This window comes from Conger conger, chromosome 8 (genome assembly GCF_963514075.1).
Source record: "Conger conger chromosome 8, fConCon1.1, whole genome shotgun sequence".
NCBI classification, from domain to species: Eukaryota; Metazoa; Chordata; class Actinopteri; order Anguilliformes; family Congridae; genus Conger; species Conger conger.
Genome location: NC_083767.1, coordinates 33488811 through 33632989, shown reverse-complemented (window position 1 = coordinate 33632989; position 144179 = coordinate 33488811). Strand labels below are relative to the sequence as shown.

Genomic DNA, 144179 nt, shown 5'->3' with positions numbered 1-144179 from the left:
TCATTTTCAGGTCATGCTCTTTAAAATGTATACAAATAGGCTATATTTAATTATCAGAGTAAAAGAGAGTAGCTTGATTATCTTGTAGTAAATAAGTGTTTTCCCAGGATAAACACAGACATCACACAATACTGACAACATAACACTTTATTGTTGAGGACGCAAAAGTGCCTTGCAGATTTCCTTCAAGCTGGTGTTAATTTCTTGGAGGGACGTGTTGATTTGGTTGACTGCTGTAAGTAGACTTTCTTGATTCCTCAGGACCTCATCTGTAAGGACAGCCGGATCACCTCTTCGGCCTCGGTACCTGGGTGCAGCAGGAGCAGCAGCGGCGGCAGCAGGTGGTGGAGCCACATCATGGGAGGAGCACTCGCCAGCTAGAAATATGAGACAAAGTTTGTTTTTTTCCGTTTTATGTGTGGCTCTTTTTTCATTTGAAAGAAACATTAAATAAATCTTATTTGAAAAATGTTTAATTTACGTTGGCTGCAGACTGACTTATTTTTACATTACATTACGTTACATTACGTGGCATTTAGCAGACGCTCTTATCCAGAGCGACGTACAACAAAGTGCAAATCAAACACAAGAACACGTGCAAAAGTGGACCTGAGAGGACAGTACAGTTCCGAGTACTAGTGTAAACATACAGAAATTCAGAACCCTTGAAGAGTTGTTTGGAGCTGTACAGTATAAAACAGAGATTTAGGCTATTAATATTCAAATAATTTGAAGACGATGCATACAAAACTGCAGTGGGCTATACGTTATCCGCATCCTTTCTTGAAATAAATGTTAAATAGCTCTACATTCCGACACTGATATCCATTACGCACCATATCGCACAATATAACATTACTGGTTTCCCGTTTCCACTTCATTCAATCCAACGAGAAACCCCCACAAATGTTCTGTTTGTTTGGTGGGACTGTACGACCTAGGTTAAACTACACTAACCACTAAGCTATCAGTGATGGTTTTCAGAATGTATTATGATACAACAATTATCACCTTACCATCTGGGTTTGATGTTGTCTCCAGTGGAGGCATGTCAGTGTCTCCGTCAGGTATAATTCCTGACAGAGAGGTCTCCCCAATAATGCCAGCGATGCGCTCGTCAGCAGGTGATATTTGTGCCTGTGAGCCTCCTCCTCCTGTGGCTGATGCATGTTTTTTTTGTGCACTTATGCGTTTCTTTGCCTCCAGTTTCATGTCAAACCATTTACGTTTAACCTCGGATATGGTTCTATTGTCTACAGAGGCAACATTAACAGCATCTGTCACCTCCTTCCAGGCATTCGCTTTGCCTGTCCCTGTCACAACACCACTACTGATAGAAGAAAATAAAATATTTTTTACTCAATTAAATATATTTCACCCAAGATGATTTCGGAAATTTTTTTTTTTTTTTTTTTTTTTTTTTTTTTTATTTCTTTCTCTCTCTTTCCTTGTTTGCGCCATGATGACTGACAGGTCGACTGGATGCGTCTACACCTCCTTATATGGCAATCATTGTCTATTCATGGGCGGGGATTTATGCTAATTGCTGATTACAGGGAGCGCGCTTTCACTTTACGATGGATTGGCATTCATGATCATACACATGTGTTTACGATCAGATCTGGGTTTCCCGCGGCGTTCATGAATCCGGAGTAGGTTTTTAGTAGCGTGGACGTTTATGTGGAAATCTGCACATAGACTTACTAACGTTTCATGAATGAGACCCAATGTGTGCAGTATTAAGCATGACATAATGTGCTTTTAAAGTTAAATGCAAATTAAAGCTTACAGAAAAACTGTAAAATGTAAAATGTCATAACACTATCATGTTTTTTGCAGCAGTCATTTTTTAATTCATATTTTTAAAGTTAAAGAATTAGCTGCCAAATGGCTAATGAAATATGCTGTCAATCCTGGTTAGGATAGGTGTTGTTTGGACTGTGTCTCTGACAGTTTTTTCTCAGCCAATAGGAACAGAGTAACACTTTTATACATAATTATTCACTGTCCATAATTACGTACTTTTGTGCATAATTATTTTGCTGCATTTTAAAGAAGTGCTAAATGTTATTTTTTTAGTTCATAGAGCTCATGTTTAAGCTTTTAAAGTTGATGGAACTCATGTTTTTCATGTTTGACCTACATACAGCTGCCTTTCTGCTGGGATCGATGTACACCTCTATAACCTGTACTGTGTCTGTAGAGCTGGTCCAAGGATTTTTGCTTCAACAAAAAAAATATATACCCACCAATTAACCTGGGCATGCATGGCCCAAGGATGGTTTTGGGCCTAAACAACTTCATAGTGTTATCAGTAGCTGTCTCTATCTGTTTGTGTATGTGTGGGGGGGGGGGTGCATGTGCATGCGTCTGTGTGTGTGTGTGTATGTATATGTGTGTGTGTGTCTGTGTGTGTTTCTGTGTGTGTGTGTGTGGCCTGTGTTCCTCACAGAGGAGGATAATGTGAAATCGATGGAGTGTTTCGGTTAAGTTCAGGGCTGAGCAGTGTCAGCCAAGGGCTCATTAGGTAATGTGAATAACAGCGCTACAGTCAGTGCATTATGTGAGTGTGTGTGGTGTGTTAGTGACTGTATACGTGCCTTCCTGCATTAATACTCACTTATTAATGCATAAACCCCAGAATTACTCCAATCACACAAGCTTAGTTGAATTTCCTGGGTGTCAAAGAATGTTTGCATTGACCTGTGTTTATGGAGAACAGCAAGCGTCAGGCCTCTCTGGCTTAAGCATTCTGGTTGTCAGGCTTTTCAAAGTTGCCAGTGTGCTTTGTGCAAATAGAGTGAGGATTATCATGAATTATTCCCTGAAATTGTCAGCTCTCCCTGAAAATGGGACTCATGGATCCAAAACTAAATTATTTTTGTCATATGATCTGGACAGGAACAGATGCAAAATATGAAGTAAAACTAAAACTGCATATCCATAGACCTTTTCTCAGATAATGAACGAATACATTTTGTACAAGACTGTTTTTAATATTTCAAAGGCACACATAAATACTTTTCCTCTCAAAGAGCAGCACATACAATGGGCTCCAGAATTACTCCATCCATCCATCCATTGTCTTAACCTGCTTATCCTGAACAGGGTCGCAGGGGGGCTGGAGCCTATCCCAGCATACATTGGGTGACAGGCAGGAATACACCCTGGACAGGAAGCCAGTCCATCGCAGGGCACACACACCATTCACTTGCACACTCATACCCACAGGCAATTTAGACTCTCCAATCAGCCTAATCTGCATGTTTTTGGACTGTGGGAGGAAACTGGAGTACCGGAGGAAACCCACGCAACACGGGGAGAACATGCACACTCCACACAGAGAGGGATTCAAACCCAGGACCTCCTTGCTGTGAGGCGGCAGTGCTACCCACTGCACCATCTGTGATGCCTATACCAGAATTATTGGCACCCTTAATAAAAATGAAGAAAAAAAGCTGCATATAATAAACAACATGGATAATTATATTTTATGATCAAATATATGGACAAACTATATATTTTCATTTTAATACATTTACTGCATGTTTTAATAAGTAACATTTATTTTCTGAAAACCACAGGTGCCAATAATTATAAAATCAAACAATGAAATAGGAAATACAATTTTCCTTTAATTTAGTTAATCTCAGTCAAAAGGAACTAATGTATATTATGTCACTTCCTGTTTCACTAGTATAAAGTATAAGAAATGAGGTAACACGAATGCAAAATCTCTTTGTCAACCATCAGCATGGGAAAAGCCAAAGAACTTTCAACGATAGTTATGCTTAAACATACATTAATATATGGTTAAACATACCACTTAGCACAGTAAAGGCAATAATAAAAAGGTGTAAAACATGCCAGGAAGAAGATGGTAAGGACGATGGTGAGGAGGGTCATATGTATCAAGAATTGCAGGGATTGGTTGTGTCTTGGGGTCACCAAGGCACATCCATACCAGCAAATTCTTTGGAAGGGTGGCTCAAAGACAGCCCTTACTCAGCACAGTTGTTATGTTCCAGTTATCTGTCTGTTAGTTTATTATCGTTATTCTTGTAATTTATTATTTTTCATATTCATGTCTGGGTGTTCTGTTTATATTCATTAGTCTTTACACTCGTCTTCCCCTGTTATGTCTGTGTCTGAATGTTCCCGAGTCAGAGTCACTCCGTCTGCGTGCTGCACTATTCTGGCGGTTTCGGAGATTTCCAGGTTACAACGATTCCTTCCCAGTCTCGCATTCCTTACTTCCTGATTTCTCGCTAGTTAATGTTGTACAGCACTATACTTACTAATAACCACTAATGTAGATATTGTACAGTACTAATTATATTAACACACTTACTGTCTGTCTAACTAATGAACTAACAGTCATTTATTTTGGGTAATTTAGATTTAAGCACATAACTAACTTACTAACATTATCTCCAGCTTCTATTCTGTTCTGTAACTCCGCCTCTCTGTTCTATCACTTATTACTTGCTTAGTTTCAGCGAAGTGTTTGCATCTGTCTCTCGCTATCACTACGTTTCCTAACTCTATGCAAATATCCACTCCCTAATCCGGAGCCATCTGTATTACGTGTTGGTCTATGTGTACCCAGTTTGTGTCTTCGTTTCCCCCTTGTTAAGGTTTCATTACCCCATTATGTTCTCCACCTGTGGTCCATTTGTTTAGCCCACCTCTCCCTCATGCCCCGCCAAGTTTGTCACCGTCCCTCATGTATTTAAAGCTCAGTCTCTGCCTTGTTCAGTGTCAGAATGTTGATCATATTTCAGTTGCCGATTTCTAGTAAGCCTGATTTGAGATTTTTGAAGACACCCCTTTGCCTGTTTTTCTGAGTTTGCCTGATCTCTTTGGTTTTTTTGCCCATCTGATTACTTGGTTTTGATATTGATTTTCTACTTTTGTCAACGTTGTTTTTGCCTAGCCCTCTTGCCCTCTGATTTCCTGGATTTTTGACCCTTGCTTTTGTTTACTACTTTCCTTTTTTGCATCTCGATTTGGCACCGTGTCCTGTGATCTCTTGGCTTGTGACTTGGACTGTAATAAAGACAACGTTTTTGGATATCCCTTGGTCTTCGGAACCGTACATAACATTTGTGCAATATTTCTGGAGCCCACTGTATATAAACAGGTATAAATGAATTCAGTTCTAGCAATGATAATGTGAGGCTTTTATCCACACAGACATAAACAATGGTAGAGCTATTACATCCTTTTAATTAATTTATTTGCTTATCATTTATTTATTTACTTCCTCCTTTATTTTCAAGATCACAAAGGTTTTTGAGTACACGGAAGTATCAGCTCGTAACATCAATGTTTAAAAAAAAAAACTTCCCACCACATAAATAACTTCAAGGTTGCAGGCTCAGTTCCCAGGTCTGAATTGCTTCCATGTACAGTGCAGTATTTGGACAGTGACGCATTCTTGTTCTTTTGGCTCTGTACTCCAGCATATTGGATTTAAAATGCAACAATGAATATGAGGGTAAAGTGCAGACTGTCACCTTTAATTTGAGGGTATTTCCATCTATTTTGGGTGATCCGATATCGGGTAATTCAAAGTCAAGGAAGCTATGAGACTGAGATATAAGGAGGAAAAAAAACAATCAGAGACATAGACTAAACAACACCTGTCCCAACCAGTAGTGACACCATATTTTGATTCAATAACACCATCGTGGACCATTTAGCAGCTTATCCTACTTAACTCAAGGAAGCATACGTAAGTAAAGGAAGCCATTATGAGACTGAGAAATAAATAAAAAAAGTCAGAGAAATAGGCCAAACAATAAACCAAAAAAACTTGATCATCATTCGGAAGAAAGGGAGTATGAATGGGTGTATGGATGAAATAATAAATCACATGAAAGAATGGCTTTTGTCCGAAGGAGTTTAATTCCTCCTCTCTAAGTGCTACTATCAGCTGAGCACTCTAATTGTGCGTAACTGAGTAATGTTTCTGTCCGTTTCTTATTATTACTGCTTTGAAAGAAAATTAATCTAAATCTGATCTTTTTTTATGTGTGTGTTAATTGAATGCACAATTGTATCCTCCAAATGTAGATACGAGAGGAGAAAATAAAGTTTACCACAGTAATTTCATGTAAGGAGGTCACGATGAATTGTGTGTGGTTTTGCGTTGTTTCCATGTCCACTGTTAATTGGGGCGGCTAATTGATGGTACCATGGTAAGGAGAGAAGACAAGATGAAGGTAGAAAGCGTCACAACAAATAAATATTCCTTTTCATCTGCTGCCATGGTGGATCTATCGCAATCACAGGCAGGCATTATCTACTCCTTTTGAATTTCTCTATTTTTAAAGAGGGAACGAGAGTGTGGGAATAGTTCCCTGGTGGCTTTTAAACCTCTTGTTTTGTCTCTCAGCACATACATATTCTGTTTGATCCAACAACAGGAAAACCTCAGATGGAAACAAAAGAAGTTATATACTGTAAATGACAAAAGAAGGAAAACAGAAACATTTGGCATGAATACCCAGAATGCAAAGGGCTGTGATTCATGCCGCAGCCTGGCCCAAAAAAACCATGTGTCCTCCCCAGACCTGGGTTAAATGGGAATTTGAAATGCAACAAAATGGGAGGAAACCATCCAAATGCATTTAATGTGTGTTTAATTAGTGGAGGGGCAGCATAGGAAAGAGAGGACTTCTCCAGCATGTAGATGTGCATCGTCCAATTGGAGACTCTTGGTGGTAATGCTTTGGGTATTCAGTGAAGATCGACATCCACAGAAGGCATGAACCCCAGTCACAGAAGAACTGCGGGACCCATAGGCCATCCTTTGTTTGCAGGAACATGGAGCTGTTTTCTTTTTTTTGAAGTGTTCAAATATTTTAAATAAATATTTATCCATGTCTGGTGAGGGCATATGGGGGAAAAATTGTCCTGTCCTTGTCCTGTTTTATTTCATATTCTTTTACTTTCCAAAACAACTTAGGTTTGCTTTTATGGTATATTTAAGGAACATTACGAAACCATGAGAAGAGTCACTCAGTGAGGAGCATAAAAGCAACACTTATCTCAAAGATGTCCTGCTGTGAAATATTTTAGGTTACTGAAACGGAAGGGGCATGTCTTACCAGTATATCAAAAAAGTGGCAAACTCTGATTTTGTATAAGCTATTGTAAGTAACCTGCTTGTTTCAGAGGGTGAACCGCCCCCAGGTAATCTAAAATCTTCTGCTGAGGTGCTGCTCCAATCTTAATGCAAGTTTCACAATCTGATAAGAGACTCAACATGTAGAGGTGATTCATATTCACATGTTCCTCTTGGAATTTTTGTTACATGTCAAACAGGGTTACTCACCTTCTTTCTCCCAATTACATTTAATTAATCCATCTCGATGCAGCCAAGCTGTTTATAATTTAAAAATGCTCTTTATATCAGCTAACAAACTGTTAACAACTTTGCTACATGCCACAAGAGAACTGTTGTGAGTTAGCCGACCCTCCTTCCTAAAGTCATATTAGATTGCAAATGTGTGGTGCAGGGTGGTCCAGACTGCAATTTAAAGCCCGTAGTAGGGTACAATGTATTCAGAACTAGTAGTGTTGTTAACATGGATGTTGTTAACATTAGCTCATCAGTATAAAAATTAACTCAACTTTCAGTAAACAATAATTAGCTAGCAGAAGTTAGCGGTTGATGTTTGCTTCTAAAGCTGGACTGCGATGTAACGTTACAAGCAATAGTTTATCCACTTTTTTACTTCACAGCACTGGTGATAAAACTTACAAGAAGTAAGTGCTAGTGTGTTGGTGGCCTTTACGAGTCTCCATATGAGGTTAGTATGATGTAGCTAGCATAAGCAAATAGCACTAACCCATACAATTTGCTTTTAACAGAAGGCTACTTGGTCAGAAGAACGATAAAAATTAAAGCATTCGATTACGGTCAATGGCACCAGAAATCTGTCACACCATCCATAAACAGCAAAAGTCCCACTATAGGATCAATTAAAAACTTGAGAAGTTATATAAGGGATGGTGGAAGATATACCCTATACCCTCGCACTTGCCACCAGGTGGTGGTTGTGTGAAAAGCAAACCCTAAACCACTATGACTTATGGGCAATCTTGCTACAAATGACTTTGCTGCCTGTTACAGGCCGAAATGCAACACAACTGCCCCTACTGTTGAAACCTCGTAACTATTTTTTCCCGGCAGGTGAAATTCTTACCTCAGAGGCAAACTGCCAAATGAAACACGTAACCATTGTATATCAACAATATTTGATGTGACAAAATCCAGGGGTAAAAACATGAATATAACCTGAGATTACACTAAACACTAACAAGACGAAGTATATTTTACTCCTCTATGTCTCGAGCTGGGTTTTGTTTCTGTGTGTGGGCGTCTCTGGAGGCGGACAGACCTTCCATCTCAAATCCAATTGTCCCACACACAAAGAATAAAAACGTCATTATGACTGTGTAAATATGTGTGATGGTGGTCAGTGGTGTGTGTGCATGAGAGAGAGCGAGAGAGAGAGAGAGACTGTGTAAATATGTGTGATGGTGGTCAGTGGTGTGTGTGCATGAGAGAGAGAGAGAGAGAGGGAGATATTCCTCCTATCATTGAAAAATGAATATTTGGTTTTGCATTGCAGAGGAAGCAAAAAGAAAGGGTGAGAGAAAGAAAGATATAAAGTTATCAGCATAAGTCCTTTTTTCATGAAAAGAAGAGAATTTGGATTTGTTGGATTTGCATTACAGAGGGACAGAGATGGATACATATACAGTACATGTACAGGTTATTTTGCAGTACAAGCTCTCTTTTCATGCAAAGAAGAATATTTAAATTAGGATTCACATTTCAAAGGGGGAGAGAAAGAGATGTGCATAGAAATGCTCAAGTGGTTTGGCAGTGCAAATTCTCTTTTCACCCAAAGAAGAATATTTGAATTTGGATTGTACAGGAATAGAGAGACACAGTATACAAAAGCATTAAAATATATAAATATAGAAGCAGCACAAAATTTTGAATGAAAATTTGAAAGGCTGCACGAGGAAGATGTTGAAGGGTAAAGAGAGCAGGCACACAACGGTCTGTAAAACTGCAGTCAAGTGTCTGAAGCCTTGGAGCATTCTGGGTATTTGGGTATTTGCTAGGTGGGCAGAAAGACAGTTCCCTTTACTAATTCTGACTTACCTGAGACTTTGAGCTTCCCTTTACTAAGCCTGGCTTACTGAGACTGTCATGTTCCCTTTACTAAGCCTGGCTTACTGAGACTGTCATGTTCCCTTTACTAAGCCAGGCTTACTGAGACTGTCATGTTCCTTTTACTAAGCCTGGCCTACCTGGGACTGCGATGTTACTTTTTTACTGTGCATGACTTACTTGAGACACACTACCTCAGATAAAAGAAATGACAGATCACACCCCCATCCCCTTCTTTTTTCAGTGTAGATATGAAAACAGGGCACGTAATTTACCCCACTGAAAACAAAATATCCTTAAAATCCTGTTCATCAGCACATTTGAATTCATATGTGCATCTCCATGGGTGAGCAGAAATGACTTGGAGCAACAGCATGAAATCTAAAGAAAGTCAAAGAAACCCAAATAACTATTCAACACTGCTATAATCCACAAGGAATAATCAAATGTGTTTATATGTGGTGTGGTGCCAGGAAGGGAAATTGGGGTGCTGACCACCAGGCGGCACCACTGGCCCTGCATGCAGGTATGGCCACATTCATTGCAGTCACTAATTGTAGCAATTACCTCATTACCTCATTATTGGGCTACATAAAAGAGGCCTGGTTTTCAGATTTTCCCTGGGAGAGTTGGCTTTGGATGGTTGAGAAAGACTGCTGGTTTTAGTTTTAGTTTTGTGGAAGACCTTGGCTCCTTTCTTCCCCCCACTGTATTTCCATTTATTTTGTATGAAGTACTTTGTTTAGTGGTTGATGGTTTTTTGTTGCTTATATCTGTTACTTTTTATTTAATAAATGGCAACAAGGCAAACATTTTATTTGTTTTTACTTTTTGTGTCTGTTCACCACGTGGTACCGAGACCCTTCCAGAGCCTGGCACCACAGTGGATACCTGTATCAGTGAAACAGTGAAAGATTAGGCTGCTCAGAGCAAATATTAGATTGAATAAATCTGTAATATTCTCTCTCATCCAAAACTATCCAGCAAGCTAAGCAAATGACAAATCATGACATGCACACAGATGCAAATTGCTGTATAATTGTGAATGCTGTTGTACAATACATTAATTATCACATTATCTTGCTGTTTTATTATACAGTGCAATATTGTCATGGCAGCTGCTTGCTGTTCTGCTGTATGAAAGCCAGTGATTTTGTTGGCAAATGTGAAATCCCCACAGTAACAAGTGCAACAGTCACACCAACCACTTGCTGGCTGGCAGGAGGGAATTAGAACCTCTGCTTCAGGGCTCTGCTGAGTAAGCATAGAAAAACATAACTGTAATTTCATAACTAGCAAAAAGGAAAAGAGAAAGTGAAATAAAAATGAGAGGAGGGAGAGGGGTGGCATACTGAGGAAATAGCAGGCATGAGAGCATGACAGTGCAGGAGAGCTTCCATGTGTCAGACCTGGGTTCAAATTGTATCTGTGGCACAACGTGATAAAGGGGATATCATAGCACAGATGGTAAATGGTTGGCATTTATATAGCGCCTTTATCCAAAGCGCTGTACAATTGATGCTTCTCATTCACCCATTCATACACACACTCACACACCAACGGTGATTGGCTGCCATTCAAGGCACCAACCAGCTCGTCAGGAGTTTTTGGGGGTTAGGTGTCTTGCTCAGGGACACTTTGACACAGCCCGGGCGGGGGATCGAATCGGCAACCCTCCGACTGCCAGACAACTGCTCTTGCCGCCTGAGCCATGTCGCACCCATGGTACGTGGTATGGTATGACCTATCAGTTTTGGAGATATGTCTTGTTAAAGTGTATGTGTCTCAGATAAGTCTTTTTGAGAAATGAGACTACAATGTTTAGTGAGCATTTGTCACAGATTCTCGCCTAGAAGTGGTGTAAGAACTGGCCCATTGGCCACTGCTGTGAAGGGGTCTGAGCAATTAGGAGCAGAACAATAGGTCTGGGTGTCTCAACAAGCTACATAATGTTTGCATGAGCTTTAGGTGGGAGGTTAAAGAGTTATGAGTTATGTGGTTTAAGACTAGAAATGCAGCAGTTTTTAAGAAAAAAGAAAAAAGTAATATGTTTGTCCAGCATTATAGCACCAATGTCTGCACCCTTCGCAACCTATAATAAATATTATCCATCCATCCATCCATTATCTGAACCCGCTTATCCTGAACAGGGTCGCAGGGGGGCTGGAGCCTATCCCAGCATACATTGGGCGAAAGGCAGGAATACACCCTGGACAGGTCGCCAGTCCATCGCAGGGCACACACACCATTCACTCACACACTCATACCTACGGGCAATTTAGACTCTCCAATCAGCCTAACCTGCATGTCTTTGGACTGTGGGAGGAAACCGGAGTACCCGGAGGAAACCCACGCAAACACAGGGAGAACATGCAAACTCCGCACAGAGAGGCCCCGGCCGACGGGGATTCGAACCCAGGACCTCCTTGCTGTGAGGCGGCAGTGCTACCCACTGCACCATCCGTGCCGCCTATAATAAATATTATGAACTACAAAAAAATGTTTTAGACTGGCCAAGTCAATCACCAGACCTTAACCCAATTGAGTATGCATTTCACCTCCTGAACAGGAGATTGAAGGGACCTCCCCCCAACAAACAACAACTGAAATACGCTGCAGTAAAAGCATCACAAAATAAGAATGCAATGGTGATGTCAATGGGTCGCCGGCTTGATGCAGTTATTGCAAGCGAGAGATATGCTACCAATTATGAAGTGTTATTTACTTTCATTTACTTAAATACTCACTGTTCCAATACTTTCACCTCTCTCACCTAAACATTGGGTGGTCTGATTCCAAAGGTGTTGTGTAGTTAAGTAGTTTAACACATCTTGGTGTAAATACCAGGAAATAAAAGCTGAAATTCTGAAAACTCTTGTCTTGTGTTCATCATTTTATGTCAACCCCAAATGTGTTCAGTGAATTACAAAAACAAAGGAATTGGCCTTGGGGACTGTAATTGAAATCAGATATTGTATCTATTAGCGGATGAGTTTTAAAGTAGAGAAGAACATACAGACTGATGCAGCTGTAAGTTAACATTAGCACATTATGTTTTAGTAGCTCTTATTATACGTTCGTAGCGCAGAGCTAGCTTTAGCTATAAACTGCAGTTGTCCAGCACATTAAAGTGGATCTATTAGCCAACCTGTTGAGTGTAGATTTGCAAAGCAGGGCAATAAAACACCAGCCTCCCCTTCACCACAGTCACGGTTATAACCCTCACCTCACCACAGACTCAGACATTAAATTGCATATTCTAACAAGCCTTGATACCGATATGTCAAAAAATTATGTTTCAATATAAGAACAAAAATAAACAATTCAGAAGTTGCATGAATAAACATTGCTCACTTTTAGATATTTTTGCCAGGACGATACCTAAGAAAATGCTGTCTTGAAATAATGTTGCATAAATGCATTGCTAGGTCAGTTCAGTACCAAACTAATGTAAAACACAGTAAGCTTCTCGTATGGGGTTTCCTACCCTTTCCAACAAGGTATAATGTGTCATATTCAGATGATGGACAGTTGAGGAATATTGCAGCGTTCGTATAGAAGAATGAAAATATACAGACGTGCGTAACCATCCGATGAGCGTTTGCGTTGCAGGCAAATCTTTGCCCAGCATGAATAAATCTATGCAGAATACACTAAGCTTTCACCACAGAGATGATCTATATCGCTGTAAAACTATGTTTTTAGCTTATCCTGGGGGTATTTATCAGGCTGTTGTGCATACACTACTGTAGGATACATCAATATCAGAGGACTTTTTTTTTGCGCATACGTGGGTTAAAGTCTGGAAGTACAGCAGACATCCTAGTGATTTCACTCTGTGTATATTCCAACATTGTACTAAATAGTTTTATGTCCGCTTGCCTCCTAAAATTCAACCCCACATCCATGTTGTATGACCTGGCAACAGACAATTACAGGATTTGGATTTGTTAAAATACACCAGGCAAGCATTGCAAAAAAAAGTATTTGAATATAAAACAAGTTGAACCCAGGTTTGACACCTACAGTACTGTGCAAAAGTTTTTGGCAGGTGTGAAAAAATGCTGTAAAATAAGAATTCTTTCAAAAATATAAATGTTAATAGTTTATTTTTATCAATTAGCAAAATGCAAAATGAGTGAACAGAAGGAAAATCTAAATCAAATCAATATTTTGTGTGACCACCCGTAGCCTTCAAAGCAGCATCAATTCTTTTAGGTGTACTTGCACAAAGTTTTTGAAGGAACACGGCTTCTGCTACAGCAAAATATTGAAAATTTTGACTCATAGTATAGAGAATCTGCTGCCATTTTTCTGCAACCCAGTTCCTGTGTTTTTGTGCACAGTTGAGTCGCTTGGCCTCGTTTCCATGTCAGAGGTATGGCTTTATGGCCGCAATTCTTCCATGAAGACCACTTTTGACCAGACTTCTCTGCACAGTAGATGGGTGTACCTGGATCCCACTGGTTTCTGCCAATTCTGAGCTGATGGCACTGCTGGACATCTTCCAATTGCGAAGGGAAGAAAGGATGATGTGTCTTTCATCTGCTGCAGTAAGTTTCCTTGGCCGACCACTGCATCTACGGTACTCAACGTACCTCAACGTTCTTTGTGCTTCTTCAACAGAGCTTCGACAGCACATCTGGAAACCCCTATCTGCCTTGAAATTTCTGCCTGGGAGAGACCTAGCTGACACAGTATAACTACCTTGTGTCTTGTTGCTGTGCTCAGTTTTGCCATGGTGTATGACTTCTGACATTAACCTCCTAAGACCTGGCATACACATGCGTGGACTCCACATTTTGGGCTGTACAACCATAATACTTAATTCTTAAGACCGAGAGTCCACATATGTGGACATCATTTTTCTCAAAAACTACATCATGTCAAAAGATGATGCTTAGTTTTTATACTTATCAGGTCCCAATAAGCCCAAATAGCAAAGAGAAATTAAAAATGTATACCAAAAAAGAGTGCGGGTCTTAGGAGGTTAAACTTCAGCAACCTTACCTTGGAAGCAGTTTGGCTGTTCCTCACCCAGTTTTAACCCTCCTACACAGCTGTTTCTGTTTCAGTTATGACTGTGTTTCAACCTACATATTAAATTGATGATCATTAGCTCCTGTTTGGTATAATTGGTTAATCACACACTTGACTATATGCCTACAAAATCCCTGACTCTGTGCTAGTGTACCTAGAAGAATTGATGATGGTTTGAAGGCAAAGGGTGGTCACACCAAATATTGATTTGATTTAGATTTTTCTTCTGTTCACTCATTTTGCATTTTGCTAATTGATAAAAATAAACTATTAACATTTATATTTTTGAAAGCATTTACTTTAAAGCATTTTTCACACCTGCTTAAAACTTTTGCACAGTACTGTGTATACAGAACACTTGCTTTGGCAGACAGAGGCATGAGAGTAAGTAATCTCATCCAAATCCTTGTTCAAAACATCAGAAGTTTGTTAACATGGACAAACATTAAAAAAAAAAATGTGTGAAACAACATATGCGTGTAAACAGTAAAATTTCATCATTAATACAGAAAGAAAAATTGTGAAAACATGCTAGGTGTTCACACCTACAAATTACTAAAGGGTTGGTCTAATTAAATAATTAACAACAGAAGCATGAAATCCAGAAAGGATAAGGCCCTCCTCGCCCACTCTTGCTGTTCACCAATGAGTGAGACAATTTCTTCATGTGGCACACTACCAGAGACAAAACACATTGAATTTATATGCCTCCACGAGTGAGCATTTGACTATGAGCAACAGTCAAATAAATCCATCCTCCAATACATGTTCACATTTTACGTATTTAGCAGACACTCTTATCCACAGTGATTTAACTAGTATACCTGTAAATCACCAGTATACCATATACAAGCAAGAGAAAATGTGTGAAGATAGGGGAATCAAGGAATGTGAATTAGAATGCAAATGGAATGTCTTTACATCTACAAGATCCAGTTCAAAGCCACATCAGTTACAGATATGATATAATACATTATAGATGGGCAGAGGTGGATCCACAGATGGATCATTTATACATTAGAGGGAACATTTAACAGGTTGCAATTTCCTTGATGGCGGACCTTGATTGATTTCCAGATCAGGCAAAGAACAAATGGAATGGCGGTTTTTCCAATTACTTATTTTTCTCCTCCTCTCAGAAAGTGCAAACACCATCTACTGGTCCTCTTGGTTGGCTTAATTGTACCAGGCAAGATCAATTGACCATAGAAAAGTACTTGAATCCAAAACAATTATGTACATGACCCAGGTCCAACACACAGACACACAGCACACATCTTGAATGTATTTTCTATTCATATTAAGACATTATTAATCACTCAAATGTGCCCAAAGGTTTGACTCTATTGAAAGTTCTGGGCCATTGAAGAGGACAAGGAAAATGGACAGAATGTTTTGTGTTGCACACATAGCCATCTTCCAGAGACATCAGGTATGGACAGTATGAAATGACTGCTTAGATTTGGTCTGTAAATATGTCTGTCCAATCACAGAGCTAGGAATGTGTGTAGTTGGCTAGTTTGGCTACAGGTTGCAGACTTAATTTTGCTTTATTTACAGGGATGTTAAAAAACAGAACCTCTATGAGCACAGGAAGGTGTTGTTATCAAAGCTTTTGGGTGGGAAAATATTTAAGGAGAACCAGCACCTTTTCAGACTCCACCTCAATGTCTCTAATGAAAATGCACATTGAAGGTCATATTTAAATCACTATTACTTTGCTAATCTCTAACTGAAATGCTGAATGCTTAGTGTGGAATGCACTTTTATAAGTTACTTTTCGCTAAAAGCATCTTTCAGATGACTACATTGTACAGGAAAAATAACATCATCTTACTGCATTATAATTTTCAAGTGTTAGAAAATATGAAGTTCATAGACCTTTCATTTCAAGAAAGTAGCTCTGCTGTTCATGACACTTAAAGAGATACTGTATGCCAAAGGAATGGGCTATTGTTAAAATTCAGTTTTCTTGGACTCATGTATAGTGGAAGCATTAAACAATGACTTTGTGAACCGAGAGAAATTGTGTTTAATCAGTGACCATGAAGCCACAGATGACTAAATTTTGCCCTGAGATTACGATTCATGAAGAAAATTCTATTACTGAAAAAGGTCTTTTTAAAAAAGGTTGGCAGCCAACCACATTATGAATATCTTTCACCAAGCTGAACACTACAATAGCTGTAGATAATAGCCCTCCTATTGCTCAAGGTTCCTCTTTGATTCTTCGAACATTGCACTGTACATCTTACAAGGTAAAAGTGGTCTGATTAGCACTTTATTATTTTCACATTAAGCTGATGGCAGACTTCCTTGTGAAATAACTAAAATGGTAATTCTGCATAAGCTGAACATGTTTCACAGCATATGCGTCTTTCTTGGATATGGAAATACATCTTTTCAATGCCATGGAACCTTTACAAAATCATATCCACAATGAGTAGTGGAAATACCAAGTTCCTTTTTGCCAGATAATAATGACTAATACTGAATATATTACAATACCTTCAATGTTTGTGTGTGTGTGTGTGTGTGTGTCCTGGGTGCAGTAAGATTAAATGTAGTTCTATGCATTTTCTGTGTCCCAGTATGAATATAAAATGTGGCCTACCATATGTTGGAATATGAAATTGAAATATTCTTAAAATAATGACAGCAACTGCATGCATGCTGTAACTAGTGCTGCAGAAGCAACTAGCGTGGTGCTTATTTGACTGGTGTGAATCACGCATGGTAACTGTACAAATACTGAAAGATTATACAGCTTTAGGACCTGCCAATTAAATAATACAGGATACCAGTAGGCCTATAGACAGTATATCTAGAGAATGTTTCCATTGAAAAAATATTGCAACAATGGAATGAAAACATATGCTTCATATCTTACCTGTAAGAAAAACTATCTGTGATTCAAGACAGTAAACTGACCTGTTTGCCCCAGGTTTGCCTGTACCGATACTGAAGTGACTGGGAAAACGCTCACATTTCTGAGCATCGGTCTCCCTGTCAGAGATTGTGATTGTGAGTCCTGCCCAGGTACATGCCAATCTGTCACGTCAAATAAATAAATTGGTGAAGGATGTGCCGTTTCAGCGTCGAGCGGCGTTGAGTTGTCGGGAGACCGGCAGGTGGGACGTTGTGTCTGACGGCGTATGCTGAGTCCGCCACCTCCACTCTCCTACCAGCGGATGAGAGCGGCGCTCGACGGAGCGTTAAATTGATATTTCAAGCAACAGCAGATCTCTCTTGTTGCGCTGCATCATTCAGCCACGACTTCGCGTGACTCTGATGGCATTCCACCCACCCCCTTCTGCCCCGTCGCAGCCTACTTGGGCTAATCATGTTCATCCCGCACCACTTGCATTAACTGCTCTGGCGAACAGTACTTGCGCAGTGTGATCAATCTGACCGCAGCACCATCGTTCAATCATAATTGAAAGTGACCAAATAAATTAAATCAAAATTGAATGTTTTGGTCAGATACAGTATCGGCAAGTTTGGCATTGAAACAGAGATGCATGAAGGGAGAGGCACCTTATATCCACAGTGAAATATGGTAGGTTCAGCAATGTTTTTGGCCTTTTTTAATTACAGAGGTTCAGGGGCACTGGTTAAGATCAATGGTATAATGGATTCCACCAAGTATCAGGCAGTTTTGTTTTACAATCTGGTTGCCCCGACCATCAGGCTGAAACTTGGCTTTAGGTGGACTTTCAAGCAAGACAACGTCCCAAAGCATACCTCAAAATCCACAGAGAAATTCTTTCTGTTCTGTGATGACAAAATCTATGTTCTGTAATGGCCATCTCAGGAGCTGGACCTCAATCCCATCAAAAAACTGAAAAGAGCAGTTGATAAATGCAAAGCAAAGAATTTAAAGGATCCTGCAACAGCCAGAGGAGTGGCCCAAAATCCCTCAAAATCTATTCTATAAAGACAAGCTGAAATGGAAATTAGAGCTGCAAGAGTTCATTTGACTTGAAAAGAGGATAGCCAGACAGCAAGTAAATTGAGGAAATTTATAGTTTGGTAAAGCTATAGTTTGTAGGCTTGATTTGATTCATCTAGCCCAAACGGATGCTTACCAAACCTGTTCAACCGGGTCCGTTCAGGCTAAACATCATCGACAGCGAAGTAAAGTGAGGTTAGTCCAGCTAACATGATTTGAAATATAATCTCTTTCAACTTTAAGTAACTTAAACATTAAAGGAGCAGTGTCACGCTTTTGACTTGAGCTTATTTGGATTAAATGCTTAAATTATGCGTGTAGGCCATTTTAAAATCACCATCAGTGCACCCGTTTCCTAGATATGGGGCAAAACAGACACGTCCAGTGACTTGAATCTCCAGCCTGTCATTCTCAGAAGGTAATGGCCGCTCAAAAAAAGGCTACACTGACAGTGATTTAAAAAATGGCTACACACATAATTTAAGCATTTCATCCAAATAAGCACAAGTCAAAAAAGCATGACAGTGCTCCTTTAACTGATCATATTAACCAAAGTCTTAATTAGATTATTGATAGCATCAAAGCTATCTAGGATTCCCTTGGTTGGCTTTGTTAGCTACTCAACCAGTAGCAAACATTCACAGGTTAGCTAAATGAATAGTCTAATATTCTAGTCTAAAAAGGTACACTAATTTAAGTGAACCTAATGTTAGTCAAATATTTGCATTGTCACACTTGTACAAGCCCTTCATGGGAAAAAAAGCAACATAAATTATGATAAGAATACGAAAATGTTCTTGCCTGAGGCCCAGCATAAAATTACACCACACATCTGCGGGCAGAACCTTCCAACAGAGAATGACGCATTTCCAAACATGCAATCAAGCCCCAGCTATCGTCTGTTCAGGAAAACACAATAGATGAAAAGCAATTTGCATTCCCACAATCAGAGTCTGCCATGGGCAGCACTTTGGAGTGCTGGTGATGAAGAAAGAGCCATGCAGAATCCCCACGATTCATCTACACAACACACACTATGACCTATGCAAGACCCAGCGTGGCGCGTGCGGTATGACCTCAGCATCTAACACTTTCCAGTATGCTGATTGGACTCACAGTGACTTGGGTTTGAGCGTGGTGTACAGTGACTTCCGCCTTCTCAGTCAGAGTCGTGCATCTGTCTGTTTCCGTTTCCACTGCATCCCTCACTCTCTCCCTCTCTTTCCTTTTCTTAGGTTGCTGACTCATCATCTTTAAGTGGACCCTGATTGCTAAGGGTCTTGTCCCTGCAATTAGGCCTCTGGTGATGCCGTAACAGACTTCAGTGCAACAGCATGAAAGCCAATTACACCCATCATGCCGGTTTGTGTCCACATTGATCTCACAGTTGAGTTGCGCATTGATGCATCTTTTCCACTCAGACTCAGGTATCCTGCTGTGCTTTTGCAAAAAATAAAAATAAATACTGAAAAAAATATATTACCTTCTAAGCCACAAAATAAATGTTTCTGTCCATTGCTCATACACTGCTACTTTAACAATGCTTGTTTTGTACCCTGGGAAGGGAGAATTGCTTTCAGAGTTGAGTGTGGGAGATTTTCCAAGAAAGTCGTTTCATAGCCAGCTTAAATCTATATGTTATAAAACACTGAATGCAATGTACTTTGCCTGGTGTCACTTGGCGATATGCAACATAGCTGAACTGCCTACAATACAACTGAATGTTCTGTGTTGTCATCAGAAAGGTAATACTAACTGACAACACATTTATCTTCTCTCTGTTTTCTCATAGATGTTACTTTCTTACACTGGCAAGGCATCTTGCTAGTCAGAACAGAATGCAATGAGTGCTCTGGCACAAAGTGGCTGGTGTAGAGTTTCACATCATTGGTGGTGATTTACACAAGCCTCCTGTGAACCACACAATAAACATCTCCTCAACCTTATATCACTCACCTTTGCGTATAGAAAGTACCACTTCACAAAAGCATATTCCATTCAGGAATGAGGACGTCTAACCTTCCCTCCATCATACTTCAGGGAAGCATATGTCATCACCCTAACCGAGGCCTGACTGATGCGATAGAAGATGCTGAGGTGAGCCTGGATGGCTTCCTTGTTTTCAGATCAGACGGCTGTGCCTGGTAAGGAAGTGGTGGCGGGGTGTGCATCTACAGTAATTCAACAATCGCTGGTGTACCAACATTAAAGCTGCACAGTGAGGTCTGTACCTCACCTCAAACTACTCAGCCTTTTGATGTGTCCCCTCCTACCTGCCTAGGGAGTTCTCAACAGTTATCATCTCTGTTTACATCCTTCCAAAGGCTAATACCAAAGGGGTATTGGTAGCCAAGCTAGTGACACCCAGACTATGCTAGGAAAGTACCTGGAGATTGGTATGGGGGATGTTAACAGTTGTCATCTGGACATGTGAACGTTACTACCAGACACAAAAAGGAAAATAGACTTATGCTACGGCAACAGTACCGCTACGGCTGTTCCACTAGGGTGGGCAAAATGGAGCTTTAGAATGTTTGTCGACCTTTTTACTTCATTGCGGTGGTGATAAAACTTACAAGAACTAAGTGCTAGTGTGTTGTTAGCCTTTTCTATTTTATTTCTCCTTTATTTAACCAGGTGAGTCCCATTGAGATTGTTATCTCTTTTACAAGGGAACCCTGGCCAAGGAAGGAGCAAGCAGAGATGACAACATAACGTTCCATACAATACTACAAAATTACACATTAATACAATCTCAAGTCAAAACAGTCTCAAGTTAAAAAAAAAAACAGCCTTTATTGATACCCATATTACGTTAGCGTGGTGTAGCTAGCACAAGCCAATAGCACTAACCCGTACAATTTGTTGCTTAATGGTACATGGTCAGTCAAACCATGAAAATGAAAACATTCTATTATGGTCAACGACAATTGCGCCTTCAATAAACAGCAAAAGTCCCTCTAAAGGATTGATTTAAATCTTAAAATGTATATTTTCTGACTCATCATTGATTTGTCTTGGCCACTGTGAGTGAAGCAGCACGATCTGAATGTACATTTACTATGTAAATTACGTGAGAAGGATTCAGCATTATTATTTGCTACCTAAACTTATCTCGTTAACATGATTGGAGCCTATGTCACCTCTTCACCAATCAGCTGGGACTCCCCAACGTGTAATAAAAACAATATGTTAATTTACAGTTAAACAGATATTTGAATCTATTTCTGGGAATATATTTTTCGGTTTCCCTCCATACTTCCAACACTGGGAAGCTTGAATCACAGCATTCCCTCACTGTTCAGTAACAGCAGCTAAAATGCAAGCCAGTGGCACACAGTGTCGATCAGTGGTCGTAGGGTCCCATTAGAGCTCTGCAAGGTTGTTTGGGCTGCACGGACTGAGCAGTCATAGATGAGCGGGACTACATGCAGTTCTGGCTAGCCCTTACAATCTCTGTGCACACCCTCTAAAAATGACCACTTATAATGACTATTGTTGTTTGTTGCTGTAATTGTATTTCTTCACTTTGAAGAATGTAGGCTACTGTCTTTATGCTAAGCTAACACATTATGCTAACATGGAAACCAAGCCAGTGAAAGCACAAAAATAAAATCGAACATTTTGTCTAAGTCTGAGTATGTTGGAATCTGAATAGCTGTGTAGTTGCGCTGTATTCCAAAGATTTGAGGTCTTGAAAACTAGGAACGATAAAAGAAAAAGTAGACTTTTTCATCGGAGACCAGTACTATTAATGCATAGAACTTTAGAACCTTAAAATTCTCCACAGTGCTGTTTTCTGGCAATAAGTAGAACAAAAAATCGGCATTGGCAATCAGCAACTAGATATGGATCGACAATAGATTTAATCAATCGTTGATTCACGATAGGATTGACTATTGTTAAATCCCTAATATGGTATGCACTGAAAGGTGATTGTTTGTAGAAATTGGTAATGTGTGAATAAATAAAACATTTTTACATGCATTCAGGGTAACAGGGCCAACATTTTATGCTTGTATGGCTAAATATGGCTAAAATTGTCTGTATCCTCATTGAGAGGTTTAGGCAGTGGGTGGGTATCACTGGGATGGCCGTGAAGTAGTTTTATCACTGTTACGCAGATTATATTCCTTCAAGCCTGATAAATCTGACAAGTTGGCTGTTTTGCATGATTGTTCAGATGCCATTAAGGTTTGGATGGCAAAACATTCCTGCAGCTGAAGGCAGATAAAACTGAGGTGCTTATTATTGCTCTAGACAAAATGGCTCCCAAGGTTAAACGGTGTCCCTTTCTTCATTTGTTCGGTCTAGCCTTAGATACCTACAGTGGCAAAAAAAGGTATATGAACCCTTTGCAATTACCTGGTTTTCTGCATTAAGTCATAAAATGTGATTGGTTCTTCATTTAAGTCACAAGTACAGACAACACAATGGGCCTCATTTGTCAAATGTTAGCCAAACACAATTTACCACTTATCCACCGGAAATGCATTTCTACAAATAATGTGGGATTTATCAAAGTTTTCGGATGTTAGTTTTTTTGTAGCAGCCAAACAAACTTCATGAGTGGTCTCAGCTGTTAGTATTACATTACATTAAATTATTGGCATTTGGCAGACGCTCTTATCCAGAGCGACGTACAACAAAGTACAAAAAAAGTTTTTTGAGAACAAACAAACAAACAAACAAAGCAAAAGTGACCAAAGTGAACTATCCAAACACTGCTTACCTAGCCAACTAAAAATACCGATACACAAAGCACATCAAAGAGACAACAATTAAGGTTCACAGGGAGGTAGGGAGGGACGGGGAGAGGTGCTGCTTGAAGAGGTGAGTCTTCAGCTTGCGCTTGAACATGGGGAGAGATTCTACAGTTCTGACCTCAACGGGGAGTTCGTTCCACCACCGTGGAGCCAGAACAGACAGTAGTCGTGAGCATGAGGTGGAGGTTCGGAGAGGGGGAGGTGCCAAGCGGCCTGTGGAGGCTGAACGAAGAGCAGACCTCGTGTAGGGTCTGATGATTTTTTGTAGATAAGCTGGGGAAGACCCTTTAACTGCTTGGAAGGCTAGCACCAATGTTTTGAATTTGATGCGAGCCATGACAGGCAGCCAGTGGAAGGAAGTAAGCAGGGGGGTGACGTGTGAGTATTTGGGAAGGTTGAAGACCAGACGAGCTGCTGCATTCTGGATGAGTTGGAGGGGTCTGATGGCGGACGCTGGGAGGCCAGCCAAGAGGGAATTGCAGTAGTCCAGGCGGGACAGAACCATCGCTTGGACCAGGAGCTGGGTCGAGTAGGGGGTGAGAAAGGGGCGGATTCTCCGTATGTTGTGTAGGAAGAACCTGCAAGACCGGGTCACCGCCGCAATGTTCTCGGAAAGGGACAGTCTGCTGTCCATCACCACGCCGAGGTTCCTTGCACTGGGTGACGGCGTGAGTGTGGTATCCCCGAGGGAAATGGAGAGATCCAGATGGGGAGAGGTTTTAGCAGGGAGGGAGAGGTTTTAGCAGGGAGTATTGTGCACAGAAAAGAAAGAGCATAGTTGTGAAGTGTGTTTTGTTATTTTATTATTCCATTAATTAATATTTTATTAATATATAGTAATATATTTATTGTTTATTTTATTTAGAGTGGCTAAATTATTTTAATATGACGATTGGATATTATAATTATTCATATCATATAAAAATGCAACAGGATTCAACATCAGCAGCAGCTTGTCAAAATAGTAAACTAATCACCACGGGTTTAGCAAACTAGCTAGCTCAGTAACATAAATACAGATACATTTCATAAAAATATGTTAAAGAATAGTTGCTAGCGAAGTCATAATATGTACACCAGATAAGTCATCAAATGCGAGTCCAAGTCAAGTCTATAGTCTCTGCGCTGGAGTCCAAGTCAAGTCTCAAGTCTCTGCGCTAGAGTCCAAGTGAAGTCTCAAGTCTCCAGAATGGTACAGCCTAAACAACAGTATGGCTAAAGAAATTCATCATGCTATGCTAATTGAAGATATAGAAACTACAAGTGTAGAAGACGTATTTTGTATATGACATCAAGTGTGTGACAACTGAAGGAGTAGTATCAGGGGCATACAAAAAGATAGTGGTTATTTCATTTATTTTTTTCATATATCAATGAACTACCACACCTGAGCCAACGTTTCGAAAACCTCAGGTCAGGTGTGGTAGGTAATTGACATATCAATAAATAAGATCAAAAATAGAATGGCTATTTATTTTAAGAACTGTGTGACTCATGTGACATAATGTAAGCATTACCATGGGTCGGAATATAAAATGATGGTCAATAACAGATTCATCTTAATCCTAGATTAAATGCAGTTTTGTATGGATAATCTCCAATTAAATTTAGTCTTGGACTAGGCTTAATCTGTATCTGCAACTCTGAATAATAACTATACCTTCATTTGTAAACACATTTCCAAAGTGTTGAAATTTGAATCACTTTGCACTATTGGTTTATTAATATACATACTTTTTCTTTAAAAAAAATGAAAGGTACCTGTAAGCATTTACTTTAATCGTTCAAAAAAATCTAGATATTGTTTTTGCAAGAAATCGGGAGCTATGATTTTTCGGATTACATCTACATTATGCTATAGCAAAACCTTGAATCCAAAGGAATGCCATTGCACTATTACATAGTAAAATTATAAATCATTTCAAAACCGCGGCGGCACGGATGGCGCAGTGGGTAGCACTGCCGCCTCACAGCAAGGAGGTCTTGGGTTCGAATCCCCGTCGACCGGGGCCTCTCTGTGCGGAGTTTGCATGTTCTCCCCGTGTCTGCGTGGGTTTCCTCCGGGTACTCCGGTTTCCTCCCACAGTCCAAAGACATGCACGTTAGGCTGATTGGAGAGTCTAAATTGCCCGTAGGTATGAGTGTGTGAGTGAATGGTGTGTGTGCCCTGCGATAGACTGGCGACCTGTCCAGGGTGTATTCCTGCCTTTCGCCCAATGTATGCTGGGATAGGCTCCAGCCCCCTGCGACCCTGATCAGGATAAGCGGGTTCAGATAATGGATGGATGGATGGATGGATTTCAAAACCGCATTCAACTATAGTATATGCCAAACTCAGGTTATACGGTAGCCTTTAATGTTAACGTCAATTACAAACAAGCTCTCTTGAAAATACAGTTTATAGTTGTATGACACTGGATAACAAACAATGTCCACGCAACTAGTACATAAAGTCACCCAAAGAGACATTCAGAATCACTCGCTGTCCTGCTTGCATATCGATCTTAAAGACCATACTGAAAGGTTTTTAAAATAGTGCAACCCTTCATCAGGCTCCAGATCAAAATCCCATTACATGGCCGTTTTACTAAAAATGCAGGTGCTTGTGTGAACATTGACAATGAAAATGTATGGGGCTTTTCAAGCCAACCTGAAGAAGTCTGTTACTTACACTCATGGTTCTCTAGCTTGCCTAGCATTTCAAGATCAAGCATTTGAAATGCCAGTCAACACTATAAGAAAATATGAATTTCTGTTATGCTGATTAAATGGTGACATGACATCATACTGAGTTTGAAACACATCATTTGGCCAACGCAAGAGTTTAGCCAAGTTACATTAACGCAACAGTGAACAGCGGAGGGATCAGCTCCGGTGCAGGTAAACTGACTTACCCTTCCGTATGAGTTTTCAAATGTCTGTTGAAATTTGAGGTGGTTGCTCCCCCATGTTTTATTTTAATTCTCCACATTTTTCTATTTTAAGTCATTTTGTTTGGCTCAACGAGCCTCAATTATTTAAACTCAAAGGCAGAACACCTTGTGGAACTGTAATCTTACAGTGTAGCGCGTAAAACGACGTTGGGTGTGCTTTTCACATCTTTAAAAAACAGTTAAAGACATATCTATTCAGACTGGCTTTTGTCTACTCCAATTTTGTGCTGTGTCTGTAATTGTTTTTTTATTTTATTTGTATCATGTTTTATCCATGTTTATTTATCCATGTTTTGCTTCCTAAGCACTAGAGCGGTGCTATATAAATAAAGTTTACTTACTTACCGATGGAATGTTCCATTATTTCCTGTGAGGGTTGACATGGGCATCAAAATTATTGAGGTTCAAAAATAATGTCTGTATTTAACAAATTAGACCAAAGGCCATTTGAAAGGATCATAGTAAGAGACATGCCCAATTCCTTTCCTTTCCACACATAAAAGTGCTTTTATTTTTATGGCTTAAATTGATTTTATATGCAGGACAAGAGATACAGAGATAAACTGTGTGTTTTTTCTTAGGGATGCAAATGTTACTCTTTTCATGAAATTACCCTCTGAGTTGATGTAAGTAGCAAATATCTTTGGGTGTGTGTGTGTGTGTACTGTTTATGAATGTGTGCACCTGCGGATGCAAAGAGATACTTCAAACTTTTCTAATCAGCTTTGACCTGTCCTCACAATTTCACAATCAGAATGTCTTTTGACTGCGCACCTCTGGCATCTGTCCATGATGACATTGATTGATACAACCTAAAAACAATGTGACACAAAACACAGCACAACATCAATCAACGATTACTCAGGAAACAGGCACAGCTTTGCCCACTGTTTTTCAAGGGGAGACCACAGCTGTGTTTTAAACCAGTGTTGAATCTCCACAGACCGTAAAGGACAGCTGACATCTCAGACAAGCCTCAACTTACTTGAGCAATGGAGACATTTTCCATAGCAATTCTAGAGTATTCTCATAGTTGGAGAAAATTCAGAGCTCATTTATGAATTGGTAAAATCAATTCACAGTGACCTACGTGAGATTTTTCAGCAAGAGATCTATCTGCCTGAGGGCAAAGGTAGGACTTTCAATAATTTTTTCATATTAGAAAATATTATATTTAATAACTTTTCACAATGGCATTGTTGTAGCTATTGCAATTCAATGTGTTTGTATTTCGTACTCTTCTGTTTTCCACTGGGTGTGAGGTGAGAGAATTCCACCAAGTATTCAAATGTGATGAAGCACACACTGGAACTTGCAATACCGAATGCAAAAAGCAGTGCCTAAAATCCAAAAAAGCATCTTTAAAATGAGGTTTGATATGTTGATCAATATTACCATGTCAGACAGTAGAAATTGGCAAACTCTAGTATTTGGAGTATGAAAACAAACTTTTGTGACCAGTCACCACAGACCAACCTGAACTAAGAATTATAAAGAATTAAGGATTTTTCCCCCACAGGGAGGTTTGTTTGGTAGAGGTTAAAGTCAGTGGTGCCATAAGGGGGGGAGGGAAAGAGGGGACAATTCCAAGGGCCTCAAGCAGACAGTGGCCCTCAAAGATTCTAATATTCATTTTGGTTGTATATAGAGTTGAAGTCGGAAGTTTACATACACCGTAGCAAATCCATTAAAGCTAATTTTTTCACAATTCCTGACATTAAATCCTAATAAACATTCCCTGTCTTAGGTCAGTTAGAATCACAACTTTATTTAATGTGAAATGTCAGAATTATTGTAAAGATAATTGGGGCGAACTTTCTTTTCTTTCATCATATTCCCAGTGGGTCAGAAGTTTACTACATACACTGTGTAAACAGTAAACCTGGGGCTGCACATTGAGCAGGTGGCAAGCCGTGTAGACCAGATTGCCGTCAATGAAGGAGGAAGGGGTCTAGCAGGAGGACATGGAAAACATGGAACACTGGATGGATGCAGTGTAGGGGAGGTGGGAGGCTGAGACGGAAGGCAGAGGGGGTGAGGATTCGGGTAATGGTGAACGGGCTGATGAACCTGGGGGCGAGCTTGTGGCAGATGGCACATGACAACCAGACCCTTTGACCCACTACAAACTTCTTCATCTCGGTAACGCACAGGAGAAGGGTGGTGCTTGCTGTTTTCCAGGCTCGATGTGTGCGCCAGACTAAGAGTTGGGCGGCTGGAACCTCCATTTCCCTCTCTTCTTCCGGCTGGTACCCCAGACAACCGGTTAAGGGAGACGGTTCCATGCAGGAGACAGGGAGCAACTTATGAGCATATTCAATCCACGGAAGGGAGTTGACCCAGGAGGCAGGAGTGCAGTGTATTTTCTTGCTTCTGGTTCATGCATTCAGTCTGTCCGCAAGGGTTCCAATTGTATCTGTATGATCACACTAGGACTCGGAACCGTACTGTCCTCTAGGGTCCTCTTCACACTTGTCCCTGTGTTCGACTGGCACTTCATTGTACATCACTCTGGATAAGAACGTCTGCTAAATACCTTGTAATGTAATTAAATCTAAGGCTACATGGGACTAGGGATGGTGAGGGATGGATAGTGGCTGGAGTAGACCCTGGGGCCGCTGATGACTGGAGTTCCCTTGCACACACTCCGGGCAGGCGGCAATGAATTCAGCTGTCTCTGGTTTCATGGATGGCCACCAGAATCAACGGTTCAGGTTGACCTGGCTCCTGGATGACAGGCCAGAAGGGAGGCATGCACCCATTCAAGGACCTGGGGCCGGACGGGTTCAGAAACGTAGAGGCGTTTAGCCGGAGTGTCGTCAGGTGATGGGCTGTTTCTTATGGCTTCCTCTACTGTAGTAATAGTATCCAGTTTGAGGGCGGCAACCAGGGTGTCAGGAGGCAGAATGCAGATGGGACCTTCCTTGGATTGAGCAGGTTAGTACAACTGGGAGAGGACGTCAGGGACGATAGGTAAGGGTGAAACTGAATCAGTTGAAAAATAGAGACCAGTGGGCTTGTTGAGGAATGACTCTCTTAGCCGACTTCAGATACTGCAGGTTACAATGATCAGTCCAGACAATAAACAGGACAGACAAGCCTTCTAATAGATGGCACCATTCCTCAAAGGCTAATTTGATGGCCAGAAGCTCCCGGTCACCGATGCTGTAATTTTTTTCGGAGGGGGAAAGCCGGTGAGAGAAAAAGGCACAGGGGAGCATCTTGTTGTCCAGGGCTCTTTGAGAAAGTACCACTACGACGCCTGTGTCCGAGGCATCCACCTCAAGGGTGAAATGTTTATCAGGGTCTGGCATCGAGAGATCGCGGCAGTGTTGTTTTTTAATGGCGTGCTTGGAATCGGGAGACCAGCCAAAGGTGATCTTGCTGGAATTTAGAGCTGTCAGAGAGGCAGCGACCGAGCTGTAGTTTCAAATAAAGTGGCAGTAGAAATTGGCAAAGCCCAGGAACCTCTGAAGCTCCTTGTGGTTATCAGGTGATGACTAATCAGCAACAGCCCTTGTTTTTTCCATTTCAAGGCACCCTCGGGAGACCATAAAGCCAAGGAATTGGACCGTAGTACGATGGAACTCGCCCTTCTCCACCTTGACAAATAGCTGATTCCCCACCAGATCTTGGAGAACTTGACGGATGTGCTGTATATGTACTTCTAGGGAGGTGGAGAAAGCAGAAAAAGCAGGTAGACGAACACAAACTTAGAAATCATGTCTCTGAGCACGTCGTTAATCAGGTTCTGGAATACGGCCAGAGCTCAAACGGCATCCCCAGGTACTCGTAGTGGCCACCAGGGGTGTAAAAGGCAGACTTCCACTTATCGCTGTCTCTTATACACACCAGATGATAGGCATTGTGTCACACTCGGGTCTTGAACCCGGGTCTCCAGTGTGATAGTCTGAGAACAATCCCCTGAACCACCAAGGAACTGAAGGAGACTCAATTGCGAAGCAACAGCAAGTTAAGTTTAAAGTTTATTCCACAAAAAGTCAAAGTTCCAGAAAGCTCAGAAGATACTGTACAAAAATCCAAAAGCAAAAGTTCAGTCCTTAAATCCACAAAAAGGCAAAAAACATCTGACAGTTAATCCAAAGGGTAATCCAAATAATCAGGGTACAGAGATTGGTTACGTTGGCAAACAGATCTATCCAGGTAAGGCAAACCAATCCACAGGGCAATCCAAGTATCACAGAGTTACAACAGTCCAGGGTCAAAGAGCAGGTGAGGCAATCAGAGTTTAAGTTTACAGAGGTTCAGGCAAAAGTTACTCACAGAGCGTTCAGTGAAGACTCAACAAAAACAGGGTAAAAAGACCAGGCTTAAATACTGTGAGACAATTGGCTAAACAACTCACATGATCAAATAACAGAGAGCAGGTGAGTCTGTTAACAAGATGCATAATTAGGCAGTAAAACTCAGTAAAGACAAAATCAGATTTAGTGACATCTAGTGGTCAACAACCAAAAGTTCTACATTGTGACACATTGTTTTGTCATTTAATGTTGTTTAATCCCCAGTAGTCAGAACAAGGGTGCAGAGTCTTGTCCTTCTTTTCCACAAAGTACGAGGAAATCTTGGCAGAAAATCTGGTTACCTCTGCTAGGAAGCTGAGTCTTGATCATAAGTTGATTGTCCAGAAGGACAATGATTCCAGGCATACATCAAAATCCACACAGAAATGGTTAAGTAAAAATAAAAACCATGTTACGCAATGGCCATCTCAGTCTCCAGACTTAAATCTCATGAAAAACCTGTGGTCTGAACTGAAAAGAGGGGTATCCCAAGGATATCAATGATTCAGAAAATTTCTGCATTGAGGTATGGTGAAAAATCCCTCAAAATGTGTTCTCTAACCTTATCAGAAATCATAAAGACTTGTGGCTGTCATCTTTGCCAGGCATAATATTTTAAAATATTTTAAAGATTTTGGGTGATTCCATTGAATCATTAATACAGCGTACTACTTCATGCATGTTGGAAAATAAAATTTATGCCAATAACTTTTAGTTTACTGCACTAGTGAACATTCATCAGGGGTGCCAATAATTCTGGAGCCCACTGTATGTTTGCAGTGGAGACATATGTTATTATCAATATGAAAATGTTGTGGAGGACCCGGCCCTAGGCCCCTCTGATGAGAGATTGACGGGGGATGGGTTCAGAAGGAATGCATTGTTAACCCCTCGCACACGCCATCGAGGTGGTAGTAAGAACGCCCGTAAGAAGAAAAATATGTGGTTCACAGATAATGAGCAGCCATACTTGTCAGTAGAGGAGTCTGAAGTCGGGGGACTTAGATTTAGGGTTTTAAGGAGCAAGGTTAAAGTTCTGACTGAGAATACCCCAACCCTACAGGGGAGGGGCACAATGCCTGGCTAAAGAAAAAAAATAAGGAAAACGGAAGGGATGTCAATACCGAAAGAATATTAAGAGGCTTCAAGGGCCTTCCTGATTATAGCGCAAATAATTTATCGGATAGATTCAAAGGACTGACTATAGAAGAAGTTGGGGGATGAATTACACTCAGCTATTAGCTGGATGTCCTTTGTAGATCCCTTAAGGCGCCACTGAGAGGGGCACCTGAAGAGTGTGTTAGGGCACTAACTTCTGGCTTGTATGAAGTCAAAGTTTGGAGAGAGTCCAAGGAGAGATTATGACAGGGAGACAAATACCAGTGATGAATAGGTTCATTAAAAAATTACATAAGAGCTAGTGTTTTTCCACTCGTATATTAAGATGGTGGAAATTCCCAAACCGGAGGGGCACATGAAATAAAATATTGGGGAAATTTCTTTTGAGGTATGAGAAAATGACAATTGGAAAAACAGAAATAATGAATATGGTCATTAAAAAACAAGTTACATAAGAGATAAATGTCTTCCCGCTTGAAATATTGGGGACATCTCTTATCAAAAAGGTACACTTTTGTATGCAAAAAAGATATATAAGGAATAAGCTTTTAGACCTTAGAGTAGGATCTTAGAATTTCGCTTCAGAAGATATCTACGAGCTGTTGAAGAGAGAGCAACGCAAGACAGCTGTAGTCAAGCTGGAGTGGCGCGCTCCCTCTGCGCGCCACTCCAGGATATGGATATGGAGAGAGGAGTGACGTACGCGGTGCGGACTCATCTGAAGAAAGAGCCACGCAGAACTATAACCAAGCTGGAGTGGTAATTATAATCTATATTACTTGTAGAAGTAGGAAAAATAACACATTATAAGTTTCCTTTTATTTTAATATCTTTTATGTCTCATTAAGGTACTATATAAGGTAGAAAAATGTAGAGAAGTTATCATAGTTAGATAAATATAATATTCTAGGAATAGTTTCTTTTTAAACGTCCAGAAGGGGGAGCTATAGGATAAGGCTAAGGCCAAAGAGGATGGATATTGGAGGGGTGTACCTTGATTTTTAAACATCATGGTGGAAAGGTAAATTAGAAAGAGCTAGAGGGGTATATGTAACTTGCATGTGATTAGCAAACTGCAAAAGATGATATGTACACTGTAATCTGTATAACTCTATTCTTTTGATTGATTATAATAAAGTATATCTTACTATAATCATATGTGATAAAGAGTCTTTAGAGGAATACATTGAATACAGGACATCGATTACCAGATTTGCATCACACCCTTCACTTCGAGACTGGGCTGGAAGTTCAGTAGAACTTACCAGGGCTCCAGGACGTTCGGAGTACTTCAGTTTGTCCCCGAGACACCTCCTCGTGGGGTACTGCTCGTGGGAACATGAGGTCTGAGCTCGGCAAGGGGTCCGTGGCTCACGACAATGTGCTTGTATGATCACGTCTAATCTAGTAAGAGTTGTAATCATGGAGCTTTAATGAAATGAGAGTAGGGTTATGAGAATATTTGTAGGTTTTAATGTTGTGCAGGTTGTGAGGCAAGGGGCCCAGTGCATTAACCTTCCAGAGGTGGCCAAAGTATTCGGTCATGTAATAGAGGCTGAATCCAGGCTTGATGCAGTGCCAGATGCTCTCTAAACTGTAGGTGTACTGTCCTATGTAATGTATTCTAATGTTCTCACTTTGTAAGTTTGTGACTGGAAGATGTGGGGTGGCCTGTAGCATAGTGGTTAGGGTAAATGACTGGGAAACGCAAGGTCGGTGGTTCTAATCCCGGTGTAGCCACAATAAGATCCGCACAGCCTTTGGGCCCTTGAGCAAGGCCCTTAACCCTGCATTGCTCCAGGGGAGGATTGTCTCCTGCTTAGTCTAATCAACTGTATGTCGCTCTGGATAAGAGCATCTGCCAAATGCCTATAATGTAATGTAATGTAATGAACAGTGTATATGAAAAGATGAGCCCCCAGTAAGGATAATGCCAAATATACAGTATATATTCCATCTTGCACACATTTCATTGTAGCCCTGCAGAATTTAAACTTTCCTTCACCATGAATTGTAAAGGAAAAGTAAACAAAGTAAACAAACCAATCCAAAAGCAAAAGGAAACAAAAATTGTTCACTTTACATAAATTTCCTGGAATCTGCAGGTGCTGTGTACAGGTACTAGATTCTTTACAGCAGATTATCACATTTGATAGTGTTCAGATGAACAGATATATACATTTTACCATTTGAAAACAAAACACATCTCCTCTGTATGCTATGAACATTAAGGATCGCTGCTCTCTAGTGAAATGGAAATGGAAGCTCTCTCCATAAAAAATACCTGAAAAGAGACTAGGCTCAGGAAAAATAATGTTTTAAAAAAAACGTAGATCAATTTAATTATTCAGTGAGCCTTTCCTTGCTTGAGGGGATATTCTTCCATGTTGCCCATTGTACAGCACCATTTTGCTTTTAAAAACAGGCTTGCATCATAAAATATTGTAGATATTAATTGTTAGATTGAAAAACATTAAAATAATATACATCCTGAGGCTTTTGCCTTCTCTGTTTTGCCTCTGAAGTTCCCATAATTCCTTGCCAATTGCACAGAAGTGTCAGAGAAAGATTTATCTGGATGTAGATTGCATTTTTATGCTGTCAGGCCTTCATACCGCAGTCATAGACATAGCATAACCCCCTAACAAGACATGACAGGGAATTACAGGTAATAATCACAATAATGTCACAACACTATCACATTGTACATTGGGCTCAAGAATGATTGGCACCCCTCACCAGCAATGAACAAACAAGGCTTAAAATAAAAGAATAATATAATTATAGAGAAAGGTAAAACACCAACATGTGCCAAATACTGTACTTTATTAATGTTTCAATGGAAACAACCAAAATCATAACAATCATTTAATAAAAAATAAATTTCAACAAAATCATGGTTTCAGAATTATTGGCACCCTTCACCTAGTACTTAGTGCAACCACCTCTGGCAAGAATAACAGCATGGAGTCTCTTCCTGTAATTTTTAGATTAAGATTAAGGAACACATTTGGAGGGATTTTGGACCATTCCTCTTTGCATATCCTTTCAAGATCCTTCACGTTCTTGGGTTTGTGCTTATCAACTGACCCCTTCAACTCAGCCCACAGGTTTTCGATTGGATTGAGGTCTGGTGACTGAGATGGCCATTGCAGAACGTTGATTTTGTTGTCACGGAACCATTTCTGTGTAGATCTTGAGGTGTGTTTTGGGTCATTGTCTTGGTAAGTCCACCTACGACCAAGTCCCAGACTTCTGGCAGAGGGAACCAGATTTTCAGCCAAAATTGCCTGATACTTGCTGGTGCCCCTGGACCTCTGGAATTAAAACAGCCCCAAAACATGACTGACCCACCACCATATTTCACTGTGGGTATGAGGTGCTTCTCCTTGTATGCATCTCTGTTCCTACGCCAAACATACCGATGCTGTATCTGACCAAAACGTGAGACCAAATTTTGGTCTCATCTGACCAGAGAACCTTGTTCCAGTCATAATGTAAATGACATTTGGCAAAATCCAAGCGCTTTCTTCTGTGTCTTGTGGTCAGAAAAGGCTTTCTTCAGGCAACCCTTCCAATGAGGCTGTGGTTATGGAGGTGGCGTCTGATGGTGCTTTCTGAAACCTGGTGACCCCAAGTTGCCACCAAGGCCTGCAATTCTTTCACTGTGATCCTTGGGGATTTTGTTGCTTCTCTCACCATTCTCCTCAGTATCCTGGGGGGCAAAATGCAGTTGCGTCTTCTACCCATGAGATTTTCAACAGTTCCATATCTTTTGAACTTTTTTATAATTGCTCTGACAGTGCTCAGTGGTGTATTCAATAGTTTGTGAATTTTCTTGTAGCCATTACCACGTTTATGAAGGTCTACGACCATCTGCCTCTTTTGAACTCCCAATTCTTTTGTTTTCGTCATGGTGTTGGATGACAAAAGGATATTACATGTGTGTTACCTCATTTTTATACCCTAGTGAAACAGGAAGTGATGTAATCACTCAATACAGTTCCTTAACACATAGATAAACTTAAATAAGTGGAATTTAATACCTGGTTTAATTTTGGTAGGTGTTATTTACAATAATCTTTAAGGGTGCCAATAATTGTGAAACATTGATTTGGAGGAAATTGATTTATAATTAAATCAGTAAATGATTTTTGTTGGTTCCATTGAAACATTAATATTGCACAGTATTTATCACATGTTGGTATTTCGAGTTTGTCTATAAATATATTGTTTAGAATTTTTTTGATATTGTTTGTTCATTTTCTGTCAGGGGTGCCAATAATTTTTGAGCCCACTGTATGTGATGAATTTCCCAAAACATGGGTTAATTTAATTTAAAATAACATGTGCATGATTTAGAATAGAATTATAGTAATTGACTATGAGCTGTACTACACTGTCATGAGTCCTGACTGGTTATGATGCGTTATGTAATGCTGATGTAGTTTGACATGGTGATGGAAGCCTTATGGCATATAGCTCAAGTAAAGCGTCACCAAATTGTTCCATGTATTCTCTTTCCCTGAAACTGCTCTATAGGTAGCAATTTGCGCAAAATGTTGAGCTATCATTTAAAATGAAGATGAAGGTGAAGGATTCAAGTGTTTTGGCTCTCCACCTTCTTAATTGGATGGGATTGTTCAGTTGGCAATTTGTATATACTTCATTAAACCATCCACAAAAGTGTGTGTGCTAATTTGACAGGAATTGGCAATCAGTGCCTCTGTATTCAGTAATTACACTATTAATGAGTTCCTCAATCAAGCCTTGAAATGAAAAGGAACTACACATTTCTAATATAATTTGATCGTTAGATAGTTCTACTTTAAATTAAATTAATTTACAGCATATTTCAGTTGGACAGTTAATCAACATACACAAAGACTGAAATAAAACTGCATATGTTAAGTTTGATTTAAGATGTTTAAAGTTTAAGATTTTTACCCACATTATTATATATTTTAAAATAAATGCTGTTGGTATCAGAGATTAAATGTTCTGTTTTTAATGCAAATGTAAGCAAAGCTTTTTCTTGATTTACTATAAGTGTTATTATATAAATCAATGCAACTGCTCCCCTATTGAGCATCCACTGGAATGACAGAAACGTGAACATGTAAGGTTCCAATAATGCAGGTTTGATTGGCATTTAACAGCATCATTTCCCTGAGATTGCAGGTTCAACCAAAGACCTATGCATGTTTAATCAGACCTATGCTGCCAGCTAAATTGCATCTGAGCCATCTTCATTATTTGTTCCAGGCAGTTCAGGCAGAAGTATTTTTTGAGAGGTTTCCCAGTGTTAAATTGCTTTCAGACCAAAGAGTGGTAGCATTGAAAAGAAAGAGGTACGGGGTTGGGCAGGAGAACTGAATGGTGTACACACACTGGCTGATCGATGGCAAGTTGTTAAGATGAGAAAATCTATAGTCTGCAACAGGAAAGGCCATCCATTTGATTGTGTCATTGCTTTCATCTCAGCTACCTGTAAGGCCAATAGCAAAGTGATTATGTGGCTTTGAAAGGAAATCATAGAGTACTCCCGGGTTAGACAAGACAACACCTAAACTCCAGAGAGCTGGTAGCCTTGCTTAGTTACATGTCTCCAGACTCTCCAAGCTGGCTGTTAGGCAAAGTGAAATGCATAGAAAGTGCCTATACTAAGCAGTAAAATGCATTCATTCTCTCACAGTTGTTTTCATTCATATAGTTTTATTGATATCAAAGCAGTTTATTCTAAAATGTTGTTCCATTTTCTGTACACAATAAAATGTTCAGTGTTCAATCAACCCTAGTAAGCCTATAAATGATGCCTATTAGATTTGCAAGTACTCTTAGAGTTGAATTAACATATTTTACTGTGTATAGAAAATAGCAAACTATTTAATAAATGAATAAAATCAGGGGGGAAAAAACAGGGAAGTAGAAAGGAACAGCTATAAATGAAATAAAATATTCAAAAAAGATAAAACATGTCCTGTTGGCTGTGGGTCAGTGTTGGTCAGTCAGTATGGGCTCTGTATCAGATTTAAAGACAGTCCTGAATTACTGCAAGACCAATGCAACCATTCCAGCCCTTGAGAATTTCAGTTTTCCACGGGTAAAGTGAGATGCTGATGGCGACAAGTGAGCACCTGACAGGCAAGTCCTTGAGGAGACCAGTGGTAGGCTCCATAGCGCGATACCCGTCAGGTGCAACCTCCTGGCACATTGTTTATGAGCGACAGATAAAAAAAAAAAAAAGTCTTTGTTTGGTTTCTTTGAGAACAGCTCTCCGAAAAAGAGACCAGCGAGGTTCTGATTACCTCCTGTTCCATCAGTGACTGGTCGTCACAGACAAATTTACAATTGCATTAAGGGTTAAGGAACTAGTCGGCCATGTCCACTCAGCACCCAAAGCCGAGATAAAGCCACCGTTATCGCTATGATTCTTATTATCTGTGCCTAACAATACCAACATCATACACTGAGATAAGAAAAGGCCTAAAGGAGAAAATGCTTCTAGTCTCGTGAAAGTCAAACAATATTTGCCGCTCTGCATCACACTAACTGTACATAACTGCAAGTTCTATTCATTCTATTTGCCTCAGGTTGTCTTCAGTGATGACCCAAAACTGCTTTCTGCTGTCAACTGTGCATTTAAAGATAATGGACTGACTGAACAGAGTTCCATTTAGCCTGAAAACTCAACTAGAGCTCCAAATGAACATTTCAATTGTGGATTAAAGCCCAGCCTACTCAAGGTTCTCATACAAAGGAAAATGCTTCTCTAACACTACATGAATGTTTTTAATAATCTCTTAACATTTTGAATATAACTTTCACAGGATTTTAGGATGCCATCTGAATCCTCTCAAGATCAGACTGACACAAACTGAATTACAGAAATTGGACTGGGGAAACTAAACCATGTACATTTTTTGGAAGTGTTTGGAAGTTGCTTTGCTTCCTACAATCCCCTCCAAAAGTATTGGAACCGCACGGCCAATTTCTTTGTTTTTGCAATACACTGAACACATTTGGGGTTCTGATTAAAAGATGAACACAGGATGAGAATTCAGAATTTCAGCTTTTATTTCCTGGTATTTACACCTAGATGTGTTAAATTACTTAGAACCTAGCACCTTGGTATCAGACCACCCAAATTTTAGGTGAGTAAAACAGCTCAACAACTCTATTGGAACAGAGAGTATTTAAGTAAATGAAAGAAAATAACACTTAATATTTGGTAGCATATCCCTTGCTTGCAATAACATCATAAACCCTGCGACCCATTGACAACTGTTCTTCTTTTGTGATGTTTTTACAGGCTTTTACTGCAGGCTCTTTCAATTGTTGTTTGTTGGTTTTTTTCCCGTCAATCTCCTCTTAAGAAGGTGAAGTACATGCTCAATTGGGATAAGGTCTGGCGAAAGTCTAAAACTTTCCACTTTCTCTCCCTAATGAAGTCCTTTATTGTGGTGGCAGTGTGTTCGGGGGCATTACCTTGCATGATGAAGTTCCTCCCAATTAGTTTGCATGCATGTCTCTGTAAATTGGCAGATTGAATGCTTTTGTAGTCTTCTGAATGACACTTCCTCCACCGTCCTTCACAGATGAACTTGCATGAGCAGATCCATTCTTTCTCCACACTTTGGTCTTTTCATCACTTTGGTTGAGGTTAATCTTGGTCTCATCATTCCAAAAAACATTGGTCCAGAACTTTTGTGGCTCATCTCTGTAATTCTCCGTACTTCTTTTCCATCATGCCTTCAGATTCTTACTACTGATGAGTGGTTTACATCTTGTGGTATAGCCTCTATATTGCTTTTCTCAAAGTCTCTTCAAACAGTTGATTAAGATAACTTCACCCCAGCCCTGTGGAGACAGTTTGTGATGTCATTGACTGATGGGGTTTTTTCATAGCTCCCACAATGATTCTGTCATAAACTGCTGTTGTTTTTCTTGGTCAACCTATTCGATGTCTGTTGCTCAGTATGCCATTGGTTTCTTTCTTTTTCAGGGCATTCTAAGTTGTTGTACAAGCTATCCCCAATGCTTGTGCATTGGCTCTGATCAATTTACCCTCTTGTCTATGCTTCAAAATGGCTTGCTTTTCTACCAAAGCCAGCTCTCTGGTCTTCATGTTCGTTCATCTTTTCTAACACAAATGCAGTCTTCACTGGCAAAACCCAAGACTAAAACCAAGAGTAGACATTCAGAACTATTTATAGTTTATCCCATCAATCTAACAGGACACATCTGGGCAACAAGAAACACCTTTAAGTCACATGTTCCAATACTTTTGCTCACCTAAAAATTGAGTGGTCTGATACAAAATGTGACATGGATCTGTCATCTCATTTACATCTTTTGACCTCAAACTCAATTATCTTCAGTGTATAGCAAAAACAAAGGAATTGACCTTGCTGCTCCAATACGTTTGGAGGGGACTATATTAGTGAAGAGTACTAAGTTATTCTCCGATTAGACCAAGATGGTTAGTAGAGTTCAAGTTGGAGTGTTACAGGGCTAGTTGCAAGGAGAGAGAGACTACGTGTGTAGCTTAACTCTATATATACGCAAAAAACTTTTCAAATATATACATAACAAGCTATCGATAATGGATCGATTGAACATTTCATTATCTACCCACAACAGAAGGCTCCGACTGACCACACACTAGAGCGTCACTGCGCTTCCTCACCCAAATATGTTGCCTGCCCGGCATAAACATTGCCTATGCAACAGCAAGCAGCACTACAGTCAGGATTGTATGTTCATTAAAACCATATAATTTTCAAGATCAGAATGATTTTGGATACTAAACGCTAGATCAAATGTTGGTTTTGGGTATTCTAAATGTGGAGATAAGTGAGACGGGTGCGTGGGGGTTGGACCCAAAATGCACGACTCAGAAACAATAGTAAAATAAAGTCCCGTCAGGGCTTTATTCGGGACGAATCCCAGGAGCGTAGTCAAAACAAGCAAAGTCCATACACGTAGATCCAGCCAATAAAACAATAAATAAACAGAAAACATGGTGCCGAGGGAAGAGGCAAACTCGCAGTCGGTAGACGTGCAGGGAGGTCCGGTAGCAGGAGAGCTGTCAGCGGGGCAGAAGTACAGGCGGACGGCAGGCAGAGTCGTAGTCGAGGGCGATGCGGAAGTCGAAACCATAAAACAAACAGCGAGGCAAACGTACAAAAGCAGTAGGCGAGGACGTAATCAAAAACAAACGATGGTCAACGAAACAGAAATCAATAATGGTGGTCGATAAACAGGCTTGGAGCTTAACGTGTACTCAATGGTCATACTGCTCAAGGGTTGCTTTGACGGACAAGAGGCAGACAATTTCGCAACGAACAGAAGTGCGACTGGGCTATAAATGCAGGTGTAGACAGGTGTAGACAATTAGTTAGAGAGCAGCAAGGGAATGGAAGACAGGTGCGATGGATGACAAGTTTAACAAGGTAATTAGTAATCGTTAGTAATAAACCTATCCTGCCCTAGCATTAGTAAATTAGTAAATGACATGCACGAGAAATGTAAGGTAACATGAACACATGATTAGTCTGTTAGTTTTACCCAATCCTGATCTAGCATTAGTAGTTTTAGTAAATAGACAAATAGAAACAATTAGGGTGTGAGTGACAGAAAGAGAGAGAGAGAGAGAGAAAGCCGGAACGCAAGGTTTGCGGAAAGACATGTAAAAGTGTATGTTTAAAGAACGACCAGTCTGCGTAACAATAAACATAAATCAAAACATAACACTAAACGAACTAAGACAATAACCACTCAACATAACAAGGTAAAATAATCGTAACGAAACATTACTAGACATGACAAGAAAATTTATCGTAACAAGAAACAAACTAAACAACATGACGAACCTAGACTAACATAATACATGATAAGACAATACGTGACTAAGACAAATGATAAAACATAAAACAAGGCAAGACAGACCTGAAACGTGACAATAAGGATAGGTCTGATACTGAAAATCTGGATAATCTTGATCCCACTGAAAGGGTGGTTCGGGATGGATTCAAGGTTCATGTGGGACACATGGCACATCTTTAATAAATTGTCCATTAATCGCACATGAATTAACATGAACCCTTCCAAAACAATATCCATTCTAAATGGGCAATAAAATATTTCATTTTATATTTTAATCAAATTGTAAATGCTTTGGGATTTTGTTTTAAAATATATTCTATCAACAAGATTGACTTGATCTGAGATTGCCAAGGGATTTCCAAATCCGGATAATTCAGATCCTCTGCATGTTCTCCAGGCTACGCGAACACACCTGACAGGAATCTGCTGATTCAAAGGAGTGAGGATAGCCATACAACGTTGCACTTCAAAAAAATCTACAAAACCGAAACATCCTAAATACATTGCACAGTGAACAATTAAAATTAGTTACCCAGTGTGTCCCTTAATGGCTATTAAAGCAACCAACACTACGTTGATTTATAAACGATCTTGTGTTGCTGTATTCGTTGTATATTATATTATATTTAACTGAACGTGTTCAATATATGATATTGAAAATGAATTGTCAGATATCCAATGCAGGTAAAATTGATGATAGGCTGCTAAACAAAGCTAACATTACACACAGGGCAAAGCTATGTTGTTAAGTGGTGTAGGATAAACGTGGTGGTATCCGCTGATGTGGGGGCAGTTTGGCAGCTTCCCGGCTAATGGGCAAGGTTTTTATTATTATTATCGTAGTCTATAATAGTATTATTATTATAATTACAATAAGCACTCATGTCAAGGGCAACTTCAGCGTTGTGAAGGCAGGTGTGATGTAACAGTCGAATTCAGCAGCTGGTGCACGCAGAAAGAAAAAGTCAGGCTGTGCGGCCATTGGAATTCTTTTTCTGTTGGACTCAATGCAAAAAATAGGGAAACAATTATTTTTGTATCTACTGCATATCTGGCAGCAGCACAGTGGTTTGAGGCTGATTTGATACCTTAGACTTAAAGCCATTTAGCCAACAAATCTGTTCCACACTGACAACCTGAAAATGTTAATTGGTCGCAAAGATCAGGTTATGCCATGGCATGCAAAGGATATGCAAGAAAATACTAAACATGACTACTTTCATTTACATAACATTGCTGTGTCCCAAACATTATGGTGCCCTGAAATGGGTGGACTATGTATAAACACTGCTGTAATTTCCACATGTTGAAACCAAAATTTATGTGCACTTAACCACATGTGATTTTTTAAATTTTATTACAAATCTCAAATTGTGTAGTACAGAAGCAAATAAATACATGGCGAGTCTTTGTCCTAAACATTATGGAGGGCACTGTATGTATAGCTTTGATAAGAGAAAATGTTAAATTACATTTATGTCATGTCCTACGACATGGAAAGCTTGTACGCTGGTCTCAAGCCCAAACACTGTCACTCCCATACGCTCGGGAGACACGGTGGGACCTGCATGCAGCCTGACTTCTTATATTGGCCCTCTGAAAGATTTATTGCCTTCATAACAGTGTTTGGAGGAGTCAAGTAGTCCTGGCTTTGGAAAAGGTCAAGTACCAGTGCGATGGAGCCAGAAGAGACTTCCTCAAAATTTCCACTCTGTATTGAGCACTTGGGGAAAGATTTCTCTTTTCGACTGGTGGCGGAAATAACACCATTACTGGAGCAACAATATGTGTGTGTGTGTGTGTGTGTGTGTGTGAGAGGGAGTGTTTGGGGGGGGGGGGGGGTGTATTCAGCAGAACTGTTCTGGATTTAATTCTTAGCTGTAGGCTTTTGTTTTAGCCCAGCAATAAAATCATAAAATGGCCCCTCCATACTAAAACTCTATGGAAGGGTGGTACAAGGACAGCCCTTACTGAGCACAATAAACAATTCATTGATGTTCTGGAGATACAGTATTTTGCAGCCAGTTGTCCAGGGACACTATTTAAGATCAATAGTATAATCAATTCAGCAAAGTACCAGGAAATTGTGGCATACAATCTAATCTGGTTGTCTCTGCTAGGAAGCTGAGACTAGGTCACTTGGACATAGGTGGATTGTCCAAGTGACTACCATAGATTGTAGATTGTTGAATGACTCCAAACCTCCATCAAAATCCACACAGAATTGGTTCAGTGAAAATAACATCCATGTTCTGAAATGGCCATCTCATTCTCCAGACATAAATCCCATCCCAAACCTGTGGATTGCCTAGGGGGGCCCATACGCACAAATTAAGGATATGAAGGATATGAATAATTCTGAAAAATTGAGGAATGGTAAAAATCCTTCCAAATGTCTTCTCACAAATTATGGGAAAAGACTCAAAGTATTAAACCAGCGGTGCCAATAATTGTGAAACCTGTTTTTTCGGGGAAATATATATTTTTCTTGAAAGATTTAAGACTTCCAAGATTCCAAGGAATCCTTTAAAAAGCACAGTACGTAACATATTTTATGTATTGTATGTGCATATGTATCGAAGGTGCCAATAATTCAATTTTATGGAGAGCAGTGCATGACGGGCGCAAGTGCATGCCTCACAAAACTTCCTTCAAACTCGGCATACCAGATCAAATATGAATCAAGATTCAGCAAATGTACAGCTTATTTTGTGCCTCAAATGTTTTCAGTAACATATTTTAGTGGACTGTTTGGGGGAGGAATAATAGAAAGGTTTTCAACGGTCCGCCATATTGGTGTTTTGCCAAGACCAATGAACTACAGTCAAGCCAATCAGGTGCTGACTATGTGGTAGACAACATCCCTTGTTTTTGTTGATCCCATTGGCCGTGGTTCTAACAGAATGGTCCAAACATCGCTGTATAAGTCTGCCCGGTTCGTAGTGTCTCTTTAGCAATAGCTTCCCCACCACAATGTTACAGTGTCATCAGGCAGGGATGCAGCTTCGGTTTTTAATTTGGATGGCTGGTTACTACAGGCAGAAACTTGGGTAAACATAAATAAACAAGTGATTCAAATATAACAACTGATTAAAATATTGTTTTATCTATTGAATATGCATTGGTGATGGATAGTGATGTCAATATGACCGTTAATGAATAGGAGGAGTACATGACTATTTGTCATTGTATTCTTTTTTGTGTCGATCCTTTAAGAGAAGGCAGTTCACTTTGAATGGAAGGACCATAGTGATAAATTTAAACCTGCCTATAGCCAGCTGTGTGATGCGGTCAGTTTTATCACCTCAAATGGGCTAAGTCAACAGGTAAAGCATGGCACTAACAGGAGTTTGATTTTCACCAGGGGTGATGGTGGGCTTGCTTCACCATTAATTCTGGCCAGCAGCCGCCACTGCATTCAAGTAGTTTTAACATACTATTTTATGCAACTTAAATACTAAATAGAAAGCTAGTATGTAATTTCGGACGCAGCCATGGTCTTCATCATTTGGCGTTGCAGGACTGGGCTAAAGCAAGAGCCTGCACCCACAGTGACCCTTTTTTGGATAAGAGCGGACACCCCAGCTCTAGGTGCAAGATTGCCCGCTACATGCCTATAAAACACCTCTTCCAGCAGCTAGATTGGTGGGTGGTCTGCTGGGAAAATCTAAGTACTACCCAAGGCCAGAATTGTTTAGCTTCAGCAGGTAGGCATGGGAAGGGTACAGGGTGATGTGGGCACTTTGCTTCTGCAGTTCATCATGAGAAGGGTACTGTGTGGATTGCTGCTTAGCTTTAGCAGTTAAACATGAGAAAGGTAAAGGGTGGCATGGCTGCTTAGCTTCAGCAGTTTGACATGGGATGGCTATAGCTGCTTAGCTTCAACAGTTGGCTACGAGAAGGGTGGTTTGGCTGTCGTAACTGGAAATTAAAACAGCTATCCACACAACCAGCTTACTGTCTGGACGCAATCATTAAATCAGCACAGAATGGGTTATGTTAAAGGCATTTATTCATGAAATACACACTCTGAAAAATTTCACTGAAATGCTTCCTCAATGTGTCAGAAAAACCAGCTCAGTCCTCTTCACTTGTTTAACCTTTGACCCCAAATTCCTTTCACATGGCAAAAAAAACCAAAACACACATTTTTAATAACGTGCAATAAATAATCATAATACAAAATAAAGAGGAAGAAAGGACACTGAAATAAGTGCCTGTGTTTTTAACACAAATCTCAAAATGTGTCACCAAAACATCCAAAAGCAACAAAGGAACCAAGATGAGAAGAAAAGAAAAAGGAAAATGCTCCCGTATTTTATTTTAAGTGTGCATTAGTGTGAAACGAGATTCTACCACCGACAGAGGCTGAGAAGGCAATCTTTCACCTGAGAAAAAGGGACAGGCAAAAAAAGAAAGAAAAAAAAACTGGAGTTTTCAGTTTTAGCTCTGAACCATCTGAGAAGTGTATATTGCACATTTCTTACTTACAAAAAAACATAGTGAACCACATGAACTCTGACTTCTGGCCTGAGGAAGAAGACCTTGGCCCTAAAAGAAGAATCCAAACATGATCATACTTACAGGGAACAGTAGGGATTACAATTAAAGATTATAATTGCCTTTTTTTTGTTTGTTTGTAAAGTAATAATTTGAAATAAAATTCAATCCTGGACTTGAAGCACTGAAAATGAAAATGTTAAAAATAAAAATGCAATCCTAAAAGAAACTGGGACCTGATGTCTATGATGGCTGAGCTGCTGCTCAAATTAATAATAATAATAATAATAATAATAATAATAAATATATATCAATAAGTGAAACTGATGGTGTTATTTGAGCTCATGGTGGTTTGCCAGAGTGATTTCTTCCGTAAATAACAGGAACAGAAACCAAGGGCTCTTTCCAATCACTTATTTTCACCTTGCTCCCTTTCCTAGCCCTAGTTCCATTAATCCCAAGAGGCTAGAAAAAGAGGTGAGGTGGAGAAATAGCTTTTTGAAAAAACGTGAATTGGGCAAATGCTCAAAACTCGAAGCCACGTCAGTTACAGATGCGTGGTACATGGGGAGAGGAGGATCCACAGGTCGATCGCCTATACATCACGCTTTCTGAAAAAATTACGCTCAAAGGACGTGCTCGTGTTTCCTTGTTCAAAGGAAATTTTGGGAGCCTCCTAACTTCTACTAGCTCCTAGGAGGAACATTGAACGGGTTGGAATGTCCTTAAATGTGGCATACCAAGATCGATTCCCCGGTCAGGTAAAAGAAAAGGAAAATAAACAATTGGAAAGAGCCTCGATCTCTCTTCCTCTCTTAAACAAGTTTTTGTGTTGCCCAATACAGTAATGCGCAAGGTGGCCACATCCTTCTGCTCTTGGGGGGCGGGGCATGAAAGCTTTCGCCTACTGCTCCCGTGCTGCCATTGGCCCATCCAAAATTTTCCTCCTGGGAGCTGCGACGATTGGCAAAGCCAACACCGTGGGAACACCTAACCGTTCATTAAAGCCCCCCCAAGTAGCCTAATGTGCATGTCTTTGTATGGTGGGAGGACCCTGCTATCCACTGTGCCACTGTAGCGCCTGTTAAACATAACTGCGTGACCAAGACTCAAGCTGTGGTGGAGTACTCGGGTGTCATGAGCGCATACATAATCAAGACAGCTTTTACACTCTGACAGCCGAGGAGACAGAAATGTTCAGCAACAAAGCGGAATAGCCCAAAATATGCGCGGTACGCATTTCCGGAATAATCCCTGATGTGCTCTTGGCAGTTTTGCCGGGGCGCATCAAGGTGCAGAGGCTCTTGCCGTGTGACGGCACACGCCACACCGCATTTCGAAGCAGGGAATGGATGAGCAACTACAAAAGAGGTACTCCGGCTCTATGAATGCTGGAGAGAAACTCAGCCATCAGCCCCGGAGAGCAACTGCGAAGACTACTGTTCAGTGATGAATGGGGATTGGTAGCAGCACGGTGTTTGTATCAGGACCTTCAGAAGCTGAAGGGATGACAAAGTCTCTAGCTCTGCTCAAGCTGTGGATTGCAGAGTGAAATCAGGACTGGATTGTCATTACACCAGACCACCTTTAAAAAAAGCTAAACCTAAGGTCAATGCTGACTGTCAGCGAACAAGCTTGAGTCTGTCCCTGGGTAAGATGAGAAGGACAGCAGCTTGCACGCGGTATACCGAGTCAGAGTTTTTTTAAAGCCCCCAAACCTCTGAAGTAATGGCTGTAATAGCCAAAAGCTCCAATAACAGTGCACCCGTAACTTGGGGGGTTGAAGGGGAGCATTTGAATTTCACAGCAGGGACAGCTCAACTGCTGTAGGGGAGATAATGATTACAAAAAAATCAGATATCTCCAATGCGAGGGCTACCAGACACCAGTGTTGGGCTACCAAATGCCTATGAGGGCTACCACAAGCCACCGCTGGGCAACCAAACACTTACAGGAGGAGAATAAAAGGCCTACACGAGGGCTATCAAACACCATTGTTGAGATGCCAAACACGAAATGCCAGCACTAGGCTACCAAACGCTGACATGAGGTTAGCCAATAACTACACAAGGGCTATCAATTGCCAGCGCTAGGCTACCAAACGCCTACATGAGGGCTGCCAAATGCCTACACGAGGGCTACTGAATGCTTACACATGGACTATCAAACTCCAGTGCTGGGCTACCAAATGCCAGGTTTGGGCACTGAAAGCTTCAAAAGGTGTTGGGAGAACAGAGGTGTCTGGATGGGGCAGCCTGGAGGTTAGAATCCAATACAGTAGAACCATTAGCACCACACTGAGCAGCCAACCTTCTCCATGGCAAACTCCCCCACCTTCAAACAATAGTCCCAAAGCTCAGGTCAATTCCTGAGCTGTAATTACACAGTACAAAGCACACATTAGATTGAAATTCCCCTTTCATTTAGAAAATAAAAATTAAGCCGCTGTATAATTATAATAGCTCTTAAATGAAATTCTAACTCAAACGCTTTGGCCATTGATGTTAAATAGCAATCATCAGATTTTGTTTTTGTCGTGACAATTTCAGTTTCTTACTGCAACAACGGATAAATAGCTACTTGTCGATGCAAAGTGACAAATATAAAAAACTGCTTCAACAAAGCAAAGCAGTTTTTTGATGTAGTAAATTGCAGCTCAATTTCTGTTAGTTTTGTGTCTTAATGGACCCAACAGATGTGATGACATCTGGGTTTGTGAGGGTAAGCTATGGTCAAAGGCATACAAGACAAATCATATCCTCAGGAAAGAAAACAATGGAACAGGAAAGGCAAAGATAATTTAAACAGATCACATCTTCTCCACTGAACTGAAAAACAGAATACAAAGTCAAAAGTCCTCAAGGTAGCACCAATACAATGGCAAAAATGCAGCCTGAATTAACTGAGGGAGGCCAAAATCTAGGGCTTTTCTCCAAAAATTACACTGAAGCAGCATCTGTATTTTCCACCCTTGTTGAAATTTTGATGATAGGCCGTTTGGATTCCAGTTTCCAGTTTCAGGAATTACATGTCCAACATTTGCAATGAGACGCACATGCAAAAAGGATTTTATCCCATTTCAATGCTCACATAACTGTAGTACTCTAAGCAGGAACCAAGCCCTTACAGAAATAGTAAATACTGCAATATACTGTATATAGATTATATTTTTGGAAAATATATTTTAAAATATATTTCAGAGATTCTTTTAAAAACACCTTGCAACGAGAGCCAACAACAATAATTTGTACATTTGCTCACAAATTGTGAACTATTGCAATACCTTATTCTCTTGAAAATAGAACTCATTTCAAGACATTGCTTTATATTCTATTTCTGTAAGGGCCGATCCTGAACTCCTGCTGCTTATTATCAGACCAATCAGAAATGATGTCACTCAATACTATAACAAATATCAAACCAATCATATATGCTGTGACTACAGCGGAAATCATCAACTGAAATCATGATTTAAAAAGGTTGTTTCGTTGACTTCACAACTTGAAAATGGGGTTTTTTTTTGCTCTTGGAATATTCATTACAAATGTAACAGGAGATTAAACATGTTTCTCCAATTAAAACTGAATTAATTATTCTCGCTTTAGTTTCCTGACTACATTAATTCTCTTTAATTGACATCGGTCATAAAAATTAGCAGAAATAGCAGTCTTGTATTGTGTGCAAATTGGGGTCAGCTTATAAGAAAATCTTTGCATATTGTAGTGGTTTTTTTGATCAGTTCAAATTAGGTTACATTTCCAAAAAAAACAAATGACGTAAAGCGTTCATCACAGCAATATTTCAATATAAAAATGCTATTTCACATCTGATGTTTACCATATAAAAAAGGGATAGTGGGTATTCTGATTCATCTGAAATAACTTCATAGTTTAAAATGTTGTACATTTAAATGTTTTTCTAAAAGGGATAATCCTGTATGTACATTCAGAAGGACTCTCTAGGCAGGGTTAGGAGGACTTGACTGCTCTGGGACTGAGAGAGGAGGTATTGTATGGCCTTCCTCTGGAACAGGGCCGAAACACCTGGTAACACTTTCATTTGAACAACACGTCTTAAAAGCTACACGACTCATAAACATGACATAACCATGTTATGAAAACATGATAAAATCTCAGGATGTTAATACACTGCCATAAACATGACGTGAGACCAATTATAACGGCATATCATACCATGCCATATTGCCAAATTCAGTGCATACATTTTCACAGATATGTTGCTTGTCATGAGATGCAATGTCATCAAGACCGGACTGCATGCATATGCTAGTTAATGCATATGGGGTCTTTATGTTGTACAAGTGAAGCTTTACCAAAAATGCTACTGTTCTGTAATCAGCACGTAGGGAAACTTCTCTCGGGGGGAGAGGGGGCAATGGAAAACAGCATGAAAGGGAAAAAAAGCCAGTGCTAAAGATTTACTCTGCAGGTTAAGAACACCTTGGAGCTCAAATGGAGCAGCACCTTGTACGAAACGCAGCAAGTGAAATCTGCAACGGCTTCCTTTTTCAAATTTTTGCTGCATATTTCACTCATTCCACCAAGGTCGCGTATCGAATAAAAACGCCTTCGCGCCCGTGACATCCCCGATTGGCTCGTGTCTAGTTCAAGCCCGACTGAAAAGATGTTACGTACAGAACAGGCACAGGGCATACAGGCCGAATGCAATTCCCGTATACATGAAATGCTATATAACCTTAGTCATGTACCAGAAGGACTCAATACGCATACAGGATATGATGGCCCTATACTTTCTAAATAATGAAGCTGGTAGGCATTTTAAATCCAGCTCCAACTAAAGTTATCTACTATTGACTCTTAGCAGGCTACAGAAAGTATGTAGCCCCAATTATAGCACTTATGGAAACCATAACTCTCAAATCTCTCGTAATGACTTTTTTTATATACAATATTGGTATATAAGATAGAACATAAATTACTACACAAAAGAAAAAAAACAAAACATTTCAAACTATTCACAATTGACTCCGAAAAAACAAAAACCAAAAGAAAATCTCAAGAGACAATACACAACTCAATAAACAGTTTAGAAATTGTCATATATAACTATATATACTTTCTGTGCTCCCAAGACTAGGTAAGTCTGACCTGAAAGGAAAAAAATGAGTTGTTAAAAACCTCCACCCCACCCCCATTCCCAAATCGCTGGTGTCCATGCAGACGACTGTGCAGAAGAGAAACCATATCGCCGGTTTTTTTTTTTTTTTGCAAGGGGAAGCTTTATCAAGAGGGTGTCATGTGACTTGTGTCCCTCATTGACATGTAAACAGAGCATGGTAGTGTCTTGGGTCCTTTTCCAGTCTTTCTTCTGTACAAAAGTATAAATATATGCTTCAATTCTTCTTTTCACACATCTAGAACTTTGTCTTTTTTTTGTTCTTTTTCTTTACAGCCAGGTGCTGCAACTCTGTTTATGGTTTGCGCGTGTGTGTGTGTGTGTGTGTGTGTGTGTGTGTGTGTGTGTGTGTGTGTATGTTTCTGTGCTGGGATGATCATCTGTGCATAAATATAAGGAGTCCAGGGTAAAGAGGCCAGGGGGGCCAGTTCAACCAAATTTGTCCAATTACAGCAAATCCATTTTGGGTCTATAATGCAAAAGAAGGGGCGATTTCTGCAAAAGAAAGCAAAACAATAATTATGAGAAAACCATGTAATCAACCTTGCCAAGCATTAAAACTGACACAGATTTGAATTGTATCTAGTCCGTTCTCTTCAGCTTGATTAAATTCCAAATCCAGACATTCCTAATGACCTGACATTCACAACCATCACTACACAAATTAAAAAAACAATTTTTCATGATTCATATTTTACTGCCGTTTTATTCAAGCCAGTTTTCCAATATGCTTGTGAAAATACAGAGCAGATTAAAAATCATGAACTCGCATCAGACAATACAATGGCAAATGAGGCATACAATGCGGCCTCATTCCTCAGAAGAGCTACATTGGCCCACGGAACATACTGGAAAATATATTTTTAGTGCATTTCAGCTCTGAATACGTACCTTAAATCTCCATCGCGTCACAACTACAAATTTCAATGTGTGATCCTTGCCCAAGATTTCTTCATTGCATAAAATGTCCAGCTGAAAAATAAATATGATTGAAAATTATTGACAATATTTTAATTAGCTACCATTTGAACATGGCTTAAAATTTGGCATAAAATGACAATGAAAGATGTAACATTTCTAATGCATGAAAAAATTACGCATTCGCATTTATTACGCATGGAGAAATAATTAATCATCACTATTTTGAGCACACTTCTACCTTAGGACTAACACTTGTCAGGAAACCTCTAATTCGCAACCTTACACCTGAAGAACAGCATTTTTTTTATTTTCATCAGTCAATTCATAAACAGAATTATTGAAATTCAAGTGATGAATTGTGGGAGAGGGAAATCCTGAAAAATGTATAAAGTTTTAAAATAGATGAACTGAATGTAACTGAATCTTTTGAATGACTGATAACAGCAGTTGTAGATGCCAAATTATTATCTGTAGCTGATAAACGTTTAATGGGGACGTTGATTCGCTCTGGCAGCAAAAAAGCAAACCCGTCGCTGAGAAGATGTATTTTCGGCGCCTGTTCAGCACCTTCACGGGGGATCGGCCACTGTTGACTGGTGTTACTTATGCTGACGCCGTGGATTGGTGGAGGTTTGTATCCAATGGCGGTGTGACTGTCGTACGCTTGTTCCCAGACGCGCGGCTTTGACAGGCCCCCACAAAACATGACAGAAAGCAGATGACGCCAAGCGAGAATCTCTCACCGCCGACATATGGCAGGTGACAAATGGCACGGGATAAAAAGATGGCAGCGGATCTGGGGGGGGGGGGGGGGGGGGTTATCGAGTGAACTGACGAGCGGCAGATTTATCGCTTGTTAAGTCGCTTAAAAAGAAAATGGAGGGAGATACCCGATGAAAAAAATACAGGAGGGCTGAGAATCAATTTTGGCTCAATTGGTTGTACACACTGAAGTCACACCACTTACAGATTAGACCACCGTGAAGCATACTACCCAAGCACACAAGAGCAGTCTTCACGGCAATTCCACAGTAACCCGCATTACAACTACAGGATATTTGAGTGGTAAAATCCAATACAGATACATACGCTTTTATAACCCTCAGGAGGATATAATAGCTGTATTGGGCTTCACCACACAAATATCTAGCAGTTATAATGTCAGTTACCATGGATATGCCCTTCAGCTGTCATTCACTCGCTCAACAATACATGTCACTAAAACGTCACATAAAGTGGTGCTTCATATAAATAATCGCCGGAGTACAGGAACAAAATCGAGAAATAGACTCAGCCCTCCAGGATTTTCCACACTACCCAAGGCAGAAGTGTCATGAAGAGCACAAGGGAGATATCACAGGTCAAGAAAGCCTCTTTCCAGGGCGGTTAACTGGGGTCCAGCGTCGTGCTGGAGAGTCCCCTGGCCAGGCGGGACAGGGTACGCAGTGGTTGGGGGCGAGGAGTGCGGTTGGTTACCTCGTTAAAGGACGTAAGGTTGAGCTTTTTGGCGATGAACTTCTTGAGGTGCAGGACGGTGGCCTGCGCCGAGCACCGGATCCACTTCCTCTTCAGTCCCCTCAGCTTACTGCTGTTACACTCCAGACAGATACTGACCTGAGAGAGAGAACACGCCTTCATTATGACAATACAACAAAACGGCACAATGCACAGAAGACCTTCAACCCCCACAGGTAAAGAAAGAGACAGATAGATACTGACCTGACAGGGAGAGAAAGAGAGCGAGAGAGAAAGTGAGAGTGGTTACACTCCAAACATAAACACTTAAAGGAGAGAGGGAGAGGGAAAAGCAGGAGAAAGAGAAGGAGGGGGAAGAAGACCAGATCAGACATGGTCAGGGCTAGCAGAGTGCTAACCCCGTTTCATTGGCTCTGTTCTGCTCTAACCCTGTTTCATTGGCTCTGTTCTGCTCCAACCCGTTTCATTGGCTCAGTTCTGCTCTAACCCAGTTTCATTGGCTCTGTTCTGCTCTAACCCCGTTTCATTGGCTCTGTTCTGCTCTAACCCCGTTTCATTGGCTCTGCTCTCTTTTATAAATGTATCATGTGCACTTCCACACACCGCTCCACGCCATTCTAGTTAGAAGAACATATGGATATAACAACATCTGAGCACTGAGGCAACATAACAAGCCAATTCAACACACTGTCCTGCATACATTTTCCTAAAAATATTTCAGAGATTATCATCTCAAAGAAATGTCATTCTTATTCACTAAGTAACGAATGCGGTAATAAAAGGTAGTTAGGGGAAATTATACTTCTTAAGGGAGCCGTAAAAACACCCTCCAAACATGCTAAATGGGAAACGGAAGAGTGTTTGACGTGACAGGGTAGCGCGTCCAATTTCCCAAATACAGAAAGGCTTTTCATTTAATGTATTTCTTAAATTTTGGGAACGGTTAGAAAGCTCCAGACTCGACACGTCGCATCTCTTCTGAATACAAAACGACACGGCGAAGAGCGAGGCGTTTACGCGCCTGACATGATAGTGGGAGTCCGTTCAATGGCGGATATTGAAATTAAGATAACATTCCCTCGTGTATTAGCGAAAGTGCCTGGCATCTCTGCCTCCTGAAAGAGACAGGGGAGATAGATGTGCTGTCACAAAAAGTAAAGGTTGGTTATTTTATCTTAAACAAAAACGAGTAAAACAGATATTTTGAAACGCATTAAAAAAATACCCACCGTAATTGTCACATAGCAAGGATGCTAATGCTGTGATGGAAAAGGAAAGCAACAGGAAATCTCTGATTTCTCATCGATTTCTGATGCGGCACAGCAGGCGTGAAAGAGGACATCCTTTTCCAAAATACGTGAAGCACTCCAGACCAAAGACACATATCGTCCTGCTTATATGATGACGTCCAAAACTGATAGCGCCATGGTACAGCACATCCCTTAATAGTAAAATAATAATAATAATAATAATAATAATCTACTGCACAAAACAAAGATACATATTGCTAACCATCGCTATCGTTGTCATGCTTAACTTCTACCTCAGGAACCGACACAAACGGTTTTAGCAAAGGACACATATGGGGAGAGCTGTTCGGAAGGGGTTACATTAACGGCTCTGCACCACCAATCTGCCAGGCCACTGTATTAGCTGGAACGACATTGAGTGTAAAACAATGATCGCGAACGGCAGGCTTACAAGAGTAAAGTAAATAAACCTCAATTTTTTCTCGACAGCAACAGTTATTTTCTGTATTGTATACCACTTCAGTGCAGGGCTAAGGCTCAGCTTTAAAATCATTCTGCATTGTGGTCTTGCAACCACACCACATTTACAGAAATATACACCCGAGACAACAAGGAAAACAAACTGTACCTAAGGACCCCGCATTTTGTAATTTCTAAAGTATTTTGTAAAAAACCGTCACCAAATGTGCTGCAGGCCTATATTATGTTCCTGTGCTTCTAACGCTGGAACATTGACACTGGCTTTGACAGTGACTGGCTGCATTTCCCAGCCCAAGGTTGCAGAGTATGGTCACGGTGCCAAAGTAGTCTCACTCCAGCTCAGTTCAGTTCAATTCAGCCTGGTCCAATTCAGCCCAGCCGGGCCGAGACCAACTGTCCTTGACAATCTCTTTAATATTTAACGCAGGACAGAGGTCACTTTTCCCCCATGTCGCTGACTCTTCCTCCTGACTTCCATTCTCTATCTTCCCATCTCTCCCTCTCTCAGTCCTCTCTGAGCACGCATTATTCCTCTCACAGTCTATTCTCTTCTCTTTTTCCGCTCTCTCCTTGTCTCTGTCTCTCTATCTCCCTCTCTAAACCTCTCGCTATCGGTCTTATCTCTGCTTCAATTTCTCCGTCTGGCCTTTCCATCTCTACCTCTGCCCCCCGCCTCTGTCTCTCTCTCACTCACTCGCCTGTGTGTATTCCTTGCACAAACACTCCAGGCACAATGCAGTATTTACTCACAATTCTGACCTCAGTTCATTTCTGCTGAATATAAGCAGTGTAGAACCTCCACCCTGTGCCATCTAATGACAGCTGTAGTTATAGTGAGATGGGTGTAGTCACACAGGTGTAATCAGATAAGTGTAGTGAGACAGGTAAAGTGAGATGGGGATATTGAAACGGGTGTAATCAGACCGGTGTAATGACATAGGTGTAATTAGGCCGGTGTAGTGACACAGGTGTGATCAGGCCGGCGTAGTGACACAGGTGTGATCAGGCCGGCGTAGTGACACAGGTGTGATCAGGCCGGCGTAGTGACACAGGTGTGATTAGGCCGTCGTGGTGACACAGGTGTAATCAGGCCGGCGTAGTGACACAGGTGTGGGCACCTACCTGCTCGTCGCTGCGATGGTAGTCGTTTTCTTCCTCCTGCTTCTCCTCAGCCGTTTCCTTGCTGGTCGTGTCCTCCGTTTTCACCTCGCCTACAGCGGTGGAGACAGGTCAAGCTCAGTGAACAAATTTCTGAATAACAGCCCCCTTCCTTTGTTCAGCCCGGCAGCTGTGTAGCCATGTCACGTTAAAGGTAAAATACTTTTGTACATTTATCCTGGGGTTCAACTACATTGGGGTCCAAAAGTCTGCGACCACATTGAAAATCTGGGGTTTAAAAAATAATAATGTTAACAAATGAAAGTTACTTCAAAGCTTTGCAAGAACTACTCAAAGACCAAAGAGCAAGGAGTGCTGGACAATCCACAATCACCTGACCTCAACCCCACTGAACATTTATGGGGCCACTTGAAGACTGACAAAAGCCAGGCATTCAGTAACATCACAAGATTCTCTTTGGAACATTGTCAAATAATACTACAATAACATGAATCAGCAGGTTTTGCACAAATCTCTGGAGTCCATGCTGTCTTGAGTGCACGTTGCCATTAACACAAAAGGTGGGCATACCAAATTCTACAAAATGGTTTTTATTTTTTTTTATTTTTCCAAAGATTCAACTTTTCACTCAAATTGTTATGTGGATAATATAATTAGTAATGAAAAAGTGTATTAAATTAGAAAATAATGCAAAATAGAAGCTTTTTCTCTAGTGGTCTTTTGGACCCCACTGTATATGGGAAGGGGGTGTGGCGAGGTGGGGGAGGTGGACCTAGGTCAGGGAAAGGCTTGGTTTAGGTGATGAGGGATATGGCTGTATGTGGAGGAGGTGGAGTTAGGAATAAATTATGCTGAGATAAATCAAAGATGGGTAGGCGAGGTAGTGAGGGAGCTCTTGGAAATGGCTTGGAGCAACACTTTCCCAAAACTCGGCAATTACCGCACTTTGGTACGTTACAAATGCGTGTAATGTTATTTAGCTGACGTTTTCATCCAAAGTGACTGACAGTTGATTAGACTAAGCAGGGGTCAATCCTCCCAGAAGCAATGTGGAGCTAAGGACCTTGCTCAAGCGCTCAACAGCTGCACTGGTATTATTGTGGCTACACTGGGACCTGAACCACCGGCCTTCCAGGTACCGGTCAAGAACCTTAGCCACTAGGCTACTGACCCCCACTTGAGTTTGCAGTGGTTAAGAGCGCCGGCTAACAGGCAGTAAAGCAATGCTTGATGAGGAGGATAACCAGGAGCATACCATTCCGCTGAGGGTCTAGATGAGTCTTCACGTTACACAGCTCTCCTTTGACGTCTCCTGGCACCTCCATCCCGAGCTTCTGGTAGAAGTCCCTTTGCTTTTTCATCTCCTCTGCAGAGAGGTGAAGAGGAAGGAGGGAGAGAGGGAGGGAGGGAGGTGCAATTTTAGTTTCCCTCCGAGTGCGAGAGCTTCGGCTCGGCCCTGTCTGGAGGTGACGGGGTTGTGCCGGGCACGCCCTGGCGCTTGGTACCGCGGTGACCCACGACCTTCTGTCATGTCAGCACCGTGATAACGTTTTCCCCGGGGGAGAAGTCTCGCACGCTGCCAGACACTACGCCTGACAGCTGATGGATCGCCTGACAGCTGGGCTCGTGTAATGGACAGGGATAACATTTCTGCTGCATTTCTTTCTTTCTTTACAAATGTCAATCAGAAGTGTCACAAACTCCCAGTGATAAACCGTTTCTGACATCTCGCGAGGTTGTTTTCTGAAGGATGCGGATGTGTCTTTTGGCCGGGACATTAAACTGAGGTCCTGACTCATCGCGGTCGTTAGAAATCCCTAGAACCCTGGTTTATTTCACCACCTGGCTCTCTCAAACTGCCAGATAATCATCCCCCAGTTTAATTAGCTAAAGATTTGTTCTGTCCCTCTCCACCTCAGCTGAAGCGCGCCTTGCGTTCCGGCGCAAAATGGCCGCCGTGCATCACCCGGGTGGGTGGCTGAGGCAAGTTTCCCCGCTCATCACCACAAAGGGCTTTGGGTGGGAGGAAAGTGCTACATAAATAACAAGGGATTATTATTATTTATCTTTATTAGCAGTGCGTGGCTAAGAGGCATTGGCTTTAGAGCGCTACAGTAAGCTCCGATCTTACTGGGAGCCACCACGCGACTGAGCCTGAGCTAACGGTCTAATATATTCATGGGTTTCTGTAGAGACAGTCAGGGCACACAGCTATTACTGAGGGGAGACAGCGCCAACACACACGCTGGTACTGACCTTCCTGGAGCCCCGGCACCAATTTGTACACAATGTCCTGCATGGTCCTGTCATGGCTGAGAGAGAGAGAGACACACAGAGAGAGGGAGAGAGAGAGAGACAGAGGGATATTAAAACGTATCACTGGAACCATGCTGTGAATTTCAAGCGATATTCAAATCCACAAACAGCCATTATAGAGGGAAAAATAACTTGTATGCATATGTATGTTTGTGAAAGTGTGTGTGTGTGTGTGTGTGTGTGTTCACAGTATACGCAGACAGACCCGATCACAGTCGTCACAGCTATTTAAAAACCACAAAAAAAGAAAATGTATATACTTTTAATAAATCCTCAAGGTCGCTGATCTGTCAAGTGCTCCCTCCCTTCCGCCTGATACCCACTGCGGGTAATGAAAGCGGGGACCGCTGAGAACGCGGCGAACTCGACCGCTCCACCGGTGGGGGGAGGAAAGGACCGCTCCGCTATCGGGGGTCATTTTAGGAGTCAGCGACGGCCTTCAGAGAACGGTGCTTGTATTGTGCTCATGAGGTCAGGGGCCTTGACTAGGTGGTCTCAGATATTTTTGACTGCAGGAAATTGGGGGGATGTAGGGGTGAGAGCGGAACAGATTAGTCTCTGGCGGGAAACGAAGTGAGTGACAGTTTGCTGTTCTAAGGGCGGGGGCGGGGGTAAAAAATAGACCGGTAATTTATTAATTTATGTGTGTCTAAGAGGGTTTAATTAACTCTGACACCGGAGCAATCTGCATGAGAGACATGTTTCGAGAGGGGGGAAGGCGTCAGGGAGTCGGGTTGCAGGATCCGGTGGGCGGGAAGAGGAGTCTGTGCCAAACTAATTAAAGCGAGCCGACTATTGAACTGCGTGCGGCTCGCTTGATTTCATTTCGACGCCGGCCTCGCTCAGTCAGGCTGCTGGTAAACGACCATCGATTGCTCGCAAGAAATTGCCACCATCTAAACCAAACCAAGTGTATTAGGGGCATGCAGGTGGCAACCCTAAGTATATCTCTGGAAAAGGTTTTCGAAGACAGAAAAAGCCGTGTTCAAACAAGGGCAGTGATAAGCACACAATGTCAGTTAATGCTCCCTGCTGCCGCTAAAGAAACCAGGTCAGTCTTCGGTATCCGCAGCAACAAGAAAATAAACATCAGACTTTTAGCGTTTTACCCCAGAACGAGTACATCACCAGTTTTTATTCCTTCATCACACTTATTTTACCAGCATCTAATAATAATGAATTATTTGTTATTTAGCTGACACTTTTATACAAAGGGACAGTTGATTCGACAAAGCAGGGGCCAATCCACCCAGGAGCAATGTGGGGCTAAGGGCCTTGCCCAAGGGCCCAACATCTGTGTAGATTTTATCATGGCTACACCGGGGCCTGAACCACCAACCTTCCGGGTCCCAGTCATGTACCAAATACTGAAGGTTTTTAGAACTACAGAATAGGCCGGATAAGGTACAATTGACATAAAGTGTCAGTTTCCTGCAGCCATGAACATAAAGTCTAGTGTAGTTCACATGGTAAAAAGGCAAAGTCAGTAAGTATGGCTTTTCAGACTAGAAGCACGGCATGATACAATATACGCTCAGTGAGCATTTTATTAGGTATTTGACATTTTTTATTGTTATTCCTTCATCACACTTAAGAATTTCAAGACAAAAGACTTTATCCATAATTTACATTTACAATTTAGTCATTTGGCAGACGCTTTTAATCCAAAGCGAATTACAAGTGCATAGGTTCTACCATAAATCGAAGCATCACATCCAGAAACTAGCGAAATACACATGATATGCTGTTCTAAGCATAGTTGTCATCATAAGTGCATTTTTTTTTTTTTTTTTTGGGGTGGGGGGGGGGGGGGTTAGACAAGGATAGGGATATCAGAAAGGAGGGGCAGGGGAAATCAGGAGGGAGGACTAAGGTAGAGTTTGAAAAGGTGGGTTTTGAGTCTGCTTCGAAATAGGGGGAGGGATTCTGCTGTTCTGACAGTGGTAGGCAAGTCATTCCACCACTGAGGAACCAGAACGGAAAACAGGCGTGAACGTGCAGCTCGACCGCCAGGTGCACGTAGAGAGGGAACCATAAGGCGACCAGAGCTGGCAGACCAGAGTGGTCTAGCTGGGGAGTAGGGAGTGATCAGGGATTGTATGTAAGGTGGGGCAGTCCCCTTAGCAGCCTGAAATGCCAACACTAGGGCCTTGAAACGGATGCGTGCGGCAATAGGAAGCCAGTGGAGGCCAATGAGAAGCGGTCAGTTGGTTTATTAAATGCAGTTTAATAGTAAACCAGCATCTGCCAATTCATCTGTGTACAGAATGTGTAGACAGTGAAAAAGTAAATTGGGTAGTAAAACTACAAAATACAATCGATGCCATTTTAGCTGATCTTCATTTCCTGTCCACGCTCTGATTGGGCCCAGTAGGCTGGAGTCAGCTGATTGGCTAATGTATCGTCCAGGGGAATGAGGTCTTATGAGAATTCCTTTTTCCTCAGCCAGCTCCCAAAACTTCCACCATGCCACACCCTCGACCCATTTCTCCCTCGTCTATTAATCTTGCCTTCCTTTAAATACTGAAATTAAGTTCAGCTCCAAACTTTTATTTTTATTTTTATATATATATATCCTTCTCCGACACCCACACGCTTCAAAAGGGAGAGGGGGAGTTATGAATATTTCATATGTTTTGGAAGTTGTTAGCGGTTGCATCATACTTCACACAGATCGTGACTCTGAATATTTAGACCCGCCAAATACTGATCCCTGCATGTTTACCACTGAAAGCTCCGTCTCCCAACCAGCGGAGTGGAAAAACACTCCCAATGTTACGAACTTATGATTCCCTATCCTCGATACTTTACAAGCAACATTTTGGTAAGACTCTGGTTAAGAGCCCCTGTTAACGGATTATAAGGTCAAAGAAGTCAAGTATGGCGGGAATGCTGCATAAACTATTCTGGCATTTTTCATAAACTGCCGTCTGCTTGGAGGTTACCACACCAGGGCTTAAAGGGTAGGAGGACTCTTAAAAGCTAGCGGGTGTAGCACCCTGCAGAGAACTTAACTTAAGAACTGACACAGTTTGTGGCGGACCCCCTGGCACTGAACGAACAACGACTCTTGGAGGTGCGAGATGCTAACGCATGCTCTTTGAAGTGTGCTCAAAGAGGTAAAAAAACAAAAAAAACAACAACAATTGAAGAAAACGGCAGTATAAATAAATGTCCCTGTATTACCCGCAAATTAAACCCCACTATATATGAACAACAAAAAAAAGTTAGCAGGAGTAATTGTACCATGTGCCTGATGGGTAATGTAGTATAATGATAAGGGAACTGAGCTTGTAACTGAGAGGTTGTAGTTTATTTTCCCAGGGGCAACTGTGCCCTAACAGCCATTAGGCTCATCTATCCAGGCTCAACATTTACCTACAGACTAGAGCAGGGATCACGGTCCATGAGAACTGGTGGCTTTTCCTGGGAGAAAAATAAAACCACGGCTGGATTTGGATTTGAGTACCGGAGTTGACGAGAGTATCCAGCACTGTGCCGAGTCTGATCCTGAACCTGAGGGTCTCTGCTCCACTAAATTAATTGGCAAACTGTTCCACACACACCGATAACTCCCTGTGCAAAAGCTCTTGCTGATAGGAGTTTGTAATTCAGTGTTAAATGTCCACCTATACCCCCTCTGAACACAAGTGCACTCTCGCTGTAAGTGGCTCTGTGTAAGAGCTGCTGCCGGCTCCGTGTGACGAACATTGTGGAATCTCTCCGGTCGGCTTCTCTTTGCCAACTGCCGTGCTAGGCTGTGCCTTCCCTCTGGCTCTCTGAGTGTTGCATGTCTGTACTGCATTCAGGCACTACGCCCTCCTCACACATCTGGTGGTGATGTAGTGCTATAGCGTAGCAGTGATGATGTAGTGCTACAGCATAGTAGTGATGATGTAGCACTATAGAATAGCGCTGATGATGTAGCGATATAGCACAGCACTGATGTTGTAGTCCATTAGCATAGCAACGATGATGCAGCGCTATAGAATAGCAGTGATGATGTAGCACTATAGAATAGCAGTGATGATGTAGCACTATAGAATAGCAGTGATGATGTAGCGCTATAGCATAGCACTGATGATGTAGTGCTATAGCATAGCACTGATGATGTAGCGCTATAGAATAGTGCTGATGATGTAGCGCTATAGCATAGCACTGATGATGTAGTGCTATAGAATAGCAGTGATGATGTAGTGCTATAGAATAGCGCTGATGATGTAGCGCTATAGCATAGCACTGTTGTTGTAGCCCATTAGCATAGCAATGATGATGTAGCGCTAGGGTAGAACGTAGTGGTGATAAAGCACTATACATTAGCAGTGATGATGTAGCGCTACAGTGTAGCAGTGATAATGTAGCGTAGCAGCGATGGCATTGGCGCTCACCCGATGTACTGCAGTGGATGGCTCTGGTGGATGACTATCCTGCAGGTGGGGCAGGTGTTGTTTTCTTCCAGGTACTTCACCAGACAGCTCCTACAAACTACAGCACAAGAAGCATCACAGTTAAAATCTAACTTTACACACTAACACAGGACACACTACAGTTACAACCTAACTTTACACACTAACACAGGACACATTACAATTACAACCTAACTTTACACACTAACACAGGACACACTACAGTTACAACCTAACTTTAGCACCATTTAGCATGTATCTGTTGAATTGTGGCCCTTCAATTTAAGCTAGAAGCTCAACAATTACAAGCTGAATTGATATCTCATTAGAAAGTAAAAGGAAACATCATATTTCTACAAAACAGCTTTGATGCTGAAATAAAAGGAAGCAGACAGGCCCTTCTATGAAGACAATTTGGGCAAGCTACCACTTGCTATCAGTCAAGAACCAATCATTCTCTTTCAACATCGAGCCAAAATGTTTTTACCAGTTTCAACAAATGAGGGATTGACAGTTCACTGTAGCTGCACCCACTCTGAAACCTCATTCTTCAATCACTACCTTTTATATGTGTGCCTTCACCCTCAAAGCTCTTCAACAACAGCACAATGTTCCAAGAGTTTATTTAAAGCTAAATAGCTCCCTCTTGTGTACAATAGGGTTATTACAATGATATTGATGCCTTTTACATATTGGCTTCAACAATTATACATTTACCACAGTGACTTAATGTCATCTGCATCTCAGTTGATTCATAACTGCTATTAGTTTGTTCCTCTTATGATAATGGCCCAGAAATATTGGATAATGGAGTAACACTTTACAAAATGGTTCCATGAATTGTCATTAACTTATGTAGTTGTTACCTAACTACGGCAATCTGTACAGCTTTGTTTATGTATTTGTACATCATTAATTCATCTTAACAACTACATTAGTTCATGCCAATTCATATTTCAAAACAATAAATAAATCAAAAAAATTGTTAAGGTATTTGTAAAAGGTTAACTAAGTTTATCTTATGGTTTGCTAATGTATAAATAGTCAAGGAACTAATACATTAGATAGAAATGAATAAATACATTAACTAATAGTTAATTTCCTGCTTACTTCATGTATTTGTATGTCAATTCTTGTTAACCCATTATGGACTAAGGCGTCCTATAGAAAACCCTTGAAAGGCCTAGGAATCACAAAGCACTTCAACAGTCATGTGTCTTGAAAAACTTAAGGGGTTAACTACATTAATACATTAATTAATGCCAGTTCATGCACCTATTGCAAAGTGTGACCCATAAAAGTTATAAGAAGGTTATCTGCAAGATTTGTTGAAACGGTGACAGTCAACATGCTTAAATTCATGTTGTTTATAAATCTGTAGAGGCTATACGAGTGCTTCATTCTGTTCCAAACTTGCTAGTAATTCAGGTTGAGTAACAATGTGGGCCGAATGCCCAGTCATTACAGAAGAACTTGACCTCATCAAAAGGCGATTTTCTATGATGGCAGCAAGGGCTATCAACTCACTGGGATGCACAGCCTCTTTGGAGGGCTAGTATAAACATCTTTTTAGTGCCGTATTGGCGTTATCGACAAGCGTGAAGAAACAAAGACCTCGATATGTGGATGTGCCAGTGTGAGGCGTTTTCCTGCCTGGATTACCTCTCTACTACAAGGCTGAGGTGGGACTCCAACAGTCGAACAGTGCCACAGCCGGGTGAGCCGTTAGCCCCCGACTGCTGCACCATGATGTGATCGGAGGTTGTCGCGGTGACAAGGCACAGTTCTTTAACTACAGCGTGGGGCAGTGGTTAGGGAAGAGGCACTGTGCTGTGACAAGTTCTCCAATATGTTTGGTACAACCGACTGGCCGATTTTCTTTTCTTCTTATGAAACTGCATTTCTTTCTGTGATATTTTCTTGTAAAACTGCAGGACAGTGTACCCAAAAGAATTGATGCAGTTTTAAGGGTAAAGGGTGGTCACAACAGATATCGACTTGATCTAGCTTTTAACTGTTCACTGTCCTTGATAGTACATTTTCAATATTTAAAACAATATTTAAAAAATTTTAAAATATATTTTTGAAAGCGTCTTTTCTTCTGGAATTTTCTTTAGGGGTGCCCAAGACTTCTGCACTGTACTGTATATAATATATAAAGGCAGCGACACCAAAATAAATCTATTTGGAAAACTCTGCCACAGGTGGAACAAGACAGTGTGATAGCTTTGCTGAACACATATGCTCAGTTGTGTCCTTGGAAAACGCAGGGTAATAAAAAACATCCATATCTTTGTCAGTGTGCTAAGGGGAAAACAAACATTCCACAGGAAAATGAATGCTGCAATACTATAGCTATCAAAGAAATGCCCAATATTATCCATGGAAAAGCAAGAAACAAGTCTGCCACAAACATTACGGAAGCTCACTGTACGTGCTTGGGTTTGACCCATTGTTAAATTGCTTTGAGAGGGACCAGATGTGTCATATAAATGCACTCCAGTACACAGGAGCATACATTCTGCTCACGGTGCCGCCCGCGGTGGTCTGAAGCAGAGGTGACCCCGCTCGGTGGGCGGGTCAGCCTCTCTGCGTTTGGCCGCTGTAAAACACGGCTGAAGGTTATTTAGGGGCCAGTCTGAGCCGGACAGGTCCCGGACGGCTGAAAAACGGGCAGCTGTTCTTTTCAGAGGACAGCGAAAGGGCATTCTCGCGGGTTTCGCCCTCGCAGCGACGCTGAAAAGAGGACGACAAGGCAGACCGGGGGGGCCTCTACGTTTCACACTCCTCTGAAGCGAAGATCTCAGGGGGAGGGCGGCTTTCTGCCAACACGAGTTCCGCAGCGTGCCGCCAAGAGTTCTTGGGCAAATCCAATCTGTTGAATTCAAAGCACTTGAGCAGCCAAGTACTGGGATTCAAACTCATGCATTTCGGTGCAGCAAACCAAAAAAAAACTAAAAGTCTGAATCAGAAATCAACGCGTTTCTGCCAAGATGTCTCCTTTCAAACCGGTGTTTGCTGAGACCGATTAAGACTTTTCTTTAAATGTACACATTTGGCAGATGCTTGCCTACAATCTCAGCAATTTCCCAGCCCATAATAGCAAACAACAGTGTGTGTAATCAGGGGTAATATCCAGTGCCCGAAATACAGCCCGCACAGTAACCTGAAAGCCGATTTGGTGACCAAAGAGTCAGGCCTTTTCAAGTAACCTCAAACAACAACCAAGTTAAGTTACAGCTCCAACACTCAGGCTTTGCCCTAGATGACACGCTCCCCTTGTTTTCCGATTCTGGAAAGCAAAGGTCCCTTTGAATGAGTCACAGAACAAGGTTTCGCAGTGGCTTGAGGGAAAATTAAGGCGTGGGGTTTGGAGATGCTCTGTTCTCCACATTCGCAGGCCGTGCTTTGAGCAGAAACTGTCACGCAGTACAAGAGGGTAGACGCTGGAGAGCTCTGCTTTAGATGAGCTGCAGATTGTGTGCTAGTTAAACAGCAGCTGAATAACACCCAGTGACCTGAGTGTCCACACACGCGCACGCACACACACACACACACACACACACACGATGTACGTGCATGTGTGTACACACATACACGCAAATGTACACTCATGCACACATGTATGTGTGCCCACAAAATGCAAATACACGTACACAGGAAAACCTGAACACACGCATGCGGGCATGCACACACACACCTCACAAACTCCTCTTTGCACTATAATAAATAAAACCGTTTTGAAATTCAAACCAACAGCAATTTCATTTGCGTAATGTTTCATGTTGCAGCAAGCGCAAATGCAATCAGAGTCATTATACCAGGAATACCCTCTCTAAGAAATTATATTGGGAAATGTTATTACTGTCGCACTCACCAACCCTCGTCAGGGTGGGTATTTTAGTGCTGGATGGTTGCCCTGGTGCTCCTGCACCTTTGCTTTATGACCACTAGGTGGTGCCAGAGAGCATGTAAAGCTCAGGTCAACCTCACCTCAGTTGAACCGCTCGGTTCATTAGGGAACATCAGACAGGAGCCACATACAGCAAAAAGGTGTTATTCTGAAGCAAGCCAAGCACAGAGCCAGCTACGGCCAGCTCCCTAAGAGAGGGGGATGAGAGGGAGCAATCCTTTTCCGTTAGAGAATTAAAATCCTCAGATGCAAATCCCGTCTAATGAAGAGGGGCTGCCTGTTCATTAAAGCAGGCGTATTTCACACACCCTCATCATCCCTGGACAGCAGTTAATTCCCGGGGTCTCTCCAACCCAGGACCCGGAGAGCTGCAGGATCTTTCGGGTCCCCATATCGGGTTCTGCAGCCCGGGTGTGCTGGTTCTCGTTGATATTCACCACTTAATTAACTGATTAAAGCAGTCGACTACACAGTTCAATCACCTGGTTTCTCAGACTTTGATCCCTGTGTCTCTTAGGGACGAGGCAGGCCAGCTGTGTTCTAATCCTACACAAAAGCCACTGTGCGCGTGTCAGTCCCGGATTCCAGCCACCCAATGACCACGCGGCACACTCTACCCAACCCCCCACACCCCCCACCCCCATCCTCCGCAACACTCAAATCAAAAGTAAGGCCACTGATCCCTCCGCTGTAAACATAATCCGGAACATTCCTCTATTCATTTCAGTGAAAGCGACTTCCAAATAGGTCAAAACAAATAAACCCGTTCATTGAGGATTTTCGCAATCGTATTCTGGGCAGCTGAACGTCCGCTCGCAAAAACCAGAGAAGGGGACTTACACCGACACCAGTGTTGGCAGGTCACGTGCGCACGTCTGCCAACCGGCAGAATGTCACAGATGGGGGGGAACACATTGACGGGGTACAAAACGTCCAGAACACCCTGTACAGCAGGGATCAGCAACCCGCAGTCATCCAGGGCCGAGACCTGACTGTTTTCCACCCTCCCTTCAACTGGGAGTCAGGTGCTATGACAGTCTGGCCAATCAGAAGCACTAATTACCCGGGAGAAAAGAAAACCAGGGCTGGGTTTGGATTCAAGGGCCAGAGTTGATGATCCCTGCTGTACAGAAATACAGAACAGAGTGTCCTGTACGGAAGGAAAAACACACAAAAATAGAAACTCCCCAGCCAGTTGGGGACGGGGGGGGGGGGGGGGGGGGGGACTCACATGTGTGCAGGCACTCGGTGACGGTGGTGGCATCGATCAGGTACCCCTCGCACAGGCGGCAGGTGATGTGGGCGTTGATGTCCCACAGCTTGATCTTCCGGGTCAGCATGTCGGGGTTCTGGAGGGTCGGAGGGGGTTAAAGCACAATGAAACCAGCGATTAACACCGCGGAGTAGACCCGGGTCAAAAACGTGCGCGATTTTGCCTGGGGCGATTGGGCTAACCGAAAGGACCAGCTGGGGTTCGTTTGCGGGATGGAAGCAGGGCGAATCCGGGTTAAGAAGGCACATACCAGTATCGCAGGGGTCCACAACTCTACGTGCTGGTATTTGTTACAACCAGTTACCTTAATTTCACTTTTCTGACCGTTCTAGAAACTACTCCTGTCCGGAATCAGTAAAATCTTCATGACACACCTGCAGTCTGACTCTAGCGGTTGCTTATGCACATATTATATTCAGATACGATTGAGCAAATTCAATAATTAAAAGCAGAAGTTGCCACAAAATCCTGAAACAGATCGGCCCTTGCTGCGCAACCCTGCTGTATTGCATTTCTAATCAGCCCAGGATTAAAAAAGTTAAGTTGAGCTTCTATACCACTGTAGGCAGCTGAAACAGTAAGACCATCAGCAACCGAGAGAGCGAGCTACACCACACCAGAGAGCTGACAAGATTTGCGTTGTTTGCGTTTGTGTTATTTTCTTTCAGCGTTCGCCGACAAAACAAAACCAAATAAAAAGCGCGCCAGAAAGCCGCTCTCTCCGAGTGTGCTGTACTGTGTACCCGTCCCTGTACTGTGGAGACGAGCACACGTTAAGCACCGATTGACCACACCGAATATCACGGTGGGGTTCGCACTTTTTTTCGATTTCATCCATTCCAATACACCAGAGGAGCTCAGTTAAGCATAGAAAAGCAGGAAAAAAGTAGGAACCTCGGCGTGGTGATGGACAGCACACTGTCCCTCTCCGAGAACATTGCGGCGGGCCGTAGTGTCTGCGGGTTTAACTCCAGTCCTGGAGGGCCTCAGAGTCTGCGGGTTTAACTCCAGTCCTGGAGGGCCACAGTGTCTGCAGGTTTAACTCCAGTCCTGGAGGGCCGCAGTGTCTGCGGATTTAACTCCAGTCCTGGAGGGCCGCAGTGTCTGCAGGTTTAACTCCAGTCCTGGAGGGCCGCAGTGTCTGCGGGTTTAACTCCAGTCCTGGAGGGCCGCAGTGTCTGCGGGTTTAACTCCAGTCCTGGAGGGCCGCAGTGTCTGCTGGTTTAACTCCAGTCCTGGAGGGCCGCAGTGTCTGCGGGTTTAACTCCAGTCCTGGAGGGCCGCAGTGTCTGCGGGTTTAACTCCAGTCCTGGAGGTTCGCAGTGTCTGCAGGTTTAACTCCAGTCCTGGAGGGCCGCAGTGTCTGCAGGTTTAACTCCAGTCCTGGAGGGCCGCAGTGTCTGCAGGTTTAACTCCAGTCCTGGAGGGCTTTGCTCATGCGGGTTCCATTCTGTCAGCAGCCTGTTTTGGCTCTGGAACACAAGGTGTGAGCACTGGGTGCTGAAACACACAAAAACATGCAAAAAAATAAAAAATAAATAAAAATAAAAATAAACCCAAACAAAAAGAAACAAGGCAGCTGCATTGGCCCTCCAGGAAGGTATCTTTAGTAGCCTGTTGTATGAAACCATTCTGTCTGGTTTTGATGTGATCTACTTTCTGCTCTGATATTTTAGCCCTGTCCTCCCATGTCATCACTCTCAGAAAACGTATTTAAATATTACATCTATTTCTGTCCCGGCAGATTTTCGAAGTGAGTCTTCTCAGTCTGGCCACCTAATGTTCCCCTGGTTTATGGAAGTGAAAGTGCTTTTGAAAATGAAAGGCACTATGGAGCCGAAATACAAACCTTTAATATTTTCCATAAAATCTCCCTGGGCTATGCGACTAAAATGCAGACTATAAAAAACAAAGACTGCACCCCTAATCTACTGCTCTGTACCTTCACCTTCCCCTGCACTCAGTGCCCCTCAAAGACACAGACTGGTTTGAATTCTGGTTCAGATCCTAGATGGGATATGGCTGTTGTATCCATCAGAGATGAATCACTTTCTGACCTCACCCTTTTAGATTTGAAAACAAGTTTCACATGTTACCCTATTGTGAGACAGTGTTAAGAAGTGGTATGATTAACCATAATGACCTACCACAGGAAACCGGGGGCTCTGAAATTTGACCCATATTGGAGCCCCACCCTGGGTGAGACCAGAGATTACGCTCAGCTCAGGTTAGCCTCACCTCAGTTGAACCGCTCAGCTCATGCAAAATGCAGAAAAGTGACACAAAAAAACGGACACAGGACCACAGGTCACATTTTGTTTATGGGCAGAAGCTTGGTTATCCCTGAGTGAAAAGCATCGACTTGTCACCCTCATGAGAACAGCCACAATGAGAGAATGAGACACTTCCTATTCCAGAAAGAACATACACTTAGTGAGCACTTTATTAGGTATTTACAGCATTGGGGGAGTCTCTTATTCGAAAAGAAATTAGTCTAAATAAATATGCTTCCTTTAAGGTGAAAGGGGCTGAGTAGGCATTACAAAGTTTTAAAAAAGTCAAAGTCATTCCAGAAGCACTGGTTGGGGCAAATGACCAGGAAGTTACGTCCCAGCTAAAATATAAGTTCCATTCCACTGAAAGCAGGAGCAACTTCAAAACATCATAGTTTAAAACATCATATCACATGTCAAGAAAAGCCACAGCACTGCAAGAAGAACATGGCATACTGGCCACACCAGATAAATAAGAGCTGGAGAGCCCTTCCAAAGGAGACTGCAGAGAAGGTAAAATGTTTCTATAGATCTGAATGTTGGATGTTGGCATGGAAAAAATATCTTATCCCAGTCTATGATAGAGCTAGGAAGGAGAGTTCACAAAGGCAACTGGTACTTTGCAATTTGTCGGTTATTCAAAGCACAACACCCTGAAATTGAAATCGGTTTCTCCAAATTTGCTGAGTTGCGACCAAAGGACTGAACTGGCAGGCAGCAGTGGCACACATTCAGTGTGTGTGTATGCACGCTACATCAGAATGCAATGCTGATGTTTTTCATCCAAACTACCACAACTGAGCACTCAATCTGTTAGACTGTTGAATCACGATCTGGATTGCCTCTCACCTCATGTGTTCTCCTGTGGAAGTTCCTATAAAGGAAAGTGTGAAACCTGCCCATCACCAGATGGTTTTAAAACTTTCCTTTCCAGGAGCATTATGATGACAATTTGTTGGATACGGAACAGGCAGAAGTACCCTTCACAGCATCTCTAAGCCTATTGATCAGGTCCTTCATTCATTTACAAAACCATCTTGCACTCCATCAGCATAAATTCTCCAAAAAACAAAGTCAATATTATCTGAAAGAAAATGAAGTCCGAGTTTTGTCATCCAGGATGAAGCACAGTCTCATCATTGGAACAAGTCGCAAGCCGCCATTCTTCCTGTGGTCTGTTATTGGAGGGACAGTGAGGGAAACTCTGATTCATGGGCTGCAATTTCAGAAGGCCTGACCTATGACACCATAGAGATCCATCTCTTTCAAAAGCAAGCGAGGAAAAATCCCAGGGATTCTACTTCTCAGATGGTTGTGCAGCACAGTACAAAATATGGCCAAGCCTTCCAGTACATATGTCTCCACATGGAAGGCTGCCGTGGAACCTTGTAATTGCTCATGGCATTGGGGGAATAATAAAATGTCTAAAATAAAATAAAACTCAATGTCAGGACCAAATACAGACTCCAAATGAATTGTACCTCTTGGCAGGACAATATCCCCTCTGTGGAATTAGAATACTTCACAATATCCTGACGGTTTGCCGAGAACAAATTTAAACTCATCACCTAATTAACATATTTCTTTCTTTTGGAGCAAAAGTGCTGAAACTGTGGATAACCTTGTTCGTAAGATTTCCGATAAGAGAACTACTGTTATGATTATTTTTGAAGATGATATCTGCATCTTTAGGTCACGGTTGGGGTCTAATATTTGTCAACTTTGAGGGTACCTGTCTCCTGAATGGTTGGTCAAGGGTGAGGTCAGAAAGTAATGGATTTCTGATGGAAAGTCCCAGGTACTCAACCTGAATTGTTTCAGTAAATACACTCAGTGATCACTTTATTAGGTAGACCTGTACACCAGCTTGTTAACGCAAATATTTAATCAGCCAATCATGTGGCAGTATCTAAATGCGTAAAAGCATGCAGACATGGTCCAGAGGTTCAGCTGTTTTTCAGACCAAATGTCAGAATGGGGAAGAAATGTGACTTCTGACAGTGGAATGATTGTTGGTGCCAGACAAGTTGGTTTGAGTATCTCAGAAACTGCTGATCTCCTGGGATTTTCACACGCAACAGAGAATGGCGTGAAAAACAACAACAGCAGGCAGAAACACGTTAATGAGAGAGGAGAAGGGCCAGACTCGTCAAAGCTGACAGGAAGGTGACAGTAACACAAATAACCATGCATTACAACAGTATGCAGAAGAGCATCTCAGAACACACAACATGTAAATAGTAAAGGGTTGGCATTTACAGTCAGGTCCCAAATATTGGGACATTGACACAATTCTCATCTTTTTGGCTCTATACACCACCACAATGGATTTGAGGGTATTTACATCCAAATCAGGTGAACGGTGTAGGAATTACAACAGTTTCTATATGTGCCTCCCACTTTTTAAGGGACCAAAGTCAGCATATGTGTATTTACATCCATAATTTCGATGCAAATACCCTCAAATTAAAGCTGAAAGTCTGCAGTTAAAGCATATCTTGTTAGTTTCATTTCAAATCCATTGTGGTGGTGTATGGAGCCAAAAATAGGAGAATTGTGTCGATGTCCCAATATTTATGGACCTGACTGTATATAGCGCCTTAATCCAAAGCATTGTAAAATTGATCCTTCTCATTTACCCATTCATACACACACGCACACACCAATGGCGATTGGCTGCCATGCATTATTTTTATTTTGTAAAGCAATAAAATGATCAGATATTTTGGAGTCAGTGTGTACTTTACAACTATTATTTTTTGTGGGATCTAGATGGTAGTGAATTGGGAGCCAGATAAATGGGAGATAGTGACACCACTAATGATCAGCAGGGACGGCTGATGTTTCTAGTATTGACTCTAATTGCGCAACAAAATGAGGCAAGCTCCATAAAATTACTTGAGCTGTACCAAAGCAAAATATCCTGTTAAGAGAAGCTATGAGTAGTAGATTCAGTGAAAGTTCACTCCTTACAGAAATGGAATATACAGGAAATACATATTTAAATAAAATATACTATCATGAAATTGTGACACTCCACAACATGAGAAATATGCAAATTGTTGTCATTGACAGATATTGCATTCCCCTCACTGAAACAAACATTCAGGAAACAAGCTGCGCTTTTGAACTGCAGGGACAGCTGCGTAGGTTACACACACCAATGTGCATTGTGCTAACCTTGCCACATTCATAGAAAGGTTTACTGCTGTTTTGAAGCTGCCTGAAACTGTCCACCTGCCTACCTGCTTGTTCAGGTGTGTAAATAACTCTCACACTGCATAACAATTGGAGCCATTTCAGGTCTTTGTAGAGGTACAGTAAAGCACTGACTTGAATCCACCAGCAGGGGGATCACCTGAGCACACCTGCATGCAAACATGGATTGGCACACACTGCTCCTCATTGACCCCACAGTTAGGCCCAGGTTTAACATCTGGATTTGTGCTTCCCTGAGTTACAGCCAATAGGACTATAGAGGTAATGCTTATGATACTCATAGCGGCTCAGCTTGTAAGTTCAGGGTGCATACTGCTGTTGCATCCATGTACAAGCATGTGAACCGCCTACATTTAAATGTTTAAAAGAAAGCTTTTCTCCATGAAGATCATGGTCAAGAGTTTAGGACCATATTGCTTAATTCAAAAGGAATGTTACGTTGTTACATTGGTCATTAATCATATCTCTGCTGAAAATTCCAGCTAAGACCAGCTGGGATTCTAAGCTGGTTTAAGCCATTTTTAACACTTCATAGCTGGGATTTGGCTGGTCAAAACAGCTCACTAGCAGGACAAAGCTAGTCAAAGTTGGTTGACTAAGCTGGTGGTCAATTGGTGGACTAGTTGACTATATAGGCTGGTGAGCTGAAACCAACTAAAGTTGTTGTAAACATAGCTGGACCATCTTAGGCTACTTTAAGATGGAATTTTCAGCAGAGATGGCATTACCTGACATTTCTAAACATGTTACAATTTAAAAAGATTTAGTGCAAAGTAGTATCCTACTACAATGTGGCTTGAAGGCTTAGCTCTTCAACCTGAAACATTACTTTTTGGAGATGAACCAGCAAATCTGAAACTCAAAGTGCACAGTAAAATGTTGTGTTAATTTCCTCTGACAGAGCTTATATGAGCCCAATTGGGACCACATGTACACAAAGAGTTGAGCACCGAACATTACCATGCATCTTTTCTTGAGAGACAACCGCTCACAAAGAAAGAGCTATTTGAACACTTACTCCGAGCGCCGCCATGACTTCCCCGTGGACGATCCGGCTCCCACGACTTTTCTGTGCCGGCGTGTGGGCCGTTAGCTCTGCATCATGGACGGGCCGTCTGCATGCGGCTGAAGGAGAGAATCCAGAGAGAGGTTCTGTTAAAAACCAACAACCCGTGCCACGATCGCCTAAACGGTAAACACACAGTTTAAGGACAAAGAGAAGCGGACGCCGATTACGCCATGGAAAAACTTTGGGCCCTGGACATGAGTTAGCTACTTTTTTCAGCATTTAAAACGCCGCTCCGTTCATACATACAGATTCTGCTGTGAATGTTTCGCCAAAAACGGAAATTGTTTCATAAATTCTGCAACTTTGCCATCACACAATTAGAAATCAGACATATTTCCATCATCGCCTGACTTAGAGAATTACTTATTCATTAGGAGTTATTTATGAAGCAGTCCAAAGAGCTTGAGACAAAAATCAAAGGTATAATAAAATAATATTAAAATAATTGAAAATAAAATTATTGCAGCAGCGATAATCAAAAATGTAATAAGTCAATACAAGGCCAATCTGCACAATGCCAGGGGGAGGGGAAGGGTTCTGCCTCCCCAGGAAAGTTCTGGAAGGAGCTACTTCTGGCCTGGGGAGGAATGTGTCTCGCAGGACAGCACAAAGACCCAGAAGAGGGGGCTGAATGGGTCCCGTGATAGATATTACCATGGAAAGGGGGGGGGGCTCTGATGGACCAGAAGAAAAAAAATAGGGGTGCCCGAGGGCAAATTTCACAGTTCTTTTCATAAAACGTTGACTCAACAAAGCCCTGAGATAAGCTTATTGCAAAAAAAGAAAAAGAAATGCATGCAAATTGCTCTCAAGAGAAACGCAGACTTTTACAAAATCGCCCCAGGGAGAAATGAAAAGCAGCTTCAACCAGACCCAAAAAATGATCTGGGCTCTGTTAGCATTAGCACACTGTGACTCCGTCCGACCATCTCGGTTCGGCCAGCTTGAGCTCTCAAAAACATAGGAGGCCGGGACAGTGGCTGGGTTTGCAGCTGTGATCTTACGTTGCTCCCTGCTGCTAACACGGTATTAGATTTCATCTGTAGCCTAATCAGTTTACTGCATGGACAAGTTAAACTAACCCACTTCTGCCAAGCAATATATGACCTGACAAATACAGCTGTAGGCGTGTGTGTGTGTGTGTGTGTGTGTGTGTGTTTGTTTCTCAGCGCTGGTCAATAGGGATGAACAGTCAACGACAGGGAATTAATGTGATCAATGGTTAACTGTGCAAGCCAGGTGATGCTAGCACAACGATAAATGACATTGGCATATTTCTTGTTAGTTATGCCTCACGCTGAATGGAAAGTGAAAGGAAGTAATCTCATTGGTTCAAATTCAATCTGCCTCGAACGCAGCGAACAGCCACATGTGATTTCCTACTACAGATGTTAAGCAGGTCCCATCAGCAGCTTACGAGAACATGCACACCCAAAAAGAGAACTGCAGCAACGGGTCTAATTCGTGCGACAGAACTGCGAACCCCCTGATACATTATTACAAAATTGTCTCAAAAAGTTCCTTTGCTTATGGAATGACAAAAGGGTTATCCACTAGCAAACAGATTTATTAAGTTTTTTTTTTTTTTTTTTTCTTTTGTTTTGTTTTTTTTTAATCAAACACTTGCATCCTAGCAGGTACTGTCCGTACAGTGACTGGATCACCCTCCAGTAGGGATCCTCAAATCCAAATCCGGCCCTGGTTTTCCTGGCCTGGTTGGCCTAATTATCTGAGCAATTTGTGCCACTGATTTGCCAGACTGCCATCACACCTGAATCCCAGGTATAGAAAGGGAGGATAACTAGCAGTTCTCAGTGTGTGAGGACTGTGATTTCAGAAACAGTGATGGGCTTTGCTGGGCTCTGTTAGCATTAGCACAAATACTCTGTTAGCATTAGCACAACTGTGATTTGAGGCCCTGCAGCCTACTGAGTGGTGTGGCTAAAGGGGTTACCATGTATGCTGTAAATCACTATAACAGTGCTGCACCTTTGATACTTGGAGAACTAAAGCATCAGAAGGACCAGAAATGGGGCGGCACGGATGGTGCAGTGGGTAGCACTGCCGCCTCACAGCAAGGAGGTCCTGGGTTCGAATCCCCGTCGGCCGGGGCCTCTCTGTGTGGAGTTTGCATGTTCTCCCTGTGTCTGCGTGGGTTTCCTCCGGGTACTCCGGTTTCCTCCCACAGTCCAAAGACATGCAGGTTAGGCCGATTGGAGAGTCTAAATTGCCCGTAGGCATGAGTGTGTGAGTGAATGGTGCGTGTGCCCTGCGATGGACTGGCGACCTGTCCAGGGTGTATTCCTGCCTTTCGCCCAATGTATGCTGGGATAGGCTCCAGCCCCCCTGCGACCCTGATCGGGATAAGCGGGTTCAGATAATGGATGGATGGATGGAGGACCAGAAATGGCAAATAGCACCATTAAAATGGCTAACTAAAAAAACAAAATGTCTGCCATTAACTAAAAAAAGTAATCACTTTCGCCATTCTCTTCAGAGGTACTGAAGTCTACTCTGGAGAGACCACACACAGAAACAGCGTGAAAATGCTCATGGAATCATCCGAGTCAGAAAGAGGCTATGACAGGTGCTAGATTAGCCAATAAGGAGGATGCTTATTATTTCCTTGACTACCCCACAGCTATTACTACAGGCCGCCAGGCTCCAACTGAAGGCATTCCGTTAAAATGTTCTGCCTCCTTCCAAAACTGACTCATATGCTGAAAATTTGGGCGTGACAAAGGACAATGCTGCGATGCAAAACGCAACAGAAATTCCTGCTTCTAACAAGAACATCTTCAAATCTTCAAGTCAGGAGTCAGGGGACAGGGGGAGGTGTGTAAAAGCTGAGGATCTGGGTGGGGCGAAGGTAGAGTACAGCAGTTAGGGAACTGGATTCCCAGGTGAGGCAGTACAAGCTGTACCCTTGAGGTTAATGTTGTACTTAATGGTGCCAGGTTTCTTTAACTTCTACCCAGCCATTTAAATGTATTGTGTGTAAAGAATATAAGGTGTGGAAGTCACTCTAGATAAAAGCAGTTGCTAAATATGCCTGCGTAATATATACAGTGAAGCTGCAGAATCTGTGCCATCAGACTGTTTGGGATGAAAACAGCGCCCCCGATCATATCTCTCTCTTGCTCTCACACTCTCACACTGCTCAGGAATACAGATAACTGACACACACACTCACACACAACATAAATACAGGTCTCCAATCAACAGAACGTGTCTCCAAACAAGAGTTAGCACCCATGATTACCACTTTCTAGAACATCACATTCGATATTCATCTTGCGTGTATATCCAGAAAGCACAGGCAACATTTAACACAATTCCAACAATTCACAGTTTTTTTTTTCTCTTGACCACGATGTGTCGACTTTCCTTAGTAGCCCATTTTCATGGAAATTCATCCCACGGGAGGACCTCATAAGTCTCTATACTCTCTGATACAACTGGGCTCTGCACATGCTCAGTAAATCCGGCCTGGCTGTGGATCTCACCGTAAGCGCTGGCTGTACAAGCTCAGAGCAGAAACTTGCACATACAGGTCTGTTCAGAGAGCCGCTTTCTGCCGAGTCAGCACACCTGGCTTGCTTTTCACATTTACAGACGCCCGACCAGCCCGAGTATTGTTTATGGGAGAAACAACTGGTTTTGTTGTTGCATTTTCTTTGACAGCTCTTTCGTTTGTTTTTGTTTTTGCCTTGGACGTCTGTAGGCAAACCACAAATGGTTGCCAGAGTGTGGGTAACTCCTCAAATGCATTAACAGGGGGAAAAAAACCCTTAGGTTAGGCTACAAGTCAGATGTTCAATGAATGGCAGTCAATAGCAGGTGCGGGGGATTTCAAAATAAGATATGGCCAGACAGGTTGTATGGGAGTCCACTGAATGAAGATGGGGGATTCTAAGAAATATTCAGTGGGGAAATATCCGTTATGATTAGGCAACCTATTACATTACATTAATGGCATTTGGCAGACGCTCTTATCAAGAGCTACGTACAGTTGATTAGAATAAGCAGGAGACAATCCTCCCCTGGAGCAATGCAGGGTTAAGGGCCTTGCTCAAGGGCCCAACGGCTGTGCAGATCTTATTGTGGCTACACAGGGATTCGAACTACCAACCTTGCCTGAATTTGCCTTCAGCAAGTTAATAGTCACTTACATGCAGTGATCCCTTTATTAGGAATTTAGTAGAGTTATTTTTTTAGACTTAAATTGGTCATCGGTTGCGTTAGCCCATCCACTTCAAGGTTCGACGCGTTGTGTGTTCAGAGACGGACTTCTGCATACCACTGTTGGAAATTCCTGTGAGTTACTGTCATCTTCCTGTCCTTCCTGAACAAGTCTGGCCCTTCTTCTCTGACCTCTCTGATTAACATGTTGTTTTCATGTTAACTGCTGCCTAGTGGATGGCTTTTGTTTTTCCACCCCATTCTCTGTAAACTCCAGCTACTGCTGGGCGTGAAAATCTCAGGAGATCCGCAGTTTCTGAGCAGCTCAAATCACCCCATTTTGTGCCTCAAACAAATACACAGTAGTAGACCCAATATTCTTTACCTCCTGCAGATCGGACAATTTTCAACAAATTGTGCTAATAATCAAAACATACAATACATAATACATATGAATGATATGATATAGTTGTATAAGAGTAATCTACAGGGATTTCACTGGCATCTAAGGGTTAAAGTTGATTACTCACTGCTTTGAACAATCATTGATATAATCACCTTGCTTCGCTGTAGAGAATAAAACCTCTTCATTGCTCAACTGTAGCTCTCCCAATTAAGGGATTCATGAAACCTCACTCTCTTTGATAGTTAGATAGGGTTTCAAATAAGGCATCTGATCCAAGCCTGCATAATTCCCCAGAGCTCACATGATAGAGGAGGGGGGAGGTGGTTTGGATTGTTTTTTAAGCTTTCTAAATCAGTGCAGTAGAAACTCGGGAGTACCTCAGAAGATACTCCAGGAAAGATACACTGGAATGGGCCCTTAACACGCAAATACAAGACTAAAAGTCAGCCATTATTGCACAATTCAGAGTTGCCAAGTAGGAGAAAATTGAACATCATTCATAAAAAGGCAAAAATAACAGCACAACAGTTCTTGAATCAGTGTTTTATATCCATTTTACTGTTCCCAAAGAGCATGATAGCTTACAAAGTACTTCTGAAGCTTTTGGTGCTCAGAAAGTGGCAGAGTGACCTTGCCAGCTGCCATGTCACTTACGCTTGCTACAAGCTAGCTAACCACTGGACAATTCCAAGCTTGTAACTCCTATCATGTCAGAGCTAACTAACCCACAGCTCCAAGTTTGTAACTCCTATCATGTCGGAGCTAGCTAAACACTGCACAGCTCCAAGCCTGTAACTCCTAGCTCTTGTGTCAGAGCTACGAGTGGTTGAGTTTGTTATATCAGCATGAGACCATTCAGTTCAGAACATCGTAACCATATACCAGCAATCTTACTTACTCGGGTGGCTCAACTAGCTAACCACTGGACAGCTCCAAGCTTGTAACTCCTTGTTCTTGTGTCAGAGCAAGGAGCAGACAAGTTTGTTACATCAGTGGGGTGACATTGGCTCAAGAGGTAAGAGCAGTCGTCCGGCAGTCATAGGGTTGCTGGTTCGATCTGGCCCTGGGTGTGTCGAAGTGTCCCTGAGCAAGACACCCAACCCCCAACTGCTCCCGACAAGCTGGTCGGTGCCTTGTATGACAGCGTTGGTGTGGGAGTGTGCGTGTAAAGCATCAATTGTACAGCGCTTTTGATAAAGGCACTACATAAAAGCAGTCCATTCACCATTAGGCCAGGGGTTCCCATGCCCTTTGCAAGACAAGAACAAGAACAATATGGACAAGAACATATTGCCATTTGTTACATCGGCATTAGAACATTGGGTTCAGAACATCGTAACCGCATATCAGCGGTCTTAATTACGTGCCCCCAGTCTCAGGTGGCTGGCGCTCCATCTGTGAAGGACAGCTCTCGCTGGCCCGTCTCCACAAAGACCCTGCTGTTCCAGGCCGCTGGCCGCTCGAGGACAGGAGGCCGGCCTGGCAGCCGCAGGGAATGATGTCCCTTCACTGAGGAGGCAGCTGGAGGGACCGTGCCTAGACAGAGCCATCTTGTTGGAGTTCACACAGGCACAAGCACGTGCACACACACACACACACACACACACACACAAATAATACCACAGACACTTTCATACAAATACATTCACACAAGCCAGACCATGCACAAACACACCCCGCACAAGCATGTACAGAATATCACTCACACACCTGCACAAGGATGTACACACAGAACCACTCGCACACAAACACACACACGCACAGCAGAGCTAGATGTATTTATAGATTGGTGTCTGTGCAGAAAGTGCTTACCCTTGTAAAGCACCTGTGATTGCCCTGTGGAAGGGCATCAAAATGACAGAATTAATTATCTATAAAGGCACTCAAAGGCACCTTACAGATCTTGCACTCAAAGCTCTAAGCTTTTTATAACGGGTCAGTTGAACCAATAAAAAGTTAGTCATCAAATACAACAGGTATAATTGACTTAAGGGCATCGACATCAAAGACTACTTAACAAATCTCCGTGTTAGAGCACATGAAATAGAACATTAATTTTGGATTTAGCCTTGGGTTTAGCCTACATTCACAGTAAAAGCAAAATAACATCAGGGCGTGTACGCAAATATGATGTGGCTTAAAGGCTATAATTTGTTGGAGCTCCACAATTGGCTAATCTAGTGAATTTAAACATAAAAACCATACCTACAAGTCTCGATAGTCATCTTGCACAAGCGCAGCAATGACAATGCATCTAACATCGGTCTGAGAATGTTAGCCAGATCTGGCACTACTGCACAAATTAATTGGATGAACGCACTCATGTTATCCAACATAGTAACACTCTGAATAAAAGTGTCTGTAATCTAAATGAATGTAATCTAGTCGGCAAAGTCGGCAAAATGGCAGCACGGCAATGCTGGAAAATGAGAGGGAAAACGGAAGCCTTTTTGTTGAAAGCACTGCCTGAAAGCACTGGGTGAAAGAGGGCTTTATAAATCACTCATGATGAATGAATAGGGATTATGACCCTGCAATATGACTGACTATCACCTGAATGTGACTACAAAGCTGAAATATGAGCAAAATTGCTGCCAGAATCTTAAATCTTAAAACTGTGGGGTAAACCAGAGAGCATTGCAGTGTGGGTTCAGTTACCAACTGATCTTTAGGTGGGTTAGTCTGCCTTCATTAGGCAGCCAAGTACCCAATTTCGATGGTAAGGTTTTGGTTTTTGAGTTTTACCCAAGGGTAAAAATGAAAAAAAAAAAAAAAAAAAAAACTGCAAATTTCCCCCTTTTTCTGCCCAACATGGAGGGAGTGAATTGATACAGTCCCACACCTGGGGCACTCCAGCTGAAGGAAAAGCACTCCTCCAATAGAGGAATAAAATCCCACCTAGTGCACTGGACCCAAGAGTGACTGGACCTTTTGAAACAATGGGAATTCCCAGTCAAAAACAAAAAAATATATATATACATCATATCTTCTCATGAACAAACAATTACACAACCTTTCTCCAAACAATGCATTTCGCATATCAGGTGATCGTAAAACAATACAGTCTTAAAATTTCATCCTCAGATAATCCTCGATATTGTTAAACAACACAACAGATACCCGACTGTAGGCTAGCGATATCTCGACGACGGCAGCACACTTGCATAGCTTTGTTTGAGAGACTTTTAACATTAACAAACAGTACTACAGCCCATCAGTGACGACAAAGGGTACATCAATACAGGTAAACGGCTCATTTCCAAAAGAAGAAAAAATACACGGGCCCCTGAACCTCGATCTTCATCTGCGGAGGCGCTGGAACGCTCGAGTACGCGCTGCAATGCGCACTGGATGCGCCCGGTCTCACACCCCGCAGCAGTGGCAGGCCTCACCCTGACTTGGTCATCGGCCGGGGATCCCGAGGCCAGAGCAAAGCCGCAGGCAGTGGAAGCCGACGCACAGCTGAGACCTGTCGGATTACCCACTGCCGCGTGACCGGGAAGAACCCCTCCAACAAAGAGGAGGACAGTGTGGCGGGCAACGACAAAGGCAATGAACACAGCAGCCGTTTTCTTAAATACCGCACGATTCTCGCCCTCGTTTTGCAGGTCTTGATGTACGTGCCTGAACGGTGGGACTTGATTTGATTCACTGTACCTGCATTTTCACTCCAGGAAAGAGCATGTCCAGCGAAGGCACCGTCACATACAAAACCCAAAATGGGAGAAGCTGATCATTCTCACTGATGTGAACCAATCGCTGCATTTTACTGTAAAGAGTACATTATTCTGATTGGCTTCAAGCAAGAGAGATGGACAGGTCACTTCAGCTCCATGGGGTTCACAAGAGTATTGTGCATTGTTGAAAATGACACCTTTTTGAGCTGTCTGAGCAGTTAAAGGTTAGAATGCCAAGGAAACAATCGATTAGTTCAAACCAGCATGTGTCTGGAGAGCCATTTCAATCCCAGCATGTGCAATTATAGCTTCTTAGTCTCGGTTAAAAAGGCAGAAGTGATGATAAATATGGAAAGTAAAAGACGGACGTGAGTTAATTCTCTGAAGCTACTGAAAGCAGGAGAGGCTGCAGATATAGCAGAGCTGGGGCAAGGCTAAAACTAGCATTCAATGACACAAACCAGGAGATCGCAACAGCTGGCCACACGCGCCATCCTTATCTTTTACAGTGACAACAAAGGCTGGCAGACTACTGGCTGTGGCGCTCCTGGTGATTACCCAAACGTCTAAACACAAGACACAGATAACGATGGGAACACATTTTTCAAAGCCTGATTTCTCTAAATGTTAGGCCGATATACAAACTAAAACATGAACTGAAGACTCCTGCATTGGGTTCAAATTCCATTTCTGTCCAGTGAATTCAGTACATTCATTTAAATCCTATTCACAAATGGCAGTAACAGCTGCTTACAGAGTTCAAATCCCAGCCATGGGTCTTTCTGTGTGGGTTTCCTCCAAGTACTTCCTCACGAAGGTTTGGTTATTTGGAATCTACATGAGTGAATGGTGTATGTGCCCTGTGAGAGACTGGTAACCTACGCAGTGTGAATTCCTGCCCTTCACCCAATGTCTGCTGGGATAGATTCCAGCCTCCCAAGACGGAGCAAGAGTAAGCAGTATAGAAAATGGAAGGATGGATGATATTGCCCTCAAATTGCAAATTGACAAAGCGTACTTCAGACTTGCACTTATAACTCACGCTGCTTTGGAGATCAGCCACAGAACACATTCATGATAATGTACACCGATTTAGAGATCCTTTCTACTACGGATGGGCTCACTTTGTGGATGGTAGAACATGCATACAGCTGACAGCTGAATCACAGGTACAATAAATTCTACAATGGGTCATGGGAGTTAAGGTATGGGAGTTGACCAGTCCAATTATGTTTAAACTTTGTGTAAATGTTCTTTATAGATTCAATAAAGAATATCCAAAACCTTACCCTCATTGGATTTGTCATTCTAGAGACATACAGGGGTATGCAAAAATTGGGGTGTGTCGATTTTGGAGCATCATATCGTTGGCAATAAAGCAGGGAAAAACTTCTGTGTAGTCTGACACAATTTTAGTCTAGTTTCAGAAAATAAATTTGGATTTTCATAATACTGCTAACAAAAAAAGTTATTATAATAATAATAATAATAATAATAATAGATTTTATTTGTGGGCGCCTTTCAGAGCACTCAAGGACACCTTACAAGACACAGTAAAAACATCATACAAAAACTAATCAATCAATAGCACTGACGTGTTATATACAACAAGACACATAAAACTCATCAATCAGGGTCAGGTTAAATATGCCAGTGTGAAAAGGTGTGTCTTGAGTCTAGATTTAAAAGTGAGGAGAGTGTCAATGTTGCGAATGTCTTGTGGCAGAGAGTTCCAGAGGCGGGGGGCAGAACGACTAAAGGCTCTAGATCCCATGGTGGTCAGGCGGGGGGCAGATGGTGTGGAAAGTAAGGAGGCAGAGGAGGATCTGAGAGTACGTGAGGGAATGTGGCTATGGAGGAGTTCAGAGAGATATGAAGGTGCCATGTTATGAAGGGCTTTGAATGTGAGCAGCAAGATCTTAAAATCAATACGGGATTTAACTGGGAGCCAATGAAGTTGCTGGAGAACTGGAGTGATGTGATCAAGGGAAGGAGTTCTGGTGATGATACGGGCAGCTGAGTTCTGGACCAGTTGAACTTTATGGAGACACTTGCGTGAAAGACCAAAGAGGATGGAGTTGCAATAATCAATACGGGATGTAACCAGGGCGTGGACAAGAATGGCAGTGCTGGTAGGTGTAAGTGATGGGCGAAGACGATTAATATTGCGTAAGTGGAAGTATGCAGACCGAGTGACATTATTGATGTGTTTTTCAAAGGATAATGTGCCATCAAGGATGACACCCAGACTCTTAACCTGAGGGGAAGGGGAGACTGTGGAGTTGTCAATGGTGAGGGAGAAACTGTCAGATTTAGCCAAAATGGATTTGGTGCCAACGAGGAGAACCTCTGTTGAGCTTTAGAAAGTTGATTATGGTCAACTTTTTATGGTTGATTAAGTTATGGTCATTCATAAATGCTAAATTGTACCGCTTGGCAATTTTGTTTCAATATTTGATGTCTTACTAGAAGAGTACCACTGTATGACCTCCAAAATTCTAAAACTAGTAGATATTTTGGTTAAGAACAGCCACAAGGAAAAATACGTCAAATAGATCATTTATTCAAAAATTATGCAATCCCAAATTTGGGTCCGACCAGAAAATGACCAAAAAGTGTTCAACCAAATATGCTACAAAGTTTCCAATCAATATTACATTACATTACATTACTTATCTTATCCAGAGCGACGTACAACAAAGTGCAAATCAAACACAAGTATGGGTGCGAAGAGGACCTGAGAGGACAGTACAGTTCCGAGTCCTAGTGTAAAGATACAGATAATCAGAACCCTTGAAGAGTACAATCAACTTCCAACCTAGCACACCACAGTTGGCAGCTAGAATACCCCGAGTACAACAATACAACAGCCAATAAAAAAACAAAACAATATCTATACAAGTAACAATATCTATACAATCTATACATAAGTGCCATTACAGTCTAAGGCTAATCATGGTGGTGAGTTAGGGAGGGAAAGGTGTAGCCTGAAGAGATGAGTCTTCAGTCTGCGCTTGAAGGAGGTCAGAGACTCAGCTGTTCTTACATCCACCATCCAATATGAAACTTTTTCTTCAAAATATATAATAGTCCTACATACTCTATGTACAAAAACTATAGTTGATACAGTCATGCATTTGCAAGAGGACCTCAATTTACAGGAACATATACTTTCACATCGGAAATCCATAAAAATTCTTGTTTGAAAAAAGTTACAAATTACAAATGTTTCTTCAGTAGACAAGAGAGAGGTCAGAAGAGAACGGCCAGACCAGTCAAAGCTGACAGGAAGGTGACAGCAAATAACCACACATTACAACAGTGGTATGCAGAAGAGCATCTCTGAACACACAATGCATCAAACCTCTAAGTGGACAGGCTACAGCAGCAGCACCAATAAGTCTAAAAAATAAGTCTAATAAACGCCTAATAAAGTGCTCACTGAGCGCATAAAGAACATTTACACAAAGCAAAATTGGAGTGGTCAACTCCCACACCTCTGGTTGATTTTTCATGGAATGACCCCAATACAATATAGAGATACTTGTATTTTTTTTTATATGCTCATACCTCATGTTAATGGTACTTGCTTCCAAGAGGACTGCTAAAAGGGCCTGGACATATCCATGCATTCAGATCTTCAAAATATAGAAATTCTGAGGGATCCTGATGGCGACAACAGTTACAGTATTAAGTGAAATCCTCCGGTTCAAAAGTCAGTGAAAAATCTTGTAAAATATCAAGGCGATCTAACCAGCAACTTGGTTTGATTCAATATCTAGCATAATAAAACATTTTGGTACCCCTTCTGTTAAAATGCTTCCTCAGTAGCAAACTCTGGTGAGATAAACCTCCAACCAATACTCAGCACTGCCTGATAATTTCACCCAGGAGAGGGACACAGAATACCGATGAAAACAAGCCTACATCATCATCTTCGGTTACAGGATGGCAATTCAGTCCCAGGGATTAAACAATGCAGAGATACACAAAGCATTTATTTTGCCAGTCGAAAACTACAACTGCTAAATGGAGAGGCACTTGTGAAGAAAATTAACAGCTTCAGCTGCCCTTTATGGTCAGTCACTGCATTGAAAATGTGCACTATTCCAACACAAAGTAGTCTAAATGGAGCTGGTTTTTAGCCAGGTAGCAAACAAGAAGTCTGTCTCCAAACAAGAGCAGCATTACTGCATCAGCATGGGAATTTTAGTGATATTAAGCATTGCGACAATCTACAACCAGCTTTATACGGTCATTTAATGCTTTTATACTGTATGTGAAAGATCTACTGAAACCCCGCAAAATAAGTGCCTAAGTAACTAAGTAGAATCGTTCGTCTAGCATTATTCCAACCTTGTTATTTACTGTGTAATTGATAATCAAACTAAACAAGCCAGAAAAAGAGTTATTTGCATGTGTGGGCCAGACACAGAAGGGTGAGTTTTATTTGAGTTTGTGCCTATGCAGCCTGTGACCTAAGGCTTCATGTAAAACGAGCATTCACATCACGGAACGGTTACCCTATGAGCCTGTCCCTTGAGGGCATAAGTGAAAAAGCAAATAATAAGCGTATTAATCCCACCTGTTACTTGGATTGATACATTTGTGCTTCGGATTTGAAAGGTGCACGATAAAAACCACCATTTGTTTGGAAGCCAGGGAGGCTGGCAGGTGAGGCATATTTTCCATTCTTTTTTGACCTCACCCTTTTAGACCCTTTTATTTATTTTGGACAAAAAGTATTGACATTGTGGATAGTCTTCGTAAGCTTTCCAATAAAAAATAAAAAAAGAGTGTTTATTGTTTTTTTTTGTTTTTTTTTTAAGAAGATGATACCGGTTTATTTTAGTAGGGTAGGGTGAGTTCAAATATGGGTCAACTCTAAGGATGCCCTGTCTCCTGAATGGTTGGCCATTCTGGTTAATCAAACCACATTATAACACTCACAGGTTAATGTGTATAAAAATGTGTTACAATCTAAAAGGGTGAGGCCAGAAAGGCTATTCCAATTTCGTATGGAATGCCCCAGGTGCTAATAGTTGGAAAACTGACCCCAATAACAGGCATGATTTTAATGACATGTAAATTAAATACAGCACTGTTTAAATGGAATGCAACACAACAGCATATTTAAATAATTTTTAATTTATGTTTATTCACATATTATTTTATTGTGGTTTTTACCTCAAAGGACAATCAACTTACACTACACTACAAATATTTGTACAATTTCAACAGCAACTAAATCCACTTTAACTTAAGCCAGTTAAATGAAACCAAAGATTAATTTACAGTGCAAATATAGCCTGCGCTCTCACAAAAGCAAGCCAACTTAATTTCACTAGGACAGCGCTAAATATGGCTAAATATTCAGGTTTGTGTACAAACCTGAATACGGCATACTAAAAACAGCACTGTATTCAGATGACTCATTGTATTTAGTGAGCCTTAAAACCCTTTACCTTCCACACTCTCACCATAAAAAGCAGACCTCTTCCTGAGAACAGGATCTATTTACCACCCCTCACTCTACCTTGTGAATTGTGGGGGAAATTATGGGAGAAAAAACACATATCAAATCAGTCAGGCACACATTCACACCACGTCTGAGAAACTCTGGAATGTGGCGGAGTGAGAGGGAATGCCAGATATAGTTATCCTGGCAGGTTGTCTCTGCAGTCAGGTCTCTAACTCACAGGTATTTGAGTCAAAGGTCAGAGGTCAGAGGTCAGACAAGTCTGTCATCTGAACGGAATTGAGCAGAGCGACAAGTTGCATTGGAGTGCTCTTATAACAACTGGCGATCGGCAACACCCCACAAAACTTCGGTCTGAATTTATCTTATAGCAGATTTGGATATAAGGCTAATGCTCAACAACAACAACAACAACAAAAAACAGCTAATGGATATATCAATGGAAGGGGGAGGGGAGTTGGAGGTCTCCCACGTAAATAAGTCTGACCCCTGGCCCAGGTTCGTAGGGTCAGACGTCTCTTTGCCGTGCTCCAGGAAGCACTCCAGGAAGCACCCACAGGAAGGAAAAAAACCCTGAGTCGGCACTGCCTCAGGTGACTGTGGATTTTACTAGATTATACGATGATCCCACAACGCATGCTACGGCAGAACTTTGTTTCAGCAAGTTTATGACATTCTATTCAGCAGTTTTCAGATGATGAACTTCATTTGAGTTATTTTTCAAAATTGCTTGAATTGACAACCGATTCTATGATAAAATAAAGTCAGCGCACCATACCGAAGTCAAAGGCAAATTCAAAATAGAGATACAAATGAGAACGCCTTTATTACGTGGGCAGGGTCTGAGCTAGACAGATTGACAGATTAGAAACTCATTTGGGAACTAAGTATTTGCAAACTTCAAATTTCTGCAACTGGCTCAGTTATTATTTCTGAAAGAACAGCCAGATTTGAAGGTTACATGACAAATCCAAAATGCAATACGGTCATTTCCACGGCCGCTGGCTGGAATGCACTTTTCAGCTTGAATTACATACCAGCTTCAATTTGTCAGCAGGCTACCTTCCATATCAAAGCTTTCAGAAATGCTGGCTTACTTATAGAACTGTGACTAAAAAAATAACTAAAAACACTGTGAAAAATTGACAAGCGATACAATAACGTATGCAGCGGTTCCTCAGCACTGCCTCCAAGAACACATGCTAGTTTGGATATGAACACTTCTCTAGATTCCAAACACATCTATAGAGCAAGATAGAGAGTGCAGCAATCCTACTAAAATTGTGCCACTGCTTGCTAAGCCCATTCTCACATACTTACACCTTGGACTCCAGTGTTGAATCATATCTCTCCTGGACATGCCTCCAGCTCTTAGCATGAAACATTATACGCATCCGTGTGTCTGAGACCGTCGGCTCAGAAAACCTGTCAAATGCACCAGGCCAGTCAGTTTTGAAACGGGCAAATCCCAGAGCGTTCCCTCTACCTGGTTCCGTTTCATGTGGGGCACTGGCTCGGACCTCTAAATGGTCAGTCAATCAGAAAGCAGGATGATGCAAAGGGAGAAACTTGTGAAATAGTACGGGGATAATATGGGGACCCATCACCATACGTAAATACAGAGACGTCCCCATATGCAAATACAGAGACCTGTCCCCAATCGTAAACACAGAGACCTGTCACCATACGTAAACACAGAGACCTGTCCCCAAACGTAAACACAGAGACTTGTCACCATACGTAAACACAGAGACCTGTCACCATACGTAAATAGCGACCTGTCACCATATGCAAATAGAGACCAGTCCCCGTGAGCAAATACTGAGACCTGTCCCCGTAAGCAAATACAGAGACCTGTCCCCATATGGAAACACAGAGACCTGTCAACATAAGTAAATACAGAGACATTTCCCCATACGTAAACACAGAGACCTGTCCCCAAACGTAAACACAGAGACCTGTCACCATACGTAAATAGCGACCTGTCACCATATGCAAATAGAGACCAGTCCCCGTGAGCAAATACTGAGACCTGTCCCCGTAAGCAAATACAGAGACCTGTCCCCGTAAGCAAATACAGAGACCTGTCCCCATACGTAAACACAGAGACCTGTCCCCAAACGTAAACACAGAGACCAGTCCCCAAACGTAAACACAGAGACCTGACACCACACATAAACACAGAGACCTGTCACCATACGTAAATACAGAGACCTGTCACCATACGTAAATACAGAGACCTGTCACCATACGTAAATAGCGACCTGTCACCATATGCAAATAGAGACCAGTCCCCGTGAGCAAATACTGAGACCTGTCCCCGTAAGCAAATACAGAGACCTGTCAACATAAGTAAATACAGAGACATTTCCCCATACGTAAACACAGAGACCTGTCCCCAAACGTAAACACAGAGACCTGTCACCATACGTAAATAGCGACCTGTCACCATATGCAAATAGAGACCAGTCCCCGTGAGCAAATACTGAGACCTGTCCCCGTAAGCAAATACAGAGACCTGTCCCCGTAAGCAAATACAGAGACCTGTCCCCATACGTAAACAGAGACCTGTCCCCAAACGTAAACACAGAGACCAGTCCCCAAACGTAAACACAGAGACCTGACACCACACATAAACACAGAGACCTGTCACCATACGTAAATACAGAGACCTGTCACCATACGTAAATACAGAGACCTGTCACCATACGTAAATACAGAGACCTGTCACTATACGTAAATACAGAGACCTGTCCCCATACGTAAATACAGAGACCTGTCCCCATACGTAAATACAGAGACCTGTCCCCATATGGAAACACAGAGACCTGTCAACATAAGTAAATACAGAGACATGTCCCCATACATAAACACAGAGACCTGTCACCATACGTAAACACAGAGACCTGTCACCATACGTAAACACAGAGACCTGTCCCCATATGGAAACACAGAGACCTGTCAACCTACGTAAATACAGAGACATGTCCCCATACATAAACACAGAGGCCTGTCCCATACGTAAACACAGAGACCTGTCACCATACGTAAATACAGAAACAGTCACGCTGCTGCTGCAATCAAGTGCTTAAAATGACCCAATATCTCATCAATAATCTGTGTGTCAGCGTTAGCGTGGGCAGCACTGCTCCGAAAGGGTGCTGTAGGATACTCTCCGATGCACAGCCAGTCTGAAGTAAGGACACGTTCAGAAGGTGAGCTGATGCCATGCCGTTTAAAATACAATTCGGTGTGGCAAAGCGTGACTGGAGTCACAACAGACAAGCTTATTTCCTTCATACAGTGGACTCACTTTGTTTATCATGTGCATGCTCGTATTTTGCAGGCCTGCTAGTAAAACCAATCGTCATCTCCTAGGCAACAGTCTAGTAGACATCCTATTTTGGAGAGTGCTGGATACACCAAGTAAATGAGCACTTAAAAGATCCAAAACTTTCCTCTTTCACTGCCAAATAAAAGTCACATATTTTGAGGTGAAACTTTTGGGAAGGGGGTGGGTTACTGTTGTTGTTTTTTCCTCATAGGCTACACAAGGTATTTTCAAAATGTATTAATTATGAGTTTTATAATCTTTCAAAAATACACTATTGTTACAAAAATGAATATTATGTACATGGACTTGATATGGAATGGTGAATGACTGCATTGCATTTGTTGATACCCCACACATTTTGCATAATTAGGCTACACTTGGCACATTGGTGCAAGTGGTGCAAAAAAGATATAGTAAAAGAAAGCAGGAAAAGTACCATATATACTAGCTTATGCTTTTTGTAAAGTACCATTCATTCTTGCTGGCGCAGGTCTGTCACATTGATGCATAAGGGGCTCAAAACTGCTGAAGCACAGGCAAAGCAGAGGCCCTCTACTGCCAGAATCAGGACCCTGAGGAGCCTCTGCCAGGGGTCGCAACCTCTGACCTTTGACAAGCAGAGGAAGGCCCAACTGGCCCACGAGGCTCCTAACTTCCTCATCCTCTTTGATTTAATCCAAAGTCATCATGGCAGTAGCGCGGAGGACAAGACAAACAGCTGCCGTAGCAATGTCAGGGCGCAAACCGAGGTGATCCCTGGGTGGGAGCTGGACTGCCAGTGAAGAATGAAATGGTTTGAAATTAATAAATAAATAATAGTCAGTATATGAGTGGCCAAAAAAAAAAGAAAAAAAAGAAAGGTCAACACTTTTCAGAACCCCGAGAGTCGATGTGCTCTGGCCTGATGAAATAACAGCACACAAAGTCTACCTTAAACGGCCTGACTGCAGTGACAACCTGCAGGCTAACTAAGCCTATATATGGCATTCCCTCTCACAACTGCATTATATCATTCCAATTGTAAAGTTAAGTCACAGTAACCTTGGTTTACTAATTTGACTGAAGACAAACATGTCAACTTTATACTGGACATATGTACACTCACCGAGCACTTTATTAGGTATTTATTACACTTTTTAGACCTATCGCCTTAAGTGTTATGATGCGTAGTGTGTTCAGAGATGCTCTTCTGCATGCCACTGTTGTAATGTGTGGTTATTTGCATTACTGTCACCTTCCTGTCAGCTTTGACCAGTCTGACCATTCTCCTCTAACATCTCTCATTAACAAGGCATTTCTGCCTGCAGAACTGCTGCTCACTGGATTTTTTTAGTTTTCTAGAGACTAGTGCGCATGAAAATCCCAGGTGATCAGCAGTTTTTTGACATACTCAAACCCCCCCTGTCTGCCACCAACAATCATCCCACGGTCAAAGTGACTTTTTCCCCCCATTCTGATGGTTGATGTGAACATTAACTGAAGCGCCTGATCTGTATCTACAGGATTGTACTGCATTGCACTGCTGCCACACAATTGCATGATTAGATAATCGCATGACTAAGTAGGTGTAATAAAGTAAAAATGTTCCTAATAAAGTGCTTGGTGAGTGTATATGCATATCTGTGTATGAGCACGTGTACATATACACATTGCGTGTGTGTGTCGCCATCTTCAAAACACAGACTGAAGAAGAATTGCAGTTCAACCAGGATATGCTGCACATATTAAATATTCAACAGGCCTTCTACACACCCGGCCCCTAGCTGTGAAGGAACGAGGATGGGATGGGATCTCCTCTCAGATGTTCGGGAGTGCTGAGGTGAGCCCTGGCTCTACACCTTGCATTTCTGCAGTCGGTGTTGTGGGCTGCGGACACCTATGGCACCTATGGCTTCCCATGCACCATGTTCCCATGTTTCATGCTTTTTAAGATTATGCAGTTGCAAAGCCCGAGAGGCAAATGGGGAAAATCCATGGGGGATAATGGATTATGGTGTAGGGACTACAACTTCCACATTCCCACAGGAAAATTCTGCGACGTCCACCACGAATGACGTCTAACTTGGTTCAGCCAATCCCGTAATGGCGGGAGCAATAAACGGTCCCGTATAAGAGCAAGACACGTTCTTGGGATCTCTCTTCTGGCTCTTCTGCTTTTTCTGCCTCTTCTGCTTGTTCTCTTCGACGCACCCTTTTTGGCCAGTCGCTTCAGCTCATCTGCTCCGAGACTCGGACAGAGGCTGAATGCTGCACAGCGCACTACCAGGCCTACGGACACACCCAGTTACCTCGCGGTAACTACGTGGCCTATAGTGAGTGGAAATTGTTGTACGCGGAACGCTACATCAGTTTACCCCAATAAAGCCCAACAACGAAACAGCAACGAACTTTTACACCTGGAAAAGGACCAGCGGATCAGACGACAACGCGCTGCTAAGACGGGAACACCCCAGCCTGCGCATCTCTCCCGGACACCATTCACAGCACCATCGCCGCTTCTACAAGGACAGCATGTCTTTTGGATCCAGCAATGCGTATGGACTCAGTAAGAAAACAAACATTCAGGCATAGCCAGTGTTTAGTTTAGTCTTAACTGTTTTTGTGAATCTGTGTTTCAATATTTACCATCCAACCATTGTAATGTGTTTGGTTAGCTACATATATATGTACGTGAATTGATTCGCCGTCTTTTGCGCATATATAGAGTAAAACTACGCAAGTAGTCCCTTCTCACAGCTAACTCTAACTCATTACCACACCCAGAACTCTAGCGACACGCGCGCTTGCGCGCGCCACACACACGCACACACACATACCAAACTAAATTTCCTTACTAACTTCCCGTTAGTTTATCTGTTATGTGTTTGTATGTTTGTTTAATAAATATATTTTATTAAACCCCGGTGTCCGTTTTGGAATCGCATAGACATGAGAGCCGAGTTAAAGCAGTCTTTCGAAGAACTTCCAACCTTCAGGTTATCGGTATGTTCAATCATTAATATTGGTTATTTTAATTAATTGAAATACTATATTTGTGGTTGGATATTTCTGATAACAGTAATTTTATGAGACTGATTACTTTTTGCAGTTATACTGCAACACAACGTTTAACTGGCGCCCCGGTTTCGTAGAGAGTAAAATCCCTGCGTTATTTGGCGGCCCGTGCAAGGACCCTACATAATTTGGAGTCCCGTGCGAGGACCCCTACAATGGGGTCCAGTTAACTGGAGTTAAGCCTACAGACACTACAACCCTCCAGGAATAGTTTAGCCTGCAGACACTGTGGCCCTCCAGGACTGGAGTTAAACCTGCAGACACTGCGACCCTCCAGGACTGGAGTTAAACCTGCAGACACTGCAACCCTCCAGGACTGGAGTTAAACCTGCAGACACTGCAACCCTCCAGGACTGGAGTTAAACCTACAGACACTGCAACCCTCCAGGAATAGTTTAGCCTGCAGACACTGTGGCCCTCCAGGACTGGAGTTAAACCTGTAAACACTGCGACTCTTGAGGAATGGAGTTTAGCCTGCAGACACTGCAGCCCTCCAGGTCTGGAGTTAAACCTGCAGACACCGCGGCCCTCCAAGACAAGAGACCCTTGCATTACATTACATTACATTATTGGCAATTGGTAGATGCTCTTATCAAGAGCAAAGTACAGTTGATAAGACTGGAGCAATGCAGGGCTAAGGGCCTTGCTCAAGGGCCCAACGGCTGTGTGGATCTTATCGTGGCTACACCAGGATTAGAAACACCAACCTTGCATGTCTCAGTCATTTACCTTAACCAGTACGCTACAAACCACTACAGTAGAGCAATTCAGTTCAATACAGTTCAGCACCAAATGGACTGGAGTGTTTTCCCTTTCCAAATGGGATAGAAATTTCTATGAATACAATATTCCCGCAAAAACCGCTAATTAACATAAGTACATTCCAACAGCAGAAGGGCTGGATTGAAACCCCAAACCAACCACTAAAATGACACTTGGAGAGAACAATGAACTCCACTGACCGATTCAGGGTTACCCGGGAAATGTAGCAAAACTACAAAATGTACATTTAATCAAAAGCCTACAACAAATTATGAAAATGACAAGCGCTAACCATCTGTGGAGAAATTAATTAGCCGTGAGGTGAGGCACGCTGTGGATGCAGCCCCCTTCTGAAGAAATCAAAAGAGCTGGGCTATTTTCCACCAAATCCAATTTGATGCTTTGAGACGATATCTAGGGAGGGAGATTTATAACCGCGCACTTTTAGTGTTCTTACTCAATATGACAGCTGTTCAGCACTGCAATTTACAGATATCAGTGCAAATTGATATTAGTTGTCCAATTATACTTGCCTCGGATAATAAAAAGCCCCCACAAACATTTTGCAAGACGCAATTTATGCTAATTATACTAAATCTTGAGCCTTAAACTGAAAGAGATCAGTGTTTTTAGCAGGCCAAAAGGATTACTCATCTGGAAACTGATCATCTTTCTGCACCTCTGAACCAGTATCCTGTGATTTGATGCGACCTGAATTGCATTCAGTCTAATAACAATTGAGCCAAAGGAGCACAGTCAGTGCACAGCGCTCTGTTCTGAATACACAAATTCCAGCCTTTTTCTGCCTGTAAAGTTCTTCCCTATAAGTACATTGGTAGTCTTGGGGTTCCCTGGAAAAGCAGGAATATCGAGTGATGGCTTTGGGAAATTGACTGAGCTTAAATATGCTCAAACGATTGCAGACTCTCCTCTTTTTACGTGCTGCAGACGGCACAGAATTACTCGGCCTCATACAGCTGTGAAAGGTGTGAAGAACAAAAAAAAAATAAAAAAAAATAAAAAATATCAATGTCATCTGTTCGGGGGGGGAAGGGGTGTAAGGAAGGGGTGTAAGGGGGGGGGAGGGAGAGAGGGGGAGAGGGAGAGAGAGAGAGAGAGAGAGAGAGAGAGAGAGAGACATTACAGACATCGGCCAAACAATCGGCTTACCGAAACAAACCGTTTGGAACATCATTAAGAAGAAAGAGAGCACTGGTATATGTTTAGGATCATTGCCTTGCTGTGGGATGAAGCACTATCCAATGCGTTTGGAGGCATTTGGAGGCATTTGACTTAACTCAAGTAGACAAGATGCTTCTGTACACTTTAGAATTCATTCAGCTGCTGCTATCAGCAGTTACGTTATCAATGAAGGCAAGATTTTTTTGCTTCCTTGATTGTCATTGCCAACACTCTGGTCCTCATGTTGACAAATGCCAAAAACAGACTGCAAAGGTTAGATACTGAAAGCTCCTTTACCTGTACTAATGAAGAGATTGAATACACCTGACCAATCAAAAACAGTTGAGAGGCAAACTGTCCAAATAGTTTGGTCCTCTGAAATGGGGGGGGGGACTATGTATAAAAAGGGATGCAATTCCTAAATGGATCACCCTATATGGATGTAAATACTCAAATTAAAGGTGACAGTCCTCACTTTAATCTCATATTCATTATATGATTTCAAGTCCAATGAGTCAGACCCAATAGAACAGAAATTATACCACTGTCCAAATATTTACGGACTGCACTGTATGTCATCCGGGCATTTTGAGTACATTACATTTACAGAAAAGCCCACCTACTTTTCATCCATGGGTACTCACGGACTGCATTCAGGAGCACACAAAGTACTAAAATAGGTAGGCAGTAGGTTTACTAGACGGTACATACTGTATCTTGAGGACACAGAATTTAGGAGGCTGTGGCCATAATCTTTTGTAGATGGGGCTCCAATAGAATGTTACAGTGATGATGTCTTTTTGTTGGCCGACGATTTCTTCCACCATGGGTTCTCTCTGAAGATTTCCCATGCTTTTTTTCCCCCATAGGGATTTCAACTCACACAAATAAGGTCTGTGGTCCTTAATACAGTTTCACGTTTTGTTCTAGGAGTTAAATTACATATGTTGCTATCTCAACTGTGTATATCTAAGCTGTTATGTGCTTTAAAAAAGCAAGTTGCTATCAGCCGGTCTTGCAGGTTCAATATGGCAAGTTGTTAGCAACTTTGAATTCACGTTTGACATGTTAAAAAGTATGAAACTTAACTCATACCACAAAACGTGAAACTCTATACCATACATTAAATAGAGGCTTTATATTCGGCATAAATCAAAATTCCTATGGGAATAAAGCATGGGAAATCTGCTAGGGAACCCATCCATCCATCCAACCATTATCTTAACCCACTTATCCTGAACAGGGTCGCAGGGGGGCTGGAGCCTATCCCAGCATACATTGGGCGAAAGGCAGGAACACACCCTGGAGAGGTCACCAGTCCATCGCAGGGCACACACACCATTTACTCACACACTCATACCTACGGGCAATTTAGACTCTCCAATCAGCCTAACCTGCATGTCTTTGGACTGTGGGAGGAAACCGGAGTACCCGGAGGAAACCCACGCAGACACGGGGAGAACATGCAAACTCCACACAGAGAGGCCCCGGCCAACGGGGATTGAAACCCAGGACCTCCTTTCTGTGCCGCCTGCCATCCGTGCCGCCTGCTAGGGAACCCACGGCTCAAAAATGCTAACACTCATCCGGGTTTTAGGACTACAAACTGACGCATTCTATTGGAGGCAGTGATTCAAACCATCTCAACCACTGATCTATATCATATTCCTGGGCTATAACTTGCTAGAACTAATAAGATTGTAGAAAAGCAATCTTACACATTGTAACCTCCCTTTACAGACAGAAGTGTTGTAATGGTATCAGTTAGGTACTGACCTATCAAAACTGTGCTAGGCTGACTGGGCTTGGCAGGGCTGACACACAGGTAAGTGCAGTGAGCAAGTAGAAGGTAACAAGGTAAGTGGGGAAAAACTAAAAATCCTGTGGAACTAGCCTTGCTGGTCAGACACCTCTTTACATTGAGCAGTGAAAGCAAAACTAGAGGAGATCACAGTGATAAACCCGCCCACCTTTTAGAATGTCAGCAACATTTTCTATCCAATTACATCAACTCATGGAAGGTTGATCTAAGGTGATTCAAACATTAATTATGAGACACAGGGAAGTAGTTGAAAAGGGAGACGAGGCATGTGACAAAAACAATCAACGGAATATCCCTGTCTCCCTCTGAAAATCGAACCAGTACAGTAACATCCTTGCAGAGCCCCTCTCTGTTCCACTAAGCTCTGTTCCCTGACAGTAAGTCGAGGATACAGCGAGCTCTCTCAAGCTCTGGCCGTCTGGTTTCTGAGAATACCAAGGAAAAAACTGGTTCAATTTGTTGCCTTCGCAAAACCTCCCAACATGCCCAAGTTACATGGCTAAAAAATGGCCCAAAAAGTCACTCACAAATTGGAAATTGGGGTTTGTGTTGATTTAAAGCAGGGAAAAACATGAAACTACGTACTCAAACAGTTTTCTATCTACTTTCAGATTATGAACTCCATTCTCACAATACTGCTCAGAAACAAGTTGTGGTCATTCAAAACTGCTTGCCAATTATTTTTCAAAGTTTGATAGCTTACTACATCAGCACCACTTGGTGTAGCTATGACTTCAAAACTTTTAAGACTAGTAGATATGTTGGTTAAAAACAGCCACAAGGAAAATGTAGTCAAATTTAATCAACAATTATACAATGCCAAAGTTGGTTGTGCTGCCTATTTAAGTAGTTGACAAGGTGGAAACTTTCAGATGAACTTTATGTTCTTCAAAAAGGTATAATAGGCCTTCCTACGTAGAAAATATTTTGTTGATACTGTCATGCATTTGCATGTTTTGATCGCTTCAAACAGGAACTCAAAAGGAACATATACATACAATCCTTACATTAGTATATGTATACACACATTACTTTCATAATCTGTAGACAGGAAATTGTCCATGCACACTTGTTCAGGTTTTTCCTTGTTTTAATGCCACAGATACGATGCACCAAAATCAACATAAACCCCAATTTCCACTAGCAGTTTTTGGATGCCACCCCACACATCACCTTTCTTAAGAGCCAATATCTCGAGAACGACAAATTTGGTGAGGCTAATGTTTTGCATGTTCTCCATCTAACATGTACAGAATATTTAGACAAACTTTGAGCAAAAGTGGTCACTCCCCCACACATCTGGTAGATTTTTCAAAGAAAGACCCCAATACTTGCATACTAAGATCCTATACCAGTGAAGTCTGACCCAGACCTTTAGGTTGGACCACGATGTGAAATGCAATAGGTCTAGGAAATATCAGATAAAGGTCAAATAAAGTGCATAGTGTAAATGGGGCCAGACTGCAAACTGCAAAACTGCTAAGATGCTTTATTTAAATCACCTCCCTTCTAGGTCAAACTGCAGCAAGTACCCATTTATTTCCTTTTGAACTGCTTTTAACACACATCTTAAAATTCTGTTATGTTCTAGCTCTGGTTTTCAAAAGGGCCACTTGGACACTGAAGGTTGACGAGAAACTGGCAAAACCTTTAATGCATTTAATTCAATAAAAAAAAACCTCATGGACGGAAAACAACTACCATACTTGAAGTGAAGGGGTGAGGTGGTCCCGGTCGATCTCATCTCTTTTACAATGACATAAAGCAGCTTTATTGGGTGGCAACAGCACAAGCCCTCTCTGGAGTACACAGGTAGCAGTGACAATTCAGTCTGTCGGCCTCCACAGTCCAACATTCAGCACCGACAGTCAATTAGACTAGAAGGAAATGGCACCACTGCAAACAGCAACATGATTGGTGTTATTTGGCAGCTATTAAATCCATTAGCCTGGCTTCAGATAGCAGCAATGAGACCCTGTGTGTGTGTGTGTCTGTATGCAAGTATATGCATATATTTGTACATATGTGTGTATCAGTGTATATATGCACGTGTGTATCCACAGGCTAAGGGGGGAGCGGTCCATCATTACTGGTCACTACATTCTCATTTGGTGCCTGGAGTTCAAAGCATGACAGAGATTGTATTTCCTGCGTATTCCTGAGAAACAAAGATAGTGCATTTGACAGATTTACGGTCTGTAACGTTGCTTTTTGAGTTCAGACCTGGTTCAGACTATGACTTAATGAGCTACATGCTCAGATACTTTTTTAAAAGCTTCTAACCTCCTACTGCCTGCCAGAGCCTTCCACACCACAACCCTCTGACATGATGCGGCCTGGTCCCTTATGGTCAGTATGATTGCTACATGGTTGCTTGCCGACCTGCATTACACCAGAGCAGTAATGGACAAAACCACAGGAGCCGCTCAATCAATTGTCGCATGCGACACATGGAGAAATTGCACATGGTCAACCAACACAGACGACGCTTGGATAATTCTGATCACAGCATCCTATGCAGCTTAGACCACATGAGAAACGAGTTCAGCATAAATGTATGTGACCTGGTTTTAGAATATCCGCTGATGGGTGCGGGAGACCCCGAAATTCTACCCACAGAACATTGAGCAGATGAGTCTCGCCTTCTTGAGTTTGTGACAAGATGCATCTAGCCAATCCAGGCATCTTAACTCCTCGTTGCGGTCAGCTGAAATTCTAACAGGACCTGCATAGATCAGGGGTGTTCGGTCTTATCCAAAAAGGGCCGGTGTGGGTCAGGTTTTTAGCCAAGCACAAAGATACCCAATTCTACTAATCAAGGTCTTGATTGAAGGCCATACAAGGCGTCACAGTGCTGGGCTAAAACAAAAAACCTGTCCCAACATGGGGCCTTTTCGGATAGGATTGGCCACTTTTCATTTCTTCATTCACACCTCTGGTGTAGCTGACTGAACATTTAAAGATTTTTTTTCCACCTAGTGTGCCCTTTCACAGTTTTAATGTAAACCAGGCTTCAGACAGACAATCATTACATTACATTATTGGCATTTGGCAGACGCTCTTATCCAGAGCGATGTACAGTTGATTAGACTAAGCAGGAGACAATCCTCCCCTGGAGCAATGCAGGGTTAAGGGCCTTGCTCAAGGGCCCAATGGCTGTGCAGATTTTATTGTGGCTACACCGGGATTAGAACCATCAACCTTGCGTGTCCCAGTCATTTACCTTAACCACTACGCTACAGGCCGCTACAGGCCACAATCCTCATCCTCATGTTGACGAAGCCAGTAATCAGGGGTGTGGGGATGCATAAATATACGGACAGATGTTTTCAGTCACCATTTATATGTAGCGTGTCTCCCACAAACTCTTTGCCCAGTGTGAGGGTCTTCTTACACTGTATCAAGGGAACACCCCACCCCCCATTCACACTGGGTTCTTTTCAAAAATCTACACATGCCAACTTTTATAGCTTTTGGAATAAAGGCAAGACATGGGTGTAAAATTACGGCAAACAAATCACTCAAAACGCTGCAGGAGAGGAATTTTTCTTTGGAACCCCAACATCTATGCTAAAACTACGCTGGGGAAATGCTGGCTTTTTCGTGTATGCAGGTGCACTGTGAATGGGGAACAGGCTATTTCTCTCAGCTGCACTTGCTCAATGCATTGCTGGCATCCATCTGCTCTCAAAGTCTCATTTACAGCTTTATGGGAATACTTGTCAAACTGCTTGTTTTTCGCACAAGCAGCTGCTGAGATCTCCAAAGAGAAACCAACTTGTTTCCCAACATATTGACATGTAACAGTAGGACACACTACAGAACAGGCAGGCTGAATCGCGATTAATTTGTAAAACATTTGTAAATACAGAAGAAAAATCCTTTTCTGTTCCTAGCACACTCCAGCACTTATGTCACTGAGAACAATTACAAGTGCCATTTTTGCAAGAACGTTTGCTGCTTTTGTGAGAAATGTGGAAAAACCTTGAAAGAAAGCGATACCTTTGTGAACAAGATGAATATTCTTCAAAGACAGGGAAATATCCCACAACTGAGGCTTCCCACAATGGATAAACAAGTCCCACAGACTTCAACTGCCCTGAACACAGAGCCTCACCATGAAATACACACAGTGTTTCAACTGACAGTCTCCATGGGCGGATACAAGTTTTTAAAAGTGCCGTGTGGGTGAGGGGGGGGGGGGGGGGCAGGTTGTAAACCAAGTGGAGGAGAGGGGGAGGGTAAACATGAGCATAATTCACTAATTTCAGGTACTTTAGCATTTAAATCTCCCTGAACTAAACTTGCCATCGATCATGCTGCTCTCCTGGAGCCCAGCACAAATCCACTCAATCCATGTGACGAGTCCACCAGTGCTTTCTGATCGGAGGCTAAAACATTTCACACATCTGTATGGAATTCAAATATGCACACTTTGCATATTTAATAGAAATCCATTCAGATTCGACATGCAAATAAGTGCATTGCAATTTTGCCTTATTTTAAAAAATGAAACATCAGCATCAGAAGGACTGCACAATTCATTTGAGAATAAGTATATTTCTAGCTTACGGATAGCTTTACCATCCTTTTCAGCCATCATCACTCAAGGATAAACCAGAATGCCAGAGAGGCTCATCTTAATACCACAACATTGACACTGAATAACCTGTTCTTTTCCTGTTTTTCTCCATTCAAAATGGCATCTAGAAATGCTGCCAACAGCCAGGAAAGGGCCAATGCTGTTAGTCAGCAATGAAGCAGCGTTGAGTGTGTCATTTCAAAAAGTTTTTGGTCATAATCAGGTTTTTTTTCCCCCAAATGTGAAATCTTACTTCTGCACTGCACTGCCTTTAGAGACACCTTTGAATGATTTGCATTGCACAATTCAAGCAAGAGCAAAAATCTAAGAGGCCAGAATCCATTTGAACATTGGTGGGTTGAAAGCATATTTTACCTGTCGAAGCAGAATCCTCAGAGAAACATAGAAAATATATTGAGGCCAGCATCAGGCTCAGCTTGGTAACCAGGTACCCAGTCTGTAACATATCCAACCTCATATTGCCTATCTGATGCGTGTGGAGTTATTCTTTTTCCTGTCCCGATAATACTCACCCCCACCCCCGTACATGCACGCACAGACAGACACACACACGTGAATTATTATATCACAATCCACATCCTTTCAACCAGTTCCCAAGAGGCAGAGCATATGACCTCTTGTGACTCGTGGAAGTCACTTGGGAAGTGGTCTTAAGAAGAGGGTCTGCAGTCAGGAAGAAAACAGGACACCCATGTGTCACAGATGTAATTTTACATCTTTAGGGAAACTACCATTGTAAAGGAATTCATACTTTCAAGTTATGGCACCTTAATTTTATCATTACAGGAGCTTAATAATTCACACAAATCCCCCCTCTGCACTGCTAGTTACTCACAAGGTGTTTCCATAATCAAGTCTCAGATGACAGATTCCACTCACACATATCACTAAGTTTATCCACATTGACGATTTATCCAGAGAAGGCTTTCGGGTGGTCTGATATTTCACTGTCAAGAGCAGCCAACCACTCAACAGTAGATCAGTTTTTTTGGAATTGTCCAGCACAGGGGTGCCGATCCATTTCAGGGTATTCAAATTCTGCTCTTACTAATCATTTAATTAGCTCAATCGTATCCTGATATAATATTGGTACAAGCACCAGCTATAGCAACAGTATTCTAAAGATTTTACTGGAGTTTATAGAGCGGTCAGTAAACCAAAACTAAGATATGCATGCATAAGGTCCCTCCGGGATCAGAGCTGTGGTCCATGGGTGGGGGATAATATCTGGGAAGGCATGGCTGTTTTCCGGGGTTCAGGCCAGGGCTCAAATGTGAAGCTTAGCCTTGAAACGGGGTGAAAACATATTGTAGACATTTTCACCACTGACCACTGTCACATCTAAGTTGTGAAGCGGCCGGCTTGATCGAAGCATTAAAACTGCCACAGCTCGAAGTGTCCATCCAAAAACACAGAACCCGACGTGTTCTGTCCCCCAATCTCGTTTTGCAGATTTGGCTATCCTATTCCCCACGAATGATTATCACAAGTTTCTCTGTCGCTAAGCAAGTGGTTGGTTTCATTTATTTTACTTGCCGGTGGGAATCACTTGTAGACTCGCTTAATCTCAAACGAATGAGGACATGGAGACTATACACTCAACTCGATGGAAAAATGAACAATCGCGTGAACTTTTTATGTAGGCTACTTAAAATTAATATGGCCTCGGCTAAACCCCCGTGCACCCACCCCGAACTTTCAGAGCACGAAGGGGTTAATGGTAGACTGTGGAATTCACGAACATTCCGGGCTAATGAAAAATATGTTTCCTCCTGTATAAAACTGCACTTATGTAAATGCAAAAAGACGTTAAGCGTGCACGACCACGCTCTCGTCGTACAGAACCAGCAATGGCCGTCCCTTTAACCTGCAACCTCCAAAAGCTGCACTTTTCTGCGAAAAAGATGACCCCAATGAATAACTGCAGGGCCCGGTGTCGCCATACACGTACAGCACCACCACACAGCCACATACAACAACACGCAGAGCATGCACATACCACCAAGCGGAAAAGACACAGGCTATAAAGCTACAATAAAAAATCAAACACTGTATGATTCTCCGCTGTAGCGGACGAGAACAAGCCCGTGTCCAATTTTCTACTCGATTCCCCTTACGTGAAAGAAACTGACCTGTTCGCAAGCTGAGCAGTTCGTTGGATATTGGGTTGAATCCGAGTTAAATCCACTTTCAGTAAAACAAAGAGGCGAAAATGTCCGGGCAATCCCGAGACAGACCGAACAACCACCCCGTGTGTACTACAGAGCGCATGCTCAGCACACGGGGAGGAGATTTCAATGAGCAAAGAGGTGGAGAGACAAGTAACAATATTCAGTGCAGGTTGCGTACAGTTCGAGCAGTCTGTAACTGGCGATAACGTAAACTGTAGCAGGTTTATGAATGATGTAGACTGACAATGGATACAAATAACATCAACAACTTTTAAACAGTGAGAATAATAACGGTGTAGAACTTTTGCAAGCCCCACCCCCGCAGCCGCAGATAAACCCGCGTTTAGATTACTGTGAGACTGTATGTATTCGTCCAATATGTTCTGTAGCCTATAGTATACCGTTGGATTCCTGTATTTTCTGAAACAGAACATACAGTGCCATGAAAAACTAATTGCCCCCTTCATGATTTCCTCTAGGCCTATTACTCCATATTACAAAATGCAATATTAGACAAATTGAACCTTGGTAAACACAAAACACATTTTTTAAAATGATTGTTTACATTACATTAGCATTTGGCAGACACTCTTACCCAGAGCTACGTTTCATTTATTTAATGAAAAAAGTAATCAAACACCCATATTACCCCTGTGCAAACTGCTGTCTATCATGGACAATGACAGTCACCCACTGCACACCGCCATAATGAAGCAGAGGAGTAGGTTGCTGTCACAGAGCTGCTCAACGGACAGACTCGGGAGAGCCTTTGTCCCCAGGGCCATTAGGCTCTTCAACCCTTCCCAGAAGAGTTGGGCGGGGGGAAATTAAGTACAGGGCCTGATGCTCTGTTCTCTGTTTTCTCTCTGTTTTTGCTTTATTTCACTGGCTATATTAGCCATGCAGTTCAAGTCACAGAGCCTTAGAAATGGCTTTGTAACCTTTTCCAGACTGATATATTTCAACTTTTTCCCTCATCACTTCTGGAATTTCTCTGAATTAAAGCAGTTCTGCAAAGAAAAGTTTAAAATTAAGATTAAAATTCCTCCACAGCGAGAACAAATTATCAAAAGTGTTCAATTGCAGTTTTTGCTGCTAATTGTTTTCCACATATAATACATTTCTATTGTTTCACTGTGTTTGTTCAATATACAGTGCCGTGAAAAAGTATTTACCCCCTTCCTGATTTCCTCTATTATTGCATATTTGTCACACTGAATGGTTTCAGATCTTTAGACAAAATGTAATATTAGACAGGGCAAACCTGGGTAAGCACAAATACTTTTTTATTATTATTATTTCATTTATTTAATGAAAACATTCATCTAACACCCATAGCATCCCCAAATTTCCCCCTTAAACTTTAGCAGCAATAACTAAAAGCAAACACTTCCTATGATTTGATATCAGCCAGTCACATCTGTGTTGAGCAATTGTAACCCACTCCTTTGCTTTAATAAAGACTATTGGATTCAAGTCAGAACTTTGACAACCCAATCACACTTTAGCTTCAGCTCATGGACAAATAACCAGACATTAACCAATAATGTTGTAATACAGAGCAGAATTCATGGTTCTTTCAATAACAATGTTTGACTTTTTGTGTGATGTTCTTACTGTGAAAGGCTGTATTTGCTTTATGGCAGACATAATGGACTCATGTCATTCAAAAGGTTCCATAGAACATAATCCCAAAAGGTTTAGGGATAATCCAGGTGAGATGAGCATTGATATTACTCTTGGTTAGCAGTGGTCCTGGTTGGTTACCTTGATACTTTCTCATGAATCCCTCATAAGTCCCTGCCCGGCTCTCTCTTATTGTCGAGCCATGAATAATGACATTAGCTGAGGCTAGAAAGGCCTGCACAGATGATCATTTGTGACGTCCTTGATGAGTTGTCACTGCGCCCATGGAGGAATTTTGAAGAATCACCACTGTTCCAACTGTTCTCAATTTGGAGATAATGCCTCTCACTGTGGTTTGGTGGAGTCCCAGAGCCTGAGAAATAGCTTTGTAACTCTTTGCAGACTAGATATTGCAACATTTTTTCGCATCTCATCCGGAATTTTCTTTGATTATGGCATACCAGACCTACGAATTGGCTAAAATTCCTTCACATTCTTGTGAAGTGAAATATTGATATGAAATTATGGGAAGTGTTCAATTGCAGTTATTGCTGCAAAAGGTGGTCCAACCAGTTATTAAGATTAAGGGGGCAATTACTTTTTCACAGGGGTGATATAGGTGTTTGACAGCTATTTTTGTAAATGAAATAGTAATTTTAAAAATGTGGTTTGTTTTACTCAGGCTCCCTTTGTCTAATTTTACATTTTGTCTAAAGATCTGAAAGCATTCAGTGTGACAAATATGCAATAATCGAGGAAATCAGGAAGGTGGCAACTACTTTTTCATGGCATTGTACTTTAGGAAGCTCATCAAAATAATAAACTTGTTTTTGTTTATAAAGATAAGACTAAAAGATTCAAACATTTCCTGATACTACTTCCATCAGTGTAAGATATTATTTGGGTAATTGCCTACACTAATACCCTATAGAATATACCTATACTGACTCTGAAGTCTGACTAAACATTCAACCATAGGATTGGTTTTGAAACTGCAGTCCAAAGGCCATGATGGCATATCTTAAACTGAACTATTTTAACAGGAAAAACAAGCTCAAATCTAAATGTTGTGTATCAGTGCACAACTGGCATCTATACCACAGTGGAACACAAGCTGCTTTGGTGTGTCAAGTATGTACAAATTACATTGACTTAACGATTATCCCGAAGAAATGTGCATGCACAGCTCTTGCCCCAAGCTGTGAATAATTGCATGTGGTGATGAAAGCGGTTATACAAACACATTATAATATTGAACCTACCACCTGTGTATCTACCCAGATCTGCATCAGATCAGAAAGCACCTACATACAGCAAAAAGTCTTAAACATTCAGCAACTGCAAAACACCGTTTTTATTAGTGTATTTTTCCTGGTCACTATTCTACCAAACAATTCTGAATGACAGTTAGTATATACTAAAAAACAAAAAAAACAAACAAACAAAAAAAAGCCTTGTATGTCATGTATGGGAAGAAGAATCAATTGCATACTCAGAACTCAAGTAAAAGGGCAAGCTTTTAATCAGTCAACAGAATGATGGTCAGGGTCATGGCAACATGGGTAAAGAGTATTACAATCAAGTCCTGGCAACGGGTCAGAATCCAAAAACGGGGTACATGTGGAAGTCCAAGGACAGGCAGAGGTTGAAACCTAGATATCAAGAAGCAGGGGCTGGAGTCTGAAGGGCAGAAGATGGGTATGGCAGGATGCTGGGGAACATGCAGAGAATGAGGTCCAAGTTGATACGAGTAGAATCCAGGGAAGGGTAGAGGACCAGTCAGGTGGCAGGATGGCAAACAAAAACAGGCAGAGTAAATGGAACAGTTAGGTAACTCAAATAGGGTTAACTGAGGCCAGAACAACCTGGAAACTGCAAGGAACAAGACAAACTGACACAGAACAACAAAACAGGTATGCTTATAAGCCATTCCAAAGACGAGACAACGAGAAACAGGCTAAACGATTACCAGAGAGGAAATACATACAGTCAGGTCCATAAATATTGGGACATCGACACAATTCTCATCTTTTTGGCTCTATACACCACCACAATGGATTTGAAATGAAACAAAGATGTGCCTTAACTGCAGACTTTCAGCTTTAATTTGAGGGTGTTTACATCCAAATCAGGTGAATGGTGTAGGAATTACAACAGTTTGTATATGTGCCTCCCATTTTTTAAGGGACCAAAAGTAATGGGACAAACTAACAATCATAAATCAGACTTTCACTTTTTAATACTTGGTTGCAAATCTTTTGCAGTCAATTACAGCCTGAAGTCTGCAATGCATAGACATCACCAGACGTTGGGTTCCATCCCTGGTGATGCTCTGCCAGGCCTCTACTGCAACTGTCTTCAGTTCCTGCTTGTTCTTGGGGCATTTTGCCTTCAGTTTTGTCTTCAGCAAGTGAAATGCATGTTCAATCGGATTCAGGTCAGGTGATTGACTTGGCCATTGCATAACATTCCACTTCTTTGCCTTAAAAAACGATTTGGTTGCTTTCGCGGTATGCTTCGGGTCATTGTCCATCTGCATTGTGTAGCGCCATCCAATGAGTTCTGGCTGAATATGAGCAGATAATATTGCCTGAAACACTTCAGAATTCTTCAATAAATACAAGGGAACCAGTTCCATTGGCAGCCATACATGCCCACACCATGACACTACCACCACCATGCTTCACTGATGAGGTGGTATGTTTTGGATCATGAGCAGTTCCTTTCTTTCTCCATACTCTTCTCTTCCCATCATTCTGGTACAAATTGATATGTGTCTCATCTGTCCATAGGATGTTGTTCCAGAACTGTAAAGGCTTTTTTAGATGTTGTTTGGCAAACTCTAATCTGGTCTTCCTGATTTTGAGGCTCACCAATGGTGGTGAACCCTCTGTATTCACTCTGGTGAAGTCTTCTCTTGATTGTTGACTTTGACACACATACACCTACCTCCTGGAGAGTGTTCTTGATCTGGCCAACTGTTGTGAAGGGGTTTTTCTTCACCAGGGAAAGAATTCTTCTGTCATCCACCACAGTTGTTTTCCGTGGTCTTCCGGGTCTTTTGGTGTTGCTGAGCTCACCGGTCTGTTCTTTCTTTTTAAGAATGTTCCAAACAGTTGATTTGGCCACACCTAATGTTTTTGCTATCTCTCTGATGGGTTTGTTTTGGTTTTTCAGCCGAATGATGGCTTGCTTCACTGATAGTGACAGCTCTTTGGATCTCATTTTGTGAGTTGACAGCAACAGATTCCAAATGCAAATAGCACACTTGAAATGAACTCTAGACCTTTTATCTGCTCCTTGTAAATTAGATAATGAGGGAATAACACACACCTGGCCATTGAACAGCTGAGCAGCCAATTGTCCCATTACTTTTGGTCCCTTAAAAAGTGGGAGGCAGTTATAGAAACTGTTGTAATTCCTACACCGTTCACCTGATTTGTAAAGTCTGCAGTTAAAGCATATCTTGTTTGTTTCATTTCAAATCCATTGTGGTGGTGTATAGAGCCAAAAAGAGGAGAATTGTGCCGATGTCCCAATATTTATGGACCTGACTGTATATGGTGTGTGGGGCAGAGACATGAAACAGGGAAAACGAGGAAACATGGAACAGAGCATGATCACAGAGAACACAGAAATGGGGAAACAAGGAAAAGAACTAAGACAAAGACACAGGACGTGATGAAGAAAACAGGAAACAGAACATGGAACTAAGAAATACATAAAACAGGGAAATTAAGAGATGATAAGACGAAGGGACGGAACTTGATATTGTATGCACGCAACAACCAGTTATTATAAGTTATGTGATTGCATTGCTTTTCATTCGTGACTAAAGTAAATGTAAAATATAAAATTGTTCACTTTGCTTATGGCAGTGCTGTTTATCCAGACAGGTAAACTGGATGCTTGGATGCCACCTATAAATATCATGCCATCTGTAATGCCACTCTTGTCCTTCCATGGTCCCAATGGTGCCGGCCGATGTCACTGGGGGTGATATTGCTGTTATATTCTAGATGTTTGAGTGAGACTGTTATACTGTTATATAATTATATAATCATATTGTAGTACATTTTCAGTTGAAAGTTGAATGTTTCTAGGATAACCAGTAATTTGTTTTTGTAATCTTTTAGCCTGCATAATAATAAATTGCCTCCTTAAGGCATAATGTTCATTCATTATTGCATATCAGTTAGCTAAAATAAAAATAACCATGGATAAATGCATTTGCATTTAATTAAAAAGAACTGTGAAATGTGGGCAGTGAAAAACCCACAATGGTCACAGCTACAACATATAATTAATTTTCTCCAAACCACTCCAACTGCTGCCCCACAAATTGATTAAGCTGTGAATCATTGATTTGACTGTTTACATGATTTAGGGGATTATTTTAGCAATTAAAGCACATTGTGTCCAAACACAAGCTACTGTAGGCCTAACTATGCAAACAATTAGGCTATAGAACAATTGTCCCATATTTGCATCCTCAGAGTTTTAATCAGTAACGATTCTATAATGCACTGTAGGGCAAATGATTTATTTAGAAAGGTGTTACCTTTCTTGCTTGATTACATGATTTGACTCGTTATACCTGTTTGTTCAATCTAAAGCTACTAATCAAATCAAGCATTGTGTTAAATTAACTATTTATCAGGATACTGCTGTACAAAAACAGCGTCGGGTTCAGGGTTCTCCTCTGACCGGTATTAAAGCCCTGTTCTTGAACACGACAGGCACTAAGACTGTGAATAATTCCGCTTGGCGATACAAAGAGGCGTTTTTCCATTGTCACACGACAGGAGCGACGCTATGCGCTCCATTCAATACGCGAAGGCTGACGGAGTTGCTTCCTGTCCTATATTGAAGTCGGTCGAGCCTTACATATGGAAATCAGAAAGCCTTACGATTTAACTTTGCCAATGGAGTAAACGTCATGAGATGTCACTAAAGAACTAGACAGACGCAATGGAACAACAATCTTTACAATAATTTTTACAACAAAAAAAACCCACATTTTTTTATATCGCGAATGTCCAGGAATGGAAATTAATGGGGATCTCGGCTCCGAAGAAGTTGATTTCATTTCTGAGCCCAACCTTGAAACGAGGAAACTTATGGGAGGCTTCAAAGTGTATAAGAGGAGGTGGTTCATTTTGTCGGTTGTCTGCATGCTGAATTCTTCGAATGCAGTGGTATGTAGTCTGCGTTTTACACCGATCATCTTTCGAGTTACATTGAGTACAATGAGCAAGCAAGCTGAATAATAACTCACCACCATGGTTACATTACAAGGGCGTGTATGACTTGTATGTTTGTAATGCGTCTCCTTTGGTGAGTGTACCGCCGGTTGTTGCCTATCCTTTAGCTATAATGTACAAAGTAGGCTACTGTTGAGCTAATTTACCGCAGTGGAATCCCACAGAGAACAGCATAATACCCGTATCATTTAAAAAAGATAATAATAATAATAAAATTATTATTTATTTATTATATTATTTATATATTATTATTAAATTATAAGTTATTAAATAATAACTAGTGTAATTAGGAACATGATTGGATTGAGACCTTTGCAAACTTTTTAACCAGTGTGACCCGAGTCACACAACAAGAAGAAGCCACAAGCGGAGGTGCCGCCCACAAACATCGCTATGAATGCAATCCGGTTTGAGGTCTTGCACAGTGCCATGTGTTTAGGTTTGTTTATTTGTGTGTGAACCTCCACGCTTGAAGGCCTACGTGTGAATGGTTTGAGGGGAGTCGAAAAAAAAAGCCCTTTTTTTTTTATAAAACAGCATTCATACCCAGAAACAATATTTAGTAATAAAAAAAACCCTCTTCTTTTTGTTATAATTAATATTTATTTTAACGCATCTCATTGCAGAAATTGTAAATATAACACCGCACAGAAATGAAAAAGTAGAATATGCGGCTGAATGGCGGTCTTGCTTACCAATTCAAAAGAATTGGGTTGAGGGGCATTATTAGTCAGAGTAAGGTAAGCTTAACAGTGTGTGGAATAGCTTGCCAGGCAGTTTAGTAGAAGCAGAGACTTTTTAACCAGTGTGACCCGAGTCACACAACAAGTAGAAGCCACAAGCGGAGGTGCCGCCCACAAACATCGCTATGAATGCAATCCGGTTTGAGGTCTTGCACAGTGCCATGTGTTTAGGTTTGTTTATTTGTGTGTGAACCTCCACGCTTGAAGGCCTACGTGTGAATGGTTTGAGGGGAGTCGAAAAAAAAGCCCTTTTTTTTAAAATAAAACAGCATTCATACCCAGAAACAATATTTAGTAGTAAAAAAAACCCTCTTCTTTTTGTTATAATTAATATTTATTTTAACGCATCTCATTGCAGAAATTGTAAATATAACACCGCACAGAAATGAAAAAGTAGAATATGCGGCTGAATGGCGGTCTTGCTTACCAATTCAAAAGAATTGGGTTGAGGGGCATTATTAGTCAGAGTAAGGTAAGCTTAACAGTGTGTGGAATAGCTTGCCAGGCAGTTTAGTAGAAGCAGAGAGTGATGGATGTTTGATGATAAAAAGTGAATGAAAGACACTCTAGTGTGTAGATAAATGCTGAGTGATAGATACTGTAGTTTGTAAGTAAATGGTGAGTGGTAGTCTAGTTTGTACTTTAATGTAGGGTGTGGATGGACTGAATGGCCTGCTGTCATCATTGCATGTTTTTATATCTGTTTCAAAGTATGACACAGACACACACACACAGACACACGTACACATGCAAATCTCTCTTGAAAATTACCCCTGGGAGGAGAGTTTGCACAGCTCATGTGATCGGTATAAGTACCTGTGATTATGTATTATGCAACACAGCTGGAGAACATTCAGACAGACCCTACCCCACCCACCAATCATGTAAAGAATTGAATGTGCCCTCAACACCAGAAAAGCAGTGTGTCTTTTATAGAACCTGCAATGTCAACTTGGTTAAAGTTTAGTGTCGACTACTCCAGGCCTCTTTGGACTGGAACAGCTGACCATTTAAGACACAGAAAAACGAAAGGGCTGGGTTAGTTTTGGGTCCAAAAAGCAGCCGTTGTTTGTTCATATTCATGGCTTTTGTAGAGCTGTTTTGCTTTTTAGGCGCCGGGACCAAAACACTGTGACTCTTGTGATTGTACTGTACATTTGCTTGTTTGCTTCTTCTTTTAGAAATTGGTTTTGTTTTTCCTTCGGACCTTTGTCCTTCCTTCTCAGGCCCGGTGTAGGTTTGTAATGGTGTCAGTGGAGCAGTGAATGAGTGGAGAGGCGGGTCTTGGGAAAACTATGACTGTGTTCGAAACCGCATACTAGCAAACTACTCGGCTAATTTTCATTGAAATCTTGTACAAGTAGTATGCTAAGTGCGCGGTTTCGAACACCGTCTGTGTAATTCTCACAAATTCTATCCAGCAAAATGCAGTACATGAGTCCTCCACAACCAGGCAGGGAGGATTTGTTTAGATTAATTTAATTCCTTTGAGCCAGCCGCACAGTCTAACGTCCAACTCTTCACATTGTTGAATCTCTGTTTTGTTGTTATTAACCTACAGCTTGCAAACAGTTTATTTTATCTGGTTGTCACAGCCCAAAGGTATTTTGGCAGTGAAACTTTTATGCTTTGAAATGCAATTCTTCATATAAGCAGATTGCCATTTCCAAGAAACCATCAGGGAATTGGCTATACAGTATGCAGTTTATCAGCTTTTTTCCACATTCATGCTAAAGCAGATGAACAATTGACCTTTGTTCCCACTGGAATAAACACTGGGAGACTAGCTTGTGTTTTCCCAGGCCAGTGGTACTGCAGCGTACTGAGTGGTGACAGATAGACACTGAGCATGTCCAGACCCGCCCTCACCATGTTGTGCTTCTATGACATCACACACTTTCCCCTAGCTCAGATGAGGAAGAGGGGTGGTTTCGTTCCCTATGTGGTCACATGAGCTCACTTTATCACATGATGCTTAGCTGTCATCCTCCCCTTCCCACTTGCAGAAAAGTGCTGAGTGCTGTCCAGCAGAACTTTGACTCACAGTCAGTGTTTGGAACATGCCGTAGAACAACAAATTCATATGAAAACATGGGGGGGAGCTCCCTGTCTCTCCCCAAATCTATGCATATGACCAATAAATAATTTTTCCTTTCTTTATTTAAAGTTCATTTTAATATTTATTTTTAGGGAAAATGCGTTCATCAAAGCTAATTGCCAAATTGACTAAAAACAACTGCACATTAGATTCCTTGCAGTCTGCTTTAAACCTCATGCTGCATACCTGCCCTATATTAGCACGGCTGTGATTTGTTTATTTATTTTATTTTATTTTCAGGTGATTTAGCTCACACTCGACCCAGGTTCCTCATTGCATGGCATGAGATTATAACCCTGTCCCTTTTGTTTGAGATTAACCTGTCCACCTTCTGTGTGAGATTAACCCCTCTCCCTTCTTTTTCCACCCCAGCTATGGCTGAGTTTTGCTCCAGTGGCAGATCAGACGGCCAGGTATCTTCGGGCCTCCATGGACCAGGTTAACTGGCTGTCCCTGGTCTACATGGTGGTGGCTGTGCCCTTTTGTTTTGTCACCACGTGGATGTTGGACACCCTGGGACTCCGGATCTCGGTGAGTATGGGGGGCTTGGGCAGGAGGTATGGGTCCAGCTCCTAAGATGATGCACATTTGTCCCCAGGTAAACAGAGTTACTGGTTCAAATCCTAAGCCAATGCATATTTTTCCATGGGTGAACTGTTGTCTGCTTTGCCAAAGGTTAGTCAGCGATGATATTTGTATTTCTCATCTGATTAATTATTTATTTATATTTTTCACTTAAAAACCAGAAACCAATTCAGACCCAAGAAAGGCAAGTTTACTTTACACCCAGCAGCTATAAATTATTGATTAACTGCTGAGCAACAACAAAACCCAGCAGGCCTTGTAGCTCTGATCAGGGCTTCAGACCCCTGTCGCACCCTGGGTGTCTCCCAGTACAGAAAAACCTGTCTCCTTCTCCTATCTGGAAGTATGGGAGAGGAGATGAGTGGTGGAAAAAGGAGGATGCATTCAGTGCTGTCAGTCAGTGTTACTCTCTGGGTTTGGGTGCTGTCAGTCAGTGTTACTCTCCGGCTTTGGGTGCTGTCAGTCTGTGTGTACTGCCTGGCTTTGGGTACTGTCAGTCAGTGTTACTCTCTGGCTTTGGGTGCTGTCAGTCTGTGTTACTCTCTGGCTTTGGGTGCTGTCAGTCTGTGTTACTCTCTGGCTTTGGGTGCTGTCAGTCAGTGTTACTCTCTGGCTTTGGGTGCTGTCAGTCTGTGTTACTCTCTGGCTTTGGGTGCTGTCAGTCAGTGTTACTCACTGGCTTTGGGTGCTGTCAGTCTGTGTTACTCTCTGGCTTTGGGTGCTGTCAGTCTGTGTTACTCACTGGCTTTGGGTGCTGTCAGTCAGTGTTACTCTCTGGCTTTGGGTGCTGTCAGTCTGTGTTACTCACTGGCTTTGGGTGCTGTCAGTCTGTGTTACTCTCTGGCTTTGGGTGCTGTCAGTCAGTGTTACTCTCTGGCTGTGGGTGGGTGTCTGCCTGGCTGTCTGCCACACAAAATAACCATGCAGAGATCCCACCATCACCAACTGCCTGACTGACAGAGAGTTAGAAGGCTGTAATTATGCCCGTCTGCTCCTCAGCATGAGAGCGAGCGTTCAGCTGCTGTGTCTGCCCGTAAGCATGATGATCCTGAACTCTATAAAATCACATTCCCTCCCCCGCATTGTTTTCCTGCTTTTTCACACCGCACAGCAGTCATAAACCTGTATGGTTGATCCTCCCTTTGGTTGGTTGTCAAAGGCTTGTTACTTTAGGAAAAATTGGCTTTCTTCTGTTCTAGGAAATGCAACAGCAAATGAACCAAAACAAAAAAGTGGATCATGAATTTGTTTCCTGTTCTGTTTTGGTACAAATACTGTCAAAATTACATGATTGCACATTGAAATTAATTGGTATGAAGTGGAAACTAATAAACATGCAGCCATTTCATTCTTTTAGACCACAGTTTAATTCCTCCATATTTGCTCACTGCCCAGCCATTTTGTATGTAGTTTCAGAAGTCACTCTGGATAAGATAATTTGCTGAATGACTGTTCTGTTAAAAAGAGGGATATGCTGGCATTCTGGGTGATGGTGTCATGTTTCTTCCCCTGCTGACCCCGGCTTTGATTAAGGGTGGTTAATCTATGCCCTCAGAGTGGTGTCTTGGCACATCTCCCTTAGTGATCCAGTGCAGTGCAGGAAGTGTGCTGCAATACAGGACGTGGGTCCCGTGTCAGGAGGAAGTGATATGATCTCAGGGCCTTAATGGCCCTTTAATCCACGGATTACTTTGGGGTGGGGGGGGTTAGGATGGTAGTGCATGGTGTGTAGCAGTAGCGCTCATGCTGGACAGCTGAGGTAATTTTAATGGGTTCTGTTTCACCTTAATATTAACAATTAATATTAAGTGTGACCAGCTGCTTTAATTGATGAATGAAATGGAACCACAAACCAGTGGCTTTCGAGGACCTCCGCTCTGACCAGCCCTGTGGCTTTCGAGGACCTGGGTTGGGAACCTCTGCTCTATAGTAACCAGATGAATTCCCTCATTCTCTATACTTCCTGTTAGTTCTAGTTTTCCTGCTGTATTATGGTTTATGAAAATTCACAAAGAGGCAACGCCCGAGGGCAGAACCTCCAGTGTCCTGTTCCGTTATTTTCATAAGAAGAAACAAATTATAACCAAATCAAACAATATTGCTTAAAACCCACCAAACCAGTCTTAGATTGTGATTGTGAACTTTTACTGCATTCAACTGTAATGAGGTGTGTGCCATAGTTCTTGAATGCGCTATGTTAGTATGGCCTTTTGCCCTGTGGTTAGACTATCTGTGGTAGTATGGCTGCTGTCCATCTGGCTTGATTGTCGGATTTATGGTAGTATTGCCATCTAGTTGGGCTGTAGTATCAATGGTAGTTTGGCTGCTGACTATCTGGCTGGTCTATAGTGTCTATGGTTCTCTCTGTGTCTGGGCCTACAGCTGATCCTGGGGTCCTGGCTCAACATGGTGGGGAGCGGCCTACGTTTCCTCAGCATCTTGAGCAGCCTGCCGCCGTCTGTGCGCTACTTCCCCCTGCTGATGGGAGGCCAGACGCTGTGCGCCCTGGCGCAGACCTTCATCATCTTTTCCCCCACCAAGCTGGCTGCGCTCTGGTTCCCCCAGCACCAGAGGGCCACCGCCAATATGATCGCCTCCATGTGTGAGTCATGGTTCTGGGGAAGGGGTCAGAGAATCGGGGGCGGGGGGTGTTCAGGGCTCGGGATGCACTTTGTTGTACGTCACTCTGGATAAGAGCGTCTGCCAAATGCCAATAATGTAATGGAAATGTAATGTAATGTAATGGGGGGGACCCAATTGAAGGCAATGCAAGTGTCAAGTGTGTGTCGCCCTGTGGGGCTGCCAGCCAAATACTGTGGGCCCATCTGCCCAGTGGAACAGAGTCTTAGCAGATACCAAACTATCCACACACTGGAACAGTGCCTTAATGAATACCACACTGTGGGGCCCATACACATACCTAATGCCTAAACAGATACCAGACCATGGGGCCCATCTACACACTGAAACAGTGCCTTAACAGATACCAGACTGTAGGACCCATACACACACTTGAACACATGAGATGAGCCATTTTTGTTTTCTATCAACTGTAACAAAATAGACCATTTTTTTGCAGCAAACCCGATTGGAATTCTCTTGGCAAACCTCTTCTCTCCGATGATCGTCGGACAGGACATGAACATTCCTCTGATGGTGAGGGTGTGGCTTGTATGTTCTAGACAAACGTATTCTCTGCACTGTGATCTTTCCAAACTCACCCCTCTCTGCTCTTCGCTTCCCTACCTGAACCTGAAGTTGGGGATCTACACCATCCCACCAGTTGTAGCCTGTATCCTAGCAACACTGGGGATCCGTGAGAGTGTTCCGCCGTGTCCTCCCTCCGCCAGCGCGGAGAGCTCAAACTCAGAGCCGTTTCTGCAGGGCATCAAGCTGGTGAGTACTGAGTAGTCTGGAGTCTCCATCTGAGTCTAGATTACTCCAGAACAGACAACCACCAACCAGATCCTTGTCCTGCAATCTTAATTTTCCATGTGTGTGTGTGTGTGTGTGTGTGTGTGTGTAATACTGCACATTATTATAATGTTGTGGAATCCTGCAAGTGTCCATTATTTTGTACTGTGTGTCTCTATTGTATATGTCCTTCATTGTCACTTTGGTATGTGGACATGGGTGGCCTCCCCACCCATGACTAATTTCCTGAGGCCCTATTTAATATTGTTAAAATGTACCTTTGTTCAGTTCATAACTAATTAAATACATTACACTCCATCTCTCTCCTCTCCCCCCACTGTTTCCCTATCTCTCTTTATCTGTAGCTGTTGATGAACAGAGCATATATGATTCTCCTGCTGTGTGTAGGAGCCGGAATAGCCCTGTTCACCTGCTTCTCTACCGTGCTGGAGCAGATCCTCTGTGTTAAAGGATACAGTGACGTAAGGAACTCCTGACTCCTCCAATGCACACACACACACACACACACACACACACCCACACGTCCACACACTCATTGAAAATTCTGACACACTTCCAGTCAAATATTGCTAAAACAAAAAAAAAGTGTGGATACAGTCACTACATTTTACATTTGGAATGATGTAGGTTCTTCCTGCAGTCTGTAAAGGTAGACTTTTGCACTTTTTTCATCAGGCCAGAGCACATTGACTCTAAGGTCTGAAAAGTTGACCTTTTTATCGTAATTTTTTTGTCCAATCTCCCCCACCTCATGTGAAAAAGTACGATAAGATTCATGCTTTGCTACCAGTCCTCCTCCCACCTGGGGGTCACCTTGGTTACGCACTGATGTTGCTATGGCGGCTGTCTGCGTATTTTCCTCTGCGGTGTAGGCATAATGTCTTTGGATTAACAAAACATTCCTCAGCCTGTTACTCTTGAATAACACGTTTGTCAGATTTAGCAAACTCAGTTTGTTATTCAGCAAACTATGCACATTGCTTCGGACTTAACAGATGTAACAGATTACTGATAATGCAACATCAATGGCGGTTTAGAAAGAGCAACTTCTCGGACTCTCCTACCGTAATATATTCCACACACACACGTACATGCATGTATATACAGTAATCACATGTGCATACACACATCAATAATTTATTTAATTAACAAATAAAATCTCTTTTTAAGATATTTGCGTAATCGCGTGATGAAAAGTCATGCAACGTGAACATGCTGAAGTTGTTCTTCATGGCATGTTCCTAACAGTGTAGTTCTTGGATGGTAAATCATCCTTCCGTAGATGTAAGAGGTATAATTAGGAACAATTAGCAGCTCGTTACAGTTTAGGGGATGTAATTATGGTTGAAATGGAAACCAACATGCCGGAGTTTGGGGTGGGGCAGTTCCAAGTTTGCTCACCCCTGCTCTAGACTTCCCAAGACCCAGTTCCTGTCCCATTCCAGGGCTTTGCAGGGATTTGCGGAGCACTCTTCATCCTGTTTGGGGTGATTGGTGCCGCCTTTCTGGGGTTCTACGTTGACCGGACCAAGAAGTTCATCGAGGCCACCAAGATATGCATGTCCCTATGTTCGTTGGCCTGCATCGCCCTGGCAGTGGTGAGCCCTCATCTGCACCAGGCCTTTCCCATGACGCACCACACAAAGGATTTATAAATGAAATTAATTATTTAATTGACGCCAAGGGCATTTCACACAGTGTGTTTACACAGTTGCCTTACATTTGTAAATGTTTGTTTCGGGTGAAACTCAATTAGGAGAAGTCCTCATTTTTCCTCCAAAAATGTATCTGAATGGTAAACAGTAAACGGTTGGAATTTATATATCCAAAGCACTTCACATTTGATGCTTCTCATTCACCAATTCTTACACACACTCGCACACCAACAGCGATTGGCTGCTATGCAAGGCACCAACCAGCTCGTCGGGAGCATTTGGGGGTTATATGTCTTGCTCAGGGACACTTCAACACACCTAGGGCGGGATCGAACCGGCAGCCCTCCCGACTGCCAGATGACAGCTCTGCCTGAGCCAATGTCGCCCTCTCTGGTTAACTCGTTAATGTTCCTTGGTGAAATGACCCTGCTGAGTTGTATGATGAGATACATGCATGGCCACAGTGTTATTCATCTCACCTCTTCTTCCAGGTGTCTCAGCTAAGCGACCAGAAAGCCGCGGTGGCCAGCCTGTGCTCGCTCTTTGGATTTTTCGGGTTTGCGATGTACCCCGTCGCCATGGAGCTGTCAGTGGAGAGTTCTTATCCCGTGGGAGAGGCATCTTCCTCCGGCTTCCTCTTCATCTCTGGGTATGTGCTGCTATGGTAACGGTTTCAGGTGCACTTCAGCATTTAAGTGTGTCATTTCAGTCAGTGTCTAGCTGAAGTGGTCACACACCTGGTCTCAAAGGCCTAAATTGCCCTGTGATTGAAAATAAGTCACAAACCAGCAGACCCTGTGACTCTCCAGGACTCTAGACCAGGGGTACCGTGGGGCTAATGCTTTTAACCAAAGTGAGCAATCCCCCCTGGAGCAATGCGGGGTTAAGGGCCTTGCTTGAGGGCCCAACAGTTGTGCAGATCTTATTGTGGCTACACCAGGGCTTGAACCACCAAACTTCCGGGTCCCAGTCATGTACCTTAGCCACTAGTCATGTCAATCAATATGAATCAATATGAAAAAAGAATAGTGTTGCTCATTGGTGAATTTAGTGAGTTATCTGCAAGCATTGTACCGTAGTCTGCACAGACACCAAAATGTTTCATTGGCCTCCGGTCTCTCTGCTACCCTAACGTTTATTTTTAATCATTGGGCTCCATAGGCAGATCCAATCCATTGTCTACATGGTGATTCTCCAGGCGCTTACGCAGCCAATAGCAGACTCCCCTGTCTCCACGTGTGCTGCTGAAGGAGGCGTGTCCTTGAGCTGGAGAGGTAAACCTGATCTCGGCATACCAGCTGCCTTCATGTGCTCCTGATTTAAACACAAAGCTGGTATAAACCTTTACAAGCACTGTGTGTGCGCCCAGACCAGCATGCTTCTGTGACCTTATTTGATCCCAATGCCTGACAGTACTGCAGTGGTGAGGGTTTTGCTGTACAGGTGTTTGGTCTCTCTGCAGTGGTAATGATGAGGGTTTTGATGTACAGCTGTTTGGTCTCTGCAGTGGTAATGATGAGGGTTTTGATGTACAGGTGTTTGGGCTCTGCAGTGGTAGTGATGAGGGTTTGATGTACAGCTGTTTGGTCTCTCTGCAGTGGTAGTGATGACGGTTTGATGTACAGCTGTTTGGTCTCTGCAGTGGTAGTGATGAGGGTTTTGATATACAGCTGTTTGGTCTCTGCAGTGGTAGTGATGAGGGTTTTGATGTACAGGCGTTTGGTCTCTCTGCAGTGGTAATGATGAGGGTTTTGATGTACAGCTGTTTGGTCTCTCTGCAGTGGTAGTGATGAGGGTTTTGATGTACAGCTGTTTGGTCTCCCTGCAGTGGTAGTGATGAGGGTTTTGATGTACACCTGTTTGGTCTCTGCAGTGGTAGTGATGAGGGTTTTGATGTACAGGCGTTTGGTCTCTCTGCAGTGGTAATGATGAGGGTTTTGATGTACAGCTGTTTGGTCTCTCTGCAATGGTAGTGATGAGGGTTTTGATGTACAGCTGTTTGGTCTCCCTGCAGTGGTAGTGATGAGGGTTTTGATGTACAGCTGTTTGGTCTCTCTGCAGTGGTAATGATGAGGGTTTTGATGTACAGCTGTTTGGTCTCTCTGCAGTGGTAATGATGGGGGTTTTGATGTACAGCTGTTTGGTCTCTCTGCAGTGGTAGTGATGAGGGTTTTGATGTACGGCTGTGTGTTCTCTCTGCAGTGCCAGTGCTGGTGATGGCCGGTCTTCTCAGCGCAGGAACTTGCGGCTTTGTGCTTTTCTTCCACACCAAGTACCGGAGGCTGGAGGCCGAGGCTGATGCCGTCATCGGCATCAGGGACCGTGACCGTAACGGTCTCTCCTGAGCACATTGCTAAACCTACTCATGTTCTCCCGCATTATCCTTAAGGGATTTATGCATTTTTTAGCCTCCCTCAGGAAAGTAAGCATATTGTCTAATGACCCCTGTGCTGCTAATCGCCCTCTGACTGCACCAGTTAACTTCTGATGCATGTTAGGCCAGTCCAGCGTCCCAGGTTCTCCAAGGTGTCCTGAGGCTGTTAGGACAATCAGCTAATCCAGAGCCCTTTCAATGCAAAAAAGTATGCCTCAACAAGTGTTTTAGTCTTATAATGAAACTTTAAGACTTCAAATCTTACTTGTGAGATTTCCTTACCCCATTGGCAAATCTGGCAAATTAGTAACTTTTTCACCCCATTGGAAATATTTTTTGTCTTATTTAGCAAAAACAAAAGAAAAGAAATAAGGTTTTATAAGACTTAAATACTTGTTAAGATTGACTTTTTTGCAGTGTTGGAAACCCTGAGAGAAAGTCAATACTGAGAGAACTGCTCTCTGTAAAAAGCATAGCCACCAGTGTCTTTGAGCCAGGCAACCATTTCGCCTCAGACCTTTCGCCTGGGCGTGTTCATCTACCTCAATACGGGCAGCCCGTGCCTTCAATAAGCCCATGTCATGAGTGGCGTAACTTTTTAAAATCAAGATATTTATGAAATGAGGTACTAGTTTTGACTATTGAACTAAAACTGTTTCATTGAACATTTTTATCACTGCTAGCCCAATAACATGGACAAGTTCCTCTGTGCTTGGAAGGCAATGCCCTTCACGTGCAGTGACGGCTATTAATTTGTTGCCGAATGTCAATTTTGAGGCTGTTTCTCAGAATTTATTTTTTAATTGTATTTTCTAAAAACTAAAAGGCAAAATCATTTAGGTATAAACAATTAGTAGGCATACTTGGAATTTTATCAAATTTGATCAATTTTGTATGAGTTTTTAATCTTCTGACTAAAATTTTTAATCTTCTCATTAACTAGCTACTCAAAATATAACATTTTCTTATTTGCATCCATTTTACATTTAAAGCCAGAACATTTGTTCAAAATTGTTGCTTTTGGAAAATAGATTAGAAATGACAAGGTTGAAAAAATGCTAGGAACCAAACAAAAAAGTATGAACTTGATTCATTCCAGAGTTGTCATCGTTTCCCCCATATTGTCATCCCTTCCTTCCATGTACACAACCGTGCTTTAAATTGTTTTGTTTTAGAATTTTAATGAATTTATGATATTATTTGTTTAATAAAAGTGCTTTTTCAATATGTGTGTGCTTTCTTCTATGCAACTTTATCAGACAAGATTGCCTAAATACACTGAATGGGAATTTAGTTTAAATGCCGCAAACCATTTGGAGGAGCTACCAAGATTACAAGTATGTGTGCTGAACAAACACATAATATGAACCCAAGATTTTGCTTTTGTCAATGAAGTGATAAAGAACCAAAGTAATTTAGGCAATAATATCATCTGATTTCCCTCAAAAAGAATAAACATAAGCAAATATTAGGATGACTGTGTAGCTGGGAACTCACCATGTGGTAAAATTAAGCTGATAAAAAACTTCTCTTCACACTGAATATTCACACAGGAACTGTGTGTTTACACAGCATACTATAAGTGTCATCACACAAAGAGGCTTTACAGAAACAACAATTATAACAACTATGATATTAATAAATACAGACATGCATACATATTGAAAAACTCCCCAGTAGGAAGAATTGAAAACCGACAAGAAGAAACTTCTCTGAGCAAATAATTCTGAACAAGTACTCGGAGCAAGAATAAGTATGCCCTTTAGCTCCCTCTGCTGGTCAACTTAATTTAAGCCGTGCTTAAGGACAAGCAAGCGGTGGTACATCTTGTTCCATTCTGTTGGCACTGATTTTTAATAACAATCTGAAATATGTTATAATATATTACCTGGACACACTTGATTCTCATTTCCCTTTTTATGTGAATGGCATTTCCTTACTCTGAAAATCACCTGTGAACAAGCCAAACTGGGAACTTGACCTCATTTTTCTAAACTGCATTATCAGTATACGTCTCCAAGTACTATCAAAAATGGTTCTTTAAGAGGTTCTCTTTTTTTATAATTATGATGAGAAAAATACCGATACACTGGAGAGAAATGAAGGGGAAACCTACTGCTGACTGGTGAGTTTGTTAAATGTGACAAACACATTATTCAAGAAAAACATGTTTGTCTCTGACTTCCCTACAGTGGTGGTCTCTGCAGACACAACTCCCTTTTTATCCAACTGATTTTTAAGTGGGACACAGCCCACTTAATAAGCAAGTTAATTTATTCTGCCACAACATTTTTATATCAATTTAGCCTTGACATATGTTAATATGATTATTGAAGCCATGCATTAATATTGTTGCATGGGGGTGGGGGGCACCACCTTACATCACCATATACTCTGCACCAGTTACAGATTATCATAGTGGACATTTGTGATCATCACCCAAGCATTTCTGAGACATCCTCAACCACAAAGCCCAAGACGCCCAGCTCAGACTGAGCTGGTCTGGGCACATAGTTGTCTTTGGCTCTGATCCGAAAGATCACATCTGTTTGGGGACCAGTCCTGGAAGCGATAGCCATAAGGGGAAAGTGTGTATGTGTGTGGCGGGGGTGTCTGCACTGAGTTAATTAATTTCACTTCATTATCACTATCATTAAATATGACAGGAGAAGCTAATTAGTGAGCCACTGCAAATTACTGTTTACAAATGAAAAGACGGAGACTCTAGCAACAGGCATTCATTCCCTCTGTCAGTAACACTGATGAACATGCAGAACTACACAGAAAACTGCCGAGCGTCTCACTCGTGATTCTTCATATTTAGCGCTGCTACAGCCATTATTTCCTCCCCAGTCACACTATTCCTATTTTCATTGAGATTTCTTGGTTTTACCGTCCAACTATAGGTAACTTCCAATATTTTGGTTGACCAGAATATGATAGGCCTATGTGCACCTATAGGGCCAGTTTCACAGACTAAGACTAAGATTAAGCTTAGTCCTGGACTAAATTCAACTTTGTGGAGAATCTCCTTTCAAATTTTTTTATTTGTGCCTGTGGCTCATAGTGTTGCCAGGAGGCTCATCTGCGCATTAGGTGAGACCGAGGCACAAATTATGCGTCTTCGTATGTGAGTGGCAGGATGATTTGAAAACATCAACGAGACAGGGTTATCAGCAAATCTGTCTTTTGGCACCATGCAAGTAATTTCTTTTAACCAAAGTATTTTTCAATCAACTGATGATGTGTGAATGCCACAGACTCCATATACACAGTATAAACAATTTAAATCACTGTCTTGTGAGTTATATGATAGCATTGTATTGACACTAGCAAGCAGAAACGGTTAGCCATGCAGAAGTATAACTAGCACATCCGGGGCACGTTGTAATGCTGTTACAACATGCCCCCGTCTATTATAAATGCTTCAGCTACAATAACTTTTAATGTGACATTGTATATACCATGTATACTCCATGGACTCCATGAAAGAGTGACAGACCTGGTCAGAGCGTTCAGTTCTTATAGAATGAATCCAAATATCCAGAATTCCGCGCATTTATTGGTTAAATTAACGGTGGTTAGAGCTGCCCAGTTCTACAGTTCATTAAGTCCACCAGGGGACTCATGCATACTTTCACGCAGACTTCTAGAGTCGTCTTGGGTGCAGACTTCACCAGTGGGAATGGGATTACTCGAAATTCATAGCAATAAGGATCTGATGATATAAAAGACAAGGAAGCAATGCCAAAAAAGTTTAAGTAATAGAAGCCTGGCAGAAGGAGGCCTTTCAATGTATGAAATACATAATTCATAAAGCCTAAATGTATACTTATTTAAAATGTATAAGGGGTCGTATCCACAGCAATGAGTGAGGTCTGAAATCCAGTCCGTAGAGTGTATCAGAGTTTAGTGGGCCAGTCTCCTGGCACATTTACCCTTGCAGCTCTTGAAGACTCCACATAATGACGCTAAGCACTTCAGTCAGTTACAGTACACAAGACATCATTACATTACATTAATGGCATTTTGGCAGACGCTCTTATCCAGAGTGACGTTCAGTTGATTAGCCTAAGCAGGAGATAATCCAACGGCTGCACGGATGTTATTGTGGCTACACCGGGGATTGAACCACTACGCTACAGACCACCCATCACAAGATCTTGAGGGCCAGCTCAGCTTCCCTCATTATCTTCAGGCATAGTGAAATGTTGGATGCAGAATCTTGGATCACAGGGGCCATTTTACATCAGTCGGGGTCAGTAGCAAAGCTAAAGCCCCAGACAATCAGGGGTCCGTAGCCAGGACATATTCTTAGACAAAACCGTTCCAAATGCAAAGAACATTACTTGCAGCAACTCCAAACACACCACAAAAAACAAGTAGCACAAGTAACTTACAGTATATAGCCAAGCTATTGAAAGCAAGTGAGCCCAATCAACCGATTGCTGGGCTCCACCTCATATTCTAAATAAACCCCATTGGTTAACAAGGGTGAATGAAGGCCTGTTGTAACTCACATTGTAATAATGCTTGTGGTACCTGTTTCTAGTTATTTGGAGGTAGCCTACTTTGGGATAGCTAGGGGTACTTTGGGTTGTGTGGGATACTTTAAATATTTTGAGCTTCCTTTGAGTGAACGGTTGATCCAAACTGGCAAAGCATAAAATATTGAAGTATTTAATATTTAATACTTGCACACATCACATTTTATCCATTTAAATCAAACAAACACATAATGTATTACGTAATTATGTTATTTTGGAAAAATCATTTTCATTATCATCCATCCATCCATTATCTTAACCCGCTCCTCCTGAACAGGGTCACAGGGGGGCTGGAGCCTATCCCAGCATACTTTGAGTGAAAGGCAGGAATACACCCTGGACAGGTCGCCAGTCCATCGTAGGGCACACACACCATTCACTCACACACTCATACACTCATACCCACGGGCAATTTTAGACTCTCCAATCAGCCTAACCTGCATGTCTTTGGACTGTGGGAGGACACCGGAGTACCCAGAGGAAACCCACGCACACACAGGGAGAACATGCAAACTCAACACAGAGAGGCCCCGGCCGACCAGGATTCGAACGCAGGACCTCCTTGTTGTGAGGTGACAGCGCTACCAACTGCACCATCCATGCCGCCATTTTCATTATCAGTTTTTATTACATATTGTAGAAATGTTGTCGTATGCATTGCAAGTACAAATACAGTGGGCTCAGAATGGTTGGCACCCTTAATAAAAATGGGGAAAAGGGCTGCATATAATAAACAACATGGAAAATAATTTATATATGTTATGTTCAAATATATAGGAAAACTATATACTTTCATTTCAATTTTTTCATTTGTTCAGAAAACCACTGGTGCTAAAATCATTGGCATCCCTAAGAGTTATTGTAAATGAAATGAAACAAAGTGAAATTGGCAATACAATTTTACTTAAAGGTACAGTTGGTAAGATTTTTGTGTTAAAACATTTTTACAAGACTATTGTAAATCCCTTCCTATCGTAGAAAAAGGCTCACTGACATGTTGACTCACCCTCTGCCTATGTGTTTATAGTCCTTAAATTTGGGTTTCAAAATATGCAGTTGACGGGCCGGCACTCTGTACGAATACATCGGACAGCTGTACAATACTTCTATCAAAATTGGTTCTAATTGCCACAGCCAATGGCATTTCAATGTCAGCATGTTCACAGGGAAGAGGTGGGATGAACAGTGTTGTGGTTTGAGCGTGTTTGTTACTGCAATTCCTCTCTTGAGCGTTAGAAGTCTAAAATTACCTATTGTACCTTTAATTTTGTTTCTCAGTCTAACAGAACTATATTGTGTCATTCCATCACTGTTTCACTCGAGCAGGGGACAGCAACCCTGGTCCTAGGGAGCCACAGGGTGTGCTGGCTTCCGTTGTTACTCGGCACTTAATTGATCAATGAAAGCAGTTGATTACACGGTTAACTCACCTCACCTGGTTTCTTGGGTCTGAATCGGTTGCTGATTTTAAGGTGAAAACAAAAACCAACACATCATGCGGCTCTCCAGGACCAGAGTTGCCGACCCCAATACTACAGCATAAAAATGAGGTAACAAACCTCCCTTTGTCAACCATCAGCCTGGGAAAATCCAAAGAACAGTCAATTCAGAAGACACAGATTGTAATTGACCATCATAAGTCTGCTGCTTGAAAAAAATACATAAACGGTCAAACATAACACTTGGCACTGTAAAGGCAATAATAAAAAGTTGTAAAAGAAGGAATGGGTGCAACCTTGCCAGGATGATAATATGCCAGGAAGTGCATATTATCCCCACGGACAGTAAGGAAGATGGTGAGGGATTCCATAAGTAACAAGAATCACAGTTTAAGAATGGCAGAGATTGGTTGCATCTGGGGTCAGCAAGTCTCAAAAATAACCATAAAATACACCTCCATGCGAACAAACTCTTTGCAAGGGTGGTACAAAGACAGCCCTTACTGAGCACAATACAAACCCAAGCATCTGGAGTTTTGGCCATGCACTCCATCCACATGTTCGGCAGCAAAAGATGAATGCATACAAGGAGAAGCACCTCCTACCTACCGTGAAATATGGAGGTGGATCATTGATATTTTGCTGCCAGTGGTCCAGTGGCACTATTTAAGATCAATGGTACAATGAATTCAACAATGTGCCAGGAAATCTGGCCATAAAATCTGGTTGCCTCTGCTAGGAAGTTGAGACTTTGTCGTAGGTAGATTGTGCAGCAGGATAACAATTCCAAATATACATCAAAATCCACATACAAATGGTCAAATGTGTTCTCTAACCTCTAAGAAAATGGCTGTCAGCTTTGCCAGGGGTATATGCACAAAGTATTTAACCGGGGTGCCAATAATTTTAGAACCTGTTTTTTGGGGAAATAATTGTTGTTTGACTTGGTTAATTCCATTGAATCATTAATAAAGCACTATACTTCACATGTTGGAAAAAAAAGCTTTTTCTATAAATGGATTTTGTTTTATATATTCAAGCCTGCAAATATGTGTAAATACTCTACTAATATATTTACAAACACATTCAACTAGTAGTTATCACCAGTAATTTATAAAATGCTGCTTTGAAATAGTAATTGAAGTACTTGAAAATACCGAAATACAAATACGTGATGGTAACTGATACCAGATCTGCTGCAGTGTTGCAGTCAGTGCACTCCTAACAGGAACCAACCAGCCGGCCCGGAACCAGCATATGGGTGCAACATTGTTTGCCTTCCGGTCGGATGTTTTCAGGTTTGCCACTTCAGTTTTCATTAACATGTGCTAACTAGTATTCTAAATAATTTTATTCTGACATGCAATGCAACCCCAAGAATATACACGGGGGCATTTACAAACGATTTATTGTGAATAACAATGGATAAAGAAACGAACGTAAATAAGCGTAACACTCCACTATAAGTTAGTCCAACGAACTAGCTAGTAGTAGCTGTATAAAAAATAAAAATAATGGACTCCGATAGACCGTGGTAAATGGTAAATGCATATCTGCGTGCATGCAAATGTAGTGATTAGAATCGGACCCATATTAATTTGCTACGTTCATTTGACATCTCTGCTTTCTTCGAAATGTGAATGAACTAATGTAACTGTTAGCAGACAAAGCTGTGTAATTTGTGCACGGTGCTAGTTAATCGAGCAATAAAGTTTAGCTTGTTAGTTTCGCTATACAATTACTTGGGCATTTTAATGAATGGCCTGTGTTTATCCGCAGATATAAAGAACATCCTTATTGGACCCTGCCCGTAACATGTCCGCAGATATTAATGCTACATTGCAAAACATTACGGCGTTTTGTGAGTTAGATGTAGAAAACCTTACTCAGCACACCGTGAAGCAGACCAAACCTACATTTTCTGCATCTTTACGAAAACAATACACCTACGCAAAGAGATGGGTAAATGCATTAATTTTTTCCCCAAGTGAACGATTGACTATGAATACTTGTTGCGTTACAGATCACCGTATTAATGAGTGTTTGTCTGCGATTTTTCCCTAGGCATTTTCTACATATGTGGCTTCAAAGAAGACTACCGACCGCCCCTCAGGGTGGCATTGCTGCGGGCAGATCTTCGAGGATTCTGGCTCCGTCCACAAGCATGTCTCCAGTACCCACGAGGCTGAGGTTCTGAAACACGCTGACGCCATCCTCCAGCTGATCTTGAGCGGTGCTGAAGACGAGAGTCCTACTCTGGAAAGCTCGAGAGAAGAACTGGTAGACGTGTCCAGATGGATACCAGACACTGCACATGTCGACGAAGAACACCTTGTAAAGTAAGGGCACAGAAAAATGATTTCAATTTATTTCAGGTTACGTAGAGACGGGGATAGTGGTGGTACCAAAGGTACCCTGCATTATTGATTAACCCTGTTATTGCCTTAGGGTCAAATCTGAGATGTGTAATATACCAACCCGTTCATTTTAGTAGTGAAACACAGGGGTCAAACTAGGCGTAGGTGAGATGGCAATCCAAAGTTATTCTGATATCAGTTTTGATATATACATTAAAAAAAAAAAATTCTAACATAGCTCTCTGTAGGTCACTATAGGAAATGTATTTCCTATACATTGCAGTCAGGAGTGAATTTGGACCTTTTTTTCCAGAAAACAAGCGGTATACTGTAAGATAAATGGCTTGGGAACCATAAAATAAAAAAGTGAATGGACCCGCCTATACAAAAGGTGCAAGCAACATTCTAACATATTAGGAAGGTTAAGAAGACCAGCAGTTTCAGGGATTAAAAATGGCACTTCTTCTGTTCCATCTCTCTTTACCACATTTACAGCCCAGACACTAACATAACACACTAGGTGAGACACTCACTAGCACTTTATTAGGATTTTTTTTACTTTATTACACCTACTTATTCATGCATTAACTTAATCAACCAATTGTGTGGCAGCAGAAACTGCTGATCTCCTGGGATTTTCACGCACACACTAGTCTAGATTTTGCAAAGCATGGTGCTAAAAATAAATAAATCCAGTGAGCAGCAGTCCTGCATACAGAAACGCCTTGTTGATGAGAGACATCAGAGGAGAATAGCCAGCTGGCAGGAAGGTGACAATAACGTAAATAACCACATATTACAACAGTGGTATGCAGAAGAGCATCTCTGAACACACAACATATCATAGCTCTAAGGATATAGGCTACAGCGGTAGAAGTAAAAAAAAAATATGTCTAATACATGCCGAATAAAGTGCTTACAGTGTATAACCTGCATTACTTTGATCAGTTGTCATCTATTTAAATGGTTACTATGAGAACAAAAAACTAACTTCCCTGGACAAGGCTGTTTGCTGAAACATAATGCAGTACTGTAGACGCAATGCGACTGATTGTGTGCTTGTGGTGGTGATCTTCATTAACATGCAATGCAAAGTGAATGTGCTTAACTTTTGCACCTGTCAGGGGCGAAGGCGAGGTCCTCCTATTTTACTGTTACACTCAGTTACCAGACCCCCAGCTCGTCTGCACCTGGCAGAAAGCGCTGTGCCAAAAGCTACACCTCACTGGCAAGGTAGGGGAACTCGGCACATTGTTATTGCTTCTGCTTCATTGACCCCGGTGGGGAAATTTGGCTGCGCCAAAGCCAAACTAGACACAGTGACACTCAGCATACAGTCCCCTCCAAAATTATTGGAATAGCAAGGCCAATTCCTTTGTTTTGCAATGCACTGAATACATTTGGGGTTGAGATAAAAAAAAAATTTTTTCCTGGTATTTACACCTAGATGTGTTAAACTACTTGGAACATAACACCTTTGGTATCAGACCACCTAATCTTTAGGTGAGCAATTGGAACAGAGAGTATTTAAGTAAATAACACTTTATTTGGTAGCATATCTCTTGCTTGCAATAACTGCATCAAGCCTGCGGCTCATTGACATCACCAAACCGTTGCATTCTTCGTTGGTGATGTTATTCCAGGCTTTTACTGCGGCCTCTTTCAGTTGTTTGTTTCAGGGTTTTTTTTCTTTCAATCTTCTCTTTGGGAGGTGAAATGCATGCTCAATTGGGTCTGGTGATTGACTTGGCCAGTCTAAAACCTTTTTCTCCCTAATGAAGTCTTTTTTTGTGTTGCCAGTGTGTTTTTGTCATTGTCTTGCTGCATGATGAAGTTCATCCAAATTAGTTTGGACGTATTTCTCCGTAAGTTGGCAGACATGTTTTTGTAGACTTCTGAATTCATCCTGCTGCTACAATCATGAGTTACATCATCAATACAAATTTGTGAGCCCACTCCAGAAGCAGCCATGCATGCGCAAGCCATGACAACACTTCCTCCACTGTGCTTCACAGATGAGCTTGTACGCTTTGGATCATGAGCAGATCCCTTCTTTCTCCACACTTTGGCCTTTCCATCACTTTGTTAGAGGTTAGTCTTTGTCTCATCAGTCCATAAAACTATGTTCGATAACTTGTGTGGCTCATTGCTGTAGTTCTTTGCAAATTGAAATCTCGCCTTCTGATTCTTACTACGGATAAGTGGTTTGCATCTTGTGGTATAGCCTCTATATTGCTGTTCTTCTTTGAACGGTTGATTGGTTTGTGATATCACGGACTGATGTTTTGGGGTTTTTCTTCTCAGCTCTCATAATGTTTCTGTCATCAACTGGTATTGTTTTCCTTGGTCGACCTGTTCAATAGTCTGTTGTTCAGTACACCAGCGGTTTCTTTCTTTTTCAGGACATTCCAAGTTGATGTACAAGCCATCCCCAATGCTTGTGCGATTTCCTCTCTTTTCTAAACTTCAACATGGCTTGCTTTTCTCCCCAAGACAGCTCTCTGAACTATTTATTGTTTAACCAATCAGCCTAACACAGGGGTCTCCATCCTTGGTCCTGGACAGCTTCTGGGTCTGCTGGTTTTTGTTTTCACCTTAAAATCAGCACCCTGTTGAGACCCAGGTAACCAAGTGAGGTGAGTTCATTAATCAATTCGAGCAGTTGATTACAGTTAATTGCTGAGTAACAACGAAAACCAGCAGACCCTGTAGCTCTCCAGGACCAGGGGTGGAGACCACTGATCTAATAGGACACATCGGGTAACAAGAAACACCTGTCAGCCACCTGTTCCAATACTTTTTCTTGCCTAAATATTGAGTGGTCTGACACAAAATGTGATATATACTAAGTTGTTTAACACATTTTGATTAAAAAAAATACCACAAATAAAAGCTGAGATTCGGATGTGTCATCACGTACATCTTTTGACCTCAAACTAAATTGTCTTCAGTGTATAGAAAAAACTAAGGAATTGACCTTGATGTTGAAATACTTTTGGAGGGGACTGTACAGCAGCAACAGACCAGAGGAAGAACAGCACCTTAAAATACTGTTTTTCTCTTCAGTTCAGTTTAAATGAAAATGAGATCATGCATAATAAATAATGCATTGAATCATGACACATTATGAATTGCTAGGTGATTGTACATCAGTGTTAATTGCTATGATATCTCTAGGAATAAAGGGGCTCATTGCTATTGCACTTCTAAAGGGCTGAATTAATTGGGGGGGGGGGGGGTTGTGTACCTGGGTGGAACAGTTTGTGCAAAACAGATGGAAAGTGTATTGGAATTTAGGTTTGTGATGTCTATTGCAATTGAAATTCAAGTCAAGTAAACCTGGAAGAGATTTAGAAACAGCGACCCTGTCAAAGGAGGACAACTGGATTAATGCAGTCATTACATGCCAGGCCAGCCTAATCCTGTCTTCCATCCCAGAGGTTCTAAAGGGATGATGCAGTCTGCCAGACTGGCTTCCCGCAGTCTGATTGGTCCTAGCACGCATGTGTCAAACTCCAGTCCTCGAAGGCTGCAGTGTCTGATGTTTTTCGGTGCGTTTCAGCTGGGGTGATTAATTTAAATCATTGATCAACTGAAGTGTCCTCATCTTGTTCTCAAGGCCTTATTTGGCAGCTGATTGAAAGGAAACCACAAAAGCCCACAGACACTGCGGCGCCCTGGGAGTTTAGCTTGAGGTTGAGTGGGCTTCAATCTGATGATTCTTCAGATGGAAACCAACCATCAGTTCATGAGTGCATGTTTGTTGGGCAGGGTTATCTCAGCTTGATGAGGCTCATATAACTATGATCTCGATGAGCGATTCTAACTGAATCCTGGTTTTCCCGGAGGTCCGAGTGGCTGTGGAGGGAATAAACGGAACAGTGGGCGGAACCAAAGTGGCCACCGGTTTGTATGTCCAGGCTATGCTCTCTCACCCAATCTTCAGGACAATGATTTTGGAAGACTTCAAGGTAATGTGCACTCAGACATGTGTGTTTGTGTACGTATGTGGCTTTCTTTTTCTTTGCTAACATGTTCTTGTTGTGAAATGTTAACAGATTATTATTATTATTTTTTTTTTTTACCGGAACCAATGCTCTTGTCAAATGCATTGAAGGCAAAATTTTTCCAATAGAGTCCAGAGTTAATGGACAAATTAATGATGCTTAATTTTTTATGTTGTTTTTTAAATGTTTTTCCTCAATTGTACAGAGAAGCGATGGGGGGGCTGATTGTTTCACAGGACTGAAGGTAGGACTGTACAAGGAAATAGTGCCTATGGGGGTGGATCCAGACACACTGTCCTTCAGGCAGGCCGGTGAGTACATGGCAGAGTTCACCCTCATGACAGCGTTCCCACACTACATCAGAGTCCTTGGAAGAACTAATGTAGAGAAAATGAGAAGTTTTTGCCAAGAAACTGATCATAGATGTTGTATGTTACTTAGAAAGGTAAGGTTTGGTGTTGGGTTCTTTGGACTTAATTTGTTTTCACTGATATTGGGGCAGTTTTGGTTTGTGAAATGGCCTACTTCATGGCTGTTATGGGTCATCAAAATTTTGGGGAATGGGACCTTGGAAAAGATTGACAAATTCCTCAGTTTTGTTGATTAGGCAAATGTTGGAATTTTATTAGATCCTGACATAAACATGTTCTTTTTATATGGTATTCTTCCTCAGAAAAATGTACCAGCAATTTTGTGACTTCTTGCTGGTCTTCATATTTGTAGACAAATAGTGTGGTGGTTTTCTGAAGAAAGATGTCTGATAACGCACTGTTGTTTGACTGCTCAGGAGTCCACTTGGAGCCAGAGGAGTTTCACAGAGAAGTGGAAATCCTTTTGACTAAAGGTGACTCGTGCAATGATACCATACTGCTTGACTGCAGGAACTTCTACGAGAGTAAAATAGTGAGTATTAATATGATGTTGATGGGTCACAGACATCAGGAAGTTATGGCATGCAAATGATATGCAACCAAATAAGACTCTTATTTGACATTGTTCATTTGTCTCAAAAATTTAAATGGGGGACTACATATAAAAAGTGCTTTAACTACTACATGGTGAAACCAAAATGTATAAACATACCCTTTAATAAAAGCTCTGAGTCTGTACTTTGACCGGGTATGAAATGTTTGATTAAAAACAGAGAAAATGAGATATTAAATCAGAAAAAGGTGACTCCAAACCTTTGAACGGTAGTGAAATTTTGGCCATTTTGTGTGGAAACCTGAAGTGCCAAACAGCAGTAACCCAGACTTTATACAGTCAGACTGAAAAAAAAATTGTGGTCTGTTCATTCCACAACTAACACTGTTGTGGGTGACTGACATAATTAAACTCATACATTGTAGTTCTCTGTAGCTCTGGGACAGTTTGGTGTAACTCAGTCCAAGTAAAGCCACACATGTTGATCTTTCTTAGTCCTCTACTTTAGTCCTCCCCCCTGATTTCCCCCGCCCCCCTTTCTGATATCCCTATCCCTCTTGTCTAACCCCCCCCCCCCCCCCCCCCCCCCCCCAAAAAAAGAAATTGCACTTAAGATGACTATTTGTTTAGAACAGCACTTCCTATGTATTTTCCTAGTTATGGATGTGATGCTTTGACTTGTGGAAGAACCTATGCACTTGTAAGTCGCTTTGGATTAAAAGCGTCTGCCAAATGACTAAAATGTAAATGTAAATGTTTCAGGGACAGTTCAGTAAATGTTTGGCCCCTGACATCCGGAAATTCAGCTACTTCCCGGACTATGTGGATAAGAACCTGGAGCTGTTTCGGGATAAGAAGGTCCTGATGTACTGCACTGGGGGCATACGCTGTGAGCGAGGCTCTGCTTACCTGCTCTCAAAGGTAAGGAAGCGGTCCAGGTGTCTTCACACAGCTGCGATAACATCAGGCGGCTTAACATCTTGCACTCTGCGGTAAAAACACCCTCACTCCTGTGCGCTGCTTTACACAGGACGTTTGCAAGGAGGTTTACCAGCTGAAAGGTGGCATTCACAAGTACCTGGACCACTACCCAGATGGATTCTACCGGGGGAAACTGTTTGTGTTCGATGAGCGCTATGCAATCTCCTTCAACAGTGACATCATCTCAGGTCAGTGTGTGCGCTTTGTTCCCATGGTGCTTTGCCATGGTCCCGTGGCCATAGAGAGAATGCACTCTGTGCTTAATTAGTTTATTTCTGGCTCAATGTTTTGCTTTGTTACTAGTTTCTTTTTTTGGGTTGAGCTGTGGCTTGTTATTATTGCATCAAGAAGTTACTCTTTTTATTTATTTATTTTTTTCTTCTTTCTTTTTTAACCAAGGCAGTATTAACACCTGCACAATGCTTGTCAGGTCCTATGGGAATTTCACAAAGATAAATATGAGTAAATCTAAGTTGTTTGTGTGCATAACAAAACAAAACATAGTTTCATTCAAGTGAAATAAATGAAATGATTTGCAAACATATAAACTATTTTGTTGGATGGATATTGTTTATATGTATTTAGAAATACATATTTAATCTCAGCTAATGTTATTTGTAAGATGTTTACACAATTAGAAAGTGCTCTCAGATTATTCATTTACAAATAAAATTACATTTAAAATGAGTTTACTTTTGGAGATATGACCCCTCACTGGTCCCCAATGGAATCTTTTTTTAGAGCCAATATCTCTTAAACTAAAGTAGATGTATGAATTATATCCGGGTGCAACACCGGGTGTGCGACATTTCGTGTTGCCAGGTGTTTTTCACCGGGAAAACTTTACATTTCTACTGGGAAAACGAAATTTCTGAAATTTTCATGAATTTTATATCTCATTGTCTACCAACACACAGAAAGAGAAAACTCCAAGAGGTGCTGTGGTGCAACCTCCAGCCCCATAGCTATCTTTTAGATAATAATATTAGCTTAACTTTCTAATAATAATAATAATAGTAGTAGTAGTAGTAGTAATGGTATACCTCTATCATAATAAATATTGTTTGTTCACGCTTTCTTACCTTTCTCGCCCAATATACAGACTGCAGGTACTGCGGATCACCGTGGGACGAGTATCAATTGTGCTCCACTCGGCTCTGCTGCCAGCTCGTGCTATCCTGCCCGTCCTGCAGGCACCGCGGCCATACCGCGTGCTGCCCCACCTGCCAGCGCAAAGATGGGGCATCGGGAGGGGGTCCCCCTCCGACTCTGAAGGAAGAGTGCGAGTGCACGGACACGCGGCCGCGAATTCCTCAAGATGCGCTTTGACAAATCTGACTTTTAATACCCGAATACCAGAAACAAGGAATCGTAACCACGGAGACGTTTTTAAAGTTTTTTTTCCCCCCTGATTGGTGCATAATAAATTATTATTATTATTATTGTACTCTCATGTCATGCTGTGAGTTCATGGAGGTCACGATGAACTATGACCGTTTTTCTATGATTTGACGCTTTCAGACTAATGTGTTTGTTAATTTGTGCTGCTTTGTTAATTTGTTAAGTGAATGATATGAAACTTAACTGCGCGGCTATTCTGTCCGATTAACTTAATGTCCAATAAAAATTTTTTTATCTTACGGTGCATCCTTTGGTCTATTTTGTTATAGCTGTTATTTGTAAGTTATATTTGATAAGATATCAAGATTTGAATCGCAAACGCTGTAGCTACACAAGCAAAGAAACTGGAATTAACGGTATTATGGAAGAATGCATCTACCTAAATCTAACGGGAGGTTACACTTGGCTAACAGACCTACATTTCAGTGCAGTTCTCCTGTAATTGAGCTACAAAAGTATCAAGGGAAAAGTTCGGCATGCTATCTATTACAGTAGGAAACGGTATGCTTGTATTCTCACGAACTGAAGTGAACACGTTTACTGTAGCCAGGTAGTTCAACGAGAAATTGGGAGGAGATCAGTGTGATTGATTGGCGTGCAAGGCAACTTCATATATCGAAATTATTTCCTCAGTCAGTAGATTTAATACACTGTTCCACACGTACAGGAGGCGCCGCAACTCAGCCTACCAGCTTTCAGTTAATCGCCTCTGAATGAAAATCTCACCCTCTCGTACGTATCCCGAATGCGACCGGACCGGACAGTCGGAGGAAGCCACAGCTAGCCCGCTAGCTAGCCAGATTAATGGGAATTCCCACCTCGTGACAGCTCTTCTTGTTTTATATAAAACTGCATATGTATATTATTTTTCCATAAACAAAAGGGCTCGAACGGAGAAATGTCTGCGCCGGGGTTCACAAATCTGAACGCACCTGCCGGCTACGGTATGAACGCAACGCAGAACGGAGGAGCGTCTCCCCCCTGCCAGAACGGTAAGACAGGCCGTGGACATTAGCCAAAGGCCCGGCTACGAGCTAACGTTAGATAGATCGGTTAGGGTGGGAGGTTGGTTGCCTTTGGGTTCTCTGACAAATGGCAGACTTGGCTGTGTGACTTGCCAAATGTTTTGTCTGATTTACGATTTATCATGGCTAGTAACACCTCTATTATTTTAAATTGAGCTAATTTGCCGGTTCAGTATTTTTGTTGCCAGAAGAGCTAAGGCGATGGCCTTTTAGCTAAGTTAGCGTAGCTGCACTGTAAATGTAGTTTCGTTAGCTAGTGATCACCCATCACCTCAGGCACACTACGTTAAAATGATGACTTGAGCAAAATGATGCTTGGCTTCAAAACATTCAGATTTTGTTCATGTCAGAAAATAAAGCTGGACAGACTTGGCTAACGTTAGTGCTAGCTAAGCTATCTTGCAGTGTCTACGAATTAATCCCTCTTACAATTAGCTAGCTTTTTGGATAACGTTAGCCAGCTACCTAGCTAACGTTTAGTTGTCTCTACTCTGTAAAATGTCGATACGATTTTTTTAAATGAAGTACTTCATGCGCTTGTTTCAGTTGGGATTCAAGTAGCATTCTCCCTTAAGCTATTCATTTTGCCATAGATGTTATGTTGGTACTGTTAGCTAGCTAACCAGAAAGCATCCAACGTTTTTGTAAACGCTACCTAGCAGCCAGGATTAGCCATCCAGTAGCTATCCTCGTCGTCATTAAGTGAATTATGCTAGCTTGCTAAGTAGGTAGCTAATATTACAGGTACCTACAGCAGCAAGCTTCTGCTTTCTTTGGGTTTTATCAAACGTTACCTAAGTTGGTTGACGCATTTCTGCGCAACATTGAATAACTTACCTGAAATAAAGGATAGAGCCTACTTAATTGGGCTTTCAACGTGGTTAAAGTGTGTTTGTATTTGCTCGTTTTGCGCAGGCACGCTTACTCTGAATGCAGCTCGTATTTAGCCTGAACTGCATAATTGTCCTAATTTTTGGACCGATCACAATCACTGCCTAGCTTCAAGTGACGATTGATAAGCAACTAGCTTTCCACATTGAGAGAGATCAACTGCTTTATCTAGCTATGTAAAATGATCGTTTAGTGATTATGAACAATGATGAATTTGAGGAAGCCAATAAATTGCTGCACAAAACGAAACTATCTGAGGTTTGTGTAATCAAACATCCTTATCTCAGATAATAATTTTGCGTCTGGTGTAAATTGTAATTTTGGACTGTACACTGCGTTTCTGAGCTTGACGAATAATTCAGTCGTTACTTGTATCGTCCATTGATGACTAATAAATGGGTAGCTGGCGGTGCTGCTGGTTTTTGTGGGTTAGCGTCTAGTGTTTAAGGTTACCAGGCCACTGTACAGCTCTCATATCGTGCCCTCATTCTGTACCGCCCGCAGTACCAGAATTAACCTTGATAACGGCCATACCACACTGGTACTTAATGCTGGTACTGTTTAGTGTGAAATTGAAATTATAGTTTTGGTTTCTGTCCTGACTACCACTGTCGTTCTTATTTTCCCCTCAATCCATCTGTCGGTCAGTTTCACTCTCCCTCATTCACCTTGCTCTTTCTCTCCCATCCTCTCTTACTCTTGCCCTCTCTCACTCCCCCTCTCTTTCTCTCCGTCTCCCCCATCCAGGTCCAGGACAGACATACCAGTCCACGTATCCCACTGCGGGTTACTATGGCGCCCCTCACCAGAGCTACCCCTCTTACCAGGGTCACTGTGCCCCTGCCCCTAACAAGACCTCCGCGGTGAACAACCAGTACAACCCCAACTACTACCACAACATGCAGCAGCAACAGCAGCCGGTTTCCAAGCAAGGCCCCTCCCCCTCTCCCTATGACGGGTCCCTGGCTCCCCCACCTGCCCAATCCTACGGCACCGCCCCCCAGCACCCGCCCCCATTCCAGCAGCCAGCCCCCTATACTCCCAGCTATTATGGACCGTACACCGCCTCTCAGGGACCCTCTCCCCAGCCTGTCAGCGTGGCAACAACGACCAGCGCCGTCGGCAACCCCCTCTACCCAATCGTCTCCTATCCCTCTGCCCCGGGGAGCAGCCAGTATGGCACGCTGCGATCCTACCAGACCCCAGGACCCGGACACGATCCCAGCGCCATGGCTACGCCGGCCCAGCCCCCTCTTCAGCAGGTTTCCCACGGCAACAGTGCGCCCCCAGGCTACGGGGTGGCCCAGCCCCCTCCCCCGCCAGCAGCTGTCAACGGACAGGTGAACGCAGGTAACGTTGAATGTTTCCATTGGCCTACACCGGTTTCCTTGCCCCCATTTTGCTTAAATCCCTGATTTGCTTAAGCAGCTGAGCAGTAAACGATGGCCTCCGCTTGTGTGTGCCATGACTCATGAGATGTGATATTTCATGTCCTGGGAAACACAAGCCTGGGGCCATCTGTGGTGAAGCTTCTGGAAAAGCACTCAACAAACTCACTGGCATTATCCTAAAGGCAGTATGAGATCATCTGAGAAATTGTGCGGATGACAAAAAAAAGAGGGAGAAAGGTATGGGGGAAGGGGGGGATGCTGTTATGGAGCAATGCATCATGGGATTTTAAGCAGGGGGTAAAGATGTTCCTTATCTGACTCTGCCTCCTCTCTAGCCTCGCCGCCGGTTTTGCAGCACTACGAGGAAAGCTCCGCCCCTCTCATGACCCACTTGTATGGGGCAGTGCAGCCAGATGCCTGCGCCCCCTGCCGTGACAGACCCCCCTCCGGGACCCCCTCTGCGTCTGTCCACTCCTCACCCCGTCGCCATCAAGGTAAGACACTGTGCGCGTGCACACCTGATGCTTGTACACCAATCAGAGTCTAGAGCTTGGCTGAAAGTGAAAGATGTATTCAATCATTAAAAAATGTTTTGTTGCTTTTGAATACTGTGGTGGTGGACTCATGTCATGTCATACTTTTCAGCCTCTGAAATTGCTTTAAACTTTAAAGGAGTGACTCCCGGTGTAGCAACAACCTGGGAGATGCACGGTAGCCTTTTTGTTTTCCGGAATGTTCACCAAGCCTCAGCTGTTATGAAGCGGGAGGGATTTGTTAAGCCTGTTAAATGAGGGTGATTTCCTCTTTTTGTCAAGGCACTGGGGACCCTGTACTCTCGATGACCACCATAAAAACTCAGGCACGACCTGGGTTTGAAGTTTCATCTGAAAGATGAATGTGACACATCTTTACAGCGCTTGGCCAGATATAGAACCGCTTCCAGAGATCACAAAAGCAGAGGAGCTCGACCTTGGTCCTGGAGAGCCACAGTGCGCTTGTTTCTGTTGTTACTCTACAGCTTGTTGATTGAGGAAAGCAGTTCATTACACGGACGCCGCTTCCCCTGGTTTCTTAGGTCTGAATTAGGGGTGACCCCAATAGCCCCTGTGGCTCTCCATGACTGGAGCCTGGAGCGGCTCATTTTGCTATACATTGGGGCTGTTTCCATACCTGCCTGTCCTCTCTCTCATATCTGTGTGTGCCCACCTGCTGAATATGCTGCTGAAATCTTCAGTGCATCCCTGAAAGGGCATTGCAAAAAGGGCGGGCAAACTGGATGTATCCAAATGAAGATTGAATTAATTGCGTAATAATTAGCCGCGGTTCCTGTGAACATCTGCTTTACATGTCAGTCGGAAGACGAATCGGAAATCCTTGCCAATTCCTTAATTACTTTTCTAATCTAATTTTACCATCTCAGACTTTATATGCTGCATTTTAGGGGTTCCCCAACTCCCTAACAAAGCATCTGACGAGGAAACACTCTTTCCCTGGTCCAGCCGTCAAAATGTACACTAGCCAAGCATTTGTTCTCATTTTAAAATATGTTTTTGCCATGTTTGGGTGAACTGTACATGTACACTAGCTTGAGCCTTGGGCAGTATTTGCCATGTTAGGGTCAATGGTAAGTGTGCACTAGTTCGCACCTTCTGTTTGGGCAGGCGTCAGCAACCCTGGTACTGGAGAGCCATAGGCTCTGCTGGTTTTCGTTGTCACTCTACACTTAATCGATTAGAGCATTTGGTGCTGATTTTAAGGTGAAAACAAAAAACAGCTGAGTGTGTGGCCCTCCAGAACCAGGGCTGCTGACCCTACTGTAAGTGTGCACTAGCTTGCTCCTTGAGCTAAAGTGAATGGTAAGTATGCACTAGCTTCGAGTCTGTTATTATTAGTGTAAATGCCTGTTTATCTTGTGGCCCACTTCTTGTGCTTCCAGGTCATTGAACATGGGGAATTTGTCATCTGCTGCTACTCTTTGTGGTAGTCAGTGGTACAGTTTTGGGCTTACTAGTTTTTAAAAGAGAACTTTATGCGTGTTCTTGAGTTTTAATCACACTGAAAATATTTGCAAAACTTCTGGGATGACACAAATGTAAACCCCGTGTGGGGCAGTCTACTCTCTTTCTCTCCCTCACCTCCTCCCTCCTTATCCCCCTCTCTATTTTGGGGCTGTTGCCTGGAGATGAGTGTACAC

At 42.0% G+C, this 144179-nt stretch overlaps 4 protein-coding genes across 8 annotated transcripts in view; 3 read left to right on the top strand and 1 right to left on the bottom strand.

Moving 5' to 3' along the window:
* Positions 1–45192: 45192 nt before the first annotated feature.
* On the bottom strand, positions 45193–105340 carry LOC133135857 (polycomb group RING finger protein 3). The gene is made up of 10 exons (XM_061253170.1): positions 105204–105340; positions 74520–74626; positions 67968–68085; positions 62806–62902; positions 58358–58413; positions 57357–57467; positions 56105–56193; positions 53253–53390; positions 51747–51827; positions 45193–51350 (listed from the first exon to the last, which is right to left on the bottom strand). The coding sequence occupies exons 2-10, from the start codon at positions 74532–74534 to the stop codon at positions 51303–51305; spliced, it is 753 nt and encodes a 250-aa protein (XP_061109154.1). The 5' UTR covers positions 74535–74626; positions 105204–105340; the 3' UTR covers positions 45193–51302.
* A 6280-nt stretch (positions 105341–111620) lies between these two features.
* slc49a3 (solute carrier family 49 member 3) lies at positions 111621–124247 on the top strand. The gene is made up of 10 exons (XM_061251782.1): positions 111621–112066; positions 115346–115504; positions 117941–118160; positions 118638–118714; positions 118817–118954; positions 119338–119454; positions 120439–120591; positions 121140–121297; positions 121810–121922; positions 122851–124247. The coding sequence occupies exons 1-10, from the start codon at positions 111914–111916 to the stop codon at positions 122991–122993; spliced, it is 1431 nt and encodes a 476-aa protein (XP_061107766.1). The 5' UTR covers positions 111621–111913; the 3' UTR covers positions 122994–124247.
* A 5964-nt stretch (positions 124248–130211) lies between these two features.
* LOC133135157 (thiosulfate sulfurtransferase/rhodanese-like domain-containing protein 2) lies at positions 130212–138917 on the top strand. Of its 3 annotated transcripts, none has more exons than XM_061251950.1 (10): positions 130212–130306; positions 130788–130970; positions 131073–131347; positions 132490–132598; positions 135214–135336; positions 135578–135683; positions 136160–136275; positions 137059–137217; positions 137327–137465; positions 138380–138917. In XM_061251950.1, exons 2-10 carry the CDS (start codon positions 130824–130826, stop codon positions 138604–138606), a joined length of 1401 nt encoding a protein of 466 aa, XP_061107934.1. In that variant the 5' UTR covers positions 130212–130306; positions 130788–130823; the 3' UTR covers positions 138607–138917. The 3 variants fall into 3 exon arrangements, with proteins under 3 accessions (XP_061107934.1, XP_061107936.1, XP_061107937.1); XM_061251952.1 differs by lacking the exon at positions 130212–130306 and adding an exon at positions 130313–130447; XM_061251953.1 differs by lacking the exon at positions 130212–130306 and adding an exon at positions 130441–130549.
* Positions 138918–139286: 369 nt separating this feature from the next.
* The window catches only part of sec24b (SEC24 homolog B, COPII coat complex component), a 31456-nt gene continuing 26563 nt past the window's right edge, over positions 139287–144179 (top strand). Inside the window, exons 1-3 of one of the 3 annotated variants that reach the window (XM_061252832.1) lie at positions 139287–139670; positions 141342–141944; positions 142321–142479. In XM_061252832.1, the coding sequence (XP_061108816.1) occupies positions 139577–139670; positions 141342–141944; positions 142321–142479 (856 nt within the window). In that variant the 5' untranslated portion in view covers positions 139287–139576. Of the gene's footprint in view, positions 139671–140734; positions 140853–141341; positions 141945–142320; positions 142480–144179 lie in introns of those variants that run through there. The other 2 variants (XM_061252833.1, XM_061252835.1) reach the window with 2 other exon arrangements.

Excerpts from the sequence above, each read along its gene's own strand:
- slc49a3 (XM_061251782.1), top strand. The coding sequence starts at position 111,914 with ATGGAAATTAATGGGGATCTCGGCTCCGAAGAAGTTGATTTCATTTCT. Across the intron at positions 115,505-117,940 it reads CCCTGGGACTCCGGATCTCG|CTGATCCTGGGGTCCTGGCT; the intron begins GTGAGTATGGGG and ends CTGGGCCTACAG. Across the intron at positions 120,592-121,139 it reads CCTGCATCGCCCTGGCAGTG|GTGTCTCAGCTAAGCGACCA; the intron begins GTGAGCCCTCAT and ends CTCTTCTTCCAG.
- LOC133135857 (XM_061253170.1), bottom strand. Across the intron at positions 62,903-67,967 it reads CACCGAGTGCCTGCACACAT|TTTGTAGGAGCTGTCTGGTG; the intron begins GTGAGTCCCCCC and ends CTTGTGCTGTAG. Across the intron at positions 57,468-58,357 it reads GGTGCCGGGGCTCCAGGAAG|AGGAGATGAAAAAGCAAAGG; the intron begins GTCAGTACCAGC and ends ACCTCTCTGCAG.
- LOC133135157 (XM_061251950.1), top strand. The coding sequence starts at position 130,824 with ATGTCCGCAGATATTAATGCTACATTGCAAAACATTACGGCGTTTTGT. Across the intron at positions 131,348-132,489 it reads GACGAAGAACACCTTGTAAA|GGGCGAAGGCGAGGTCCTCC; the intron begins GTAAGGGCACAG and ends TGCACCTGTCAG. Across the intron at positions 137,218-137,326 it reads CTGCTTACCTGCTCTCAAAG|GACGTTTGCAAGGAGGTTTA; the intron begins GTAAGGAAGCGG and ends TGCTTTACACAG.